The sequence below is a fragment of the Mesoplodon densirostris genome, chromosome 2, assembly GCF_025265405.1.
Source record: "Mesoplodon densirostris isolate mMesDen1 chromosome 2, mMesDen1 primary haplotype, whole genome shotgun sequence".
Taxonomy (NCBI): Eukaryota; Metazoa; Chordata; class Mammalia; order Artiodactyla; family Ziphiidae; genus Mesoplodon; species Mesoplodon densirostris.
In genome coordinates this window covers 34,018,039-34,141,109 of record NC_082662.1, presented here as the reverse complement: position 1 = coordinate 34,141,109, position 123,071 = coordinate 34,018,039, and the positions used below count along the sequence as shown (strand labels likewise).

Genomic DNA, 123,071 nt, shown 5'->3' with positions numbered 1-123,071 from the left:
CTACTCAGGGAAGAGGGAGGCTACCATTTACAGGGGGAATTGATGTCAGGTTGGCTCATCAGTTACCAGGGAAACCAGCGGCTGGAGCAAGGGACAAGCAGGTAGGCAGTTACTGATTAAGCCCTACTATTAAGTGGATTGGATAGTCACGTGAGTGAACAGGGACTGGTCAAGCAGGGGATGTATAGACAGCAAGAGAACAGCCATCTTGAGGGAACTCCCTGGCGGTCCAGTGGTTAGGACTCTGTGCTTTCACTGCCAGGGGAGCAGGTTCTATCCCTGGTAGGGGAACTAAAATCCCCCAAGTGATGCAGTGCAGTCAAAAAAAAAAAAAAAAAAAGAGAGGGAGAACAGCCATCTTGAGTGGCCTGACCATACACTCTCCTACACCAAGATGCAAAGATAAGCCCTAGATGGTTTATCTTAGACCCAAGATTGAAAGGTAAATGTAAAGTTTTTTTTTAAGGGATAAGGCATAGTAGTTTTTGGTTTGTTTTTTAATATTTATTTATTTATTTATTTGGTTGCACAGGGTCTTAGTTGCAGCAGGCAGGCTCCTTAGTTGCGGCTCATGGGGTCCTTGGTGGTGGCTTGTGGCTCCTTAGTTGTGGCACGTGGGCTCCCCATTTGTGGCATGTGAACTCTTAGTTGCGGCATGCATGTGGAATCTAGTTCCCTGACCAGGGATTGAACCTGGGCCCCCTGCCTTGGAGCACAGAGTCCTATGCACTGCACCACCAGTGAAGTCCCTAAAATGTAAAGTTAATAAGAGAAAAATGTAGGGACTTCCCTGGCGGTCCAGTGGTTAAGACTCCAAGCTCCCAATGCAGGGGGCATGGGTTCAATCCCTGGTCAGGGAACTAAGATCCTGCATGCTGAGCGGTGCAGCCATAAATAAATAAATTAATTAAATAAAAATGTAAAAGAAATAGTTTTGTGAACTAAGGAAAAGGAAGAACTTTTAATATTTCAAAAGCACAAATCATACATTACAAACTGTGTAATGTGATTACATTAAAAGTAAGTATTTCTTTTTAATGAATGGCATTATGGACAGAAGTGAATAACCAGATTACAGAATAGTGATTTACAATGTCAAAAGTGGCAAGGAGGGCTTCCCTGGTGGTGCAGTGGTTGAGCGTCTGCCTGCTGATGCAGGGGACACGGGTTCGTGCCCTGGTCCGGGAAGATCCCACATGCCGCGGAGCGGCTGGGCCCGTGAGCCATGGCCGCTGAGCCTGCGTGTCCGGAGCCTGTGCTCCACAACGGGAGAGGCCACAACAGTGACAGGCCCGCGTACAGAAGAAAAAAAAAAAAAAAAAAGGCAAGGAATTAATAGCTAGAATGTAAAAGGAAGTTCTACAAATCGATGATAAAAAGAAAACAATGGAAAATGGGCAAAGGAAATGAACAGGCAAACTCCAAAAGTTAATAAGTATATGAAAATAGCCCCAGAATCATTATAATCAGAGAAATACAAATTAAAGCCATAATGAAATATTACTTTATACTTATGATTAATGGGCAAAAATTATAAAACTGGATAATGCCAAGTGATGACAAGGACATGGAGGTACAGTAGGTGTAGCCATTTTGGAAAGCAAGCTGACATTACCTGGTCTAATTATGTGCAGACCCTATGACCTATACATGTGTATGTCGATCCATTAAAAGGACATGTACAAGGGATATTCATTGTAGCATTATTTGCGGTTAAGTGTAGCAGGCAGAATAATGAAGCCCCTGAAGTTGCCCAAACCCTAATGCCCAGAACATGTGAATATGTTAATTTACATGGCAAAAGGGACTTTGCAGATATGACTAAATTAAGGGCTTTGAGATAGGGAGATTATCCTGCATTATGTGAGTGGGCCCAATCTAATGATCTGGGTCTTTAAAAGTGGAAAACTTCCCAGCCGTGGTCAAAGGGAGATACTTGCAGAAGGATGGGCAGAGAGATGCAGTGTGACAGAAATTAAGGACCTGAACATATGGAGAGTTAATCATACCCTGTTCATGGATTGGAGGGCACAATATTGTTAAGATGTCAGTTCTTTCCAGACTTACCTTTAGACTCAATGCACTTTCAGTAAAAATCCCAGCAGGCTTCTTGAAGAAATTGGCATGCTGATACTAAAATTTATTTGGAAATGCAAAGAACATTGAATAGCTAAAGCAATATTGAAAAGGAAGAACCAAGTTGAAAGACTTATATTACCTGATTGCAAGACTGACTATAAAGTAACAATGGTATTGGCGTAAGGATAGATCAGTGGAACAGAACACTGCAGAAATAATTAATTTTTGACAAAGGTGCCAAAGTCATTCAATAATCTTTTCAACAAGTGGTGCTGCAACAACTGGGTATTTCAGTGGAAAAATATGAACCGCGACCCTTACTTCACATTATACACAAAAATTAACTCAAAATGGATCATAGGCCTAAATATAAAAGTTAAAATTTTTAAACTTCTACAAGAAAATATAGGAAAAAAATCTTCGCAACATTATGGTAGGCAGTGATTTCTTAGAACATAAAAAGCACTAGCCCAAAAATAAAAAGATAAATTGGATTTCATCAAAGTTAAAATTTCTTCTCTCTGAAAGATACCATTATGACCCATAATAAGATGACAACTTAATAAGACAGTAAAACTGGGCAAAAGACTTAAACAGATGTGTCACAAAAGAAGATATACAATTGCCAATTTGATGGAAATATAAAATAGTATAATCACTTTGGAAAACTGTTCGGCAATTTCTTAAAAATTTCTCATACACTTACCCCAAGACCCAGCAATTCCACTTCTAGCTGTTTATCAGGAAAAATGAAAGCCTATGTCCACCCAAAGACAAAAATGCTCATGGCAGCTTTATTCATAATAGCCCCAAATTGGAAACAATACAAATGTCTAATGCATCTGTCAGGGGTTGATCAAAATATAGAAACCACACAGTAATTTGAACAAGGAAAATTTTTTTACAATGGTGTGTTAGTTTCTGCTTTATAACAAAGTGAATCAGCTATACATATACATATATCCCCATATCTCCTCCCTCTTGCATCTCCCTCCCACCCTCCCTATCTACCCCTCTAGGTGGTCACAAAGCACCGAACTGATCTCCCTGTGCTATGTGGCTGCTTCCCATTAGCTATCTATTTTACATTTGGTAGTGTATATATGTCCATGCCACTCTCTCACTTCGTCCTAGCTTACCCTTCCCACTCCCTGTGCCCTCAGGTCCATTCTCTACGTCTGCGTCTTTATTCCTGTCCTGCCCCTATGTTCTTCAGAACCATCTTTTTTTTAGATTTCCATATATATGTGTTAGCATATGGTATTTGTTTTTCTATTTCTGACTTACTTCACTCTGTATGACAGTCTCTAGGCCCATCCACCTCACTACAAATAACTCAATTTCATTTCTTCTTATGGCTGAGTAATATTCCATTTTATATATGTACCACATCTTCTTTATCCATTCATCTGTCGATGGACACTTAGGTTGCTTCCATGTCCTGGCTAAATAGAGCTGCAATGAACATTGTGGTACATGACTCCTTTTGAATTATGGTTTTCTCAGGGTATATGCCCAGTAGTGGGATTGCTGGGTCATATGGTAGTTCTATTTTTAGTTTTTTAAGGAACCTCCATACTGTTCTCCATAGTGGCTGTATCAGTTTACATTCCCACCAACAGTGCAAGAGGGTTCCCTTTTCTCCACACCCTCTCCAGCATTTATTATTTGTAGATTTTTTGATAATGGCCATTCTGACTGGTGTGAGGTGACACCTCACTGGAGTTTTGATTTGCATTTCTCTAATGATTAGTGATGTTGAGCATCCTTTCACGTGTTTGTTGGCAATCTGTATATCTTCTTTGGAGAAATGTCTGTTTAGGTCTTCTGCCCATTTTTGGATTGGGTTTTTTGTTTTTTTGATACAGAGCTGCATGAGCTGCTTGTAAATTATGGAGATTAATCCTTTGTCAGTTGCTTCATTGGCAAACATTTTCTCCCATTCTGAGGGTTGTCTTTTCATCTTGTTTATGTTTTCCTTTGCTGTGCAAAAGCTTTTAAGTTTCATTAGGTCCCATTTGTTAATTTTTGTTTTTATTTCCATTTGTCTAGGAGGTGGGTCAAAAAGGATCTTGCTGTGATTTATGTCATAGAGTGTTCTGCCTATGTTTTCCTCTAAGAGTTTGATAGTGTCTGGCCTTATATTTAGGTCTTTAATCCATTTTGAGTTTATTTTTGTGTATGGTGTTAGGGAGTGTTCTAATTTCATTCTTTTACATGTAGCTGTCCAGTGAACAAGGAAATTTTAATGTTAAAAATGATCAACTCTATCACTGTAGAAGGTTTAAAGTGAAATCTGCAGAATATTCTAAAGCTGAGGGAGTGTCCAAGGAAAGAACAGATTGGAAGGGGCCCTCTCCTTCAATCAGTAATTCAAAGCTTGTTGAAAAATTTGTAATGCGATGTGAGGTGTGCCAGGAGCCCAAGCCAGGCCTGGTCCATAGCCTCCAGGCAATTAGGAAACATCCCTCTGGGGTACTGGCTGGCAGGAAGCACCTTGAGAGAGTCTGAGTCAGGAACCTACTTGCAGGCTGCGTGATGAAGTCCTAGGATGTGTGTGCCCGTGTCTGGAGGGTCACTGGAAACAGCCTTCCAGGGAGCTGGTGTGGAGGCTGGCAGGTTGGTGCATAGGGAAATCAGAGGCCTGCTCATCAGCAGGATGATGCCCGAGGTGCACAGACTCTGCCATGGGAAGCTCCAGCGAGGTGGACACGAGGCTAGGCCTGGGGCTGTGAGCTCACAGGCATGTTCTGGACACACAGCTGGGACATAACATTAATGGATGCTCCCATGGACATGCCTCTGGCAGCAGTGCAGGTGGAGGTAGAGAAGCAAACAGAAGCACACTGGATCCAGGAAAAGTTTCTTCTTCCTGCAGTGTTCCTCCACAGCGCCATCTACTGACACAGCTTAATATTGTACTCACTGCAAAGGAGAAACGCGAAAAGGGGGATATCCAACTATCCCAGAGCAGGTATTGACCGGTAGGTTTGGAGCTGACAGGCAACAAATTGATAACTGTTGCAACAGGTGCAATGGAAAAGTAATTTGTGGAAGATTAGTGTGATGGGATACCACTCAGCACTAAATAGAAAGAACTACTGATATAGGCAACAGCACAGATGTATGGCAAAAATGGCACGTTGAACGAAAGAAACCAGACACAAGAGTAAATACTGTCATATGAAATTCTAGACCACATGAGACTCATTTATAGGGAAAAATGTCAATCAGTGTTGCCTGAGGATTTGGGGTGGATGGTATTGACTGCAAAGGATCACAGAGGAATTTGGGGGACATGATAGAAACATTCTAAATATATCTGGATTGTGGTAGTAGTTACATAGGTGTATGTAGGTTACATAGGTGCTGGTGAGCGAGTGGAGAGCCCACAGTCTTGATTTGTATGTGTGTACTTGCCTCAAAACTCCACAAATCTGTAAAATATAGGCTGGTTATAAAAGTCTTCACCTCAGCAAAACCAAAAGAAATCTTGTGAGTTTGAGAATTTCAATTCCTAGGTCTCAGGCATATCAATGGCCCAGAGGGGGTTTACTGAACTTGCCTTATGAATATATGTATACAATGAACTATTTCTCCTCCTAACAAGAACACTTAATGTGAATAACGGAAGATTGACTAGAGCACCTTTTAACTCAGTGCTCCTGGTGCTGGGCTCCCATCCCAGCAAGCTCCCACATGGTATCAAAATTGGGCATGACCCCGATGTTCATAGCAGCACTATTCACAAATAGCCAAGACATGGAAACAACCTAAATGTCCATCGACAGATGAATGGATAAAGATGATGTGGTACATATACACAATGGAATATTACTCAGCCATAAAAAAGAATGAAATAATGCCACTTGTAGCAACATGGATGGACCTAAAAATGATCATACTAAGTGAAGTAAGAAAGACAAATATCATATGACATCACTTATATGTGGAATTTAAAATATGACACAAATGAACTTATCTATGAAACAGAAACAGACTCACAGACATAGAGAACAGACATGTGGTTGCCAAGGGGGAGGGGAGGTGGGGGAGGGATGGAGTGGGAGTTGGGGGTTAGCAGATGCAAACTAGTATATATAGAATGGATAAATAACAAGGTCCTACTGTGTAACACAGGGAACTATATTCAATATCCTGAGATAAACCATAATAGAAAAGAACATAAAAAAGAATGTATATATATGTATAACTGAATCACCTTGCTGTACAGCAGAAATTAACACTACATTGTAAATCAACTATACTTCAATAAAAAAAGAAAGAAAAAAGTGAGCTTGTGTAAGGATGGTCGTTTTGGAATTCTCCGCCATGGTGGAGAGTTAGAGGTAATCTAGGTATTCATCTATCTGGGGAAGTGGATGAGTATAACATGGAGGAGACACTCAGCGGGATACAGTGCAGAAGTTAGAAGCACAGATGACATACACACACATAGATAGATCTTAAAAACAGAGTGCTGGGTGAAAAGGCAGTAAACAGACTAAAGTCTAGCATATAATACCATGTATGAAAATTAAAAGTACAGCTCACAGGGACTACCCTGGCAGTCCAGTGGTTAAGACTTTGCCTTCCAATGCAGGGGTATGGTTTCGATCCCTGGTTGGGGAACCAAGATCCCACATGCCTCCAGCCAAATACCGAAGACAAAACAGAAGCAATATTGTAACAAATTCAATAAAGACTTTAAAAAATGGTCTGCATCAAAAAAATCTTAAAAAAACAGCACAGCTCACAAGATAATACCATATATTTTGCAAGAATACACACACATACACGTCAAAATATTTTGAGAGTTTTTTGTTTAATAAGGGGAGTAGAAGTGAGAAATGGGCATAGAAGGGAGTATCTAAATGAACAAGAAAGGGACCTTGCCCAGGCCGATGATAAAAGCATGTTATGAACTGTGGCCAAATGGACCTCAACTGATCGACATGTTATAGAAGCAAACCGAGAGCTCCAAAACAAGAGTTTTGGACTGTATAAAAGGGCCAGGAGAACAGAATGTCTCAGGAGAATTCCACTCACACCATCCTCAGGCCAAACCTGCCTCATGCTACCGAGCTGATCTCTGTGCAGGGTTATGGCGACTGGGAACTGTTAGCGCAGGACAGCGTGTGTCTGCGTGTGTATCAGTGTCCATGACATCGGTGTTGAGATGCACATGGGTTAGAATTCAGAGTCCACTTGCAGTTTTCCCTAAGCTTTACTCCCTGTGGAGTCTCTTATATAAAAATAATACGATCTCCATTTATATTTGATGTAAGGAATGGGAATGGAGACATGCGCTAAACTCAGGCAGCAAGATAACCAAGACATGGGAGTAGCTGAGAACCCCATCTTGAGAAAAAGACCCTTAACTGAGGGAGGTGCCCCTCCAGGTTGTATGCCTGCTGGTCATCATCCAGTACCCCCCGTGTCCACCAGGTCACCAGGATTCTGCATACCACATTCCCAGGAGTTCTGGGATGGGCCAGGTGCCCCACTGGTAGGGACACAAGGCCCCATGATGGAGAGTGGGAATCATCAGGCCTGGTGAGGGCTGGTTGGGGCAGATGTCCTAGCAGGAGCAGGGGCGGCTTATCTGGGCCCAAGGCCCATTGCAGGTTGGGGAAGAAGCAGGGTGAGGAGGAGGGGCAGGGGTCAAGGGAGGCATGTGGGAGAAGAGCGGAGCAAGTTGGCAGGGGTGGCGAATGAAGGGGAGAGGGAGAGGAGGAAGGCAGGTGGGAGGAGGAGCAGGGGGACAGGCCAGGGTAGAGGTGACACAGGCAGGGAGGTGGGAAGGGGCAAAACTGGTAAGAGGAGGGAGACAGTCTGGGCATGTGGTAGGAAGAGGACCAGTTTGGTCTGAGTAGCTGGTGACTGAGGCAGGCACAGGGTGAACAGACAGGGAAGTCATAGGGATAAGAGGCAGGACAGGAGGAAGGAAGTGAGCTGAAAGCTGAGCTGGGGCAAGGGGAGAAGTATGATGAAGAGGAGGTTGAACAGGAATGAGACAGGGCAGCTTCTTCTTCATGGCTCTCCGTTGAGAAGTGATGGGCTCAGTGTTCTGCATTCTCTTTGCTTGATGCCATTATGACTCAGATTCCAACAACAGAGAGTCCAAAATTCTCTGACATTTTGACTTGGAAGATACCTTTGAGATCTGTGAGTACAGCTTTCTCCATCTTATAAATTAAGAACCAAAGGCCCAGAGGGTTGTCCAAAGTCACCCAAAGGTTAGTTAGGGGCATAGTTTGGGTAGAATCCAATGCAGAGCTCATCAAAACAATCCCAGGCTGACCAGGGAGTGGGTCAAAGTGCAAGGCTCTCCAGCGTGTGGAGGCGGCCCCTCTGCACATTAGGGCCCACCCTGGATAGAGGCAATGTAGGTGCCCACTCTCCATCCTTGAAAGGCACCTTCTATCCCTGTCTAGCTGTCGTCAGAACCTGCAAGGAGCCTCTTATCTTCCCACCATTGAAAAGCCTGCTGCATACGCACAGAAAAGGGACTGAACATGAAGGAAACACTAATGCTGACCGGTTCATCAAGCAATAACTGAGCTCAAACGGCCCTGGGGTATGGGCACTGGGGGAAGAAGGACCTGGAGCAGGGGGATGGGGATGGGTCAAGGAGAATTTAGAGCCTCCCTCTAGTCATTGCATTAGACGTTCCCACACGTTTCTCATTGTTTGTCTCATTAGACATTCACCAGACAGGGATGTTACCTCCATTTTAAGGAAGAAGAAACTATGCCCAGAGAGGCAAATACACTTGCCCAGGGCACCCAGCCTTGAGTAACAATACCAAGACCAGAATCCTGGCACCTGGTTCTGCGCTCTTTCCATTAAATGAGTACACTGGGAAGTGGGATGGGAACACAAGGGGACAAGCCCCTGAACCAGAATGAGAATTTGGTTGAGTTTAGAATTTTAGGTTCCATGTTATTTTCTCTCAGAAATTTGAAGCTATTGCTTCACTGTATTTTTAGAATGAGGATTGTAAATTTTCATCTGAACTCTGAAGTCAACATGATATATACTCCATTGATAGGGAATCTGTTTTCTTTGTGCTTTTAAGATTTTTTTCTTAATCCTTGGTTTCTGAAATTTCATTACAATATTCCTTTTTCACTTTATTCTGCCAAGTCCTTGGTGAGGTCTTTCCATTTGAGGGTTTCATCAGTTCTGGGAAATCCCTTTGAGAATTGCTTGAGAGGTCTCTCTTCTCCAGTATCTTCCCTTCTTCTGGAACTCTTATTTGATGGACGTTGAAACTTCTGGACCTGTCTCTTAACTTTCCTTTAAAACATTTTATATCTTTGTGTTTGGGGGATATCTTTTGAAAGAATTCCTCAGCTTAATCTTCCAGCTCACTGATCTCATCTTCACCTGCATCCATGCTGCTATAGGGCCTCTTCTAGTGAATATTTTATTTCAGATTAAGTTTTTGATCTCCAAGCTCTTTAGCTGATTAACGTCTATGATGCTCTAACCTCTTTCATCTCTGAGAATACTAATTTTTCTAAAGTCCTATTCTGCTTGCTCTGTTTCCTTGGGCTCTTCTGTCTCTGTTCTGTCTCTCTCTTCTATGATTTTAGAATTCATCAAATGTTTAGGATTCTTGTGCACTCATTTTCGTCACTGACAGTCCTGTTAACTAACCTAGTTATGGTATTCAGGGATTCCTAACAGTTTCTGGTCCACTGGAAGAAACGCTTGTTGGTTACTAGCATTGTAATAAATTTATTAAAATATTTTTTCTTTCTTTTCTATGATTCAGGGCAGAAGAGGGAGGCTATAGTATTATTAAGCCTCCCACCTGGGACCAGAACTTCTGCTTTATCAGTGTATTCTGTGCTATTACCTTATGTATGTATGTATATGTGTGTGCATGCTCCTTTCCCTGAACTCTTAATAGGCTGTATTAATTAGCATTCTCCAGAGAAACAGAACCAATAGGAGATATAGAGAGATATGGATATAGATAGATAAAGATTATATAAATTTATGTTAATTATATTATATTAGTGATAATATATTATTATAGTATATGTATAGTCAATATATTATATATTTAGATAACATTTATAACATGTTTAATTAAAATAATATATTAATGTGATACTTACTATATCAGAATTTATTATAAGGAGTTGGTTCATACAATTATGGAGGCTGGCAAATCCAAAAACTTCAGTGTGGGCCCACAGGCTGGAGAACCAGGCGAGCTGATGTTCTAGTTTGAGTCTGGAGGCCATTTGCTGGAGAATTCTCTTTTGCCTGGAGGATGCCAGTCTTCTGTTCCATTCAAACCTTCAGCTGATAAGTCGAAGCCCATTCACACTATGGAGGGCAATCAGCTTTAACAAAAGTCCACCTATTTAAGTGCTAACCTCACCCCAAAACACCCTCACAGAATAATGTTCTTGTTGATTGTTAGGACCTTTATATATAATCCAGTTATTAATCCTTTGTTGGTTTTAGATGTTGCACCTATTTCTTTGCAGTTTGTCATTTTATTTGCCTTTTAGTTTATGGAAACTTCTGTAAAGACATTTTCATTTTTGTGTAGTTAGGCTTGCCTAAGTCTTACTTCATGATTTGTGTTTACCTCAGGAAAACCTGACAACCACTAGGTTACAACAAAAACGTTCTCCTCTGGTTCCCCTAAAATGTTTACATTTAGCTCTTTAAGGCAGTAGAAGTAGAGGTTAGGAACCTGGATGCCGAAAGAGACTGCTTGGGTTGGAATCATGGCTCCCATTATGAGTATGCTGAAATAAAATTAGTTTCATATGAATTTTGCCTATTTAGTCAACAAATATCTTTTAAGCACGTATTTGATGCCAGACACTGTTTATATAATACAGCAGTAAACAAAACAAAAACCCTTACCATTATGGAACTGACACTCTAGTGGATAACAAGCTAACATTTACTGAGCCCTCACTACTGTCACTCACTTTACTAAATCATTTAATCCTCATAACAACCTTATAAGGTAGGTACTATACTATTATTATTCCCATTTTTCCGATAAGGAAGAGGAGGCATGGAGAGGTTAAGTGACACCTCCCCACCCCCACCCCAAGGCCACACAACCAGTAAGTGGCACGGTCAGGGTTTGAACTTGGGCGTCCCATCTCCAGAGCATGCGCTTCAAGCCCTCACCTCACGATGCTATCTTCTTCCGTTGTCCAGAGGTGACATCTGTGAGGGTTAGGCTCTAGTTTCATAGGGCCAAATAGTTTTCCAAAAAGGCAGTGCCAGTTTAGGATTCCATCAATCCTTCACTCATGCTACCAATTTTTATTTAGCGACTCCTATGCTGGCATTCAGTGAGGGACAAGACAGACACGCTCTGTCGTCACAAAGTGATTACCACATAATGGGGACACAAATAAACAGAAGGTCCTTAGGAAACATGTGCCCAGTGCTGACAGAGGAGACACTGTCAAGCACTAGGAGCGTACCTGTGTCAGACTTGGTGGTTCAGGAAAGAGAGAGCAAACTTCTCAGGTAACCTTGTGAGAAGAATGGCGTCGCGCAGGTCACGTGGCTGGGGAGGAGCGCGTGCGGGAGTAGGGGTTGGGAAGAGGAATTAGCTGAGCCGGTGGGGTGGGGTTACTATGGCAGCAATGTCGGTGAAAGGAAATAATAACGAAGACCTGGCGGCGAGAGAGAGCAATGGAGGTTTAATTGAGTTTACAAGCTCCTTACAAGCGGAGTTTTAGGGAGTTTCTGCAAGAGATTAAACTGAACAGCAGTCCCTTCTAGAAAGGCTTGGTAAGCCACCTGAAAGAGAATGGACTTCATTCTATGAAAGGTGGGGAGGCTCCGAAGGCTATTAAGAAAGAGAAAGACATTTCTTTTCTTTTCTTTTTTTTTTTTGCGGTACACGGGCCTCTCACTGCTGTGGCCTCTCCCGTTGCGGAGCACAGGCTCCGGACGCGCAGGCTCAGCGGCCATGGCTCACGGGCCCAGCCGCTCCGCGGCATGTGGGATCTTCCCAGACCAGGGCACGAACCCGTGTCTCCTGCATTGGCAGGTGGACTCCCAACCACTGCGCCACCAGGGAAGCCCGACATTTCTTTTTTTTTAATTTATCTATTTATTTATTTTTGGTTGTGTTGGGTCTTTGTTGCTGTGCGTGGGCTTTCTCTAGTTGCGGCGAGCGGGGGCTGCTCTTCGTTGCGGAGCGCGGGCTTCTCATTCCAGTGGCTTTTCTTGTTGCGGAGCATGGGCTCTAGGCGTGCGGGCTTGAGTAGTTGTGGCGCACGGGCTTAATTGCTCCGTGGCTGTGGGCTTCTCCTGGTCTAGGGCTCGAACCGGTGTCCCCTGCCTTGGCAGGCGGATTCTTAAGCACTGCGCCACCAGGGAAGCCAAAGGAGGACATATTTATAATCACGTTTTAGGGACTTGCCTGTCGGTCCAGTGGTTAAGAATCTGCCTTCCAATGCAGGCGACGTGGGTTCGATCCCTGGTCAGGGAATTAAGATCCCACATGCCACAGGGCAACTAAGCCCGCACGCTGCAACTACTGAGCCTGCACGCTCTAGCGCCCACACGCCACAGCTAGAGAGAAGCCTGCGTGCTGCAACGAAAGATCCCTCATGCCGCAACGAAGATGCCGTGTGCCTCAACTAAGACCCGATGCAGCCAAAATAAAATTAAAAAAAAAAAAACAGAATCATGTTTTAGAAACACTACTCTGACTCCAGTGTGTGCAATATAGTGACCAAGGAAGCAAATTCAGTGAAGAAGCTATTGCACTGAATCAGGAGAGAAAAGGAGAGTGGCCTCAACTGGGCCAGGGATAGTGGGAGCAATTTGAGATGAATTAAGGAGGCAGAATGGGCAGAACTTGCTGGCTCATTGGAGGGAGATATGGGAAGAATTAAGCTTAACATTCAAGTTTCTGGTTTAGGAAACAGGGTGGATGGGGGATACTGGGAGAGCAGGTTTGTTTGTGGGGAGAAGGCATGAGAAGGTGATGGGTCCTGGTTTTGACCTATTAGGAATTGTGTGCATAGCAGGACATCAGTTGGCATTTGGGTGGTCTGCCAGAAGCTCAGGAGAGAGATCTGAACTATGGTTGCCCTTTTGAGAGGATTCTGCAGAAATATAATCTTCAAAAGGCGTGTAGAGTGAGAAGGGACAGCACCTGGGACCAAGGAACAGCAGTTATGGCCCCAGACACACTGAGGTGCCCACAAAGGAGACTGGAAATGGCAGTTCGCGAGGCAGGAGGAAACCCAGGAGCAGGGGGCATCATGGAACCCACGGGAAGAGAATGTTTTAAGATGAAGGGAGCAATCAGGAGGGGGAAAGAGGACTTTCTGCATTTAGCCAGAAGATGGTGAGAGCAATTTTAATTCAGAGTCAAAGTGGCTGGTCAGGGACTATGAATGGTTATTCAGGTACCCCTCAGGGTACCTGCATCTCCAGCCTTTCTAAAGATGCTGAAGCAAGCTGCCTTCCCTCGAACACCCCCTACACTGGAGAATTAAGGAAAATGGGTTCAGTGGGGGAAATAATCCATTAAGCTATCCACCCTCATGAGTATGCTTTAGGAGATTAGGGGAAAAACCCATAACTGAATCAATGTGATTGGCTTTCCAGGGTGGTTGTAACCCAATCCCATCAAGGAATTCCCTAAAGGTGGCAATAAATAGAGCTAAGGAGAGGGAGTGTGTTCTTCCTTCCAGGGAGAGGCAGCCTGGGGCCTGAGTGAGCCCTTGCTCATCAGGGAGCACCCTTCCTTGTAAGCCTTGCTCAGCACAGCTTTCTGCCTGCTCTGGTGAGTCTCAACCTGGTAGAAGGGGCTTCCTTCCCGGCTTCCTTTCGTAAAATTATGCTCACTCTTTGCTCTCTATGCCTTAGGCATGAGGGCAGCCAGCGAGGTTATCTCAAGAAATACAGCCTCTCAGCTCCTTCTGGTTTAAATGGATTGGGATTTGAATTGGAAGGTTTCCCCACTTAGGTCAGAGAGAATACGGCAGAGCAGAGGTTGTTGAAGCTACAGTGGTGGTGGTTGATCCACGGTGGGCTTTAGGAGCTGTGAGGCAGGATTGCTCTGCCTGCAAGTCAGTTGCAGACGCCTGCTCTCTGGACCTCAAAATATAGGCCTGGGGGAAAAAAAGAAGAAGAAGAAGAAACAAGATATAGGCCTGGAACCTGCTAACCTCTCGGGCTTTCCCAGAGGACTTGAAAGACATTTCCCGAACCAGCGACACCAATTCTGCTGCAGTAAAGTTCCCTTCTCTTTTTCAACTTCACGTTGGGAAAATGACTTTCTCTTCCACATCTCAATTTCCCCTAAACTTTGGCAAGTGAAGACATCAATCTGGTTATCCAATCGGACAGAGGGCGGGGCCCCGCACTCCCACTACAAACTTCGATTCCACACGGTTGCTTTGAGCATGACTTATTTGCTACGAAGAGCCAAGTTGCAGAGCGGCTCCATACACCAGCCCACGCACAGGTCCTGAGCAGACCAGAGAGCTCGGCGCCTCCCTCTGTCCAGCGGGGGATGAAGTCCTGCAAGCCCAGCAACCCGGCGGCGGGAGCGCGTGCCGCGCCCCCGTGTGCGGGCGGCGCCGAGTGCGCGGGCACGTGCGCCGGGGAGGGGCGGCTGGAGAGCGCGGCGCTCAGGCGCCTAGCGGCCAACGCGCGCGAGCGCCGCCGCACGCAGGGGCTCAGCATGGCTTTCGACCGTCTGCGCAGGGTGGTACCCCAATGGGGCCAGGATAAAAAAAAACTGTCCAAGTACGAGACCCTGCAGATGGCGCTGAGCTACATCATGGCTCTGATCCGCATCCTGGCCGAGGCAGAGCGATTCGGCTCCGAGCGGGACTGGGTCAATCTCCAGCTGTTGTCTCTGCCAACAGCTGGTGTCAGGGTCTCTCCCTGTGCTCAGGTCAGGTTGGCAGGGAGGACGTGCCCCCAGGCCAAGGCCCTCCGTGCCTCTTATTTTGTGTGAAAGCAGGAGGGCAAAGCAGGATATCTGAATTCTGGGCGGTGGGACCTGGGCGGGGCGCGGGGCGTGGTGTCCACCTCCACTCCATTTTTTCACAACAAACAAACCAATCAAATAAGACCTTTCGTTCCTTCAAAAAAATAAAATAAAATAATTAAACGCCTACAGCACTGAAAGCCACAAACTCTACCCTCATGGGGCTTACAGTCTATTGGGGAAGAGATACGATAATATAATAAATATATAAAATATAAATTATCTAGGTTATTTCACGGTGACTGGTGCTCTGGAGAAAAATAAAGCAGGGGAGAGGGACAGGGAGAAACAGGGTGGTAGGGAAGGTGCTTAGGAGATGGCTGTGTCTTAGAAAACTCTTCACATCAGTAGATAGGAGCTCCTGTAATTTTAATTGCTGAAGTACTTCGTTTCAGGATGTGCCACACTTGTTTATCAAACTCCCCACGTTTATGATGGTTTCCCATCTTCCCTTATTCTGAATCACTTGACAGTTGTTGTATAGCACTCTTTAGATTCTAACAAGGATAACATTTCTGAAGTCAGCATGTGTTTTATATTTCCTTGCTAGGTTCCTGGATTCCAGCAGCTGGTTTTGGTGTCCTGCTTCCCTCTTCATCCCTAGCTGGCTCACCCTTTGCACCCTCAGCTCAGATGCACATGGCCTCCAGAGGCAGCAGACGCAAGCCCCAGAGCATTGCACTCAGCTTGGAGGGAATCCAACAGAACCAGCGGATGTGGCTGGTGAAGCTTCCTAAATACCTGTCACAGCAGTGGTCTGAAGCTTCTGGAAGCGGTGAAGTAGGGAAGTTGCAGATTGCCAAAAATCAAGGAAAGTCTGAAATCTCATTTATTTTGAATAAGGAACTTACAGGCATTCGGGGTACAGATGGACAACCTGCCCCGGTCACTGTTCCCAGGGAGCATCAGCTTGTCTTGCAGGGGGTCAGAGAGCAGGTCCTCACAGTGCTGACTGAGCATGCACCAGATCAGCTCTCCCTGGAAGGAACGGTGGTACATCGGGGAGAATGCAGACCTACTCTGAGTGAAAACTACATGAGGCTGAAGAGAAAGCAAATAGAGGAGGCTTCCAAACCTGCCAGAACCGTACAGAAACTGGAGAGGGTAGTCACGACCAATTATAAACCTGTTGCCAATCATCAGTACAATATTGAATATGAGAAGAAAAAGAAAGAAAGTGGAAAGAGAGTGAAGTCTGATAAAGACCAAGTTTTAAGCTTGCTATTTGCTGCCTTTGAGAAACACCAGTATTATAAAATAAAGGACTTGGTTGACATCACTATGCAACCTGTGGTGTACCTGAAGGAAATCTTGAATGAAATCGGTGTTCGTAATTTAAAAGGGCCCCACAAAAACACATGGGAGCTAAAAGCAGAGTACCGGTATTATCCGGCAGCAGCCAAGAATGAGTGAGACAGCGCTTTGTCAAGAAGCGTCAATATGAGCGTGACAATCTTCTGACGCTAAAAGTGATGTGAGGCTGTGCTATTATTGCTAAGAGATAGGGCGGTTAAATATCTTTTTAAGTATTCACATTTAGGTTGTAAAACAGGCAAATAAAAAAAGATGTAAACGGAGAAAATGTTGTCTGAGGACTGCCCGTCTTTGCTGCATCCCCAAAGAGCTCAGCTCCTCTCAGTCTAAAGAGAAGTGTCATCAGAAACTGGACAGGGGTGGGACCGGGGGTGGGCCTGGGGTGGAGGGCAGGGTTGGCTGGGGTAGGCGTGGAGGCAAGCACATTCTACATTCTAAAATTACCGAAGAACACAGTCGTTTTTGAAATGTTTAAAACGTATGGTCCTTTCATATGCAGAAACATCAATGAAAAAATATTTAGAGTAAGAGAGTGAGATAATTAAAACTGGCAGGTGGCAGGTGGAGGAGGATGGACTCCGACTGATGGAGTGGAAACAGGCTGCATTAGAGATCCTTGCCTTACTTCAAGGGAATTGTGAGTTGTATCTTAAATTTGGATCCCTGGTCGTTGCCTGAGACATCTTTTCAAGAGATTCCACTCGGGCAGCAAGCACTGAAATGAAAATTGACAAGGATAATGGCAACAGTGACAATAATAATGGCTAACATTTATGCACTTGGTGTAAGCTAGGTGCTGTGCTTAGGACTTGATGTCATTTATTAGATATTTTTTTTCTTTCAGCAGCTCCATGAGGGAGGTGTGGAGTCTCTCTTCTGCTCTCCCACCTCATCCTTCAAAGGCTGCTGAGGGATGTGGGGTTGAGGAAGGGTTTTGTTTTTTTTTTTAATTTTTATTTGTTTTGGCTGCGCCGGGTCTTAGTTAGACGTGGAGGTCTGGAGGCCAGAGGAGGTCTGTTTCACTGCCTTGTTCAGGGTGTTCTGCTGCACGGGGACCAGTCTCATTCCTGGAATGTGCCGCGACAAGGGGTACAAATGTTTCCTCTGGGCCAGGAGCTAGAGAGGGAGTTGGCGTGCTGTCATCCAGGGTCCAACAGGGCTGTCTGGAGGAGTGGAGAGACCTTGGTCGATGTAGGCTGAGAAGTGGCATCTGATGCCAGGGCTGCGGAAGGAATCATAAGCAGACACCTAGAGCAGAGGTGCCTTCTCTGCGTCAGGCTTACTGAAGGAGAGACGCGTCAGTGATGGGAAACCTCCGAGTAACCAGCTCGGCACCTGTGAGAGCACTGGCCTTCTTCATCTACCAGAGCCAACCAGAGCTGGCTTACACCAGAGGGCTTGAAATCAGATCTCAAGAGTACCAGTTCACATACTACTTTCCTTTCTCCTCCATCCTTACACGTTGGCGGGTCCCAAACAGTGGTTAATGAATAGGGGAGGAGACAGCAGGAAGCGAGGAGGCGGCAGAGTGATGAAGCTGTTCCCACGTGGGGAAGGTGAGAGGGCCCAACACTGAGCCCTGTCTGGGCGTTCTGATCACTGTATCAAGACTGTTTGGGACCTAAAGTGACTGTAGGGCTATTTATTTCCTAGAGAAGAAAAGGGCGGGTTTGTCAGTCTCTTCCAGGGAAGGAGGTTACTCCATAAATGAATATTAAAGAGATGGTAAGAGGCAAAAAGAAAATTAGTTTGATTAAGTCTTGAATGTTGCTTATTCAACTGGTAGGGTGAGTAACTCTAGTCAGGGGAGTAACGTGAAGGCAGCCAATGTTGTGTGACTTTAGTCCAACAACAATCAGCTGCTGAGTACAGGCCCAGAGTCAGAGTTGGGGTTATCAAGGGTTGGAGGTTTTCTAGGTTAGTATGATGGGTGGAGAGAGGGGAGAGAGTTGAAGCTGTTTACAAAGATTTATAATGATGGAAAGGTGGAAAGTGGAGATAGGAGGGGAGAGACAGATAGTGGAAAGTAAACGGCATCAAGTCCTGGGAGACCCCAGTGGGGTCGAAGAATTACTGGAGTGTAGGTACCAGAGAACCTGAACTGGAAAGACAGGAGGTGGTGGTCAGTGATGTTAAGTAACTTCTGTGAAGTCATAAAGCCACCAAGAGGGGAAAGGGTGGCCTTCCATCAGTTAGACTGGTAGTCCCCAACTCATGCTCATTGTTTCTGTTCTATTACGAATGCTTGGAATAAATTTGACCTTTCCATCTTCATAACATTCCCTTCTGGAAACCATGGTGTCAACTTGAATGAATACTATATTTTCTACTACCAATTTTCTCGTTTTCTATAGGTTTTCTAGGAAATAGTTCTTAGGTCCTCCCATACTCTCCCTTCCCATTTATGCTGAGCTAGGTCTCCATCTGTCACATACTTTCTAAATAATGTCTCTGCCTGAAACAACAAGTTTTGTTTATTCCACACCTGGTATAAAACCTTAAGTGATTCCTTATTCACTGCTTCAAGTCATAGATGTCTACCTAATTTTCTAGGCCATCCACACTTTCTCCTGCTATTACTGAGAGCCTTCCATGAAATCTGAGTTCCAGTTACTCATAAAAGATGAATAAAGGGAATCATGCTCTATGTGATCTCATCGATGTCCTCAAAAGTAACAATTCTTATTGAAGTTCCAGGATGCTCTGAGTGACGCATGTAGTGCTGGCCAACCTGGGCTAGCTCCCAGAGAGGACACGCGTTTCCAGTCCAACATGGAGGGGGAATGAGTAGACCAGCCTATCCCATCAGATCGCGTGGCAAAGGACTTGCACTCAATGCATTCTTCTTAAATGAGTGAATGGCTTTCAATGCACGAACATTTACTAAACCTATCCATCCAATTAGACTGCTAAGGACAATTTATGGTTGAATTTAAGTCAATTTGAATAGGTAAGTGAAGCTCTGGAAATTTTAAAAGCAAGTGAGGAAAGTGGCTTCAAGGACTTTATGGCTATAGAAGGTTAAGAGTATTTGGAATGAAATGAATATCAAGATCATACAAATACATTTTGAGGATTGCAATTCATTTAGCTAGAACAATATGACTAAATTAAGCAAAGCATGGCTCTGTATCCCAAATGTAGAGAGGCGCTAACAATTATATTCAGAACTGGTAGAAAAGCAATTATACTCCAGTAAAGATGTTAAAAAAAAAAAAAAAGGAAGAAAGAACTGGTAGAGAGGGAGATTGAGAGACAGGGAGAGAGTGCCAGCTACCTGGTACTACCAAAGCTACCTGCTTTGTACTAAATTCCTCTACTTATACCATTAAAAAAAGAACTTATTTTATATATAAAATAGATAAACAACAAGGACCTACTGTGTAGCGCAGGGTAATAACCTAAAAGGGAAAAGAATCTGAAAATGAATATATATATTATATAATCATACAAGTGTTATATATATAATCAGTTTGCTGTACATCTGAAACTAACAAAACATTGTAAATTAACTATACTTCAATTTAAGAAAAGAACTTATTCAATGCTTATTTATTTTTGTCTCCACTGAGAGTCTTTTAAATAAGTCATAGTCGTACTTTTTTTTATTGAGGTATAATTGACATATATCATTATATTAATTTTAGGTATACAACATAATGATTCAATATTTGTATATACTGTAATATGATTATCACGATAAGTCTAGTTAAAACCTGTCACCATACATAGTTACAAAAATAGTTTTTTCTTGTGATGAGAACTTTTAAGATTTACTGTCTTAATAACTTTCAAATGTGCAATATAGTATTATTAATTATAGTTACCATGCTGTACATTATATCTCCATGACTTATTTATGACTGGAAGTTGTGCCTTTTGATTCCCTTCACCCATTTCGCCCCCTACCCCTCTGGCAATTACCAATCTGTTCTCTATGGTATGAACCTGTTGTTGTTGTTTGATTTTTTTAAAATATTCCACACATAAGTGAGACCATAACGTATCTTTCTCTGTCTGACTTATTTCAATTAGCAAAATGCCCTCAAGGTCCATCCATATTGTCACAGACAACAAGATTTCCTTCTCTTATGGCTGAATAATATTCCCTTGTGTGTGTGTGTGCTTGCATGTGCATGCATGCATCACATTTTCTTTATCCATTTATCTATGGATGGACATTTAGGTTGTTTCCATATCTTGGCTATTGTAAATAATGCTGCAATAAACATGGGGGTGCAGATATCTTTTTTTTTTTTTTTTGCGGTACGCGGGCCTCTCACTGTTGTGGCCTCTCCCATCACGGAGCACAGGCTCCGGGTGCACAGGCTCAGTGGCCATGCGTCACGGGCCCAGCCGCTCCACGGCATGTGGGATCTTCCCGGACCGGGGCACGAACCCACGTCCCCTGCATCGGCAGGCGGACTCTCAACCACTGCGCCACCAGGGAAGCCCCCAGATATCTTTTTGAGTTAGTGTTTTCCTTTTCCTCAGATAAATACCTAAAAGTGGAATTGCTGGATCATATGATCGTTCTATTTTTAATTTTTTTTTTTAAATTTTTGAGGAAACTCCATACTGTTTTCCACTGTGGCTGTACCAGTTAAGCCATGGTCATCCTTTATGTCTGAGTGAAAGAACTTGCAATCAGAATTCTGGATGGTGAAGGGACTACACACAAGAAGCCCATCAAGGATTACCAAGAACTACACTCTTTAGAGATTATTTAGCAGCAGGATAGCCCTGGCCTAAGAGATGTTACTCCTTTCCAATTCTGAACCTCAGCATGAAGGCAAAGGGCAGATGAGAAATAGATCAAAAGTAAAGATGACAATCGTAGTCACTTGAGGGTAACATTTCCAAGATTTGGGGAATAGGGACAATGGGAGAGGAGAAAAGTAACTCCCTAAGTGAAACCTGATAGCCATTCCAGGGCTTAGGCATTAATTTAACAAAGCTTAACACAAACCAAAACTTTAACGAAAATAACTATTTCCTATTTAAGAGGAATTTTTAAGTTGGGAGAAAGGCTTGATAAAGAAGTTGATTTAGCTGCTTATGGGTGAATTTGCCAAGGATGCTTTGGTGTTCCAGATAGCCCAGGTTAGCTGGAGGAATCAGAGGAGGTAAGGGGAATGGTTTGTCTTTATCCTCCATAACGTACCCATGTGGACTGATCATATTAGTTGCTTAATAGTAGATTATTAAAATAAAGGCTTAAGCTGCAAGGCTATATTGTACAGCACATGGAATATAGCCAACAGTTTATAATAACTTTAAATAGAGTATAATCTATAAAAATATCGAATCACTATTTTGTACACCTGAAACTAACATAATATTGTAAATCAACTACACTTCAATTAAAAATAATAATAAAGCTAAGTAAGTCTCCTAAAGGGACTTCCCTGGTGGTCCAGTGGTAAAGAATCCACCTTCCAATGCAGGGAACACGGGTTCCATCCCTGGTTGGGGAACTAAGATCCCACATGCCATGGGGCAACTAAGCTCACACACCACAACTACTGAGCTCACGCGCCTCAACTAGAGAGCCCGTGTTCCGCAAACTACAGAGCCCACGCTCTCTGGAGCCTGCATGCCACAACTAGAAAGAAGCTCGCACACCACAACAAAGAGCCCCCTCGCTGCAACGAAAGATCCCACATGCCACAAGGAAGATCCCGTGTGTCACAACGAAGACCCGACATAGCCAAAAAACAAAACAAAACATAACAAAAAACCCCCCAAAACTCTCCTAAAAATAAATTTAAAAAAATAAAATAAAGGCTTATTTGTTAGGGTGCAGTGAACCCTCCAAAACAGTGATCCCCCTCTATCTCTGCCCCCAAATTTCTCACCTTTAGTCCCAGATGAGTGTGCTGGCAAAGCACTTGGTGAGGAGGCTTCTCCTGACCATGGCTTGTCTCCTGAAGAGACCTCATCCTTAGCTGTTTGTTGATTTCAGGGAAGCCAAGGTGTTAAATGTCTTAAAATTTCATCAAAATAGGATGGACAGGGACTTCCCTGGTGGTTCAGTGGTTAAGAATCCGCCTGCCAATGCAGGGGACACGGGTTTGAGCCCTGGTCTGGGAAGATCCCATATGCCACACAGCAACTAAGCCCATGCGTCACAACTACTGAGCCTGTGCTCTAGAGCCCAAGAGCCACAACTACTGAGTCTTCATGCCACAATTACTGAAGCCCGCGCACCTAGAGCCCATGCTCCACAACAAGAGAAGCCACCACAATGAGAAACCCGTGCACCGCAAAGAAGAGTAGCCCCGGCTCGCCACAACTAGAAAAAGCCTGTGCATAGCAATGAAGACCCAACGCAGCCAAAAATAAATAAATTAAATATATAAATTAAAAATAAAAACAGAATGGATAGCACAGTAGCCCTGCCCTGACAACTGCTCAATCTTTTTTTTTTTATCTCTTTGCCCCTCTTCAGCCTGTTTTCAGAAGTAGATACCTGCTCCTTATTTAATGCTACGGAATGTCTCTGAAAAAGTATCAGAGCCCCATCTTAAGGTTTCTGTAGAGAACCTGGGAGTGGGTGCTTGGAGCTTATTGGTTCACTCACTCGTATGTACCATGTCAAAAAAGGGGGCTTATTTATTATAGGACTAACAGCTTCTTACTTATAGAGCAAAGTGTTCCAGTACCAGAAACATTTTTCAGTGAGGAATTGTTGATAAGTGCAAAATTAGTTTTATACTCTTTAAACAGTACTTGAGGAACATATTCATTGGCCTTAAGGGTGATCAGAGATTGCTTTGACAAGTCGAATTGAGAAGCCCTCTTCCTGTGTGGTTCCTTTACTTCCCTTGATCATGACCCCAGTAAACTCTGTCAGCATCAGTACTTTAACAGGATGTTCCAGACCCCATCTTAGTTGCCACGACCAAGATTCGGAATCAGCCATCCTCTAGGAAGCCCAGATTCCATTTAGAAAAGGAGTATAAAGCAGCAGTTCCAAAACCTGGAACTTAGATGCTCAGTCAAGCCTTCTCACAGAAATGCTGAATCTCAGCCTCCTGGGGTGGAACCCAAGATAACCATATTTTTAATAAGCTGCAGTTGATTCTGATGCCCAGGCACATTTGGGAACCACTGATATAGATTCAGATTAGGCTATAAATTGCATATTTATGCCACTCCATATGACTAATTACAGTAAATAGGCTGATGCCAGAGACAGCACAAATTATTCAGTGACAGACTGACTTTATGCTGATGTGTCTAATTTAATCATCATTGTGCTAAGGATAATTTAACCGTTATCCTACTTGACTATAGGAATTTCTCAATCTGTTTATTTTATTATTTTTTTTTAAATTTTTTTTTTGTGTGTGTGTTACGTGGGCCTCTCACTGTTGTGGCCTCTCCCGTTGCAGAGCACAGGCTCCGGACACGCAGGCTCAGCGGCCATGGCTCACGGGCCCAGCCGCTCCGTGGCATGTGGGATCATCCCAGACCGGGGCACGAACCCGTGTCCCCTGCATCGGCAGGTGGACTCTCAACCACTGCGCCACCAGGGAAGCCCATCTGTTTTTTTTATATATAATAGATTCATACCAGATTCCCCTTATCAAGTTGTATGTTCCCACAGCAAACCATGTTTAACGCTGTTTGAAGCTTTAGAAATAACATCATTTAAAAGCCGAGTTGTGGCTGCTTGTCCCCATAAGTTTTCATTTATGGTCATCACCCATCTCATCATGGGTGATGTCAGAGAACCCTTTGTTAATATTTCCTTGGGCAGCCAATGTGCATTTTCAAGTCTCCTGAATTTTACCTCCTACATCGATCAATTTATTGGTAGAAATTTCTGTATTCAGTAGGTTCAGCACACTAGTAAAATGCCACCTAAGATTTTGTTTCTTTTTCTTTTTTTTTTTTTTTTGCGGTATGCGGGCCTCTCACTGCTGTGGCCTCTCCCGTTGCGGAGCACAGGCTCCGGACGCACATGCTCAGCGGCCATGGCTCACGGGCCTAGCCGCTCTGCGGCATGTGGGATCTTCCCGGACCGGGGCACGAACCCGTGTCCCCTGCATTGGCAGGTGGACTCTAAACCATTGCGCCACCAGGGAAGCCCAGATTTTGTTTCTTTTTTTAACTTTATGCAAACATCCCATAGAGCAGTAATTCTCCAACTTTGGTATACGTAATAATCACCTATAAGGGAAGGAGGAGCCTTTACAAATGCAAATCCTTGGTCCCCACACCTGTAGACTGATTAAGAAGACGTGGTTGAGGCCCAGGAATCTGCATTTTAACAAGTGCCCCCCCCCCCGCAAGATAATTATGTACACTGAAGTTTTTGTGCACTAATTACTAAGGTATTATTTACACTGCAGTACTCACCTTGAGTAATTCTGATATAGGTGATCTGCAAACCACACTGTGAGAAACAAGGATACTCACATAAGAAATGGGAAAGTGGAAAGTTTCACCTATCTCAAGACAAGATTTTAGACAATGCATAGGACATCATCACTCAGGAAAAGCAGCATTGTGGACCTACTTCCATGATCACTTACATTCTTGGCAGAATCTTGTACCACTGGAAAAGTCATGGTATGAACCCAACTCTTCATGAGGTTTTTTCAGTCTCATTATGGGTCCAGGATGTTCCATAGATATAATTCTTTTCAACTTTTTTTTATTGCTTCTTCATAAACAGAACCTTAAGCTGATTGCTTCTATATCTTGTAACATTAAAACACTTGACAGATAATATTTTCACTTAAGTTTCACTTAGGCTATTGGTATGGTTTATTTCTTATGTGTAACGTCATTATGAGTTTTAAAGTTCTAGGTGAACTTTCTTCCCCCCACGATTGTCGTATTTGTAATAGGTGTCTCTGCTGCACGTCTGAAACTTAGAGTTTTGACCGTCCTTATTATCACATCGATTATAGAGGATTTCTCTTCCACGTAGATTCTACTAAAGGTGAATATTTCCTTTCTGACTGAAGTCCATGTCACACTTGTTCATATCAATTTTTCTCTTGTGTGGATTCTCAGATGAATGTGAAGTGTTGAAGCCTGAGAGGAGCCTTAACCACACTCATCACATTTATAGGGTCTCTCTCCCCGTGGGCTCTCTTATGAATGCCAAGTTTCACACTCAGAAAAATTCTTACAACACGTACCACACTGATATATTCCTCTCCCGAATGGGAATGGGGTGTATAATGGAGAAGAGTGGAGCACCTGGTGAAGCCCTTACTGTGCTCTTCATGTGGATCTGGTTTCTCTCCCATGTGGACTCTGATGACCTCTAAGATCAGCAGCTCTGTAATAACTCTCACCACCTTTACCTCCTTTATAGGGTTTCTCTCCTGCATAGATGCTTTCAGGATTGCAAATGTTTTTGTACTGGCTGATACCCTCAACCCACTCAGCACATTTGCAAGGCCCTTCTACTGTGTGAACTCCAAGATTCTTAGAAGTTTTTATTTTAGCTCATCTAAAAAGGGTGTGTGCTGGACTTCCCTGGTGGCACAGTGGTTGAGAACCCGCCTGCCAATGCAGGGGACACGGGTTTGAGCCCGGGTCCGGGAAGATCCCACATGCTGCGGAGCAACTAAGCCCGTGCGCTACAACTATTGAGCCCACGCACCACAACTACTGAGGCCCGTGCGCCTAGAGCCTGTGCTCCATGAGAGGCCACCACAATGAGAAGCCCGTGCACTACAACGTAGAGTAGCCCCCACTTACTGCAACTAGAGAGAAGCCCATGTGCAGCAATGAAGACCCAATGCAGCCATAAATAAATAAATAAATATGAATCTCATGCAAATTAATTAATTAATTAATTAATTTTTTAAAAAGGGTGTGTGGTAGGAAACTTCTGATATGGCTCCCATGATATTCATGCCTCCAGGTAATCACAGCCTTGGATAATTCCTTCCTCTTGAATTCAGGCTGGACTTAACAACTTGCTTCTAACAAACAGAATAAGAAAAACGAACAATATTAATTTCCCTTTCATTTTCTTAAACTGAAACGATATGGTAATGGTGATGGGGATGCTACTTCTGTGATCAGGTTACAAATGACTGTGACTCTGTCTTGCTGGTCATCTCTTTCTGGCTCTTCTTGCATGTTTGCCTTGATGGAGAGAGCTGCTACCTGGCAAGGGAATAAGTGCAGTCTGCAGCCAACAGCCAGTAAGGAACTGAGGCACAAAATCCAACACCCTCAAGTAACTGAGTCCTGCTAATAACCATGCTTGGAAATGGATCCTTCCCCTGTTGAACCTTCATTTGGGACTGCTGTCCCAGCCAACACCTTGAGTGAAGCCTTGTGAGAGACTGAAACAGATGACCCAGTGAAGTTCTGCCTGGACCCCTGACCCCCAGACACTGAGATAATAAATGTATGCTGTCTTAAGCCACTAAGTTTTGGGGTAATTTGTTACAGAGCAATAGATAAATAATACAGCGTGTAGTGATATCTCATTGTGGGTTTTATTTATTTATTATTTATTTATTTACTTTTGGCTGTGTCAGGTCTTAGTTGCAGCACACGGGATCTTTCGTTGCAGTGCGTGGGCTTCTCTCTAGTTGTGCCACTTGGGCTCCAGAGCTTGCAGGCTCAGTAGTTGCGGCACATGGGCTTAGTTGCCCCCCGGCATGTGGGATCTTAGTTCCCCAACCAGGGATTGAACCCACGTCCCCTGCACTGGAAGGCGGATTATTAACCACTGGACCACCAGGGAAGTCCCTCTCAGTGTGGTTTTAATTTGCATTTCCTTAATGACTAATAATGTCGAGCATCTCTTCAGATGCTTATTTATCATCTGTGTATCTTCTCTGGTTGACTATCCATTCATATATTTTTTCAATTGGGTTGTTTGCTTTCTTATTGTTGAATTTTGAGAGATTTTTAAAAGATATATTCTGGCATACTCCTTTGTCATATAAGTGTTTTCTCCTAGTCTGTGGTTTGTCTTTTTATTCCCTTAACAGTGTCCTTCACAGAGCAAAAGTTTTAAATTCCGATGAAATCAATTTTTTTCTTTCATGGATTGTGCTTTTGCTGTCTTATCTAAGAACTCTGCTTAACTAGAAGTCATGAACATTTTCTCTTATGTTTTCTTCTAAGAGTTTTATAATCTTATGTTTTACATTTAGATCTCTGATCCATTTGTTTTGAAAAACAGCTTTATTAAGGTATAATTCACATACCATAAAATTCACCCATTTAATGTGTAAATTAAATGTTTTTTAGTATATTCAGAGTTGTGCAACTATCACCACACCTAATTTTAGGACATTTTTATCCACACCCACCCCCCAAAAAAAACCCCACACCCATTAGCAATAAATCCCCTTTTCCACTTTCTACCTTTAGCCCCGAGCAACCATTAATCTACATTCTGTCTCTTCAATCTTGCTTATTTTAAGCATTTTATATAACTTGAATGATACAATATGTAATATTTTGTGACTTCTTTCACTTAGCCTATTTTCAAGGTCCATCCATGTTGTAACATGCATCAGTACTTCATTTCTTATTATAGCTGAATAATAGTCCACTGTATGAATATACTACATTTTATTTACCCATTCACCAGTTGATGGACATTTAACTGTTTCAGCTTTTTAGTTATTATGAACACTGCTGCTATGAACATTTGTGCACACATTTTTGTGTGGACAAATGTTTTCATTTCTCTTGGGTGTACCCAGGAGTAGAACTGCTGGGTCTTTTGGTAACTCTATGTTTAACTTTTTGGGGAACTGCCGAATTGTTTTCCAAAGTGGTTGCACCATTTTACAATTCCACCAGTAATATATGACAGTTCCAACCATCACTGCTTGTTACTGTCTTTTTGATTAGTGACATGCTAGTGAATGTGAAGTGGTATCTCACTGTGGTCTAGCTATGATCCATTTTGAGTTAATTTTTAACAGTGTAAATTGTAAATCAAGGTTCATATTTCTGCATATAGACATCCAGTTCTAGCACCATTCATTGAAGACTTTCCTTTCTCTACTGAGTTGCTATTGCACCTTGGTCGAAAATCAGTTCATCATATTTGTGAGTCTATTTCTGGGATTTCTATTCTGTCTCATTATTCTTTTTTTTTTTTTAAGTATGCAAATAACAAGGCTTTATTTTTTTTTCTTATAAAGACAGCCCTGTTATTGGCTAAGTGGAAAGGTGTATACACTTCTCATGAGTAAACAAGATTCACCTGCTTCAGGCTGTATACCATAATGCCAAAGAAGTGACATGAAGGAGGCAGAGGTGTAATGCTCTCATCTTCATAGCAATAAAATGCAAAATAAAACAAAACTTAAATGGACTTAATTAATGCTGGGCATTCCCACAGGGAAAAGGCAAGAGGACTTTAAGTCGATCGGTAGTTGTACTGTGTACGACAAAAAAATTCCGTCAGGCTGAGCCACATGGCTCTCCCCATCTGAGGTATACAGTCTGGAACCGACAAGGCTGAGAGTCAGGAGCTTCTGCTTTACAGTCCACTGAGATATGAAGGGGGAAGAGTCTTGGAAGACCAGATGACCCGCTCTGGTGAGGCACCTACGTGCAGCAGTGTCGCATATGGAAGTTGACAACATACTCAGCGTTAGTCCTCTGCACAGAGATAGCAAAAGGCTCAAAAGGGTGGAAGGTGAAGGCAACAAGGCGTCGCACCGTGTGGTTGATGGGGCGGCCCAGTAAGCCTGCCTGAATCTCAAACTTGAGCAGACCAGAGTCCCGGGCATAGAACCTGATAGGGTGATCTCCACAAGTCTTGGGCCGCTCCATGACTGACACCCACTTGTCATCGTAGCTGAAGAGAGACAAATCAAGGTAGGGGCTACCACTGTAAGACTGGGCGCTGATGGGGAGCTGACCCAGCAGCCGGCGTACTGCCTCCGTGTGCCCTCCATACTTGGCATTTACAATAGTGTCTTTAAACCGGCGCTGGATCTGCCTTGCAAAATTGTTGCTGGAAGCTGAGCAGGGAAATTGGACTTCACTATGCAGGGTAGCGTTACGGAAGAGATCACAGAAGTTCTCAAACAGCTCCAAAAGCTCATCTGATGTATTCTCAAACACAGCGATCACCTCTGTTGTCACCATATTGTACACCACAAAGAAAGATGCCTGTGATGGATCTGTGACCCGCAGGGTTACGACATCCTCACTAGTATACTTGATAAACAGATGGTTTTCATCCAGAAGCTGCATTTTCCACATGCGCAGCTGCCGTAGTTGGTCAAAATACTGGAAGAAGCGCCTCTTGGCCATTGCACTACCATCCTGCTCTGCCCGGCGCCAAAGGTACACGAGCAGCCGGTGTTTCAGGGAGTTGATGAAGGGATCCCTGAAAGGATTGGCCATGCCTGTCTGACTGTCCCGCTGCACCTCAGGAAAAACAGCTGACACAGTGAGCAGGTCATCCTCATAGCAGAAGCGGCCAATGGTCCTCACATCAATGAACGTGCCTTCAGGAGTCACCTGGAAGACATGGATGGTCTGCTGCTGCACTGACAAGATGGCCAGGATGTTCTTATACAAGTACAACCCTTGGTTGTGTGACAGGACCACTTTGTCACACTTGAAGGTACGTGTATCACATAAGCGGCCAGTATGAAGGTCAATGATATGGAGGGAGTAGTCCTCCAGGGGGGACCGGGGGTTGGGGGTCACGGACTCACTGTTCCAATATACTTCATAAAAAGGAGGGTGAGGCTCGTCTGGGAGATAGGCAGCTGAGCCCACGATGACACAGCGGCAGTCATCAGTGAAGAGGCTGCACTCCCGGTTCAGGTGCTCGCCATTGGCCGCCACATTGGTAATGTGCAGCAGGACGAAAAAGCGTTCGAAGAGCCGGCCACGGATGTTGACTGACCGCTGGTCATTGCCATTGGACAGGATCTCCCCCTCATAGCCCTGCAGTAGGTCCTCAGCTGCCTGGCAGCCCTGGTACTCATAGATTTCGAGAGATGTCTGGTCTGAAGAGAAAGCAATGAAGTAGCGTCCATCAGGTGAGAATTTACGCAAGAAACAAGGCGGCTTTTCAACATTGACGACCGTGAAGTTGGGGAAGACATTCTGGTGGAACACTCGGACCTGGTGCCAGTGGGTGTCTGCCTTGCCTGAACTGATCCGCCGGTGTTCCAGGCGGTGAATGACATTTTGGTTTTGGATTCTTCGAGGTTTGATGGTGGAAACATGATGATCCATTATCACATCTCTGTCCGGTCCGGGCTCAAAGGGCCGAGGCGAGGGACTCCCCGGCCTTCTCGGAGCGCGCCTCCCCCAGCCCCGCCCCCGCCATGCTGTGGGACCAGGTGCCCGCAGCCGCCGGCTCCCGCTTCCGCTAGCCACTCTGTCTCATTATTCTATGTTATCCTTTTGCCCAGATTACACTGCCTTGACTGCTGTAGATTTATAGTATGTCTTAAAATCAGGTATGAGTCCTTCAGACTTTGTTCTTCTTTTTCAATATTGTCTTGGCTAGTCTAGTCCCTTTACCTTTCTATATAAATTTTTGTTTGGGATTGCATTAAATCTATAGGTCAATTTGGGCAGAACTGCTATCTTAACTATATTGAGTCTTCTAACCCATATGCATGATATGTCTCTTCACTTTAGTTCTTTTTTCACCTCTTTCCTTAGCACATAAAACCTCACATAATTTGTTATATTTATACTTAAGCATTTCTTTCTCCTTTGGAACTAATACAAATGGTACTGTTTTTTAAATTTGTGTTTCCAGTTGTTCATTGCTAATATATAGAAATACATTGGATTTTTCTATATTGATCTTGTATCCTGCAACCTTGCTAAACTTTTTAGTTCTAAGAGCTTTTTAATAGATTCTTTGGGATATTTTACATAGACAATCATATCATCTGTGAATAGTTTTATTTCTTCCTTTTCAACTAGAATGCCTTTAGTTTTCTCCAGACTTATTGCATTTGCTAAGACTTCCACAGCAATATTCAATAGGAGTAATGACAGTAGACATTCTTGCATTAATATCCAGTCTTAGGAGGAAAGCATTCCATCTTTCACCATTAAGTATGATGTTAGCTGTAGTTTTATTGCAGATGACCTTTACCAGACTGAAGAAGTTCCCTTCTATTCCTAGTCTGCTGAATTTTAATTATGAATGGATGTTAATTTTTTTTTTTTTTTTTTTCCTTTTTGCGGTATGCGGGCCTCTCACTGTTGTGGCCTCTCCCGTTGCGGAGCACAGGCTCCGGACACGCAGGCCCAGCGGCCATGGCTCACGGGCCCAGCCGCTCCGCGGCATATGGGATCCTCCCAGATCGGGGCACGAACCCGTATCCCCTGCATCGGCAGGCGGACTCTCAACCACCGCGCCACCAGGGAGGCCCAGATGTTAATTTTTTTAAACTGCTTTTTCTGGACCTATTTATATGATCATGTCGTTTTTCTTAAATCTGTTAATGTGGAGAATTACATTGATTTTCAAGTGTTGAATCAGTCTTGTATTCCTGGAATGAACACCATTTGGTTATCTTTTTTATATATTGCTGAATTTCACTTGCTAATATTTTGTTGAGGAATTTTTGCTTCTGTATACGGAGGGCAAGGATATTGTTTTGTAGTTTTCTTAGATCTTTGTCTCGTTTTGATATGAGGTTACTGCTGGCTTTATTAAAATGAGCTAGGAAGTATTACCTCTTTATCTTCTGGAAGAGACTGTGAAAAATTGTTGTTTCTTCCTTAAACGTTTAGTAGAATTCACCAGTGAAGTCATCTGGACCTAGAGTTTTCTTTTTTGGAAGCCATGAATTAGATTTCTTTAATAGGTATAGGACTATCCACTTTATTTCTCCATGAATGAGTTTTGGTAATTTGTGTCTTTCAAGAAATTGGTCCATTTCATTTAAGTTGTTGCATATATGTGCACAGAGTTGTTCATGGTATTTCCTTATTATACTTTTAATATTTGTAGGGAGACTAGTGATGTCCCCTCCTTCATTCTTTATGTCAGGACTTTGTGTCTTCCCTCTTTTTATCTTGGTCAGTCTGGCTAGATATTTATCAGCTTTACTGATTTTTTTTTTTTTAAGAATCAGATTTTGGTTTCATTGATTTTCTCCATTTTTCTGTTTTTTATTTTATTAATTTCTGCTCTTATCTTTATTATCCCCTTCTGCTTGCTTTGAGTTTATTTTGCTCTTCTTTTTCTAGGTTATTTAGTGAATTACCCGCTTTGGAGACTCCAGAACCACAGTAACAAATCCTGAATGGCCATCATCAAAAAATCTAGAAACAATAAATGCTGGAGAGGGTGTGGAAAAAAGGGAACACTCTTGCACTGCTGGTGGGAATGTGAATTGGTACAGCCACTATGGAGAACAGTATGGAGGTTCCTTAAAAAACTAAAAATAGAACTACCATATGACCCAGCAATCCCACTACTAGGCATATACCCTGAGAAAACCATAATTCAAAAAGAGACATGTACCAAAATGTCCATTGCAGCTCTATTCACAATAGCCCGGAGCTGGAAACAACCTAAGTGTCCATCATCGGATGAATGGATAAAGAAGATGTGGCACATATATACAATGGAATATTACTCAGCCATAAAAAGAAACGAAACTGAGCTATTTGTAATGAGGTGGATAGACCTAGAGTCTGTCATACAGAGTGAAGTTAGTCAGAAAGAGAAAGACAAATACCGTATGCTAACACATATATACGGAATTAAAAAAAAAATGTCATGAAGAACCTAGGGGCAAAACGGGAATAAAGACACAGACCTACTTGAGAATGGACTTGAGGATATGGGGAGGGGGAAGGGTAAGCTGTGACAAAGCGAAAGAGAGGCATGGACATATATACACTACCAAACGTAAGGTAGATAGATAGTGGGAAGCAGCCGCAGAGCACAGGGAGATCAGCTCGGTGCTTTGTGACCGCCTGGAGGGGTGGGATGGGGAGGGTGGGAGGGAGGGAGATGCATGAGGGAAGGGATGTGGGAACAGATGTATATGTATGACTGATTCACTTTGTTATAAAGCAGAAACTAATAAAAAAAAATACGCCAAAAAAAAAGGAAATCAGACAAATCTATAGATACAAAAATTACATATAAAACATTTTATTAAGATAATTAATCATAAAATAATTAATAGAGAAACCAATATTATGATATCAATAAATGCCAAAACAACATTGGACCTCATTCAGCATGATTTTAAAAATAGGTAGAATGTTCAAATCAAAACTACATTAAGGGGCTTCCCTGGCTGCGCAGTGGTTAAGAATCCACCTGTCAATGCAAGGAACACGGGTTCAAGCCCTGGTCTGGGAAGATCCCACATGCCGCGGAACAACTAAGCACATGTGCCACAACTACTGAGCCCGCGTGCCACAACTACTGAAGCCTGCGCACCTAGAGCCCGGCTCTGCAACAAGAGAAGCCACCACAATAAGAAGCCCGTGCACTGCAATGAAGAGTAGCCTCCACTCGTCACGACTAGAGAAAGCCCACATGTAACAATGAAGACCCAATGCAGCCAAAAATAAATAAATTAATTAATTAAAAAAAAAACTACATTAAGAATACAAAAAGAAAAAAAGTACAGAAAATCCTCACCCTCACTCCTGTCCCCCCAATTATTTTATTAGTCCCTTGTTTATCCTTCCAGTGTGACATTATGCAAATATAAGCAAATATGGATATATATTCTCATTCTCCTCTTTACATAAAATTCATTATATATATTTCTATAAAATATATATTTATATATACAGACACATTGTTCTTCACCTTGCATTTTTCATTTAATAATATATCTTGGAGGTATTTCCATTTCAACAAGGAAATTTTCCTTACTTTTTATTACAGCTGCATACCATTCCACTGTGTGGATATAGTTTATTAAACCAGTTCTCTGTTGGTGGACATTTGTGTTGTTTTCTATTTTTTACTATTGGAAACAATGCCAGATATTTGCAAAGCACATGTACAAGCATATCTGTGGGATAGAGTCTCAGAAATAGAATATCTGGATCAAAAGGCAAATGTATCTACAGTGTCGGTAGATATTGTCAAATTCTTCTCCATAGGAGTTGTTCTATTTTGCAAGCCCCACAGCAATGTATGAAAATGCCTACTTCTGTATGCCTCATTAACAAGCTTTTTTTTTAATTTTCAATTTTTTGCTAATCCCATAGGTGAGAAATGGTATCTCAGCATGGTTTTGATGTGCATTTCTCATATTACGAGAAAAGTCTGTTATCCTTCCATACATTTAAGGGCCACTTGTATTATGTCTGAACAGTCTCTTCACATTTTTTGGTGTGCTTTTTCTTCTTAATTAATTTATTTTTGGCTGCGTTGGGTCTTTGTTGCTGCGTGCGGGCTTTCTCTAGTTGTGGCGAGTGGGGACTACTCTTCGTTGCGGTGCGTGGGCTTCTCATTGCGGTGGCTTCTCTTGTGGAGGAGCACGGGCTCTAGGTACATGGGCTTCAGTAGTTGTGGCCTGCAGGCTCTAGAGAGAGGGACCAGTAGTTGTGGCGCATGGGCTTAGTTGCTCTGCAGCATGTGGGATCTTCCTGGACCAGGGCTCAAACCCGTGTCCCCTGCATTGGCAGGTGGATTCTTAACCACTGCACCACCAGGGAAGTCCCTGTGCTTTTTCTTCTTGATTTCTAAGAGCCCTTGATAAATAGGCAGATGAATCTTTTTGTCTGTGATATGGATTGGAAATATTTCCACCAGTTGTAATCTTTTATCCAGTTTGTATTCTTCCTCAGGGAACTGGTGAGGAAAAGCCTTCCTTTCCTAAAGCCCTCCCTCAGTGTCTCTTTCCCACTCAGTACTCACTCATTCATTCATTCATTCATGGGGATTCAACAGAATGGATGAAGGCAGAGCCTGGGGGCGAAGAAAGAACCATTTCATGATCTTATATACCCCACTGAGTCGACACTCCATGATTAAACCAGTTACACTTACTTTCATTTCATAATGTTTTCATATTTTACAATAGGCATGTATCATTTTGCAATTAGAAGAGTTAATACTGTTGTCAACAGGGATTGGGAAGCATTAGAGACTGCTTGCAAAATCCTGAAAAACATAAAATAGAAAATAAAATCATCCATTGACACTATTAATATATTAGTATATGTCTTTTCAGTTTTTTCCCCTATGTATGTGTCTTTATATCTGCTATATTATGCAAATTTTCCTAAGTCATTAAAAATGATTCAAAAACATCACTTTTCTTGTTGGAGAATACTGCATCATAGAGATATACTATGATACATTATGACATCCTCTGGATTGTGAAGTAATCCTTTCCTTCTTTTAAAAAATGTAGAAATAACACATGGTAACGTATACTTTTTACACATAATTTATTTAGTTATCCCCTTAACATAGATTCTTAGATGTAAAATTTCTCAATTGGCATAAACATTTTAAAGGCTTTTGATACATACTGCCAAATTGCATCCTGCAAGGGATGCTGCCAAAGTATTCAAGGGAAATTTAATTTCTAATAAATGCACTGAAATGCATTTATTAGAAAACAAGAAAGGCTAAAAATAAATAAACTCTAACCATGTAACTCAAGACGCTAGAAAAAAAAAGATACACCCAATAGAAGTAGAAGGATATAATAAAGAATGAAAAACTAACAAAAGAGAAAATAGCATGTAAAAGCTATTTTACAAGCTACTGTCTTGATTAGGGAAAATACGAGTAAACCCACTCCTATATACATTTAGTAAAATGGAAGAACATACTTATGCTTTTCAGGATTTTGCAAATCCTAATTTTAAAACTAACCAGAGAGAAAAGTGAGGCTGTCTCAAAAGAAACAATAATTAGACTAATAGCAGACTTTTTGTGTGTGTGTGTGTTACGCGGGCCTCTCAGTGTTGTGGCCTCTCCCGTTGTGGAGCACAGGCTCCGGACGCACAGGCTCAGCGGCCATGGCTCACAGACCCAGCCGCTCCACGGCATGCGGGATCCTCCCGGACCGGGGCACGAACCCGTGTCCCCTGCATCGGCAGGCGGACCCCCAACCACTGTGCCACCAGGGAAGCCCTAATAACAGACTTTTAATAGCAGCAGTAGAGGTTAAGGAATGACTGAGAAAATTTAAATTCCAATTTAGAATTCTATATCCAGCTATGCTATAATTCACAAGTAAGGGAGAAATAAAGAATTTACTACTCTCAGACATACTTGCTGAAAAACTACTGAAGGATTCATTTATTTTATTTACATAAGAAATACTTTTATAAGGCTTAGTATGTGCCTGGCACTATTTTAATCATTCTACAAATAATTCATTTGATCCTAATAACAACCCCATGAAATAAATAATACTATCATCTCTCTTTTACAGATGGAGAAATTGAAGCACAAAGAAATTAAGTACTCTGCCCAGGGTCACATAGCTAGAGATCTACAGAGCCAGATATCAAACCAGGCAGGCTGACTGCAGAGCTGGTGCTTTTAACCACGACACAAGCTGCAACTGCTCTAGGAGGCTGAGGAAATGGAACTCAGAAGGAAGGAGGAAATGCAAGAACCAGTGGTAAGAAACTGGTAAATATTCTGGTTAATCCAAACTTGTGTTGGCTATTTACAACATATAATAATAGTGATAAATCTGGGGTGTGTTAAAAACATGATGAAATTAAAACCATGTATTGATACAACAATAACATGTAACATGAGAGGAGGAGTAGAGTTAGTGTTCTGTTCTATCTTGTTAAGGAGGGGCTTAATTTAACAGTTATGCAAGTTAACATAAAACAAAAGGAGATAAAATGTAAATACTAATCTTGTAGAGGAAAATACAGGGAGAATAAAGAAAACATAATCCAATGGAAAGAACAAAATGAGAGAAAAAGAAACAAAACTCCCCAAATCCCAATCCAACAGATTTTTTCAAAAATTTTAGCAAGCTGATCCTACAATTTATATGAAAAAATAAAGGGTTGTAAATAGTTAAGAAAATTACTATAAAGCTATATTACTCAAAAATGTGTTACTGGCACAGGGATATACAAATAATCTATTGAAAAGAATACCTGTCTGATAGCTCAGAACATGATAGAAGTTAAAATCCATGACTTTGTTCTAAAACAGCAGCATAAAAAATATCAAAACTGTAATGTTTGGTGAATCAAGCAAATTGCAAAAAGATAATATACAAGATGATGTTATCTATGTAAAAATTTAAGATACCATGGACATACAGGTAATAAAAAAACCAAAAACATACAAGGAACAACACATAGTAACTAAAGCATAATGGTTACCTCTGAGCAGAGTTTAGAGAATAGACATGAGGCTTTAGTTGTATCTGTTGCTTTTTTTCCATACCAAAAAAAAAAAAAAAAAAAACCTGAAGTTCTTATGGCAAAAAATTTAACATCTACTTAATCTCAGTAGAGAAAATAGCTGTTAAATTTTCTGAACTTTTCTGTATGTCTGAAATATTTTGTACTTAATTTTTTAAATCTAAAAACAGAAAGAAAATAAAAGGGAATAGACAGAGAGGAAAAAGAAAGAGGAAGAAGGAAAAGAAACTTAATACAAAACCTCAGTGTTGTGAGAATTTTATTAATACCTTCATTCAGTGGTATTTGGGTGCCATCATAGTCCTCAGGGATACCAATCCCCTTCCCCAACTTAGGCCAGTGGTCCCTGGACAGCTCAACTGGCAGTCCTCCTAAAGAGTCCCAAAGCCTTTCTAACCCCCAAATGGCTGTTTAGCGGGGATGCAGAAAAACACATTGCTCTTAGGTGAAGGACTCAGTGGAAATGTTAACCAACTTTCTCTGTTCCCTACCCAGATTTAGAGATGACACTGGGTCACTGACCTTTTCATAACCTCCACTGGTCCAGGTCTTCCCTTTTCATTGCCAGACCCCCAGGCTGTTCTCTAGTTAATTTATGCCTCCTGAAGGGGGTCAAGCTTATTACTGCCTGCATATATGATCCTTCCTTCTATTGGAGGGATAATGGTCCCACCTGACTTGGGCCACGTCGGGAAATGATGGGGCATAGAGTTGCCTTCCAAGCCCTCTCACAGCAGCTCTTCCATCTCTGGTCCCAACTGGCACTGATGCCACTGGGGTCCATCCCTACCCACTACAGACCACACACTGGTCAACATAGATCTCCAAGGAGAGCCCTGCAATGGAGGTCGAGACACTTGCTGGAGACTTAGGAGAAGCCTTGGGGCTTCCCACCCCCATCACCCCCACCAACTACCTCCCAGGCACTGTTCTTTTCCTTTTCCTTCTAACCATTCCCTACCCTTTCAGACTTGCTTTTCTCTCCTCTAACTCCCCTCTGTAAACCCTGACCCAGCCCCCCCTTTTTTTTAGCTATCTCTTCTATAGACACTTACCCTGAAGATGCCTCACCTGGGGATTTCTATAATCCATGGTGCAAGGCTCCCAGCAGCCTGATGACATGATGGGCAGGGAGACAATCAGGGCCAGGAGGCTTCCAGCCTAGAAGGGCACTTTGCCAGGTAAGGGGCGTCTCTCCCAAAAGGAAGACCTTGTTAATCCTTGGCCCTGGATAACTCATTGGTTATGTCTAACATAAACCTCTTTGAGATGAAATATAAAACAAAAGAAGAGCTACTGCTACCAGATTCTGGTGGAGTCCACCTTATGCGGAGGTGGTCAGTCCACAGCCTGACACAAAACTTCATTAGGGTATACACAGGATTTTTTTTTCCTGAATAGATACACATTTTAATGTATGAGTTTTGACTGAAGTATTTTCACAGCTGATACAGTTTTGGGGGTGTGGATTCTTATGCTGAAGACATGTATTTTTAAATAAACTATACCGATTTAATAATTTGATCATTTATCTCTAAGTCCATTAGTATAATCATCAGGTTCACAGGATTTCTCTCCTTCAGGGATTAACTCATGACAAAACCCATGATCTGACTGTGAACACACTTTCTAAAAAGGCTTCAACATGTTGACCTTGAAGTCCTTACCCCACTATCGCACAAACAGGGGTTCTCTCCCACATGGATTCTCATTCAACAAATATTTACTAGGTGGCTACTCCTGCCAGGCACTGTGCCAGGAGCTGGGGACACAACGGCGAGCAAAGCACATGCAGCTGCCCTCTCTTGGAGCTGCCAGAATTGTGGTAGAAACAGGCTCTCTGGGGAAGGGGGAGATATGCACACACCTACACCTGCATGGTTTTCTCCCACGTGGAGTCAGATGGATGTGAAGGCCTGACTCGCTTCTCACGCGCACAGGGTCTCTACTGCACATGGACTCTGATGTGCATGAAGGTTTGTGCTGTAACGGAAGCCCCAAGCACAGACACTGAAATCAATGGTTTCTCCCCTGCGTAGATGCTCTGCAGAGAAGCTCTGTGTTCTAAAGAAACCCTTTACCACACTTGCACATTTGTAACATTGCTCTCTTGTGGGGACTTATGGAACTCAAGGTTAGTGCTCTTTCCAAAGCCCTTACTACACTTAGCACATATAAATGGGTTTTCTCCCATTTATAAACTCGAAGCTCTAAGCTCTAACTGAAGAAACCCTTATCACACACCCATCACATTTGCAGTTTCATTCTCGGAGAACGTGAAGATTCACTGAGATTGAAATCCTTCCCACACTCCTCACACCTACAGGTTTCTCTCCTGTGTGGACTTTCTGATGAGCACGGAAGCTGGTACTTTAAGGGTTTCACACTGAAATGGTTTCTCTTGTGTGGACCTTCTGATGCTCTTGGAGGTCTTCGTTCTGTCTGAAGCTCTCACAACACTTCTCACATTTATACGGTTTTGCTCCAGTGTGGACTCTTCAGTGGATGTGAAGGTTGGGGCTCTGATGGAAGCCCTTGCCACACTCCTCGCACTTAGTAGGTTTCTCTCCTGTGTGGACCCTCTGATGCACACGAAAATTTGTGTTATAACTGAAGCCTTTGCCACATGTATTGCACACGAAAGGTTTCTTTCTCATGTGGACTCTCTGGTGGATGTGAAGGTCTGTGCTCTGACTGAAGCTCTTGCCACACTCAGCACAGTCATAAAGTTTCTTTCCTGTATGGGAAAGGGGATGCTTTAAGAATGAGAAAATGTTTACAACGACGAAAAAATATGACCGTCAAGTTAAAAGACCTCAGTGGAGGTTGTAAGCAATAGAATATCAGACTGGAGAATGTAAAAAACCATGCTAGTGGATTAAAAGATCAACTTGAAGATGGGACTTCCTGGTGGCGCAGTGGTTAAGAATCTGCCTGCCAATGCAGGGGACACGAGTTCAAGCCCTGGTCTGGGAAGATCCCACATGCTGCAGAGCATGTGGTACGCCACATGCCGGTATGCCACAACTACTGATCCTGCGCTCTAGAGCCCACAAGCCACAACTACTGAGCCCACGCTGCACAACTACTGAAGCCTGCGTGCCCCAGAGCCTGCGCACTGCAACTACTGAGCCCGCGTGCTGCAACTACTGAAGCCCGCGAATCTAGAGTCCGTGCTCTGCAACAAGAGAAGCCACTGCAATGAGAAGCCTACACCGCAAGAAAGAGTAGCTCCTGCTTGCCACAACTAGAGAATGCCTGTGTGCAGCAACGAAGATCCAATGCAGCCAAAAATAAAATTTTAATAAATAAATAAATAGAAGTTCTTTAAAAAGAAAAAAGATCAACTTGAAGAGTTCTACTAGGACTCAGAGGAAAGGATTTTAAAAATGGAATTATGATCTCAAAGCTCCTATATATTATATGTATAAGAGATTCAGAAGGAGAGAAGAAAGAATATGAAATAATAATAATAATAAATAATGAGAATGTACTTAGTCTGAAAGAGAACTTGATTCTCTTAGATTGAAACTATTTTCCCAGGACCACTTAGGAGTGCTAAAAAAAAAAAGACAAACTAACATATACACCTACCGGGATGAAATTTATGAATTTCAAGGATCAAGAAAACATAAGCATACGAAACGTTAAAAAAGCAAAACAAGTTACTCTCTTGAAAAGAGACTAAGACTGACCAAAGACAACAGTACAATATTTTCAGAGTCTTGAGGGAAAAAAGACTATCAGCAAGCAAGCCAAACCTAAACCGATGATTCCCCTACAAGGACAAAAGGAAGGAAAAAAAGGGGGGACAAAGATGTCCAAAATTTGTCAAAATAAAAACTTGTGAAAAGGGAAGACATGGAATATAAAAAGTAGAAATGAATAAATTAAAGCTTTTCCTCTTTTTCCCTCAACAAAATCTCATGAAATATCAAGGGAAAACTCCCCATGAGCTGAAGGCTTCAGAGATGAATGGGCTCAATGACAGGCAAATATAATTACGGGGTGGGGGGCGGCGGGGAGGACTGCCTAGCTAGGCACATCCTGGTAAAACTCCTAAATTCCAAAGAAGGGAGGGACTAGAAAAACAGGTTAAACAAACAAAAATACGATAAAATAAGACAGAAAATTACTAAACGAATGAATCAGATCAGAATCAGCAGTATCCGAGGCTTAAAAACAAAGATGCAATGGCTAGAACATTCTCAGGGAAAATGATTTTGAATCTAAAGGTCCCTACTCAGTCAAACTACTATGCAAGGGACTCCCCTGGTGGCGTAGTGGTTAAGAATTCGCCTGCCAACACAGGGGACACAGGTTCAAGCCCTGGTCCGGGAAGATCCCACATGCCGCAGAGCAACTAAGCCTGTGCGCCACAACTACTGAGCCTGTGCTCTAGAGCCCACGAGCCACAAATACTGAGCCTGCATGCCACAACTACTGAAGCCTGCGTGCCTAGAGCCTGTGCTCTGCAACAAGAGAAGCCACTGCAATAAGAAGCCCGTGCACTGCAACAAAGAGTAGCCCCCGCTCACTAGAGAAAGCCTGCGTGCAGCAACAAAGACCCAACTCAGCCAAAAATAAATAAATTTAAATAAATAAATTAAAAAAATTAATTTCAGTATATCAATACATCATACAATGGAATATGATATAGTCAGTTAAAAGACTGAGATAGGTCTAAATATTTTGACATGTAAAGATATCTAACATATGTTACTAACTAAAAGGAAAGTTGCAGAACTAATTTTTATAACATAAACAGATAAATACACAAATAGAAACAAAACAAATATGTATCTGTGAGCTTATATATTTTCTGTCTCCTTATATGTAATATAAATAGAAAATAGTCTGAAAGATACTTTTTACTTTATATGCAGTATACTTTGTTTTAATACCTTTCTAATTAAATAAGTAATTACAGGGAGGGGGGCATGGGGAGTGACTCCTTAATGGGTATGGGGTTTTCTTTTAGGGTGATGAAAATGTTCTGGAACTTGATAGAGGAGTTAGTTACACAACATTGTGATGTACTAAATGCCACTGAATTGTACACTTTCAAATGGTTAATTTTATGTTATGTGAACTTCACCTCAAAAAAAAAAAGAAATATAAATGGCGGAGGGGGAACTCAGGTTTTTACTTAGTAGCAACATTTTTCTTTCTTCAATAGTGATTTAGTGAACACTCTGATATTTGAATCTCAAGCCCTCACCTAGTTAAACACTTTAAGAGCTCACAGCTTTAAACAACCAAGGGAACAAAAATTCTCCAAAGAGCAGTTGTTCTCACCCACTAAGACCAGGTTGCCATAGATCTCCAGCATCACCTCTTTGTACAGGGCCCTTTGTGCGGGGTCCAGCTGCCCCCACTCCTCCTCGGTGAAGTCCACGGCCGCATCCTTGAACGTAACAGGTTCCTAAGACACCAATGAACAGTAATTCCTCTTCAGTGAGCAAACATCTACACCAGCTTCCGTGGTACAAAGGGTACAAACTTGGCAACACTGAGAAAGGTAGACAGTATAAAGGGGACTTCAGAATTTTGTCCTAAGCTGTAAGAATAATTTAAAGAACAATAAAAAAATTTTAAAGATATGTATATCTTTTGCAGAGGCTCACCAACCCTAATAATATGAGGAGCTCTTAAAAATCAATTAAAAAAATAAAATGCTCCCGTTAAAAACGGACAAATGGTAAATAATCTGAGTGAGTAATTTCAAGAAGAAAAAAATTACCAATAAACACATGAAAAGACATGCTGCCTCACAAATTATCAAAGAAATGGATATTCAGATAATGAGGCATTATTTTCCCCTATCCTTGGAGCAAAGATTAAGACTTATTATACCCACTACCAGTGACAGTATAAGAACACACATACCCCCATATACTGTTGGAAGGAGTATAAATTGGTATAAACTTTTTGGAGAACAATTTGGCAGTATTTATCAAACATATCTTTTGATCCAGCATTTCCAATTCTAGAAATTCATCCTCATAAGATAACTAATGACTTCCTTGCTGATAAACCCAATGGAAAGTTTTCAATCCTTTTTATGCCTGACTCCTTGGCATTATTTGGCCCTGTTGACCAAATGGTCTTCCTCAAAACTCCTCCGAGAGTCTGGATATCATAGTATCCTAACTCTCCTAACACTCTGGTCAATCTTTCTCAATCTCCTTCTCTCCTGGTCAATGTGCGGGTTTCCTGGGTTGGATCCTAGGCCTTCTTCTCACTCTCCCTATGTGATCTTATCTATTCTGATAGCTTCAAACGCCAACTGAATGCTGACAACTCTCAAATATACTTTGGCAGCCAAGACCTTAAGCTATACCTAGAGTTCCAGACCCAAATATCTCCTTGGTGAACATCCAGTGTGAAGCATAGTGCCTGATCTACAGTAGGTAATCAATAAATTTCTACCAAGTGAAAGAAATATCTATTTGGATGTCTCAAAGACATCTAAATCAACATGCTCAGTTCTGACTTTATCTTCCTTTCCAAAACTGCTTCTCTCCCAATGTTAACTCAGGAAACCCCACCTCCAACCACCCAGATGTTTAGGTCAGAAAAAAAGGAGTCATTCTTGACTTCCTCTCTCCCATCCCTCACGTGATCTGTCACTAAATCTTTTAAAATATCTCTTTTACCTCCACTGCCTCCACTTTATTCTGAGCCACCATGATCTCACCTCTGCCTCCTAATTGGTCTATACCATCCTGCCTTCCTGCAACATAATCTCTACTCTGGCTCCTCTTTTTGTGCCCATTCCTTAAATATTAATATTTGTGTTCCTCAAGATTCTTCTCTGGTTATCTTCGTTTTCTTCTCTTCTCACATATCAGCTGGATGATCTCAACCAAGCCCATGACTTTAATGACCATATACATGGTGACAACTCATAAATTTGTATCTTTCACTTGGATCTGTCTCAGACCTTGATATCTATCTACCTTCTAGACTTCTTTAATTGGATGTCCGACAGGTGCTTCAAACTGTCTTCTAACTCCCCTCTGCACACACAAACACACACAGAAACACAGAGGCTCCATCTCCTCTGTTCCTTATCTCAGTGAAGACTATCACTGAGTTGCCCAAAACTTGCATTTCAGCCTTAACTACTCCCGTTCCCTCACTCTCCACCACCATATACAGAACCACAGTGTTATATATGTTTTAGATACGTACTTGGAAATGTCCATATTCTTTATATACTTATTTATCTACAAAGCCAAGTTCTATTCCATTTCATTTCAAAGTTATATTTCAACATAAAGTTCATTTAATGCTGGCTAATTAGCCAGGCTAACTGGTACCTTTATTATTAAACAAATCCAAGGATTCTTTGATCTATCATTCTTTTTGGAAGCCCAGCACCTTTTTTTTTTTGTTGTTGCGGTACGCGGGCCTCTAGCTGTTGTGGCTTCTCCTGTTGTGGAGCACAGGCTCTGGATGCGCAGGCTCAGCGGCCATGGCTCACGGGCCCAGCCGCTCCGCGGCATGTGGGATCTTCCTGGACCAGGGCACGAACCCGTGTCCCCTGCATCGGCAGGCAGACTCTCAACCACTACGCCACCAGGGAAGCCCGCCGAGCACCTTTAAACATTTAATTAGGAAGATATCATTTCTATTTTCAAGCAAGCTTGTAGATCCTTAGACTATCTTAAAGACTAACCACCAAGTGTAAATAAGCTGCATCCATACCTGAACAGAGTGGCTAGGTATTAAAATGCCCTTGATAAGAACTGGCAGTTTTGGGAATAGACAGGAAGGTGTCCTATGAACTGAAAATGATTTTATGAGATTACTTAAAAGCTAGTGCTTTCCTTTCCAATCACTGCACTGTAAAGAAGTCTAATATGGGTACTGTGGAAAACAGCCACTGTGGAAAACAGTGGTTCCTCAAAAAACTAAAAATAAAACCACCATATGATCCAGCAATCCCACTCCTGGGTATATATCCAAAGAAAAGGAAAACACTAATTTGAAAAGATACATGCTCCCCAATGTTTATAGCAGCACTATTTACAACAGCCACGATATGGAAGCAACCCAAGTGTCCATCAACAGATGAATGGCTAAAGAAGATGTTACACACACACACACACACACACACACACACACACACACACACACACAATGGAATACTACTCGGCCATTAAAAAAGAATGAAATTTTGCCATTTGCAACAACATGGATGGACCTAGAGGGTATTATCTTTAGTGAAATAGTCAAACAGAGAAAGACAAGTACTGTATGTTACCACTTATATGTGGAATCTGAAAAAAAAACACACAAACAAAAGCAAGTGAATGAATATAACAAAACAGAAACAGACTCACAGATATAGAGAATCAACTAGTAGTTACCAGCGGGGAGAGGGAAGGGGGTAGGAGCAAAATAGGGGTAGGGGAGTAAGAGGCACAAACTACTATGAATAAAATAAATAAGCTACAAGGATATATTGTACAGCACAGGAATATACCCAATATTTTATAACTTTAAATGGAATATAATCTATAAAAATTTTGAATCACTATGTTGTACATCTAAAACTAATACAATATTGTAATTCAACTATACCTCAACTTAAAAAAAAGTCTAATATGAATGAGGATGTGATAGATCTTTTAGTGTGGTTATTTGTATTTATTATGGTTCTAAGAAGAAAGATTAAGTTGTATTGTGGGAAAACTCTAAGAATGAAATTCAATGTCTTTTATAAAGCTTTGAAATAGTTTACTAGTGATCTGTCAGTCTTGAAATTCAAACATCAACATCATTAGTGCTTAGTCTACAATAACTATAACTTATTTTCTAAGACTATGTATTATGTGACTCAAAGGCACACTTAAGACTTACGTTCTGGATATCTATCCACTGTCTTAATTCTGTTTCTCAATCATCACAAACTTATTTCCTATAGAGAGCATTCACTGCAATGCAGTGAAGTAACAGAAAATTTCTAAGTCTGGAAATACAACAACTTCAGAAACAAAGTTGATGAAAATAAATTCCCAGTAATTAGGCATGTTCACACTGTAGTACTAATTTTCAATTCTTAATTATGAGAAGCTTTTAGGAACTGGCTGTAAAGGTGAAAATATTCAAGTTGGTCTTGAATAAAGAGACACTGCTAATGTTTTGTTTATTTGACCCTAAGAATTTAGACTGATAACAGCTGGCATTCGAAAATCTACTAACATACATAATCATAACAAGTAAAAAAGGAAAATCCATATGACCATTTCACAGGATGGCAAAACAGCATTTAATAAAATAAATCAAGTTCTAATATAAAAACACTTTTTTTTTTTTTTTTTTTTGCTGCACCATATGGCATGCGGGATCTCAGTTCCCCAGCCAGGGATTGAACCCGCGCCCCCTGCACTGGAAGCATGGGTTCTTAATCACTGGACCACCAGGGAAGTCCCTAAAAACACTTTTAAAGGACACTGGTCTAGGTAGTGAAATAAACAGACAAAACATAAACCCAAATGAGAATAACAGGTTATCAATATGCAATGATAATATTTTGACTTGGTCTTAAATATCGGGAGATTGAAAATATTTGTAAAGGAGTCTCTTTTACAAATTTAACCAGATATGAATAATGAATGATCACATCAATTAAATTTTGTCATTTTCTAAAATTTATTCTTAAATATAGTAGAAATGTGTCATTATAAATGCCTAAAACCACAGTTTTTAACGCCCAACCCTAGGTTTTATTTCAGCTATTAAAGAAGCAACATCAAGTGTATTTAAGGCTGTATCACTACAGATTGTGCTGAAAAATCACTTGCAGTGTTGCAACGTCTCACATCTATAATGATCCTACATGTGGTGAGTAAGTAGTACAGGCACACATAAATTAGCTGCTGATATAAATGAAACCTCTAAGCCTATGATCTATTTGATCTCATGTAAAGAAATACATTTTTTGGTTCTTCTTCATATTCCTTGTTTGTAAAATGTCTGTGCAATATGGCTGTACTATTTATTCACTTGGCTGAGGATTTTTTCTAAACAGTGCATATTCTTTTTATATAACATAAAAAATGCAGTGGCAACTTTGAGTCTCTAATCTAGCCCACTAGTTTGACGAAGTGCTGGCTTGTATGTCTAGGCTACACACTTAAATTATAACTTTTTCCTAGGGTATGTACTGACATAATTAACATTCATCTATGGAAAGAAAACTTGATGATAAAACAACACACATTTCAAATAACCCCCTCCCTCCCACTCTCACAATGAGAATCACATTTCATTTGCTATTTTTTTCTGATATCAAAAGTGCTATTATGGAAGATAAGAGAAAACTACAAAAAAATACAAAATATATAATCATATTGCCCCCAAATAAATACTATTTACATTTTGGCATATATATGTAAGTTTTAAAACTTGGGGATATTCTTTACAACTTTTTAAAACACGTTTCAATTAAAATATCATGAACATTTTCCCCTATTAGTAAATATTCTTCTACACCTTGTTAATGGCTGTATAGTGGCTCTTCTCATGGTTATATCATAATTTATTTAACAATCTCCGAGGACTTCCCTGGTGGTCCAGTGGTAAAGAATCTGCCTTCCAATGCAGGGGATACGGGTTTGATCCCTAGTCAGGGAAGCAACTAAGCCCACGTGTCACAACTACTGAGCTCGTGGGCCTCAACTAGAGAGCCACAACTAAAGGGAAAACCCGCATGCCACAACTAGAGAGGAGCCCGCGCATCACAGCAAGGAGCCTACGCATTGCAATGAAAGATCCCGCGTGCTGCAACTAAGATCCAACACAGACAAATAAATAAATAATATTAAAACAACAACAACAACAACAACAAAATTTCCCTATATTGGACACTAAAGTTACTTACGATTTTTCATTACCATAATGATACTGCAAGTTATATCATTGTATTTAAATTATATGCATTTATCAACTCTTTTTCTAAGGGTAAATTCCTAAAAGTAGAATTGTTAGCCCAAAGACTTTTGTTAGGTTTGTTAGGTAAAGACTTCTGACACATATTTCCAAAGCCCTCCAAAAAGTTTGTAGCAAAATGACATTTAGTTTAAAAGTATTTGAGTGTCCTGGTTTTACCAGTAGGTATTTTTAAAAAACACATCTCTGCCAATTTGATAGGTGGCAAAAATGCCATTTCATTATATTATAACATTTCTCGGATTACTAGTTAAGTTGAAAAATAGTAAACCAGATGCTACAAATATTTATAAGATTTATAGGTCAATAATATCATGTCACAAAAATAAGGAATTTCACCTAACTGGAAACAAAGAAAAAGGACTACTCCTTTCCCCACAACTGAAAAGGAAAAATAAGACAAAACAACCCAGTGAGCTGAGACCAGAGTGGCAGGCAGTTGGAAAGGACGGCTTGCCCTGCAGAGATGCCAATAGCAGTGCTGCTGTGGTATACGGAAACTTATGCCAGCTTCAGGGTGGGAAGCTTAGCCTGACCTGGGACCTCTGAGGAACTGGGACCATCCCATGTTAGTACCATCCTCTAAGCTACTGGCAGAAACAGAAGCATATTTCCCCTGGAGAAAAATTTCCCATAGGACTCATATAAAGATCAATCAATGAGCTTACAATTAAACTCATCAAAGGGGAGAGTGAGCAGAAAACAGATTTACACTACCAACAACTACAGATATTTAAACTATCAGATACAGAACCAGAACAGCAATACATGAATTACTTGAAAAAATAAAAGATTCAATTATAAGATGATAAAGCAAAGAAATTATCTGAAAATAACATGCAGTTGTGAAAAAAATAACAAATGGAATGTCTAAAGATGCATTAAAAAGGAACTTCTAGGAAGAATGTATTTCAGGAAAAAGAAAAGTGATCCCAGAAGGAAAGTGTGAGACAGAAGAAAGAATGGCAAGCAAATAAATGATAAACATATATGTAAATCCAAACAAACATTGTCTGTATAAAATAATAATTCTAATAATATCTAATTTATTAAGAGGACAGAATTAAAATGCAAAAAAACAGGGACTTCCCTGGAGGTCCAGTGGTTAGGGCTCTGCACTTCCAATGCAGGGGGCACAGGTTCGATCCCTGGTAGGGGAACTAAGATCCTGCAAGCTGCTCGGCAAGTCCAAAAAAATAAAAAATAAATAAAATGCAGAAAACAATAGCTTTTAAGTCAATGGGGGATGTGATCAGTAGTTCCTAAGTCTTTGCATTATTCTGAAAGAGGTTAACATATTGTTTAAACCTAGGCTTGCAAGTATGCACGATAAAATTTCAAGGGTAACCACCAAACGAATGGATATAAGTTATAAATTTCAAACATGTAAAGAGGAAAAAGAAAAAAGGGAAAAAACCCTCTCCACTTAAAAAACAAACAAAAAAAAAGGTAAGAAAGGAGGGGAAAATACAGGAAAAATGGACAAATAAAATTAAAGTGCAAGACAGTACATACACATCAAATATATCAATAACTACACTAAATGCAAACAGACTAAACTTGCTAGTTAAAAAAGGTGCTGATTATCAGATTGAGGGGGGAGGAGACAGAATTCAGCTATAAGCAGTTAATGAGAGATATACCTAAAGCATAAGGCCCTGAAAAGGTTGAAATAATGGAAAAAGATAAACCAGGTAAATAATAAACAAAAGCAGGAATAGCTATACTAATATCGAAAGAAATATATTTCTAGACACAAAGCATCACTAGTGATATAAAACGTCACTACATAGGGATAAAAACTTTAATTCTCCATGAAGATATAACAGCTCAACTTGTATGTACCTCATAAAACATCCTCAAAGTAATATATTTTTTAAAATGGAAGTACTACAGAGAGAAATTGACATATCTACTACTCAAAGAGATTCCACACACTTTTTTTTCTCAATTCTTGATGGGTCAAGCAAACAAAAATAAATCAATAAAGATACAGGACTTCCGGGGAAGATGGCGGAAGAGTAAGACGCGGAGATCACCTTCCTCCCCACAGATATACCAGAAATACAGCTACACGTGGAACAACTCCTACAGAACACCTACTGAACGCTGGCAGAAGACCTCAGACCCCGCAAAAGGCAAGAAACTCCCCACGTACCTGGGTAGGACAAAAGAAAAAAGAATAAACAGAGACAAAAGGATAGGGACGGGACCTGCACCAGTGGGAGAGAGCCGTGAAGGAGGAAAGGTTTCCACACACTAGGAAGCCCCTTCGTGGGCGGAGCCTGCGGCTGGCGGAGGGGGAAAGCTTCCGAGTCACGGAGGAGAGCACAGCAACAGGGGTGCAGAGGGCAAAGCAGAGAGATTTCTGCACAGAGGATCGGTGCCGACGGGCACTCATCAGCCCAAGAGGCTTCTCTGCTCGCCCCGTGGGCGGGTCTGGGAGCTGAGGCTCGGGCTTCGGTCAGAGCGCAGGGAGAGGACTGGGGCTGGCGGGGTGAACACAGCCTGAAGGGGCTAATGCTCCACAGCTAGCCGGGAGGGAGTCCGGGAAGAAGTCTGGACCTGCCGAAGAGGCAAGAGACTTTTTCTTTCCTCTTTGTTTCCTGGTGTGCGAGGAGAGGGGATTAAGAGCGCTGCTTAAAGGAGCTCCAGAGACGGGCTCGAGCTGCGGCTGAAAGCGCGGACCCCAGAGATGGGCGTGGGACGCTGGGGCTGCTGCTGCCACCGCCAAGAGGCCTGTGTGCAAGCGCAGGTCACTGTCCATGACCCCCTTCCGGGGAGCCTGTGCGGCCTGTCACTGCCGGGGTCCCGGGATCCAGGGACGGCTTCCCCAGGAGAGCGCACGGTGCGCCTAGGGCTGGTGCAACGTCACGCCGGCCTCTACCGCAGCAGGCTCGCCCCGCACTCCGTGCCTCTCCCTCCCCCGCGGCCTGAGTGAGCCAGAGTCCCCGAAGCGGCTGCTCCTTTAACCCTGTCCTGTCTGAGCAAAGAACAGACGCCCTCCGGCGACCTACACGCAGAGGCAGGGCCAAATCCAAAGCTGAGACCCGGGAGCTGTGAGAACAAATAAGAGAAAGGGAAATCTCTCCCAGCAGCCTCAGAAGCAGCGGATTAAAGCTCCACAATCAACTTGATGTACCCTGCATCTGTGGAATACATGAATAGACAACAAATCATCCCAAATTGAGGAGCCAGGAGTCAGTGCTGTGCCTCTGAGGTGGGAGAGCCAACTTCAGGACACTGGTCCACAAGAGACCTCCCAGCTCCACATAATATCAAACGGCAAAAATCTTCCAGAGATCTCCATCTCAACACCAGCACCCAGCTTCACTCAACGACCAGCAAGCTACAGTGCTGGACACCCTATGCCAAACAACTAGCAAGACAGGAACACAACGCCACCCATTAGCAGTGAGGCTGTCTAAAATCATAAAAAGTCCACAGACACCCCAAAACACACCACCAGACGTGGACCTGCCCACCAGAAAGACAAGATCCAGCCTCATCCACCAGAACACAGGCACTAGTCCCCTCCACCAGGAAGCCTACACAACCCACTGAACCAACCTTAGCCACTGGGGACAGACACCAAAAACAACGGGAACTACGAACCTGCAGCCTGCAAAAAGGAGACCCCAAACACAGTAAGATAAGCAAAATGAGAAGACAGAAGAACACACAGCAGGAGAAGGAGCAAGATAAAAACCTACCAGACCTAACAAATGAAGAGGAAATAGGCAGTCTACCTGAAAAAGAATTCAGAATAATGATAGTAAAGATGATCCAAAATCTTGGAAATAGACAAAATGCAAGAAACAGTTAACAAGGACCTAGAAGAACTAAAGATGAATCAAGCAATGATTAGAAACACAATAAATGAAATGAAAAATACTCTAGATGGGATCAATAGCAGAATAACTGAGGCAGAAGAACGGATAAGTGACGTGGAAGATAAAATAGAGGAAATAACTACTGCAGAGCAGAAGAAAGAAAAAAGAATGAAAAGAACTGAGGACAGTCTCAGAGACCTCTGGGACAACATTAAACGCACCAACATTCGAATTATAGGGGTTCCAGAAGAAGAAGAGAAAAAGAAAGGGACTGAGAAAATATTTGAAGAGATTATAGTTGAAAACTTCCCTAATATGGGAAAGGAAATAGTTAATCAAGTCCAGGAGGCACAGAGAGTCCCATACAGGATAAATCCAAGGAGAAATACGCCAAGACACATATTAATCAAACTGTCCAAAATTAAATACAAAGAAAACATATTAAAAGCAGCAAGAGAAAAACAACAAATAACATACAAGGGAATCCCCATAAGGTTAACAGCTAATCTTTCAGCAGAAACTCTACAAGCCAGAAGGGAGTGGCAGGACATATTTAAAGTGATGAAGGAGAAAAACCTGCAACCAAGATTACTCTACCCAGAAAGGATCTCATTCAGATTTGATGGAGAAATTAAAACGTTTACAGACAAGCAAAAGCTGAGAGAGTTCAGCACCACCAAACCAGCTTTACAACAAATGCTAAAGGAACTTCTCTAGGCAAGAAACACAACAGAAGGAAAAGACCTACAATAACGAACCCAAAACAATTAAGAAAACGGGAATAGGAACATACATATCGATAATTACCTTAAATGTAAATGGACTAAATGCTCCCACCAAAAGACACAGATTGGCTGAATGGATATAAAAACAAGACCCATATATATGCTGTCTACAAGAGACCCACTTCAGACCTAGAGACACATACAGACTTAAAGTAAGGGGATGGAAAAAGATATTCCATGAAAATGGAAACCAAAAGAAAGCTGGAGGGCTTCGCTGGTGGCGCAGTGGTTGAGAGTCTGCCTGCCAATGCAGGGGACACGGGTTCGTGCTCCGGTCCGGGAAGATCCCACATGCCACGGAGCGGCTGGGCCCGTGAGCCATGGCCGCTGAGCCTGCGTGTCTGGAGCCTGTGCTCCGCAACGGGAGAGGCCACAACGTTGAGAGGCCCGCGTACCGTAAAAAAAAAAGAAAGCTGGAGTAGCAATTCTCATATCAGACAAAATAGACTTTAAAATAAAGACTATTAGAAGAGACAAAGAAGGACACTACATAATGATCAAGGGACCAATCCAAGAAGAAGATATAACAATTGTAAATATTTATGCACCCAACATAGGAGCACCTCAATACATAAGGCAAATACTAACAGCCATAAAAGGGGAAATCGACAGTAACACATTCATAGTAGGGGACTTTAACACCTGACTTGAACCAATGGACAGATCATTCAAAATGAAAATAAATAAGGAAACACAAGCTTTAAATGATACATTAAACAAGATAGACTTAATTGATATTTATAGGACATTCCATCCAAAAACAACAGAATACACATTTTTCTCAAGTGCTCATGGAACATTCTCCAGGATAGATCATATCTTGGGTCACAAATCAAGCCTTGGTAAATTTAAGAAAACTGAAATTGTATCAAGTATCTTTTCTGACCACAACGCTATGAGACTAGATATCAATTATAGGAAAAGATCTGTAAAAAATACAAACACCTGGAGGCTAAACAATACACTACTTAATAACAAAGGGATCACTGAAGAAATCAAAGAGGAAATAAAAAAATACCTAGAAACAAATGACAATGGAGACATGACGACCCAAAACCTATGGGATGCAGCAATAGCAGTTCTAAGGGGGAAGTTTATAGCAGTACAATCCCACGTTAAGAAACAGGAAACATCTTGAGCAAACAACCTGACCCTGCACCTAAAGCAATTAGAGAAAGAAGAACAAAAAAACCCCAAAGTTAGCAGAAGGAAAGAAATCATAAAGATCAGATCAGAAATAAATGAAAAAGAAATGAAGGAAACGATAGCAAAGATCAACCAAACTAAAAGCTGGTTCTTTGAGAAGATAAACAAAATTGACAAACCATTAGCCAGACTCATCAAGAAAAAAAGGGAGAAGACTCACATCAATAGAATTAGAAATGAAAAAGGAGAACTAACAACTGACACTGCAGAAATACAAAAGATCATGAGAGATTACTACAAGCAACTCTATGCCAATAAAATGGACAACCTGGAAGAAACGGACAAATTCTTAGACATGCACAACCTGCCAAGACTGAATCAGGAAGAAAGAGAAAATATGAATAGACCAATCACAAGCACTGAAATTGAAACTGTGATTTAAAATCTTCCAACAAACAAAAGCCCAGGACCAGATGGCTTCACAGGTGAATTCTATCAAACATTTAGAGAAGAGCTAACACCCATCCTTCTCAAACTCTTCCAAACAATATCAGAGGAAGGAACAATCCCAAACTCATTCTATGAGGCCATCATCACCTTGATACCAAAACCAGACAAGGATGTCACAAAGAAAGAAAACTACAGGCCAATATCACTGATGAACATAGATGCAAAAATCCTCAACAAAATACTAGCAAACAGAATCCAACAGCACATTAAAAGGATCATACACCATGATCAAGTGGGGTTTATGCCAGGAATGCAAGGATTCTTCAATATATGCAAATCAATCAACGTTATACACCATATTAACAAATTGAAGGAGAAAAACCATATGATCATCTCAATAGATGCAGAGAAAGCTTTTGACAAAATTCAACACCAATTTATGATAAAAACCCTGCAGAAAGTAGGCATAGAGGGAACTTTCCTCAACATAATAAAGGCCATATATGACAAACCCACAGCCAACATCGTCCTCAATGGTGAAAAACTGAAACAATTTCCACTAAGATCAGGAACAAGACAAGGCTGCCCACTCTCACCACTCTTATTCAACATAGTTTTGGAAGTTTCAGCCACAGCAATCAGAGAAGAAAAGGAAATAAAAGGAATCCAAATTGGAAAAGAAGAAGTAAAGCTGTCACTGTTTGCTGATGACATGATACTATACATAGAGAATCCTAAAGATGCTACCAGAAAACTACTAGAGCTAATCAATGAATTTGGTAAAGTAGCAGGATACAAAATTAATGCAGAAATCTCTGGCATTCCTATATACTAATGATGAAAAATCTGAAAGTGAAATCAAGAAAACCCTCCCATTTACCATTGCAACAAAAAGAATAAAATATCTAGGAATAAACCTAACTAAGGAGACAAAAGACTTGTATGCAGAAAATTATAAGACACTGATGAAAGAAATTAAAGATGATACAAATAGATGGAGAGATATACCATGTTCTTGGATTGGAAGAATCAACACTGTGAAAATGACTCTACTACCCAAAGCAATCTACAGATTCAATGCAATCCCTATCAAACTACCACTGGCATTTTTCACAGAACTAGAACAAAAAATTTCACAATTGTATGGAAACACAAAAGACCCCGAATAGCCAAAGCAATCTTGAGAACGAAAAATGGAGCTGGAGGAATCAGGCTCCCTGACTCCAGACTATACTACAAAGCTACAGTAATCAAGACAGTATGGTACTGGCCCCAAAACAGAAAGATAGATCAATGGAACAGAATAGAAAGCCCAGAGATAAACCCACACACATATGGTCAACTTATCTTTGATAAAGGAGGCAGGAATGTACAGTGGAGAAAGGACAGTCTCTTCAATAAGTGGTGCTGGGAAAACTGGACAGGGACATGTAAAAGTATGAAATTAGATCACTCCCTAACACCATACACTAAAATAAGCTCAAAATGGATTAAAGACCTAAATGTAAGGCCAGACACTATCAAACTCTTAGAGGAAAACATAGGCAGAACACTCTATGACATAAATCACAGCAAGATCCTTTTTGACCCACCTCCTAGAGAAATGGAAATAAAGACAAAAATAAACACATGGGACCTAATGAAACTTAAAAGCTTTTGCACAGCATAGGAAACCATAAACAAGACCAAAAGACAACCTTTAGAATGGGAGAAAATATTTGCAAATGAAGCAACGGACAAAGGATTAATCTCCAAAATTTATAAGCAGCTCATGCAGCTCAATAACAAAAACACAAACAACCCAATCCAAAAATGGGCAGAAGACCTAAATAGACATTTCTCCACAGAAGATATATAGACTGCCAACAAACACATGAAAGGATGCTCAACATCTTTAATCATTAGAGAAATGCAAATCAAAACTACAATGAGATATCATCTCACACCAGTCAGAATGGCCATCATCAAAAAATCTAGAAACAATAAATGCTGGAGAGGGTGTGGAAAAAAGGGAACACTCTTGCACTGCTGGTGGGAATGTGAATTGGTACAGCCACTATGGAGAACAGTATAGAGGTTCCTTAAAAAACTATAAATAGAATTACCATATGACCCAGCAATCCCACTACTGGGCATATACCCTGAGAAAACCATAATTCAAAAAGAGTCATGTACCACAATGTTCATTGCAGCTGTATTTACAATAGCCAGGACATGGAAGCAACCTAAGTGTCCATCAACAGATGAATGGATAAAGAAGATGTGGCACATATATACAATGGAATATTACTCAGCCATAAAAAGAAACAAAATTGAGCTATTTGTAATGAGGTGGATGGACCTAGAGTCTGTCATGCAGAGTGAAGTAAGTCAGAAAGAGAAAGACGAATACTGTGTGCTGACACACATATATGGAATTTAAGGAAAAAAAATGTCCTGAAGAACATAGGGGTAAGACAGGAATAAAGACACAGACCTACTAGAGAATGGACTTGAGGATGTGGGGAGGGGGAAGGGTACGCTGTGACAAAGTGAAAGAGAGGCATGGGGCTTCCCTGGTGGCGCAGTGGTTGAGAGTCCGCCTGCCGATGCAGGGGACACGGGTTCGTGCCCCGATCCCGGAAGATCCCACATGCCGCGGAGCGGCTGGGCCCGCGAGCCATGGCCGCGGAGCCTGTGTGTCCGGAGCCTGTGCTCCGCAACGGGAGAGGCCACAGCAGTGAGAGGCCCGCGTACAGCAAAAAAAAAAAAAAAAAAAAAAAGAGAGGCATGGACATATATACACTACCAAACGTAAGGTAGATAGCTAGTGGGATGCAGCCGCATAGCACAGGGAGATCAGCTCTGTGCTTTGTGACCACCTGGAGGGGTGGGATAGGGAGGGTGGGAGGGAGATGCAAGAGGGAGGGGATATGGGAACTTATGTATATGTATAACTGATTCATTTTGTTATAAAGCAGAAACTAACACACCATTGTTAAGCAATTATACTCCAATAAAGATGTTAAAAAAAAAAGGGAACAAATAGTTTAATTCAGAGCTCAGATCATAATACCAAATACTCATTCTAGCAGCTATGAGACAGTCCCCACCCTCCAAGGGTGTCTGCCTTCTTGCTGTCTTAAACTATATTTGCTCAGATACTAATATTACTGCTAAAGTCAGGAGCTGAGAAAGAGCTAGGAGGGGAAGAGAAAATGTTAAATAAGTCAAAGTGACAGCTTTAAAGGGAAGTGAGAGAAAAGGCAGTCTAAATTGAAAAAAGATCCCTGAGTTTATAATTAATTTACATATATACTTCTGTGGTTTGCCAAGTGATTTGGTGTGACTACCTAAGTTTAATTAGCATACAGTCTGAGAATGAAAACTCTGTAAGACAAGGCTTCACTTAGATTTGATGGATATTCAGAAAATCACTCTCATTCACGTCTTTGTCACCATCACCCTGCAAAAATGTTAATGAGGGAAAACAATTCCAAGTTCACACACATAATCCCAAAACTTATGCTTACAAGAGAAAACCTGATTTTGTGAATATAGGTTCAAGCTCAATGCAGTACCTAACCTTCAACCAAGTCTGAAGAAAGGGCTTAAAGACTCATATTAGCAAGCAACACTTAAAGTGAAATACAGACTTTTCACTTAAATCATTGTGAGTTCATGTGTCTTTAAAGGGAATACACAGAATTTATGTAATGTCAAATTATAAAAGAGTTGCTAAGAAGTTCAAGGAAGCAGAAACACTTTTCAATATAGCTTGATATGATACCTATGGTAGTCACCTGGAAATTTCCAAACAAGCCTGAGATACCTCTGAATCGATTTCCTAAACAAAAAGGTAATAATTGATTTCAATAATAATATAGACAATTTAATTTTATTTTAATCAATAATATTGATTTTAATAATTTCCTTCCAGAAGTCTCACAAAGTATTATGACATCTAATTTTTCTAAACTAAGTACCCCAGTTTTATACTGCTTTAGGTTCACTCCTACTTATGTAGCTGCTGCAGTAAAATAGGATGGCTTTTATTTATGACTATTTATCTGGAGAAATGCCTCTTTCCCTGTACTAAGTGCTTAGAGTAATACAGAACACAGCTGTCTTCTTCAGTGTCCGGTTAATCAGGATTAAATACACACACGCACATACACACACACACACACACACACACACACACACACACGCACGTTTTGCAGAGAGAAGAAAACATATTACACAATGTCCTCAGCTGAGCAGAGCAGAAGACTTCGTAACTGTCCCTGACTATTATTTAAGAGGAGGCTCAAGAAGGCTCAGTAACAACTGCCGTAATTATTCATAGTGCCACAAAATGGTTAGAGATCAAGTTCACAGCACTGACTTTCATCCTACATAATAAACCATATTATTTCATTTATATTTGGCAATTCTGGATATGGTGATTTTAGGCTTTGAAGAGACAATGATGGTATTTACCAGAGATCTTAATAGATATAATTTTAGAAGGGGTTTAAGTTTTATTTATACATTTTTTATTGTAGTAAAATGTACAGAACATAAAATGTAGTATCTAAACCATTTTTAAGTGTACAATTCACTGGCATTAAGTACGTTCACAATGTTATGCAACCATCGTTATAACAGATAAAATTTTGTATAATGTGCATAGCATGTATTTCAAACCCACGGTTATACAAATTTCTTAAGCAATGCAGACATTTGTATAAATTGTGTAAAAATCATAAATCAGGGGCAGTGTACACATGCAATTATAGTGAGTCTGATGCCTTAATTATTCAATTTTTCACAACTTCCTCAGTTTTACTGTAAAGTTGTCTGTAGCTCAAAATATTCTGTAATCTTTTCAATAAAATTAGTAATATCACTTATAGAACATGAATTTCAGAACATGCTTTTCCACATTTATTCAACTGATAGGGTTTTTCTCATGATGAATTCTTTGCTGCTTCAATAAAAGGCTAATTTTAAGTTTTCCCACATTTACAAAGCTCCCTTGTTTTTATGACTTCTTTGATGGAGAATAAGATGTATCTTCCAGTTAAAAGATTTCCCACATGTGTTGCATTTATTTTGTTGCTCTGCTGTGAGTTGAGTAATGTTTAAGGAGATGTGATCTCTTGATGAAGGCTTTGCCACATTCAGTGCACCCGTGGGGTTTCTCGCCTGTATGAATTCTCTGATGCATGACCAACACTGATGAGTCTGCAAAGGCTTTGCCACATTCTCTGCATTGGTATGGTTTCTCGCCTGTATGGATTCTGGAGTGTTTATAAAGGGATGAACCGTACTTGAAGCTTTTCCCACACTCCTTACATTCAAATGAGTTCTCAGGTGTGTGTGATTTCACATGCTGAGTAAAGGAGGAGTTCCACGTGAATGATTTCCCACATTGACCACATTCATAAGGCTTCTCTCCAGTGTGGAGTCTCTGATGGACCACGAGTTGTGCTTTATGCGTAAAAGCTTTCCCACAATCACTGCACACAAAGGGTCTCTCTCCACTATGAATTTTTTGATGAGCTGCAAGGTGTCCCTTACTGTTAAAGGCTTTCCCACAGTCACTGCATTCAAAGGTTTTTTTTTTCCTTGTATGCTCTTTTTCATGTCTAATGAGATGAGACTTCTTTTGGAAGGTTTTCCCACATTCACTGCACCCAAAGGTTTTTTTCCTTCTGTGCTTTCTTTCATGTCTAATAAGACACAACTTGTTTTTGAAGGCTTTTCCACATTCCTTGTATTCGTAAGAGTTTTCTCTGATATAACTTTTATTATAACTAAGAAAGTATAAGTTAGGTTGCAAACACTTTCCATTTGATTCACATTTATGCTGTTTTTGTCTTGAAGAAATAAAATTTATATTCAGATTACAATTTTGGACTGTCTCGTTGGTCAGTGTTTTCTTGAAGGTGAACATACCTTGGTTCAAAAAACTGTCTTTGCTTCCTTCTCCTTCCTGTCCCTCTAGCTCATCATCAAGTAAGCAGATAACTTCTAAAAAGGAGTAAAATGAAACATTCTCAGTTACTCCTTCCAATATCATGTAATAGAAAGAAATTTTTAAAGTCTATGTTTTCGGGCAAGGATGCCAATTCTGACCACTTCTAGTCAACATAGTACTAAAATCCTAGCTAGACCAATTAGGTAAGAAAAAGAAACAAAAACATCCAAATGGGGAAGGAAGAAGTAAAAGAATCTCTGTTCATTGATGACATGATCTTGTATTCAGAAAACCCTAAAGATTCCATGAAAAAACTCTTAGAACTAACAAATTCACCAAAGTTGTAGGATACAAAATCAACATAAAAAAATCAGTTGTCTTTCTATACCCTAAAAGCAAACAATCTGAAAAGGAAATTAAGAAAACAATCCATTTACAATAGCATCAAAAAGAATAAAATAAAGGAGATGAAAGACCTGTACACTGACAACTACAGAACACTTCTGAAAGAGATTAAAGAAAACACAAATAAATGGAAAGACATTTTCCATTTTCTGTGTTCATGGACTACTGTTAAAATGTCCCAAATGTACCCAAATGTATCTACAGATTAAGTGCAATCCCAGTGGAATTTTTTGCAGAATTTGAAAAAGCAATTCTAGGGGCCTTCCCTGGTGGTGCAATGGTTAAGAATCCTCCTGCCGGGACTTCCCTGGTGGCACAATGGTTAAGAATCCGCCTGCCAATGCAGGGGACACGGGTTCAAGCCCTGGTCTGGGAAGATCCCACATGCTGCAGAGCAACTAAGCCTGTGTGCCACAATTACTGAGCCTGCACTCTGGAGCCCACGAGCCACAACTACTGAGCCCGTGTGCCACAACTACTGAAGCCCACGCGCCTAGAGCCCATGCTCTGCAACAAGAGGAGACACCCCAATAAGAAGCCCGCGCACCACCACGAAGAGTAGCCCCCGCTTGCTGCAACTAGAGAAAGCCCGTGCACAGCAATGAAGACCCAATGCAGCCAAAAATCAATCAATAAAATAAATAAATTTATATATATAAAAAAGAAGAATTCACTTGCCAATGCAGGGGACAAGGGTTTGAGCCCTTGTCTGGGCTCGCACAGCAACAAAGAACCAATGCAGCCAAAAATAAATTTAAAAATAAATTAATTAACTAAAAAAAAAGAAAAAGCAATTCTAAAATTCGTATGGAACCACGAAGGACTCCCAAGAGCTGAAGCAATCTTGAGTAAGAACAAAGCAACAGGCCTCACATTTCCTGTCTTGAAATCACATCACAAAATTACAGTAATCAAAACTGTACTTTACGGTACTGGCATAAAGACAGACATATAGACCAACGGAAAAGAACAGAGATCCCAGAAATAAGCCCACGCACATATGGTCTTCAAGAAGTGTGCCAAGACAACACAATGGGGAAAGAATAGTTTCTTCAACAAATAGTGCTGGGAAAACCAGATACCCACATGTAAAAGAGTGAAATTGGACCCCAATCTTACACCACACACAAAAATCAACTCAAAATGTATTAAAGACTTAAACATAAGATCTGAAACTATAAAACTCCTAGAAGAAAAGATAGGGGAAAACTTCAGAATATTGGTGCTCACAATGATTTCTTGGATAGGGAACCAAAAGCACTGACAAAAAGAGCAAAAATAGACAAGTGGTACTACAGCAAACTAAAAAGTTTCCGTCAAGAAAAGGAAACAATTAATAGAGTGAAAAGGCAACCTACAGAATGGGAAAAAATATTTTTAAAACATATATTGGATAAGTTGTTAATATCCAAAATATATAAGGAACCCTTACAACTCAATAGCAAAAAATGGGCAAAGAACTTTAATAGACATTTCTCCAAAGGAGACATACAAATGGTCAACAGGTATATGAAAAGATGCTCAACATCACTAATTATCAGGGAATTGCAATTCAAAACCACAATAAGATATCACCTCACACCTGTTAGGATGTCCATTAAAAAACAAACAAAAAATATAACAAGTGTTGGCAAGAATGTGGAGAAATTAGAACACTGGTGTACTGTTGGTGTGCATGTAAAATGGTACAGCCACTATGGAAAATGGTATGGAGTTTCCTCAAAATATCAAAAATTGAACCACCATATCATCCAGCAATCCCACTTCTGGGTATTTATCAAAAGAATTGAAAACAGGATTTCCTAGAGATATTAGCACTCCTGTGCTCACTGCAGCATTATTCACAATAGCCAAGAGTTGAAAACAATCTAAATGTCCACTGACAGATGAATGGATAAAGGAAATATGGTATATACATACTTTAAAAAAGAAGGAGGGCTTCCCTGGTGGCGCAGTGGTTGAGAGTCCACCTGCCGATGCAGGGGACACGGGTTCGTGCCCCGGTCTGGGAAGATCCCACATGCCGCGGAGCGGCTGGGCCCGTGAGCCATGGCCGCTGAGCCTGCGCATCCGGAGCCTGTGCTCCGCAACAGGAGAGGCCACAACAGTGAGAAGCCCACGTACCACAAAAAAAAAAAAAAAAAAAAAAGAAGGAAATCCTTCATGTGCTACAACATGGATGAACATCAAGGACATTAGGCTAAGTGAAATCAGCCAGTCACAGAAGGACAAAAACTGCATGATAGCATTTACATAAGGTATTTTAAATAGTCAAACCTATATAAGCAGAAAGTAGAGTAGTGGTTGCCAGGGGCAGGGAGGAGTGGGAAATGGCGAGTTGTTCAATGGGTTTAGAGTTTCAGTCCTGCAAGATGAGGAAGTTCTGGAGATCCCCTGTACACCAACGTGCATACAGTTAACAATATTGTACTATACACTTAAAAGTTTGCCAATGAGGGTAAGTTTCATATTATGCTTTTTTTTTTACCACACACATGCAAAAAGTCTCTGGTTTCAGGTCTAGTCTCCCATTCTGGACTACAAAACAAAAAAGAAATCTGTATTTGTCCTGCCCTGGGCATTAAGAAGAAACTGCTGAAATGGAGGCTTCTGGAAAACAATAATGAGAACAAGTAGCTTTTTCTATTTATAAATATGACTTTCCATTCTGTGAAAGATGATAAAACAGGCACAAAGTAATGTTATAACAGTGACAAAGAAAGTTAAAAAGGGCTCTTAACAAGGATGCAGAGTAGCTCTGAGAGTGGGGAGAGCCATTTCAGAGGAATCAATGAGGAGAGTAACCAGGGGAACAAGGAGATAAAGGCATTCTGAGAAATGAGAAGAGCTAGACTGGGTTGGGGAAATTTGACCAGAGTCAAAATCTACAACATCTAATAATTAAGTTATCCTGTTAGGATGCTCCCGAGTCTCCTTCACACACTTCTTCTCCTTCCTCATCCTGCACACAACCACCAAAGAACTGTCAAGCCATTAACTCCCTTTTACCTATAGGCACTTTCCTATATCCTCTCTAGCCACCCAAGCCACAGTTGAGGCCTATTTGTAGAAAGTTCTCCAACTCCACTTCTGCTAGGATTCATTCTCCAATGCCTACACATACCCAGGAACACAGAGGCTCAGCAGAACATTGAAAAGAGACCAGATGTCAATTCTTTTGCTTCTATCATCAGTTATTTCTACTACTTGATAAGAATTTTTCCTGAAAAATAATCCTATTTTTTTATAACCTCTTTCAACCTTCCAGACGTACTAGCCTCCAAAACTCTGCTTTGCCCCTGACACCACACTCTTTAACTCAAATTTCACATTTTGGTTTCCACACATACAGATTCCATTATTTCTGGGGATCTGAACCATAAGACTCCTAGGCTTTACCAACTTTTGCCTTTATATGCTGTGTGGTTAAGAAAGTTAACTCTGACTGCTGTTACTATGGTGCCACACCATGTCCAAAACAACATCATCACTGCTCAAAACCCTACAAATGCTAAGTCCACTGATATAATAATGTTAGGGAAAATGGAGGAGAAGGCAATTCTTCACTGTTTCTGAGCTTGCCTTCCATCAAGGGAGAACCTTATTAGTGTAACAATTTGGACTCTTACCTCATTCCTTATTTCTCAAATAAACACAATCTGATTACATTATTAGAAATAGATGTATGGAAAGATCTGCCATCATGCTGAGGAGGGAAGAAGAATCAGGATTCTAGGAACTGAGAGAACCAACAAGCACTTCGATGGAACAGGCAGCGTGAGGAGCCAGAGCAGAGAGGAAGGACATCCTCCCACACAAGAACTGAGAAACAGAAAGAGCAGCCACGTGGCAGAGTGGAAGTGGAGGTGTCATCTGGGGATCTGAGGATGTTGTGTCAGGTGTACCCAGTCACTTTCAAAGGTGTGTGGTTTTAAGAGGTGCTTCCTACAAAGTATTTCAGAGGCGCCTGTCCCTCACTCACCAACTGGGATCTCAGTTCCAGAGACTCCCATCTACCTGCTTTCTCTGACTCACCTGGAGAGTGCCAATGTGGGTTCTCTCCCTCCACCATCCATGGCTCTTGTCCTTGCTCCACCTTGAAGATCACTTTTGTTTTGGTGACTGGACACCCTGTTCATGGGAAACAACACAGAACTGGGGACAAAGTGCTAGGAACAAACGACTACCTCACAATTCGGGTTTGTCTCCTGGAGTCTTAGGGCCTGTGAAGATAACAAACTTTAGAAGAGAAAAGACCCTTCTTCATTTGGGAGGCAGAAGCATTAAACATACTACCTGATCCCCAAAGGGGATTATGAATCTTTGACTGGACTAAGCTGGTGGCGCAGTGGTTAAGAATCCACCTGCCAACGCAGGGGACAAGGGCTCGAGCCCTGGTCCGGGAAGATCCCACATGCCGAGGAGCAACGAGGCCCGTGCACCACAACTACCAAGCCTGCTCTCTAGAGCTCGCAGTCCTAACTACTAAGCCCATGTGCCACAACTACTGAAGCCCACGCACCTAGAGCCCGTGCTCCGTAACAAGAGAAGCCACCGAAATGAGAAGCCCACGCACCACAACGAAGAGAAGCCCCTGCTCGCCACACTAGAGAAACAGAAAGCCCACATGCAAGCGAAGAACACCCAACACGGCCATAAATAAACAAACAAACAAACAGAAATAGCAAAAACAAAGAAAAAGATTCTTTGACCACTAAAATTCGGGGTCAAACTTACTAATGCTTCAGAATGTTCACAGGTTTCTCAAGTCTTAAAGGAAGGGTACGATTAGTATATCCTGAGTTACACAGGGAAATTGTCCTTACCCACTGAGATGAGGTTTCTAAAGTTCTCCAGCATCACATCCCAATACAGCTTCCTCTGAGCATATCCCAGCAGCTGCCACTCCTCCAGGGTGAAGTCCACGGCCACATCCTGGAATGTCACTGATCCCTGTAATAGTATATTCATTTTCGACCTGAAGTGAGGACCACTGGGGCACGTGGAGAGGATTCAGAGCAATTCCTCTAATTATGTTCATATGTTCAGAGTTTGCAGTAAGTTACCTAGAATAACTAAAAACTACGTACTTGATTTAGAATTAAAATTTGTGATAGAAGAAAATCATATTAAAACTGTCCCACTATATACATATACACACATACGTATATATACATACGTATACATACATATATATGGAGAGAGGGAGAGGAAGAGAAGGAATAAGATAATACTAAGTTCACCGAGCATTGTTTTGGCCTCATGTATTCTGCTTATACAAAGGGACACTGAAAAACAGTCATATGAAAACGGCTACTCATTTATGACAAATCATCAAATTTTTTTCTTTCACGATAAGTGCCAGGAAAATCTTTATCTATGGAATTGTTATACCTTACTCTCTAGGACATGGCCAATAACTTCACCGATTGGGTATCCTGTTTTTATGACTGCCAAGATTAAGCATAAATTTGCATCTCAACATTACAAAGCATGTTCAGACCCTACGGCCTCCATATCAATTTTCTAATTTTTCTTCAATTTAAATTTCAATCTATATTTTTCCCATTTATATTCTTACCTATTAATACTTTTCCACTTTAATATATGGAGTCTTACAAGTCACTTCAAATTCACCAGAAAGCAAAGTGGAATTTGAATGAATAAATGGATGGATAGACGTATGGATGGATGGATATCTTGCCTGGAAGTTGGTCGCTTTCTGCAGCTCATGAGAAAGGACACTGATCTACAAAAACAAGACAGGGGGAGTCCCCTGCCTTTCCAGCCTAGAAATAAGTACCCATATGCCAGCTACAAAAAAACGTTACTGGGGGAAGAATGACCTTTCAAACAAGCAGGGAAGTCCATGTTATAGAAAGACCAACTTGTCCACTTTTAATCCTGATATGATCACAGAACTTGGATAAGGATGGTCTCTCTTGGGTAGGTGTATACATTTCTGCCCATTGATCTATTACAATTTATTGTTAATTTCTGATCTAGTGATTTCTTTTCTCCCAGAAACTTATCCCAAAGAAATAAAAATTGATGGATATGAAAATTAAAAGCCTGAGTTCTGGAGCCGGGCAACCGAGTTCAAATTCAGCTACTCCAACTTACTAGCAGCAATGACCCTGAGAAAGTCACTTAACTACTCTATACTTCAGTTTTCTTATCTGCAAAATGCTGACGATAATAGTACACACATCATAGGATTTTTACGAGGATTAAATAAGTGAATGCATGGAAACCACTCAGAACAATATGTGGTAAGCACTCAATAAGACTGTGACTATTTTTAAAAATAAAAAAGGGGAGAAAGGGAAAGATGAAAAATAATGTTTTTATATCATTGCTTATAATATGAAAACAGACAATAGCTTAAATGTCCATTAATAGAGTGTTGATTTTAAAAAAAAAGATGATAGCTTAAATGTCCATTAAAAGTGTTGATTAAAAAAAAGATGCTGTATAAAGATATTGCTTTGGAAAGAGGTTCCATTTATATTTGTAGGTGAAAAAAGTACGTTAAAATATATAACATGATCCTCCCCTCCCCTTTTAAAAGAATATGCACGCAGATACAGAGACACACAAGCTTGGTGTTCTCTGCAAATAAATAATAGCTATTTACAAAAATGTAAATAATTGCTATTTAGGGTTGTAAAGACAGCAGAATCATATGTAACTTCTATTTTATTTTTTTACATATTTGTACTTTCTAAATGTTTATAATGTATTATTTTTTCAAATATATACATATATATACATGTAAATATATAGTTTAAAAATACACATGTAAAATTTAAACAAAGGTCTGTAATGCCCTACAACATCTTGGTTCCACCTCTTCTAACCTCATCTACCTCAATCCTTCAAGCACCCTCCTACAGTCACTCTGATCAGACGTTCAGCTTTCTTGCTCTTCCTCCAAAATACCAAGGATGATTACTCAGGATCTCTGCACATCTCTTCTGCCTGGGCTGTTCTCCCACAGGGAAAAATCGAGATACTGCACAGCTCACTCTCTAAATTCCTTCAGGTCTCTGCTTACAGGTCACTTAGCAGTGAGGCTTTTCTTGACAACCTCAGATAAAAGAGCTTCCTCCCTCACGGTCACCACCACTCTGTACACCCATACTCTGTCTTTTTCTCCATTGCACCTACTATCAAATGACAGATTGTGTATCTGTTTATTTGGTTTTTGTTTCTCTACCTCCATGAAAAACATAGATTCTGTTTTGCTCACTGTGGTACACCAAGTACCAGAATGGTGTTTGGTCCACAACATACACTCAGCAAATATTTGCTGAATGACTCAAACTCCTTGTTACATGTTTTCAAAAGAAACTTATTAAGCAACTTTGGCCCACCTGAACTGTGATGCAGAGAATTTCCCTGGCAGGCGAGTGGTTAAGACTCCACACTTCCACTGCAGGGGGCACCTGTTCAATCCCTGGGCAGGGAACTAAGATACTGCATGCCGCTGCGGTGCGGCAAAACTTTTTTTTATTTTTATTTTTTTAATTTTTGGCTGCGCTAGGTCTTCATTGTTGCCCATGGGCTTTCTCTAGTTGTAGCAAGTGGGGGCTACTCTTCATTGCAGTGCGCGGGCTTCTCGTTGAGGTGGCTTCTCTTGTTGCAGAGCACGGGCTCTAGGCGCACAGGCTTCAGTAGTTGTGGCGCATGGGTTTAGTTGCTCCGCGGCATGTGGGATCTTCCCAGACCAGGGCTCAAACCCGTGTACCCTGTATTGGCAGGCGGATTCTTAACCACTGCACCACCAGGTAAGACCCGTGGCAAAACTTCTGAACTGTGATGCAGGAAAAAGAACAGTCTGGGAATTGAAGACTGGATTTCAGGCCTGACTCAGCCACTAACAAGCTGTGGGACTCTAGCACTCAACTGCCATCTCCTTAAAATGAAGAAGCAGAACCAGAAGACTCCTAAAAGTCCTCCTAGCACCATGAGGCTGTGATTACTCTGTAAACTAGTTCTGCATTTAGGTAAGGGAAGAAAGGGAATCAGCATAACCCCAAAGGGCAAATATGACAACTAAAATAGTAAGGAGCCAGCTTAATTGTGAAGGAAGCAATGAGGAAGGGAACGCACTGGTGTGAATGTGTGTTTGTGAGAGCCTGAGAGAGAGAGAAAGAGAGAAGGGGAATGAATAAATGTGTTTAGGAAAGAAGCAGAATTTCTTCTGTAGTAGCTCTTGATTCTTCTTTCCCTTGACCATACCCTCATTCTCCTCCAGTGAGTTTCATTTTCCTGTGGAGCCTGACCACATAAACCCATACTTCATTTTCTGTAATTCTCACCTCTCTCCTCAAACATTTGGGACAACACCTCCATAAACACAGTCCTTGATGGTACCTACATGTAATGCCATGAGTCAAGCCCTACTCTCACTAGATAGTAGAGACAGAAGTTGATTCTTGTCTCAACTGAAATGGGGTTAAAAAGTCACAGGTCAGGAGAGCCTCTTCCCGGGGTTAATCTGATGGAGAAGCAACACTCCTTCAACAGGAACCTTCACGTTGGGCCGCGATTCTTTAAACTCACCATCCTGTGGCCCTGGGTTGGCTTTTTGTAGATTTTAACCAGGGCCGCTGGAAACTGAAACAGGCAGGAATACGCAAGAGGGACCCTCAGGTTCAATTACACAGTCTTCCTGCAGAGACACCAAGAGTTCTCTCAATAACAATGATCACAAGTTGAAGTTCATTTAGCATTCACTCCTCAAGAATACAAACTAACTCTTTGTTTTAGGCAAAGTACTATGTTGCAAAAATAATTAAATTTGGGTAAAATGGCACTGAGTTTGAATACTCGCTCCTCCACTAACTAGTTGTGTGATTTGAAGCAGCTTCATACCTCCCTGTAAAACGATGAGTACACTTACAAAGTCATCGTGATAAACAAATGCCAATACTTTAAAATAATGTGCTTAACAGTGTCTGGCACTGGCTGTATTGGTTCTCTTCCCCGCCGCTTTGAAGTGGTTTACTGCCTTCGGCGAGTCAAAAATCTTGTGGAATGAGATGAGTTACAGTTCAACGCACAGGCGAGGGCTCCCTACGCGGTCCACACTACCTACAACACAGCAACGCAGACTGGCCCGCCACGCCCCAGCCAGACCTGGGCAGAAAGGAGCCCACAGCCCTTACTCGGCTTCCTCTGAGCCAAATGCCCCCGCGCATAGGAGTTACCTACAATTTTGCTTTCTTCACATGAACTGAGAAGCCGGTCTCTGCTCTCCACCTGCTCCTCAAGCCCTGCTGGCTCACCCGCGTTCAGTACTGAAACACGTGGAGGAACGCAAACACTTCCTGAGGTCCCCACTGCGCGTGTGCGGAAGTAGCGACCCACCCAGACCCTCCCCCCAGGGTTCTCTGAGGAAATCCACCAGAGACTACATTTCCCATAAGGCTCCCGGAGTTTTATATCCGTAAGGCCTCAGGGATTTCCTCTTCATCTAGCGGAGATTTCTAGTTTGATGTTGTTTGGGCTTCATGGAGAATCATATTGAAAGGAAACGTGTACGTAATTTTCACTGATTAATATAAACGTGGCATATAGAAAACATATGCCATATAGACGTGGTAAATAGAAAACAGTAATTTATTTAAAGGAAGAGTTTCTTCTTTTATTTTTAAAAAGAATTAAACTTAGTAACACTGTAATAACATATCATCTGTAAATAGTTTTAAAATCTAAACTATGTAAATTAATGTATTAGATCCCTGTTAAAAAGGTTTTTAGTTTCAGACAGCTTAGTTATGAGTATGTTTCAAAGCTTTATTACAATCTAGGTGTAAGGGAACAGCAAGAGGGCAATTTCAAGTTTCACTCAGGGAAAAGAGTTTATATAGGAAAAGAGAAGGGTTACATAATCGTTGGAGAGCTATAAAAATGAGAGTGTATCTAACAGGCATCAGGTTGGGTGGATAACTAGTTTCTATAACAAGTCTTAATTCCATTAAAGTCATTTAGAAATTGCTTATCAGGAATGATCATTTTTCCCAGAAGGAAGTCATGAATTATAGTATGCAAAAAAAAATGCTTTTCCCAGACGAGGTTTGGGACAATTTCTCTTTTATAGGTTTCTTCAGACCTTTCTCCTCCACCCCGCAGCCCCAGCTCTCTCTCTCTTTTTTTTTTTTTTTTTTTTTTTTTTTTTTTTTTGCGGTATGCGGGCCTCTCACTGTTGTGGCCTCTCCCGTTGCGGAGCACAGGCTCCGGACACGCAGGCCCAGTGGCCATGGCTCACGGGCCCAGCCGCTCCGCGGCATATGGGATCCTCCCAGACCGGGGCACGAACCCGTATCCCCTGCATCGGCAGGCGGACTCTCAACCACTGCGCCACCAGGGAGGCCCCTCTCTCTCTTTTTTTAAAAAATTATTTATTATTTATTAATTTATTTATGGCTGCATAGGGTCTTAGTTGCGGCACATGCGATCTTTCGTTGCGGCATTCGGGCTTCTCTCTAGTTGTGGCCCACAAGCTCAGTAGTTGTGGTGCATGGGCTTAGTTGCCCCGTGGCATGTGGGATCTTAGTTCCCTGACCAGGGATTGAACCCACATCCCCTGCATTGGAAGGCAGATTCTTAAGCACTGGACCACCAGAGAAGTCCCTTTTTTTTCTTTTTTTTTTAATGTGTGTATACTGTCAGGCCTTATCGTAAGCATATATCTAATATTCATTCAACAAAAACATGTTGCCTGAGTTCCTGTTATATACCAGACATTGATTTGGGTATGGAGTAGTGAGCAAAACAGACAAAAATGCCTGCCTTGTGGAGCTAATGTTCTATTTTATTAGATATTGATAAATGTTATGGAGAAAAATAGTGCAATGAAAGGGGACAAGCAGTAGTGGAGGGCTGCAGTTTTAAACAGAGTAGTCCAGGAAGGCCTCTCTTAGGAGATATTTGAGCAAAGACCTGAAGGAAATGAAGTTGCAAACTCATGCCAGATGAAAAAGGGTTTTAGGTAGAAGAAACAGCAAGAGCAAAGACCTGAAGCAGAAAGTGCCAAACACATTTAAAGAACAGCAAGGAGGACCATGTACCTGGAGAAGGGAGAATAATAAAGAGGTAAGGAGGGGTGAGGGCCCAGACTGTGGAGGGACTTGTAATCAATGTAAGGACTTTAGCTTTTCCTCTGAGTGAAAATAGAGGCTTCTGGAGAATTTTGGGCAGAGGAGTGGCATGGTCTGACTCAACTTTTAATATGATCACTCTGGCTGCTGTGTGGAGAATAAACTGGAAGAAAGCCAGGGTACAACCAGTTAGGAGGTCATTAGAATAATCAAGAAGTGAGATGATGGTGGCTCAGACCAAGTAGTAGCAGAAGAGCTAGTGAGAAGTAGTTGCATTCAAGGTCTAGTTTGAAGGCAGACTCGATACTGATTTACTGTAGATCATATGTAAGGTATGAGAGAAAAAGGAGACTCAAGGATGATTCCCAAGTTCCAGGTGTGAGCAAGTGAAAGGATGGAATTGCCATCAGATGAGATGGAGAAGGCTGCAAGAGGAGCACATCTAGGGAGAAAGAGAGAGAGCAGGACCTGTTTTGAACGTGTTGAGTTTGAGATGCCGATTAGAGACAACCAGGTGGTGAAGTTGGACAAATATGCTTGAATTCAGGAGTGATGTCTACAAGAAATACATTTGGGAGATATCATTATATAGATAGACTTTGAAACCATCAGACAAATGGGCTTACCAATGAAGAGCGTATAAAGAGAGAAGAGAAGAGGTCTGAGGATAGAGCCCTGGGATATTCCCAAGATGAGAGTTTGCAGAGATGAGAAGGACTCAGCAGGGAGACTTGAGAAGGAAAAATCAGTGAAGCAGGAGGAGAACCAGGAGAATGTGGCTGCTGTAAGCAACGTGGAAATAAATGCTTCACAGAGAACCGAGGGCTACATCGCGTCCTAAGCTGTTAATAATTAAGACCGACGACTTGGTCATTGGATACAGCAAGTAGAATTTTATCGGTGACCTTTACCAGAACAGTTTCAGCAGAGTGGTGTAGGGGAAAGCCTATTTGGAATGATTTTAAGAGAACATGACCTGAAAAGTCTAGATTGGGGGAATTTCAGTGAGACAAAGAGATGGTTTCTGTGGGGAAAAAAAAAATTCAAGAAGGAGAAAAAAAAAAAAGACGGAAGGGGAACGGGTAGATTAACAGAGTGCTAAAACTAGCACTTTGGTGAAAGTTTGATGAGGAACAGGATATTATTTCCCCTGAAAATTACTTAATTACCATTTTTCCCTTTGTAATTAATTAAGAGAGAAATGGTAATTTTACAATGTAGAAATGTGGTGGATGCCACCCTAACCAAGTAATTAAAGTTAAAGTGACCAGTAATGGGACTTCCCTGGTGGCGCAGTGGTTAAGAATCCACCTGCCAATGCAGGGGACACGGCTTTGAGCCCTGGTCCGGGAAGATCCCACATGCCACGAAACAACTAAGCCCGTGCGCCACAACTACTGAGCCCGCATGCCACAACTACTGAAGCCTGCACACCTAGATCCTGTGCTCCGCAACAAGAGAAGCCACCATGATGAGAAGCCTGCGCACCGCAATGAAGAGTAGCCCCTGCTCGCCACAACTAGAGAAAGCCCGCGTGCAGCAATGAAGACCCACCTCAGCCAAATAAGTAAATAACTAACTAAATAAATAAAAATTTAAAATAAAATTTAGAAAAAGTAAGATCACCAGTAATAAGACAAGTTTGACATTGTGCTTTCTGACATGAAATACTAAGAATATCACTTATGTGATATACTTGCCCAAATGCATAACTTGAATCTAATCATGAGGAATCATCAGACCAACCAAAACTGAGGGGCACTCTACAAAATAACTGGCCTGTACTCTCCAAAAATATCAGTGTCATGAAAGATGTTGAAGGGCTGAGGAATTGTTCCAGATTAAAGGAGTCTGAAGAAGTATGACAACTAAATACAATGGGTAATCCTGGTTTGGATCCTGAACCAGAAAAAAAAATTGTTAAGAAAAATGTTATTGGTTTAAATGCAATGTGGTATCTTGGATTGGATCCTAGATCAGAAAAAGGACATTTATTGAAAAACTAGTGAAAAATGAATAAAATCTGGAATTTAGTTAATTGTGATAAACCGGTGTTGGCTTCTTAGTTGTGCTCTGGTAATAAAAGATGTTAACTTTAGGGGCAATAATAGGTGAAGGATATATGGGAACTCTCGGTACTAGCTTTGAAACTTTTCTGTAAACCTAAAATTATTCCAAAATTAAAAATTTCTTTAAAAAAGAACAGTATTGAGACAATTGGGGAATTTTATGGATGATAGATTAGAGAATAGTATTATACCAGTGGTATATTTTTTTAAATTTTCATCATTGAACTGTGGTCATATAACAGAATGTCCATGTTCAAAGGGGTGAAATGTTATTGGACATCTTCTCAGCCTCACTTCTTCCTTTTTTTTTTTTCTGCCCACAGCATGCAGCTTGCAGGATCTCAGTTCCCCAACCAGGGATTGAACCCAGGCCACTGCAGTGAAAGCCCAGAATCCTACCCACTAGGCCACCAGGGAACTTCCTCTTCTTCCTTCTTTTGGTAACAGATCCTATTTTTCTTTGGGGGGACTACTCTGCTCCTATTACATGAGATCTTTGTGGTAATGTAAATCAAAGTTTTCTGTGGTATCAATCTGTCTTTTCAGCAGTATGCACTAGCTCACTGGAAATAATATGCTTTTAGTTTTGCAAAGGAAATTACTAAAACACTAAAGTGCTTCTAAAAAAATAAGAGACCATTGTTTTTTCCTCATCATAGGTGAGTTTAACACATTTGCAATTAATATTATTATTGATATGTTTTTATTTATTTCTACTTTTTTTGGCTTTCAATTTATTATATCATTTTCTGCAACTTACACCTTTCCTGCTCTGTTGGATTTATGAAGTTTTCATTATTGCCCTCTTCAGATTTTTAAGTTACACATTATATTTCTATGCTTTTCTAGTTACCCTTACCTTTTTTACACCTTTATAAATCCTAAACTCTCTTTTTCCAGAACTCAAGGACCCCTAAACTTAGATCTGCCTTTTCCACTTTTTCTGTTTTCTTCTTTTCATTATACTTTTTGTATTTCATTCTTAAAAATTAGCATATATGATATAATCAGAAAAAAATGAAGTCTCATTGGGGAGAAAACGCCCTATCTGCCATCTGTGTATAAATAAAAGAGAAAGAAGGTATTTTTCAGTGATCTTTTTATAAAGTAAAAAAAGAAAGAAAATCTCAAGGTATGACAAACTCTTAGAGGTGAGAAAAATCGAGGGAGTTCTCATTTAGATTGTTTATGGCTGTTTCAGCCACAGAATACAAATAGACTAGGGAGTTCTGGGAATCTGAGATGTTTGGATGGAACTAAGCATAGTTTTGGTTTTCTTCTTGCCAAAATCTCGTATGGCTTAAGCCAATGAGCTCAGTGACAAAAACTCTCAAGGTGGCAGTTTATATTTGTCCAGTAAGGAAGTGTATATATATATATATATATATATACATATATATATATATTTTTTTAATTTTTGGCTGCACTGGGTCTTTGTTCCTGAGCGTGGGCTTTCTCTAGTTGCAGCAAGCAGAGGTTATTCTTCATTGCGAATGGGCTTCTCATTGAGGTGGCTTCTCTTGTTGCAGAGCACAGGCTCTAGACACATGGGCTTCAGTAGTTGTGGCACATGAGCTCAGTAGTTGTGGCTTGTGGGCTCTAGAGCACAGGTTCAGCAGTTATGACACATGGGCTAAGTTTCTACGCGGCATGTGGGATCTTCCTGGACCAGGGCTTGAACCCGTGTCCCCTGCATTGGCAGGTGGATTCTTAACCACTGCGCCACCAGGGAAGCCCAAGGAAGTATATTTTAACTTGCTCTACTGTATTCCTTCTTCCACTTGAGGGAGTGAATTAATTTATGGAACCTAGATAACATGCTTCCTGAATATTACAATTAAAATTCCCTTGTTTTATGCACAGACCATCGCACACCTCTTGCCACCTCTACCTACACAGCTGCTCTTCCAAGGGGACCTCACATCATGCCGACAACAGTAGAGCTCCCTACTGCCTCCTAATATGTGTCCTCTTCCTGTAGCCTTACATAGTTTGGAGTTTCTCAGATGAGAAGCATGGGCATGGGAAGGGGAGATAGGATGGGAATGGAAAGCACTGAATAGGGTAAAACAAGGATTTCATGTAGGAAATGAGAGAAAACTGTTGGTTTGAAAAAAAAAAAGGCAAGTCCCGTGACTATACATACCTAAAGAATTCCCTGTGTGGCTGACAAATGGATTCTGAAGACAATTCCAAAAGAAAGAAGGTAACAGAAAATTTTGAATCTGCAAGAGTGTAACCAGTATGCCACCTCCTAAAACAACTGGGAAAGTGTTAAGGAAAAAAGGTATTCAGTGACATTTGTTAAAGATGGCAAATGACAAGACAGACTTTACTCAGGACCAGTGTGATAGGTATAGGGACAACTGCCATGGGATTTTTTTTTTTTTTTTTTTTTTTGCGGTATGCGGGCCTCTCACTGCTGTGGCCTCCCCCGTTGCGGAGCACAGGCTCCGGACGCGCAGGCTCCGGACGCGCAGGCTCAGCGGCCATGGCTCACGGGCCCAGCCGCTCCGCGGCATATGGGATCCTCCCAGACCGGGGCACGAACCCGTATCCCCCGCATCGGCAGGCGGACTCTCAACCACTTGCGCCACCAGGGAGGCCCGCCATGGGATTTTGGTTGGGGAGAGATTGCGCTCAACTCTGAATACACCATACACAAGTAGGAATTTATAGCTAAGAAGTAGGGTAGGGGTCAGTGGGTGGAAAATTACTAAGAGAAAACGGGTAAGGAGGGTTCTGGGTGAATCCACCTAACAGGATTCCTGCTGAAGACAGGCCAGGGTGATCAGACATCACCTGAAGGATGATGGAGGATGAGGAACCTGATCAGATATTGAGGGTGCAGGGTTCTGGTTAAAATAACTTAGCAGAGTTCTTGCTAAAACTAGATTTTACAAGTAAGTGTGCAAGTGGGCCTCGGAAAGGTTCAGGAGCCTAACATTTGTTCAAGCAAAAAAGTCAGTAAATAATTTAGATCCTTAAGTGCTAGTATGCTTCTTCAAAAAAAAGCACTATCATTCATTTGTAATCATTACTCAGCATTACTCTTCAAAAAATGGCCAATGAGAGAAAAACAATGTAATATAGTTGTAACTGAGCTTAAACTTGAAAAGGCTTGATTTCTGAATTTAGGTTCAAGCTGTTTTGTCACAACTCAAGAAAAGGCATAAAAGTTTTTTGACATTATCAAAGAATATTGTGAACAGCAGTAAAAACTGTAGCTTAAATAATGGTTGGTTCATCCTTTTTTTTTTTTTTTTAACGGTACACGGGCCTCTCACTGTTGTGGCCTCTCCCGTTGCGGAGCACAGGCTTTGGACGCGCAGGCCCAGCGGCCATGGCTCACGGGCCCAGCCACTCCGCAGCATGTGGGATCCCCCCGGACCGGGGCACAGACCCGTGTCCCCTGCATCGGCAGGCGGACTCTCAACCACTGTGCCACCAGGGAAGCCCTGGTTCATCCTTTTAAGAGAATATGTGGAACTTACAAACTGTCACGTTCCAAAGTGAAGTTGCTAAGCAAAAAAAAATGTGCTCTTTTCCACTCGATTAATGCTGCCTGTGCTGTCACATGGTAAATTCCAGGCACCCCTAGGAGCTAAACCTGTATCAATTTCTTACAAGAAAACAAAAAATAGACCCCAAGGCTCACTTCCTGAAAGTTGCAAAGCATCATGACACTCTAGTTTATTAAAATGAAATGTAGATGATACCCTAGTTGACTACTACTTGAGCTATGCTTACACCTTAGGTAAATACATCAATGAAAAAGAACAGGAATATTTGAAGGGCAAATGTTTTATTTACACACTTATTTAAATACTTCTTTTCCTCAACTGAGTACTTACTGTAATACAGAATACAACTGCTTTCCCCCTCTCAATTGGTATCTTGTTAAATTATACATATGTGTAGTTCTATACATCTTTATAACAAGTTTGAGAATGAGATTCAGTAACACTGCCATACCCCTTAAAAGTGCCAGCAAATGGGTGAAAATATTACTGAAATTCATACTACGTATTAAACCACATTTTCACTTGCATGTTACTGTTAGGGTTGGAAGAAAAAAATGGTGAAATTTACTGCAGAAACTCTTAATAGATATAATTTAATATAATATATAATATAAACATATTTTATACTCACTTGCATAATTGTATAATTTGTTATAAAAATTAAAAATCAGAGACGGTAAATGTAGTTTTCACTGATTCCTTGATTGCTTAATTTATGCTTACTTTCTAAGCTCTATGTGCATTTATAAATTAACTTTTTCTGTGACCTTTTCTCTAAAAACTTTATTATCACTTGCAGAACATGATTGGCATTGGTTTTTTTAATGGGAATTTATTCTTCCAGTTCATTCAGATTGGTGGATTTCTCCTCACCATAAATTCTCTACTCAATAAGGTTTATTAAATATTTAAAGTTTTCTCAGATTCATAAGTGAATATTACGTATGAATTTTCTGATGTACAATAAGATTTGACTTCTGGGAAAATGCTTTCCCACATTTGCTACATTCATAGGGCTTTTCTCCTGTATGAATTATCTGATGTCTGAGGAGATGAGACTTCTTGATGAAGGCTTTGCCACATTCAATACACCCATAAGGTTTCTCTCCTGTGTGAATTCTTTGATGCGTAACAAGCACAGAAGTGTTGCCAAAGGCTTTGCCGCATACAATGCATCGATAGGGTTTCTCTCCTGTATGAAATCTAGAGTGTTTATAAAGGGATGAACTATACCTGAAGGTTTTCCCGCATTCCTTACATTCAAATGAGTTCTCAAGTGTATGTGATTTCACGTGTTGAGTAAAGGAAGAGTTCCAGGTGAATGATTTTCCGCATTGACCGCATTCATAAGGCTTCTCTCCAGTGTGGAGTCTCTGATGGACCACGAGTTGTGCTTTATGCGTAAATGCTTTCCCACAATCACTGCACACAAAGGGTCTCTCTCCATTATGTATTTTCTGATGAGTTGCAAGGTGAGCCTTCCTGCTATAGGCTTTCCCACAGTCGTTGCATTCAAAGGGTTTTTTTCTTGTATGATTTTTTTCATGTCTAATAAAATGAAACTTCTTTTTGAAGGCTTTCCCACATTCACTGCATTCATAACAGTTTTCTCCAGTATAACATCTATTACAATTAAGTAAGTCTGAAGTAGGTTGCAAACTCTTCCTATATGACTTACATTTATATGATTTTTTTCTTGTAGGATTAAGACTTGTGCTCATATTATAACCATGAATTCTCTTCACAGTCAGAATTTTATTGAACATGAACAAAACTGAATTAAAAAAATTGTCTTTGCTTTCCTGGTGCTTGTCTGATTCATCAATAAGTGGGCAGTCAGCTTCTAAAAAGGAGTACAGTGAAACATTCCTAGTTAATCTTTGCCATCAACAGTTATAGAAACATATATGATTTCAAATCTAGTCTCTCATTCTGAAACAAATCTGTATTTGCCTTGCTCCTGAGCTTTAAGACTAAAACTGCTAAAGAGGAAATGGGAGCACAGAATGACAATGAGAACAGATGGCTTAACTTGTGACCTGAGGAAAGATAGTAAAATAGCACAAGGTACAGTAAGGAGGGTACAAAGGAAATCAAAAAGTTGCTCAATTGCTCAACAAGGGCATATGGTTAGCTCACAGAATGAAGAGAGCCCACTGTGGAGATGTGATCAATGGACCGGGTAGCCAGGGGAACAAGAGACAAGGGAGTTAAGGGAAAATATCAGAGGGAAAACTAGATTTGGAGAAGGGAGATCAGAATCAGGGTCCTTACTACCTAATTCCTAGATTACCCAGGTAGAATAGCTCCTTATTTCCCTCATTCATATCTCTTTTTCCTCTTGATCATCTGGCACAATGTCACTTCCCCTCAGGAACATTTTTCTATCTCCAACCCTCTAACCTCATCCAAACCACAGCTGAGTCATATCTGTAGACAGGGCTCCAACACTACTACAGCTGGGATTCATTCTTACCGGTACTTGTAAGCCCAGGAACACAAAGGTCTAGCAGGTCATTCGAGGGTGTGCTAGTCTTAGCCCAAGCACAGATTCTATCTGCTTGTTACCATTTTTATTCAGGCTGAGTTTTGATATATGACAAGTACTACTTTTACATCCTCTTTCAATCTGCCTAACAAATTAGTCCCCAGAAAGCCTCTTTGCTCCTGAAGTCACATTTTTAGACTCCTAGTCTCAAAACTCTATAAATCCCAAATCCACTGCTCCATTAAAACAAAACAAAACAAAAAATTAGGGAAGGGGTTATAATTCCCCACTCCTGAATTTCCTTCCATGTGGAGTTACTACAATACCCCTAGCCTTTTGCTTCATGCCTTATCCTCTGTGGAGCTGGCTGAGTAGTGGGCTATAGCCATTAATACACATTTCTTTATTGAGTGGTTCTAAATGTGGTGACTGGGTTCCTGTCTTCTTTCCTCTCTACTTCAACCAATGGGAAGCAGCATCCTGTGTTACCTTGGCCAACAATAACCAACTGAAAAATCCAGGGTAATCAGCCTGGTGAACAAAAATATGCAATACAATGAATTCACTCATGGTATCTAAGCATGCACTGCTCTAGCCCTCAACAAATACCTACTTCTGTTCCAAGGATTCTAGATTCTAAATAGCTACAATCATTTGCTCATGTTCCTTCCCCACCTTAACTTGCCCTCCTTCATCCTCTCTCATCCTGTCTAGTATTTAGATATCCTTTAGGGAGGAGCCATTGTTCCATGATCTTAAAAAAAAGGCTCCTCCAGTCTTTGCCTACTTTAGGCTCCATTTTCTCTGAACTTCTAAGACAGTCATCACTGCTGCCTAAACCATTTATTTTGACAACTAACTAGATTAAAACTGCAGTGTTACTGTGCATTGAACAAATGTTCCACATTCATCAAATTTTAAAATATATGGCTATGTTTTGCCTTTTCAACTACAATTTACACACCTGGAAAAACAATATTTTTTAATTTATTTGAATCCTTCTCAGGAAACATTAAAAAGCCTTGTTGAATGAAAGGATAAGAAACATCCCCACAATCCCTGACTTTATAAAAATGAATTAATTAAATATTCATTGAATGTCCATGATGTGCTCAGCAATGGTGTAAAGAAAAAAAATGATACTGGACTTTCTCTTCAGGGAGTAATCATGAGAAAACATGCCTTAAAGCCACAGGTTTTGTTTTTTTTTTAAAAAAAAGTCTTAAAAGCCACAGGATTTAAAAAAAAAATCTAAGATAGTATATGTCAAGTTTTCGTGACAGAGCCATAGTAGAGTTGGGATGGGAATTCAAAGAAGGCAGAGATCAATGTAGGCTAAAGTTACCATGAAAGAGGAGAAAACTGAATTCAGACTTCATAGCATGCTGGTTTTGAAACCGAGTGGGGCCTTGAGGGGCTCCCAGGCACTGAAACTGTGAGGCCTGGGCACTGAGGCCTCCTTTTGTCCATCATTTCTTCCAGGCAAGACTCCAGCCTCCATGACCTTCCCTGAGTTCCAAAGGGTGGATTTGAACAGTTGCTAATCAAGGGAGGAGCAGCTAAGAAACCACCTGTGGCAGGATTAAAGGGACCAGAGAAGCTCATCAAGATTAAGAGAAGACCACCTGAGACTGAGGGAGTGCAAGCTCTGCTCACACCCTAATCTTGTCAGGACCCCACCTTTGAACCCCTGTTATAAAACCCTTAATCAAATCCTCTGGGGGAGAGACATAGTTTTTCAAGGCAGAAGCCCAGTGTGTCTCCCTTTGCCTGGCAAAGCAATAAAGCTATCCTCTTCTACTTCACCCAAAACTCTGATTTGATTCAGCATTGCTGTACAGAGAGGCCGGTAATGGTTTTAGTTAGATGGAGCACATCAGAATCAAAAGGACTGATGCGGAAAAGAAAACTGGGTACAGAGGATGCTAAAGAGTCTAATTGCATGGAATAGGGAAAAGACGGACAATTCTGGATAAACATGGGATCACATACAGAGGGATAAGCCATTTAAATACCATAATACAGGTTATACAGGAATAACATGTTTGTCAGAAGAGTGACAAGCAAAATGAAATAATTCAGATAAATCTTTCAAGAACATCTAAGATAAACCAGAAAGTAGGCTGGAATTGGCAATATAAGTATTTACATAAACGGCCGAGATACCATATCAGGAGTTAAAATTCATTTGGTTTATGCCAGTAGTAATTGGGGTTCCAGGGAATCTAAAACACATTTAATTGGTATCTTAATCATTTGAAACATACTTCTTTTATGGACTCTGTGCAAAGGGAAGATTTTATTTTGAGTCAGTCTTGGATAAACTAATAGTTGAAATTATAGGTAATAAGTCACAATAGTATTTAAGGAGAAATTCTTAAGAGAAAAAGCCAAATTGCTTACCACAGTGATTTTGTGACTACAGAGCAGGAGGCCAGTCATTACCTTTTATTGTAAGGAAAAAGGTAAAGGGTTGAAGAATATTAAAAATTGGTTACTATGAAAAAACAGACAATAAGGCCAGGTAGGGTAAAATTATGGGAATGGAAAGCTGGTGAGGCAAAGATGCTGGAGATGGCACAAAATAAATAACTGTAGTCTTTAGAGTGATGAAGTTTCTGAGGGAGTTACTGTGGACAGAATTTCAGAAGATGGAAGAGAAGTCAAACAGCAAACGGTGAAAAAGCTGTGAGAAAGGGTGAGGGCAGATTAGTGAGGAACTAATTCAAATAAAGTTGGAGGACAATTTCCAAAAGATTTCAATATTATCAAGTGAAGCAGAAAGATGCACTAGAAGGTAGACACCCCAAGTTAGCCGTAAGACTAAAGATGAGCAAGGTAGGGTACACAGGGGGAGTATATGCTGCAAGAAAAGGAACGAGGTTTTTTTTAAAAAAAGGAAAAAAATTAGGAAGAACATATGTTATAAAAGTTTTGAAATAAAAACAACTAACATATGCTGAACACTTACTGTCTGCCACTATATGAAGGGTTTTGCTTGTATTAACTCATATAATCGTTACAAAAACCTGAAGTAAAAAGTAGGGCCTCCCTGGTGGCGCAAGTGGTTGGGAGTCCGCCTGCCGATGCAGGGGATACGGGTTTGTGCCCCGGTCTGGGAGGATCCCATGTGCCGCGGAGCGGCTGGGCCCGTGAGCCATGGCCGCTGGGCCTGCGCGTCCGGAGCCTGCGCGTCCGGAGCCTGTGCTCCGCAGCGGGGGAGGCCACAACAGTGAGGGGCCCGCATACCGAAAAAAAAAAAAAAAAGTAATATTATCCCTATTTTATAAATAAAGTTGTGCTACAAAATAATTAGGTTAGACAGAGGTTGGTGGAATAAGACTTTAAACCCACATAATTTGACTACATTATTAGAAATAGATGTATGGAAAGATTGGCCATCATGTTGAGGAGGGAAGAAGAATGAGGATTCTAGGAACTGAGAGAACCAACAAGCACTTCGATGGAACAGGCAGCGTGAGGAGCCAGAGCAGAGAGGAAGGACATCCTCCCACACAAGAACTGAGAAACAGAAAGAGCAGCCACGTGGCAGAGTGGAAGTGGAGGTGTCATCTGGGGATCTGAGGATGTTGTGTCAGGTGTACTCAGTCACTTTCAAAGGTGTGTGGTTTTAAGAGGTGCTTCCTGCAAAGTATTTCAGAGGTGACTGTCCCTCACCAACTGAGATCTCAGTTCCAGAGACTCCCATCTACCTGCTTTCTCTGACTCACCTGGAGAGCGCCAACATGGGTTCTCTCCCTCCACCATCCATGGCTCTTGTCCTTGCTCCACCTTGAAGATCACTTTTGTTTTGGTGACTGGACACCCTATTCATGGGAAACAACACAGAACTGGGGACAAAGTGCTAGGAACAAACGACTACCTCACAATTCGGGTTTGCCTCCTGGAGTCTTAGGGCCTGTGAAGATAACAAACTTTAGAACAGAAAAGACCCTTCTTCATTTGGGAGGCAGAAGCATTAAACAAATTATCTGATCCCCAAAGGGGATTAAGAATCTTTGACCACTAAAATTCAGGGACAAACATACTAATGCTTCAGAATGTTCACAGCTTTCACAGGTCTTAAAGGAAGGGCACTATTAAAACATAATGAGTTACACTGAAAAGTTACCACCCACTGTCCTTACCCATTGAGATGAGGTTTCTAAAGTTCTCCAACATCACATCCCAATACAAGGTTCTCTGATCACAGTCAAGCAGCTGCCACTCCTCTGGGGTGAATTCCACAGCCACATCCTGGAGTGTCACTGATCCCTGTAATAGTACATGGATCTTCAAACTAAAGTGTGCATCACTTGGGGACTTGTAAGAGAATCATGGCAGCCTCTTAGGATCATATCATGTTCATTGTTGAGTTTTCAGAAAGTAATGTATGATAACTATTGTACACCTGATTCAGAAATATACTTTGTGATAGAAACAAAAATTATATTAAAAATATTCAACTAGTGCCAGGATAATTCAATGGGGGAAAGAATGGTCTTTTAAACAAATGGTGTTGGAACAACTGGATCTCCACATGCAAAAAAATGAAGTTGGACTCCCCTCAACACACACACCTCACATCATATAAAAAATGAATTAAAAATGGATCAGAGACCTATGTGTAAGAGTTAAAACTAGAGGTGACCCTTGAACAACTTGGGGGTTAGGGGTGCCAACCTCCTCACAGTTAAAAATCCACATAATAACTTTACAGCCCTCCCTATCCGTGGTTCCACAACCACGAATTCAACGAACCACAGGTCATGTAGTACTGTAGTATGTATGTATTGAAAAAAATCTGCATATAAGTGGACCCACACAGTTCAAACCCATGTTGCTCAAGGGTCAACTGTATATAATTCTTAGATGAAAACAAGGGAGTAAATCTTTATGACCTGGGATTAGGCAATGGTTTCTTACACATGACAGAAAAAGTGTAAGTGACAAAAGAAAAAAAATAGATAAATTGGAATTCATCAAAATTAAACATTTTTAAGCTTCAAAGGACACCATGAAGAAAGTGAAAAAGACAATTCACAAAATAGGAGGAAATATTTGTAAATCATATATCTAAAAAGAAATTTGTATCTAAATTATAAAAAGAATTCTTACAACACAAAAATAAAAAGAAAACCCAATTTAAAAATGGGCAAAGGATTTGAACAGACATTTCTCCAAAAACAGATATGGTCCATAAGCACATGAAAAGATGTTCAACATCATTAGTAAATACAAATTAAAACCACAATGAGGTATCACTTTATACCCACTAGGATGGCTAAAATCAAAGGCAGACAATGACAAATGTTAATAAGGATAGGGAGAAGCTGAAACTCTCATACATTGATGGTAGAACTGTAAAATGGTGCAGCAACTATGGAAAACAGTTCAGGAGTTCCTCAAAATGTCAAACATAGAGTCACCATATGACCCAGCAATTTTTCCTAGGTATATACGCAAAATAATTGAAATCATACATCCCCCCCAAAGAAAAACCCATACACAAATGCCCATAGCAGAATTATTCATAATAGGCAAAAGTGGCAACAATATGGGTATCCATCAACTAATAAATAGATAAACAAAATGAGGTACATCCATATGATCCAATATTATTCAGCAATAAAAAGGACTCTACAACATAGATGATCCTTGAAAATTTTGTGCTGGGTGAGAGAAGCCAGTCACAAGAGATCACATATTGTATGGTTCCATTTGTATGAAATGTTCAGAATAGGCAAATACATATAAACATAAAGTAATTCAGGGCTGGGGGAAGGAAGGAATGGGGAGTGACTGCTAATGGATATGGGGTTTCTTCTGAGAGTAATGAAAATGTTCTGAGATTAGTGGTGATGGTTTCACAATTATGATAATATACTTAAAAACCCCACTAAATTGTATACATTTTAAAGGGGTCAATTTGTAATATGTGAATTATGTCTCAATAAAATTATTTAAAAATATTACTTATATGTTCTTCATTCATTCACTCATACAATATTCAGTGAGGACATACCAAGTACAGTACTAGAGATATAAAAAAGAATAAAATTATTACTGCCCTCAGAGATCTTATAATCTATTAGACACTGCAAAAAAACATGTAAAGGTAATAAGATGTTAGAGGGGCAATAAGGTTAATAGGCCAGACTCACATAAGCATAATAAAACAGAAAAATACAGATTTTTTAATATGATAAAATATATCCTCTCAACCATAAAGTCAAAATCATGTTTAACTTAAACTGAAATTAAAAAGGCATATGGCGGGGCTTCCCTGGTGGCGCAGTGGTTGGGGGTCCGCCTGCCGATGCAGGGGATGCGGGTTCGTGCCCCGGTCCAGAAGGATCCCGCGTGCCGCAGAGCGGCTGGGCCCGTGGGCCGTGGCTGCTGGGCCTGCGCGTCCAGAGCCTGTGCTCCGCGGCAGGAGAGGCCACGGCGGTGAGAGGCCCGCGTACCGCAAAAAAAAAAAAAAAAAAAAAAGGCATGTGGCAGCATGCCTACTGCAAAGAGATAGTTAAGACCATATAAAGCAGGTGTCAGCAAACTACAACCCACAGGCTGACTGCCTGTGTTTGTAAATAAAATGTAACTGGAACATAGTTATGCCCATTTGTTTACTTCAACTACAAGAGCAGAGTTGAGTAGTTGCCACAGAGGTTATATGGCCTTCAAGCCTAAAATATTTACTGTTTGTCCCTTTAAAAAGTTAAGAGAGGGACTTCCCTGGTGGTCCAGTGGTTAAGACTCCTCACTCCGAAAGCAGGGTGTCCTGGGTTCAGTCCCTGGTCAGGGAACTAGATTCACATGCTGCAACTAAAAAAGCCTGCATGCCACAACTAAAGATCCCGCACATGGCAACGAAGATCCCACATGCCACAACTAAGACCCGGTGTGGTCAAATAAATAAATAAATATTTTTTTTTAAAAAGTTAAGAGACTAGGCAGGGTTTACCCCAGGAATGCATAGATAGTTCAATATTAGGAAATGTATTAGAAATTCTTTAAACTGTTATATTAAAGAAAAAATATGTTATTTTATTGACAGGTATAAAAAAATGATATGAGGAAAAAAGTTCCCAATTTATGAAAACAATCTTAACAAGCTAAAAATTCTTAACTTGATTTAAAAAACAAAACAAAAAAAACAACTATCTACCAGATTACAAGAGGAAACAGTAAGACACTGGAAGCATTCCCACTAAAACTGGAACAAAAAAGATTTTGGCTAGAAATTACATTCAAAATTATAGTTACTAGAAGTCCTGTCCATTGACATAAGACAAGAAAAAAATATGGAGCCTACATATTAGGCAATAAGGGACAAAACTCCATTTGAAGAGTATATGATGGTCTAACTAGAAAATCTAAGAATCAACTAAAAAACTCTTGGACTTAGTAAGAGTTCTGTAAGTTGACATAAAGTCAAATAGATAAATCCATACTTTTCTCTACACCAGAATAGCCAATTAGAAAATATAATGAAAAAAGATCCATTCCATTCTCAATAGCAACTTAAACCATATGTAAGAATAAACATCATAAGAAATGTAAAAGAATTACCATAATAAACCTATAAAACTGCAATGAAGGACCAAAAAACACTGAATAAAATGAAGAGCTCACAAATAACAAATGCTGGAGAGGGTGTGGAGAAAAGGGAACCCTCCTACACTGTTGGTGGGAATGTAATTTGGTAAAACCACCATGGAGAACAGTATGTAGGTCCCTCAGAAAACTAAAAATAGAATTGCCATATGATCCAGCAATCCCACTCCTGGGAATGTACCCGGACAAAACTATAATTCAAAAAGATACATGCACCCCTATGTTCACAGCAGCACTATTCACAATAGCCAAAACATGGGAACAATCTAAATGTCCATCGACAGATGAATGGATAAAGAAGATGTGGTACATATATACAATGGAATATTACTCAGCCATAAAAAAGAATGAAATAATGCCATTGGCAGCAACATGGATGCAACTAGAGATTATCATACTAAATGAAGTAAGTCAGAAAGAGAAAGACTAATATCATATATCACTTATATGTGGAATCTAAAATATGGCACAAATGAACCTACCTACAAATCAGAAACTGACTCACAGACATAGAGAACAGACATGTGGTTGCCAGAGGGGAGGAGGGGAGAGAGAGGGACAGACTAGTAGTTTGTGGTTGATAGATGCAAACTATTACATTTAGAATGGATAAACAACAAGGTCCTAACGTATAGCACAGGAAACTATATTCAATATCCTGTGATAAACCAAAATGGAAAAGAATATGAAAAAAGCATGTCTCTATGTGTATAACTGAGTCACTTTGCTGTACAGCGGACATTGGCACATCATTGTAAATCAACTCTACTTCAATTTTAAAAAATGGAGAACTCATTATTGAAAAGTTATGAATTCTCTCCAAATTAATCTAAAAGTGTAATACAATCACAATAAAAATATCTAACACTCCCCATTATGGACCTTGACAAGTTGATTTTTAAATTCACATGGAGAGAATATGCTCAAGAATTGCTGAAGACTCTGGAAAAGGAGCAAGGTTTACTTATGGATCCAGGTGAATATTAAAAAGGATGTGTACCTGGACTTACAAATTGAGTTCATATAGCACTTCTTGGCACTATGTTCTCTGCTTATTCTAGGGAACACTCTAAGAAAGTCACAGGAGGGACTTCCCTGGTGGCACACTGGTTAGGACTCCACGCTCCCAGTACAGGGGGCCTGGATTCAATCCCCAGTCAGGGAACTAGATTCCAAATGCATGCCACAACTAAGGGGCAGACAAGCCACAACTAAGGAGCCCGCCTGCTGCAACTAAGACCTGGTGCAACCAAATAAATAAATAAATAAATAAATAAAAATTTAAAAAAGAAAGTCATAGGAAAACTGATGTTATATTTATCACAGGATTGTTACTGTCAATATTGTTTCTCACACTATCTCTATGAAAACCCATTGTGGGAATCCCCTGGTGGGCCGGTGGTTAGGACTCGGCACTCTCACTGCTGGGTCGCGGGTTCAGTCCCTGGTTAGGGAAGTAAGATTCCACAAGCCTCGGGGTGCGGCAAAAAAAAAAAAAAAGAAAACCCGTTGTAAGATACTTTCTTTGGAGAATTGTGCCAAGAAAAAATTTACTTATCCGGGGAATTGTTCTGCTTCATTCTCAAGGACAAAGCCAGTACTTTAAAAGGTTGGCTATCCATTTTCTATGATCACCAGAAAGATTGGGTATACATATGCAGCTCCAACTAAGTGCAGACCCTATAATCTGGATATCAACTTAGCACTTTTGGACCTGATCTATTCAATTTACGTTTTCCCTGACTATACATTTCCTTTTTATTATGTGGATTTTTATCTTTTGGCTGCGCCACACGGCATGCAGGATCTTAGTTCCTCGATGGAACCCGCGCCCCCTGCAGTGGAAGCACGGAGTCTTAACCACTGGACAGTCAGGGAAGTCCCTATATGGAATTTTTAAGAGATTTAAATAGCAATAAATGGATGCCTTACCTCTAAGTTGACCATTTCTGCAGCTCTTACACAGAGATCTATGAAAGTAGAAATGGGGAAGAGAGTAAAGACATGAGAAACACCAGGATTGCAGTGTAGAACCCTGCTCTATGAAAACAGAAGCACACACACTGCAGTCTCAGAAAATGCCACCCAGTGGGAGAACGACATTTCTAGCAAGTCAGAAAAGTCTACTTTTTATAAGCAATGATCTCTGTATGTGTTATTAATATATGGAGCTTAGATAAGTATCTTGTACATTTCTGTCCTACAGACCTAACAGCAAGTTGTTAACCTTTAAGCCATTGACCTTTTTTTTTCCTCCCAGAAATGTATCCTAAGTAAATACAAATACTTGTATCCTAAGTAAATAATGAATGAGTTAAAAGGATAACTAAAAGCCTGACCTCCGAAGCTCAGTATCTTTAGAAGTCATTCCTTCCTGTGATTCTCTGGTCTCTGTTCTGTAGCTGGAGTAAGAGATCTCAAATAGGTTTCTTGAGAAAGCTGGATCCAGGGACCCGGCGGGGAGGGAGGGGTGCGGATTTTTTTTAAGCTGGAGTCTTCAGTTTAGACTCTAAATCTGCTTCTCCCTCTCCCTCCTCCTCCCCGTCGGAATTCACCATCTCCTATGAGCCCAGTCTAGGCTTTTTGAAATTCCAACTAGCACTGCTAGGGCCCTAGAAAGGCTAAAATGTGCAAGATGGACTCCCAGCTTTATTTCGTCTTCACTGGAAAATCTGAAGATTCACCAAGAGCTCCTTAAAAAAAAAAAAAAAAAGACACACCGAATTTTACTCAGCATACATTACTCAAATATTTCAAAAGGAAAATATGTCCAACGCTTTGTCTTGCAGGTTTTTTTCATCTTGCGAAAAAAATGAAATTTGAAGAAAACTCATCTGGATTTGAATCTCAGATCTTCTACTATACTAAACTGTTTGAGTCTAGGCAAGTTAACTTCACCTCTCTCAGCTTCAGTTAATTCATATGCAAAATGGAGAATATTTACTTCGGATGATTGTTGTGAGAATACCCTAAGAGTGCATCAAAGTTTCTCTAGAAACACTTTATTCCTAGATCCCTTAACATGGTTTAATTTTAAACCATTGTAAATGGTTTTAAATGGTTCTGGTAGGACCAACTGTGCTCTTGTAATCAGGGAAGGTGTAGTTTGATGCACAGACTTCTACAGTGTCTTTTACTTGCAAGGGCAGGAATGCAAACTGAGCTTGCTCTGCCCCACCCGCGATCTAGGAACCCTCTGAGTGGCGGTCGGACCCTTCTCTTGCTTTCTCTGAACTACTCCAGAATTGGACAGGACCCACACACCCAAACACAAAGTCACCGCACGTGAGAGTTTTAAGGTTTTATTTTCAGTTCAGTAAGCCAATAAACCGTTCCCTTTCTTCCCGCCCTTCCCTTATGTCCCCCAAGTTCTGCAGAGTCATACCTGCCAGTCTTTCACTGCCACACTCCCAGCTCCGACTCTAAGCTGGAGATCAGGTTACGGAGATCTCCCAAATCTGGGAGAAACCCCCACTCTCACTTCATACAGTGCTGGTTGGAAAATTACAGGCTACAGGCTACTGCTCCACTGCGCGTGTGCGGAAGTAACTGCCCACCCAGAGATTCCCAGGCTCCCCCGCGGTGCAGGCTATTCATCGGGCACTACATTTCCCATAAGGCCCGTGGAGCTCGTTTCCGGAATGCGTCACATGCTTCTGCCTCTTTGGTGGGAGATTTCTGTGTTAGTATCTCTGGGGCCGCTTGGAGACACAGGGTCATTTATAAAAGGGAGATGTATATATCCTTTTTGTTTAAAATGATAGACATCAGCATTTTGGGGGGAAATTTTATTTTTTTATACAGTAGGTTCTTATTACTTATCTACTTTATACATATTAGTGTATATATGTCAATCCCAATCTCCCAGTTCATCCCACCACCACTCCCTACCTCCCACTTTCCCCCCTCGGTGTCCATACGTTTGTTCTCTACATCTCTGTCTCTATTTCTGCCATGCAAACTGGTTCATCTGTACCATTTTTCTAGGTTCCACATATATGTTAATACACGATATTTGTTCGTCTCTTTCTGACTTACATCACTCTGTATGACAGTCTCTAGATCCATCCACGTCTCTACAAATGACCCAATTTCATTCCTTTTTTATGGCTGAGTAATATTCCATTGTATATATGTACCACATCTTCTTTATCCATTTGTCTGTCGATGGGCATTTAGGTTGCTTCCATGACCTGGCTATTGTAAACAGAGCTGCAATGAACATTGGGGTGCATGTGTCTTTTTGAATGATGGTTTTCTCAGGGTATATGCCCAGTAGTGGGATTGCTGGGTCATATGGTAATTCTATTTTTAGTTTTTTAAGGAACCTCCATACTGTTCTCCATAGTGGCTGTATCAATTTACATTCCCACCAACAGTGCAAGAGCCTTCCCTTTTCTCCACACCCTCTCCAGCATTTGTTGTTTTTAGATTTTCTGATGATGCCCATTCTAACCGGTGTGAGGTGATACCTCATTGTAGTTTTGATTTGCATTCCTCTAATAATTAGTGATGTTGAGCAGCTTTTCATGTACCTCTTGGCCACCTGTATAGATATCAGAATTTTTAAATACTGGAAAATCTAAATCAGTAGTATGCTAAAGAGAATAATTTACCCTTAGTTCAGTTTCTTCTAGCCATAAACTAGCTTAGGTCAGGGAGATGAAAAGGACCCAACAAAGAAGACTGAGATGGAATAATCTGTGAGGCAGGTGGAAAAGAAGGAGGGTTTGAATCTGCAAAATCAAGGGAAGAAAATTTTCCAAGAAGGAAGGAGTGATCCACTGCATTAAATGCTGCTGATAGGTCAGGTAGGATGAGAACTAATAATTGACTAGTGGATTGAGCAGTGTGGGAGTTGTTGAAACATGCTCTTTTGGTGTAGTGATGGAAGTTTGATAAAGTCTGATAAGAGTTAGGTAAGGGTGGGATGAAACAATGGGAGAAAGCAAGTACATATAGACAACTCCTTCAGTTTTGCTTTTTTAAGATGAGTAGAAAAATAAAGCTGTCCTCTGCATATGGAATTGGGGTCCAGAATTTTTTTTAAGATGGAAGAAATTAGTGTTTGTATCCTAATTAAAATGATACAGTGGACAGGGGGAAATGGACAATACAGGAAAGACGACAGTTGCAGGAGGAAAGTCCTTGAGGAAAGAAGGGATGTAATCCAGTACATAATCGGGGGGATCAGTTCTAAGCAAGAGTATGGACAATTTATTCATTGAAATAAAAGGGGAGGCATACAGGGAGGGGGAAGGGTAACCTGGGACAAAGTGAGAGAGTGGCATGGACATATATACACTACCAAATGTAAAATAGATAGCTAGTGGGAAGCAGCTGCATAGCACAGGGAGATCAGCTCGGTGCTTTATGACCACATAGAGTGGTGGGACAGGGAGGGTGGGAGGGAGATGCAAGAGGGAGGAGATATGGGGATACATGTATACATATAGCTGAATCACTTTGTTATATAGCAGAAACTAACACAGCATTGTAAAGCAATTATACTCCAATAAAGATGTTTAAAGGGGGGGGGGAGAGGCAGAGTCGATAGGTACAGATGCAGACAGGTGGACAGATTTGGTGGTGGGAGAATGAGGATGTCCTCACCTGAGTGCTTCTATTTTCTCAGTGAAATAGGAAGCTCAAAGTGAAGATAGGGAGAAGGTGTTAAAGGTTTGAGGAAAGAAAATACTGTATTACATTGATTCTAATACTTTTTCATATTTCAACATCTGTGAAATTGCTGTCTTACAAATGATGGCATGCCATAGTTTAATTGGCAGCATTTTTTTCTTTCTTAGTAATATGTAAAATAATGATGTATCTTATAATCAATGGCATCTGAGATCCTAATGTTATTTAGGAATGGGGAGAGTGAATGGATTACAGACATGTAGTGCTATTGCCTGGCATCATTAAGAGCCCGCTTGATATTAGTAGCCCTTAACTTTACTGGCATTTTCAATGTCATAAACACATATTTTTATATCTAATTTTTAAAAAGTCCTTTCTTGACATGTAGCTCACTTGAGCAATTACTCTATTTCCTAGCTTTCTTTCATAGAATAATTTTCTCTAAAGAGTTGCTTCTTGTTGCTGTCTAAATTTTCTCACTTCCAACTGTCTCCTCAGTCCATTCTAATTGGCTTCTTGACCATAACTACACTCCTAAAACTGCTCTTGTCAAGTTAGCAATGGAATTTCAGTTGAAAAATTAAGTGGACTTACTTAGTCCTCATCATATTTGACCTCAACGGCATTCAAGAAAATTGAAATACTTCCTTATTTTGGCTTCTAGAACATCTCACAAAAGATCATTTCTCCCACCTCACTAACACTACTTCTTTATTTTCTTTACTGAATACTCTCCCTCTGTCCTGCCTCCAAATATTGGAATATTCAAGGGTTTGGCCTTGGGCCTTTTCTTTCTGAATTTTTTCTCAAACGGTCTCATTCAGTCTCATGGCTTTAAATACCATTTATTTGACGTTGACTGAGAAATCTATATCTCCAGCCCTCATCTCTCCCCTGAATTTCTGACCCCTAATTCCTTATGCCTACCTGAAATCTCCCCTTTGAGAGGCTTAAAAGCCACCTCCAACTTCACATGTTCAAATCAAATATTTAGGAGCCATCCTTGATTTCTCTTCTTCCTTTTTCGTGTCTTTCTCTCATAGTATATATGTTCTATGAGGGCATATATTTTATTCGTTTTTGTGATATTGTGATTTATAATAAGAAATATGTATTTGGCCTTCATCCCGAATTCTGGCTCAGAGCTCCTAAAACTCTTGGAATTCCCTAAGTGATAAGAATGAGCATGGTGTCTTTTGTTATGTTAATGAGGTGACTTTTGGACTGCACCTAAGGATGGGGGCTGATTGCCAGGAAAACCAAACCATGTGATTAGAGGGTTGGAACTTTCAGTCCCATGCCTCCTAACCTCTGGGGAGGTGAGAGAGGCTGGAGGTTGAATCAATAGCCAATGGCCAATGATTTAATCAATCATGGCTATGTGATGAATGATTTAATCAATCATGGCTATGTAATAAAAACCCAAAAAGTTGGGGTTCAGAGAGCTTCTGGCTTGCTGAACATGTGGAGGTGTGGGGAGAGTGATGTGCCCAGAGAGGGCATAGAAGATCTGTGCCCTTTTTCCATACCTTGCCTTATGCATCTGTTCCATATAGCTGTTCTGGAGTTATATCCTTTAATAATAAACTGGTAGTCTAGTAAGTAAAATGTTTCTCTGAGTTCTGTGAGCCACTCTAGTAAACTAATCAAACCCAAGGAGGGGGTTGTTGGAACCTCCAATCTATAGCTGGTAGGTCAGAAGCACAGGTAGACAACCAGGACTTGCAATTGGCATCTGAAGTGGGGCCAGACAGGCAGTCTTAGAGGACTGAACCTTAACCTGTGAGACCTGACATTATTGCCAGGTAGATAGTGGCAGAATTGAGTTGAACTATAAGACACTCAGCTGATGTCTGAGAATTGTTTGGTGATGGGGAAAGAAAAACCACACGTTGGAATTGGTGTGAATAGAATTTTAGTTTTGTCTATGACTATATCTCCAGAGCCTGACACATAATAGGTGCTAAATAAAGATTTATGAATACTGAATAAATGTGAAACTGTCTATAGTTTCATGTCCATAAGTGCAACCTGTCTGGCTAGGGTCTTGAATCTATAGATCAATTTGGGGAAAATTGACATCTTAACAATATTGAGTTTTCCAATCCATGAGCATGGTATATCTCATCATTTATTTAAGTCTAATTTCTCTCAGCAGTGTTTTCTAGTTTGCAGTGTACAACTCTTGCATATCTTTTGTCAGATTTATCCCTAAATATTTCATAATTTTGATATTATGAATTGTATTTTTGAATTTCCATTACCAATTGTTTGTTGTGACTATGTAGAAATACAATTTACTTGTGAATGTTGATCCGTTAGTTTTTTCAAAGTTTCCATGGGATTTCTTACATAGATAATCATGTTATGTGCAAATAAAAAGTTTTATTTCTTCCTCCTCAATCTGGATGCCTTTTATCAATTTTCCTTAACTTACTGCATTGGAAATAAGTTATCCACCACTACAATGATGACTAGAAATGGTGACAGATGACATAACTGCCTTTTTTTCTGAACTAAGAGGAAAAACATTGTCTTTCACCATTAAGTATAATGTTAACTGTAGGTTTCTTGTAGATGCCCTTCATGAGATTGAGGAAGTTCCCTTTTAGTTTTATTTTTCCAAGAGTTTTTCTGAAGAACAGATGCTGTATTTTCTCAAAAAAATTTTTGTATCTATTGAGATTATCATGTTTTTTTCATTTTTAGTATATTAATATGGTGAATTACATTGATACTTTTAATGTTAAACCAATCTTGCATTCCTGGCATAAACCTCATTTGGTCATGTCCTTTTTCTGTATTGTTGGATCCTGTTTGCTAAAATTTTGTTTAAAATCTTTGCATTTATGTTCATAGGGTATACTGGTCTACCAGTAATATGTGGTCTGGGTATCAAAGTAATGCTGGCATCATTGAATGAGTAGGGAAGTTTCCTTCCTCTTCCATTTTCTGGAAGTTTGTGTAGACTTTAGTGTTATTTCTTCTTTAAATATTGGGTAGAATTCAGCAGTAAAGTCATCTGGACCTGGAGTTTTCTTTGTGGGAAGGTTTTAAACTACAAAGTCAATCTCTTTATTAGATATAGGGCTATTCGGGTTACAGATTTTCTTCTTGATAGAGCTTTGGTAGTTTGTATCTTTCAAGGAATTTTTCTGTATCATCTAAGCTGTCAAATGTATTGGCATAAAGTTGTTCATTATATTCTTATTATTCTTTTATTATTTTTAAAAATATTTATATATTTTTTGGCTGCGTCGGGTCTTAGTTGCATCACGCGGGATCTTTCATTCTGGTGCACGGGCTCTTCGTTGTGGTGCGCGGGCTTCTCTCTAGTTGTGGCGCACAGGCTCATTAGTTGCAGTGCACAGGCTCTCTAGTTGTGGCACATGGGCTCATTAGTTGCAGTGCGCGGGCTCTCTAGTTGTGGTGCATGGGCTCCAGAGTGCATGAGCTCTGTAGTTGCGGCACGCAGGCTCATCTCGTTGTGGTGCACGGGCTCAGTAGTTGCGGCGCGCAGGCTTAGTTGCCCCGTGGCATCTTAGCTCCCCAACCAGGGATTGAACCAGTGTCCCTTGCATTGCAAGACAGATTCTTAACTACTGGACCACCAGGGAAGTCTCATCTTATTATTCTTTTAATATCTATACTATTTGTAGTACTATCATCTCATTCCTGATATTGGTCATGTGTCTTCCCTCTTTTTTTTTTTTTTTCCTGATTGCTCTGGTTAGAACTTATCAATTTTATTGATCTCAGAACCAGCTTTTGATTTTTCTCTATTATCTGTTTTCTATTTCATTGATTTCAGCTCCAATGTTTATTTCATTTTTATGCTTTCTTTGAATTTCATTTTCTCTCCTTTTGTTGGTTTAAGGTGGACACTGAGGTCAGTAATTTGAGATCTTTCTTCTTTTCCAGTTAGTGGCATTAGTGGTATCAATTTCCCTGTAATATACTGCATCCCACACATTTTTGTATATTGTTTTCATTTTCAGTCAAATCTAAATAATTTCTGGGACTTCCCTGGCAGTCCAGTGGTTAAGATGCCACACTTCCACTGCAGGGGGCAAGGGTTTGAACCTGGATTGGGGAACTAAGAGCCCATATGCCGCATGTGGCATGGCCCCCCAAAAAATCTACTAATTTCTCTTTTTGTGATTTTTTTTTTTTTTTTTTGGCCACATTGTGCAGCTCAAGATCTTAGTTCCCCAGTCAGGGATTGAACCCAGGCCCTTGGCAGTGAAAGCATGGAGTCCTAACCACTGGACCACCAAGGAATTCCCTGTGATTTCTTTATTGACTCATAGGTTACTTAAGTGTGTTATTTAGTTTGCACATATTTTTTTATTGTTCAGATATTCAGATACCTGTCATTGAGCTCTAACTTAATTCCATTGTCATCAGACAGCATACTTTGTATGACTTTCATCCACATAAATTTATTCAGACTTGTTTTATGGTCCAGAAGTTTATCTTGATAAATATTCTATGTCCACTTGAAAAAAATGTGTATTCTGCTTTTGTTGGGAGGAGTGTTTTGTTGTTGTTGTTGTTTGTTTTTTTTGCCGTACGCGGGCCTCTCACTGTTGTGGCCTCTTCCGTTGTGGAGCACAGGCTCCGGACACGCAGGCTCAGTGGCCATGGCTCACGGGCCCAGCCGCTCTGCGGCATGTGGGACCCTCCCAGACTGGGGCACGAACCCGTGTTCCCCGCATCGGCCGGCAGACTCTCAACCACTGCACCACAAGGGAAACCCAGGAGGAGTGTTGTATAAGTGGTAATTAGGTCAAATGGTTGATAGTGTTAACTCTTCTATATTTCTACTAGTTTTGTCCTCATCATTTATAGAGAGGAGTATTGGAATCTCACACTTTAATTGTGGGCTTGTCTAGTCTATTTCTCCTTGTATTTCTATCAGTTTTTGCCTCATGTATTTTGATATTCTGTTTTAGATACCTAAACACTTAGGACTGCTATGATCTCCTAATGAATTGACCCTTTTATTGTTAAGTGCCCCTCTTTATCCCTGGTGTATTATTAGGGTTCAGCCCACAAACAGAAACCACAAAGTATTTTGAACAAGGAACATTTAATATAAAGAATTATTAATAGGGAATTGGTGTAACTGGGAAGTGGGGAATAAAAAGCACTCTAAAGAATACCCTGGAGCTGGGGAGGGTACCCCCAAAAGAAATAAACTTGGAGGGGGAGACTCTTCCCCAAGGCTGGGATTCAGGTGAGGATATGTTTGAAACCCATCAAATGACCAAGTTTCCTGGGTTGTTACAGGCCACAGCTGACAACCCAAGATTGTTGAGTAAAGAATCACTGGCTAGAATGCTGACGAAATTTGCTAGGAAACTGCCTGCAGGGTTATGGTTGACATTCTGGAAAGCCAGCTGAAACATGGACTGGACTAACAAGAAAGCCTCCCAGAAGCTGCCTGAGAAGAGGGTGGTGGTTGATGACTCACTGGAAAGCTGTCACTAGTAAAAGGCTGGGAAGTGAGTTGGGGCACATGTGGAACTCATTTAGCTGCCCTTGGGAATGCTGCTGAACCTGTGGGATGAAGCCATTCACAGGGAGGTGCTGCTTGCCTCTTAAAAATGCTTGAGATGGGGTGTGTGCAAGAAGTTGTCCATGAGGAGGTAAGACCAGATGCTTTTGGAAACTTCTGGAAGGGGTTGGAGGTGGGGAAACTAGGGAGGTACCACTTGCTGCTGCCTGCCAGGGAACTACCAAAAACAAACAAACAAAACTCTGCAAGAGCCCAACTAGATAAACACATTGGAACTAGGAAAGAAAACCTCTTCTGTATTAGGATTCTCCAGAGAAACAGAACCAATGGGGGATACACACCACACACACACACACACACACACACACACACACAGCTGGCCCTTGAACAATTAGGGGGTTAGGGGCGACAACCTTTCGAGAAGTAAAAAATTTGCATGTAACTTTACACCAGCCCTATTTATCCAGGGTTCTGCATCCTTGAATTCAACCAACCAAGATTGTGTAGTACGTATTGAAAAAAATCCAGGTATAAGTGGACCCATGTTGTTTAAACCAATGTATATATATGAGAGAGAGAGAGAGAAAGATGAACTATAGGAATTGGTTCAAGTGGTTATGGAGGCTAAGAAGTTCCCCAGTCTGCTGTCTGCAAGCTGGAGAACCAGTAAAGTCAGTGTGAATAATTCAGTCTCAGTCTGAATGCCCATGAATCAAGGGAGCCAATCAATGGTGTAACACCTAGTCTGAGGCCAAAGGCCTGAGAACTAGAGTAGAGTGGGCACACTAGTGTAAGTCCTGGAGTACCAGGTGCTCCAGTGTCTGAGGGCAGAGGATGGATGCCCCGGTACAAGAAGAGAGAGCAAGAAATTGCCCTTTCTTTACCTTTTTTTGTTCTGTTCTGACCCTCAACAGATAATAGCTGCCATTGGTGAGGGAAGATCTTCCTTACTAGTCAGCACCGTGAATCATATGTTAATCTCTTCTGGAAACACTCTCACAGACATATCCATAAATAATGTTTATTTTTCCAGCTATCTGGGCATCCCTTAGCCTACTCAAGTGGACACAGAAAATTAACCATCACATCTTCCTCCTCCAGTGCACTTCCAGCACCTTCTACTGACAAAGTTTCTTTTGAGTAGTGTTAACATGGTATCATTTTCCATTCTTTGAGTTTTAACCTTTTGCTCTCTTTATATTTAAAGTAAGTTTCTTTTAAGAAGCTTGTATTTGGGTCTTTCTTTTTTATACAATCTGACAATCACTGCCTTTTAATTGAGGTCCTCAGAACATTTACATTTAATATGATTGATATGACTGGTTTAAACCTTCCATCTTACTGTGTTTTTTTTTAAACTAAGTGTTTTTTAATTTCTCCATCTGTTCTTTATTCTTTTTCCCCCACCTTCCATTGGATTAAAATTTTTAGTGATTTCATTTTAATCTACTGTGTTGGCTTATTAGCTATATATCTTTATTTTGTCTCTTTAGTGGTTGCTTCAAGGTTTATAGTATACATTTTTAACTTATCACAGACTACTTTTCAAGGTATATTATACCACTACACTTACCAGAATATAAGAACTCTATAACATATAACGTTATATGTCAATTATATCTCAATTTTTAAAATGGCTTTAAAAAAAAAGAACTTTGCAACAGTAAACTTTCATTTCTCTCTTCCTGGTTTTTGTGCTATTGTCATACTTCTAAGTAGATTATAAATCCCAGAAAACACTCTATTATCATTACTTTAAAAAGGCAAGTTACCTTTTAAAGAGATTTAAATAATTTTTAAAGTGTTTTATATTTTCTCATGTAGTTACCATTTCCTGTGGGCTTCTTTCCTTGGTGTATATCCAGATCCTTTACATCCAGATTTCCACCTGGTATCATTTTCCTTTTGCCTGAAGAACTTCCTATAACATTACTTCTACATAGGCCTGCTTGTGATGAATTCTTTCAACTTCTGTATGTCAGTAAGTCTTTATTTCACTTTCATTTTTGAAAAATATTTTCACAGCACAAAGAATTCTAGGTTTCAGTTTTTATTTTCAGGACTTTAAAGATATTACTCCACTCCTTTTTGTGGCTTCATCATTTCCAACAAGCAATCTGCTATCATCTTTATTTTTTTCCCCCTCTGGCTGCTTTTAAGATTTTCTCATTATCACTGGCTTTAAGCAATTTGATTATTATGTGTCTTGGTTTAATTTTCTCCATGTTTCTTGGGCATAGAGGTCATTGAGCTTCTTGGATCTGTGGGTTTAGAGTTTTCATTAAATCTGGAAAAGGTTTCATCATTATTTCTTCAAATACTTTTTCTGTCCTTCCTCCCTTCCCTTCTTTTGTGGACTACAATGACATATATATTAGACTACCACTTAAAGTTTTCCCATAGCTAATTGATGTTCTGTTTTTTCCTTTTCAGTACTTTTTTTCTCTCTGTTTCATTTGGGATGCTTTCTGTTGCTATGTCTGCAAGTCCACTAATCTTTTCTTTTACAATGTCAAATCTGTCATTAATACCATCCAGTGTATTTTTCATCTCAGACATTGCATTTTTCATCTCAAGAAGTTCAATATGGGTATTTTTTAAAAATCTTAAGTCAGTTATCATCAAGGTCTATTAAAACAGAGGATTCATGTCATTAATGACTACTCTAGACTTCTGAGAATTATGACTTCCAGTTTCAAAGGCTAATATGTCTAAAGTTAAACAAAAGAGAGATTAAGCTGTGGTTCAGAAGACATTGATCTTGATCACTCAGTGTAACATTTTCAAGATTTAGAAAACTGAGACAGTGACAGATGAAATAATTACATCTCTAAGTAGGAGTCCAGAGAGTACGTTAGGAGAGAATTTACATTATTATGTTCATAATGCAGCAAATGAACCATGAGATTAAAAGATAAAAAGCACTTCTATTAGTTTTTTTTGAACATAAGTCTAAAAAAGAAATATACCCATAGCTACTGAGTGACTTGCATGTTAAACATCCTTGACCCGTTTTTCCATGAATACCAGTTTTACATATTTCACTCTACTCAAGGTACTAATGAGATTACTTTCCTAGATATTGTGTCTTTTATGGAGTTAGAAACATTCATTGAAATGTTCTCCCCAAATTTCACATTTAAGGGTTTCTCTGTATTTCAGTGTATAAAAACAGAGTAGAATGGTGGTTACCTGGGGCTGGGGCTGGGGCTGGGGATAGGGGTGGGGATTGGGCAGGTATAGTTAAACAGTACAAATATACAACTAGTAGATAAATAAGTTCTGGAGATCTGATGCACAACATAATGATTATAGTCAACAGTACTGTATTATAAACTTAAAAGTTGCTAAGAGACTAGATCTTAACTGTTCTCAACACAAAAAAGAAATGATAATTATGGGATGCAATAAAGATGTTAGTTAAAGCTACTTTGGAATCATACAGCAATATATAAATGCACCCCAAAAAAGGTGTTTCTCTGGCTCTATTGATTCTCTTTTTAATTTATACCATTGAAAAAGCCCTTACCACACTGGTTAACAAAGCAAGTAATTTTCCTTTGAATGAAACTCTTACCTTCATTTTTATAGACTCTCCTTGTAATGAATATGAATTGTGTTACAACTGAAGTCTTTACTGTATGTATGACATTTAAACAGTTTCTCCCTTGTGTGAATTCTCTCATTATAGTAAAGACCTATGCTCTGTTTGAATCCTCACCACATTCATCACATTTAAATGGTTTGTGTGGGACATCCCTGGTGGTGCAGTGGTTAAGAATCCGCCTGCCAGTGCAGGGGACACAGGTTTGAGCCCTAGTCCAGGAAGATCCCACATGCCGTGGAGCAACTAAGCCCGTTGCACCACAACTACTGAGCCTGCGCTCTAGAGCCCACAAGCCACAACTACTGAGCCCACGTGCCACAACTACTGAAGCCCGCACGCCTAGAGCCTGTGCTCCACAACAAGAGAAGCCACTGCAATGATAAGCCCACGCACCACAACAGTAGCCCCTGCTTGCTGCAACTAGAGAAAGCCCGCGGGCAGCAACAAAGACCCAACGCAGCCAAAAATAAAATAAGTAAATTTTAAATAAATAAATGGTTTGTGTGGACTTTCTTATGGGCTCAATACTCAGGTGAAGCATCTACCACATTTGCTATGCTTAAAACATTTATTCCCTGGTGGAAGAGGTGAAAATCAGAGAACAGTGAAATTTGGGGACATGAAAAATAAAATCACTGAACCAAAAACTTCAATGCTGGAAAAATTCAGGAATCTTAATTAGTTAACTACATAACCAGTTCAAAGAATTCTTAGAATGTAAAGATAAAAAATAAAAAGAGTAAAATAAGAGAGAAAGATAACAGATATAGAAGGCAGGTCAAGGAAATTTAGTGTACATATCAAAGTAGTTCAGAAGGAGACAAGAGAATAGAGAGATAATACTCAAAGAAATATTTTCTAAGTTGAAGAAGTTGAAGACCAGAACAAACAATTTTCTCAGTATTAAGAGAAAATGACAAAGAGAATAAAACAATAAGAAAAAATTAGGAGACATAGAAAGTATATATAATAGAAATACACATAAAAGTATTCCATAAAGAGAAAATAAGACAGAGAAGCAATAACCAAAGAAATAACAGTTGAAAAACTTTAAAGAGAGTACTTTCTTCCTTACATTTTAATGTATTTTTTTGGATTTTTAAATAATGAACATGTATTATTTAATCAGAAAAATCCACCATAAAGGAAATTTAAAGACATGCAATAAACTGTATTTTAAGAATCATTTAAAAAGACTAAAATCTCCTTTAAAAATGGGCAGTGAAAAAAAAAAAAGGGCAGTAGACTTCCCTTGCGGTCCAGTGGTTAGGACTCTGCACTTCCACTGCAGCAGGCACGGGTTCCATACCTGGTCGGGGAACTAAGATCCCGCATGCCATGCAGGGTGGCCAAAAAAAAAAAAAAGAAAGAAAATGGGCAGTGAATATGAGCAATTCATAAAAGAAGTACAAATTATCAACAAATAAAGGACAGATACTCATCTTCCTAGATTATCTGAGTAGTGCAAATTAAAATATTAAGGCTGGACTTCCCTGGTGGCACAGTGGTTAAGAATCCACCTTCAGAAAAATATTTACAATATCAATGCAGGGGACACGGGTTCGAGCCCTGATCCGATCCCACATGCCACGGAGCAACTAAGCCTGTGCACCGCAAGTACTGAAGCCTGCAAGCTTAGAGCCCATGCTCCTCAACAAGAGAAGCCACCGCAGTGAGAAGCCCATGTACCGCAACCAAGAGTAGCCCCTGCTCGCCACAACTAGAGAAAGCCCGTGCGCAGCAACGAAGACCCAATGCAGCCAAAAATAAATAAGTAAGTAAATAAATAAATAAATAAAATATTAAGGCTAAGATATCAATTATCTCAGATTGGCATCATTTAAAAAGAATTATAATACTAGTGTTTGGGTGTGGAAGAATATACACTTTTATGTACTTCTTTCTCACAAATAATTTGAGTTATTATATTATGTCATATGATGATAATATAATGATACATACAAAAGAGCCTTGCTCTGGGGAATCCTGAAGTCTAAACGGTATAATATTGCAGGGCAATGTGGATCTTATTTATTTATTTATTTATTTTAAATTGAAGTATAGTTGATTTACAATGTTGTCCAGATATATTTTAATTGTGCAGCCTTATATCCCAAAATTTCTAGGCCTTGGAATAAGGAGGAAAATCAGAAAAATATTTACAATATCAATGTTTATATATAGGCTGTGCATTTATTTGTCTATATCTATCCCTGTATGTGCCCACTGGGAAGGGATAATTAAGTGATGATTTATATTACACCTATCCAGTGAAATACTGTATTATCCAGATACGACACTATCCATGAATTATCCAGATATGACACTATCCATGATAAAACTTGACTGAAACAAGCATGTTATAGAGGATTTTTTGTGTCTAATCACATACACCCCAATATACACATATTTGTTTTATATTTAAATATATGTTGATACATCCATAAAAATATCTTGAAGAACCTTATCAACTTCCAATCGATAGTTATTTTGGGATTCAGGATTAATAGGTGTATATGTGAGAGCAACATTTCCTTTCTACTTTATATATTATTATAGTGTTTGTAGTAGGAAAAGATAGGAAATAGCCTAAGTGGATGTAAATAGAGGACTGATTAGATAAACAGTAGTATTATATCTTTACAATGGAATTCTTTGCGGCCACTGAAAGGAAGGAGATAAACTATAAATACTAATATGAAACAACTCCAAAATAAATTGATAAGTAAAAGAAACAAGGTGTGTTGAAGTAGGAAAATATATCTTAAATGAGATACAAAAAAGCACTAATGAAACACTGAAACTGGTCTTCAGTAAAATTTTACTCATCAAAAGATACCATGACAGAATAAAAAGGTAAGCCACAGACTGGAAGAAGATGCTCTCAATAAAGATATCCAATGAATGTTGTGTTTATTGGAGACATTACTGAAGGACAGCAGAAGTGAAGTTCAGTGGAACTGGAGAAACCGAGGCTAGGATAACGATTCTTAGCTTACTTGAGGTCCACAGGCACAGATTCTGCTTATGGGCCTAATCAATATTCCTAGGATACTGACCTGGAATTCAATACAGCTCATTTTTCACTTCATCCAGACCTCCAGGGCTTGGAGCCCCTTCTTTCTGCCATGCCAGCAGGACCACTCTGCATTTTTTGCTTCCACATTTGAGGATCTGATACAACCTGGTGGATCGTGACACCACTACAATAGATCCAATTTCAGATCCACCTGAGATAAATCATTCTGCAACACATGAACTTTTACCAAGTCAGCTCCTCCTCTGGAATACTTTGCTCCCACTCACTTTTAAAAGATATTGACACAATAGAATATTATTCAGTCTTAAAAAGGAAGGAGATTCTGACACAGGCTATAACATGGATGTAACTTGAAGATGTTAAGCTAAGTGAAATAAGCCAGTCACAAAAGGACAAATACTGTATGATTCCACTTATCTGAGGCACCTAGAGTGGTCAGACTCATAGAGACAGGAAGTAGTATAGTGACTGCCAGGAGATGAAGGGAGGGAGGAATGGGGAGCTCATGTTTAATGGATAGGGAGTAATTTCAGCTGGGGAAGATGAAAATTTCTGAAGATGGATGGTGGAGGTGTCATGTTCACATCTTCCTCTTTTCCTCCAAGAGTGTTGGGTCCTTAGCAAGGCAAAAAGTGCAAGCTCTGTTACTGAAAAATGTCAGTGTGGCTGAGATGGCAAGCTGTCACTCAATATCCATTCTCTGGTTTTTGCAGTTCATAGACTCTCCAATTTTTGTCTGCACATATGCTTTCCCAGAATAAAAATTACATATCCCAACCTCCCTTGTAGTGACCAAATTTTGGCCAGTGGGATGTCAGTGCTGCAAATTTATGAAGTGTCCTTAAAATAATACCCTTTTCCTATTTCAGCTTTATGCTGAATGTGTATAGGTGACTAGAGTTTGGGCAGCCATTTTGGACTATGAAGTAGGAAGACACTTATTGGTTTTAGAGAAACAAGAGAGAAGGAACTTGGGCTCCGGACACCATGACCTAGACTAACTATATCTAGGGTTCTTTTTCATGAAAGAAATCCATTTCTATTTTGTTTAACCACTATTGTTTTGGCAATTTCTATTATGAACAGTTGGACCTAATCCTAATTTAGGTACTTAACCCATCCTCTGGCCCAAGAAGCAAGTTTTTTTGCTTTTTTTAAAATCAAGAAATAGCTTCATTGTGACATCTCTTTTCATTTACCCACCCACTGAACAAACATCCAAGAGGTTCATAATTTGGAGTCAGACACCTCAGCAGAGTTCATATAAATATATGTTGATACATCCATAAAAATATCTTGAAGAATCGTATCAACTTTATATCACATCATACTGTATGATACATACATGGGAGAGATGACATTATGAGATATGCGGCAGCTGCAAACCAGGGAAGCATCTCTTGTAGAGAACAGCATCAGTGATCCTGGGGTGACCCCAACTACAGATGCCTCAACTACTCTGTGAGAAACCATAAAGTGATGACCGAAAGGTGTTAATTTAAAATAAGGATTTGTGGACTTCTCTGGTGGTGCAATGGTTAAGAATCTGCCTGCCAACGCAGGAGACACAGGTTCGATCCCTGTTCCGGGAAGATCCCACATACCAAGGAGCAACTAAGCCCGTGTGCCACAACTACTGAGCCTGCACTCTAAAGCCAGCGCGCCACAACTACTGAAGCCCATGCACCCTAGAGCCCGCACGCCACAACTACTAAGCCCGCGTGCTGCAACTGCTGAAGCCCGCACGCCTAGAGCCCTTGCTCCGCAGTGAGAGAAGCCACGGCAATGAGAAGCCCACACTCCGCAACGAAGAGCAGCCCCCACTCGCCACAACTAGGAAAAAGCCAGTGCGCAGCAACAAAGACCCAACACAGCCAAAAATAAATAAAATTTTTTAAAATAATAAATAAATAAATAAATAAATGGGCTGTGTCATGGCCAAATTAAAAAATAAAATAAGTATTTGAAAGCTCAAGGAATTACAGAATTCTGACTAAATTCTATTAAATTAGTCACTGTCTAAAACCAACTGATTTTCTCTTTTTCCTCTTCTTAAAGATTCTAATATAACTAAGATGATGCTACAGAGGCCTGAGCAAGTTCTTTTTTTGAAGACTATTAGCTTAATACTATTTATCTCATAAGGTTCAGTTTACCATGCCCCAAATTTGAGTCCAAACTTCTTAGGGCCTATAATGACGTACAGTGTAGGCAGCTTAACACAGCAAGAAAAATTTATAGTGTAATAGTTAAGAGCATAAGCACCGCAGTCAGACAATCTAGGCTGGAGTCAACCACTTTCAAACTGTGTGACCTTGGGCAAGTTTTATAACCCTTCTAAGCTTCGGTTCCCTCATCAGGGATAGTAATGGATACATAGATTTAATCATAAAAAGTGCTTAGCACAGTGCCTGGGACAGAATACTCCCTCAGTAAATGGGAAGAGTTATTACAAGATTCCCACTCTCCAATAAGAAAAGAGTATGTGTAGCTCAGAAGGCCTCCAGAGGTAGCCTACTGTAACTCCTATAAATGTCCAGGTTTTACCAGTTCAGGTATAACATGCAGCTATGCTAACAATATTCACCGTGTTCTGCTGGCTCTTGGCCTTCTAGTTAGTATAGAAACCCCACCCCTGCCAACTCCTCTCCTTCTATCTACTTCTGCAAATTCTCCAGGAGTGTGTCCGTAAATAAGCCTACTCCTTCCAGGTGATGTCCATATCATTCTTTCCTCTGGTCTTGTTGGAGATGCCTGCAGTTAAGGGCTCCACTGAGATTCCTCTAAGATGCACTGAGATTCCTCTTCATTATCTTTAAATATCTTAAAATGTTTTTACTTTGTTGTTTTTCACTTTATAAACAGAATATCATGCCATATGTAACCTTTGGGGACTTACTTTTTCACTTAATACTGTGTGCTAATTTTCATCCACATGGTTGCATGTCATTGTAGCTCATGTGTTTTGGCTGCCGTACCACATCATCCTACTCTTCCAATGATATGCACCTAGGCAGCTTCTAGGTTTAGGTTTTGCTAGTGTGAAAGTGTTACAAAGCTCTTGTTAATATTCCCTGTTGTACATGTATAAGAGTTTCTCTTAGCGTATACTCAGGAATGGTATTGCTGGATTGTACAGTGTGTGAGTGTCACATGTTACTTAATGTATTATGGGGGTTTTTGTTTGTTTGTTTGTTTATTGTGGTACGCGGGCCTCTCACTGCTGTGGTCTCTCCCGTTGCGGAGCCCAGGCTCCGGACGCGCAGGCTCAGCGGCCATGGCTCATGGGCCTAGCTGCTCCGCAGCATGTGGGATCTTCCCAGACCGGGGCACGAACCCGTGTCCCCTGCATCGGCAGGCGGACTCTCAACCACTGCGCCACCAGGGAAGCCCTAGAGTCTCAGTTTTGACCTACAGTAAATATCATTGATAAAACCAACATAAACAATATGTCTTTGGTATCGTCAATAATTTTTAAGCATGCAAAGGATCTGAGACCAAAATATTTGAGAATGTTGCTCAATGGAAAAACAGAGATGAATGAAGCAAAGGACTAGAAACAACTTACACTATCATCAACATTATCTTCATTATTATCAGCAGCAGCAGCAGCAGCAGTAGCAGCAGCGCCATCCATATACTGAATCATCGAATGATTCTGCTGTGTTGAGTACTGTCCTAAGCTCTCTGCATGCATCATCTCATTTAATCCTCATAATAACTCTATGAGGTGAGTATAATTACCATCACTCCATTTTCCATATTGGAAAACTGAGGCTCAGAAAAGGCTTAGAAACTTTCCCAAGGTCCCAAGCTAGTAAAGAATACAGTCCAGGTCTGTCTAATTCCAGGGCATCACTTATGCTCTGGTCTTAGAGTAGGAGATGATGGGTACCTCTGGGGTTGAAGGTAATACAAGCTTCCACTCATGTATTCATTATTTTGTAAATATTAATATCATATTTACTATTTTCATTTTTTATGACTTCCTGTTCCTGCTTCATTTTTCCTTATTTCTTTGGGCATATGTATTAGGCTTCTTTTAAATTCCTGCTCTGCTCATTCCACTACTTCAGAAATATGTTTATGTATGTACTTAAAGGCTTGGAATAACATGCACACAAACTATTCTGGGGGTCCTCTTTGAAGGGCTGAGATTATGAAAAGAACCAGTTCAACCAACCTGGACAGTGTTTCATTTTATTTCATTATATAAAATGTAGAAACCCTGATTGAGAAAAAATAGGGAAGAGACTTAAAAGAAACTGAAGAATCTTCTTAGGAAAGCAATGATTGCTGAAGGATACCTTGCTCCAGCTATGATAAGCATCTGTCTTCTTGGCAACCTATGGCGAAGCTCCTGGGACAGTATAATCCCAGATCTCTCCCTGAGCCTTGGTCCTGGATTTGTGTGGTAAGAGGCTGAGGAAATATGAAAAGAACCAAAATAAGAACACTCTTCATGGAAGTCAAGCTCAGAGACTAGTCCTCTTTCACTCTGCTGAGTACATTAGGAGCAGGAAAGATCAAAGTTCCTGAAAGTCTATCTTCCGTTCATTTGGCTTTTTTGGCTTGCGGCTCTAGCATGGAGTTGGGCAACCCACCATTCTTCCTCCACTCACAGATATCTGCATAGTTGCATGTCCGACATTTCCAAGCCTCCTCCACATCAACCCCTTGAGGCTCTCGGTGGCCCATCCAGTAGGCCATATAGTGCTGCACTTTGTTTCTCACCTCTGTCTCTTCAAAGGCCACTATCTCTGTACCCAGCACAGTGGCAGTCTCTTGGTGGATATACTCAATCTTCAGGATATCAATAACTGGGAGGTCAGACAGTGTTAGAGACAAGAAGACCAGCTCCATGAGGTCACCCAAGGACTTCACAGAGAAGCCTCCCTGCCGGGCATGCCTCAGCACTGAAGGTCCCAGTGGCTTTTCTGGATGCAATTTTGTGTGGTGGCTTAGGCTAGCAGTGGTCACTTTCCCTTGTACCATGGCATCAAAGATGTATTTGTACAGGCTGACCTGAAAACAGTCTTTTTTTCTCTGAGCATCCGGAGGGAGCACAGGGTGCCTGCGTGTCTTGAGTTCAGCCAGTTCCAGTTCCCCCCTGGCTGTATAGTGCAGCTCATCAATCACTCCAACAAGAAGCACACCCTCCACTTCTCCAAACACTGGAAACTCTCTGATGCGCCCTTCTGACTGCAGGGTAGGAATCATTGATAATATGTTCAGAAACTTAATTGCCCAAGCATCTTCTTTAGAGGTGATGGGGAGAGTCACAAGATCATGAACTTCTAGTTCTCTAGCTAGGTGGATGCTGGCACCAGTGTCCAAAACAGCTGACTTCTCAGGTGTCAAGAAACCAGGAAGCTCCTTCCCATATACCATTTGCTGTTCACACCAGTTCTGAGTAGACAGGTCAGTGACATACAAATATTTAAGATGGAATCGTTCCATAGGTGACAAGACATCCAATCCTCTTTTCCACTTTGGTAAGCTTATGAGCTCGCCATCCTTCCCAGGGAGCTCAGAAGAAGGGCCAGGCTTGTTAGGTGAAGTACTTGACTCTTGTGTATCCTCCAGGTCCAGAAACTCTGAGTCACTCATGTCTGAGAACCCTGAGGCCTCTGCTGACACCGTCTCCTCTTCCCTAGTCTCTGCCATGGCACAGCTCTGGATTGGGCAAAGGCCGTGCATATCATGTTAAAGAAATGCATTACCCAAATGAAAAATTTCTCAAAAGCACTTTCAAATTCCAATGAGGTAAAAAAGAATCACGACTAATTATTTATATACAGTCTTTAAAGATGCTTATTTACTTATGACCAATTAGTAATGCTATAGAGTTGTACTACGGGTACAATTTACAACAGTAAGACTCATTGTATCATCCATATATGAATACTTGGCAAAAATTTTTAAGGGCAAAATAAAACTTAAGTTTTATTACTGAATCTGGTACTAACATACCATATGTGACTTTAAGCAAATCACCTACTTTGTCCTCAGTTTCTTCATTTAAAAGGAAATTTGAGGTTTGCCTTTTTTCCTTCAAAATTCTACTGACTTGGGACATTATTTCATTTTTTAAGTGAATGTAGATCAGTGTAAATGTTGGAGCAATGTTTGCCAGTTTACCATGGACCACTTCTACAATTCTTTTGATACAAAGTCCTTGACTAGGAAAATAAATCTCAATAACAAACTGTTCCTTGAGAAAAATCAGCTCTACAATGACTGTTTTTAAATGTAGTTCTCGGGCTTCCCTGGTGGCGCAGTGGTTGGGAGTCCGCCTGCCAATGCAGGGGACACGGGTTCGTGCTCCAGTCCGCGAAGATCCCACGTGCCGCGGGGCGGCTGGGCCCGTGAGCCATGGCCGCTGAGCCTGCGCGTCCGGAGCCTGTGCTCCGCAACGGGAGAGGCCACAACAGTGAGAGGCCCGCGTACCGCAAAAAAATAAAATAAATAAATAAATAAATAAATAAATGTAGTTCTCAGAAACGTAGTGCGGCAAAATTCAAAGACTAACTACAGATAAATACAAACAGATCTACTCATGAAGTAATAGCATGAAGTAACGAGAGAGGATATTCACAGCAACATGTGGAAATCAGTTGTTTTTTGTGTTTGAGATATATTAAGAAAATGACAAGAAGAAAAAGCTCTTGGTGGGTTTTACTTTACCTTTACTGACTGTATAAATTCCTCCTAACACTATAGAAATTGGTGTTTCCCACTAAGTTTATTTTCTCCCTCCACAAGAAATTAGCTTATGATGGAAAATATGTCAGTGAAAACTCTTAAAATATTACTGTATTTTGCTATAAATAATAGTGAATATTTATTGCACAGTTATTGCATGCTAGACACTGAGCCAAGTGCTTCACACCCAATATCTCACTACTCTACTGAGGGACAAATACTCTCCCTTTTTACAGCAAACCATTTCACAAGCACAGGAGACAGAATAGAACAATGAACACAATCTAGATAAATAACTGTTGACACGTTGCTGTGTTTGCTTCTTTCAGGTGTTTTTTTTTAGCCTAACTATTTTAAAATAAATTACAGAAATCATCATGCTTCAAATACAAATGCTTCACATACATTTCCAAAGAAGCCTCCTATATTAACTACAATATTATCATATCTACCAAAATTAATAATTCCCTAATACTCCAGTCCATATTCAAATTTCCTCAGCTGCCCTAAAAAACATTTGGATAGCTTTTCGTTAAACCAGGAAACAAAGACCATACATTATGTTTGATTGTTTTGTCTCTCAAGTATTTTTAATCTTAAGAAAATAGGGGAGTTCCCTGGTGGCCTAGCAGTTAGGACTCCGGGCTTTCACTACCGTGGGCCAGGTTCAATCCCTGGTCAGGAAAAAAAAAACTAATAGGAGGGAGGGATAAATCAGGAGCTTGGGGTGAGCACATGTACACTACTATATATAAGATATTTAGATAACCAACAAGGACCTACTGTATAGCACAGGGAGCTCTACCCAATATTCTGTGATAACCTATATGAAAAAAGAATCTACAAAAGAATGAATATATGTATATGTATATGAATTACTTTACCGTACACCTGAAACTAACACAACATTGTAAATCAGCTATACTCCAATAAAGGGACTTCCCTGATGGTGCAGTGGTTAAGACTCCGTGCTCCCAATGCAGGGGGCCTGGGTTCAATCCCTGGTCAGGAAACTAGATCCCATATGCATGCTGCAACTAAGAGTTTGTATGCCACAACTAAGGAGCTGGTAAGCCACAGCTAAGGAGCCCACCTGCTGCAACTAAGACCCAGCGCAACCAAATAAATAAATAAATGTAAAAAAAAAAAACTACACTCCAATAAAATTAAAATACTAAAAAAAAAACGAGGGCTTCCCTGGTGGCGCAGTGGTTGAGAGTCCGCCTGCCCATGCAGGGGACACAGGTTCGTGCCCCAGTCCGGGAAGATCCCACATGCCACAGAGCGGCTGGGTCCGTGAGCCATGGCCACTGAGCCTGCGCGTCTGGAGCCTGTGCTCTGCAATGGGAGAGGCCCGTGTACCGCAAAAAAAAAAAAAGAAACTAGGCAAATTATTTTGTGAAGATACTCTTTTTAAGCCTTCCTTCTTACTTCACATATCTAACCCTGCATACAAAACAAAACAAAACAAAACAAAACAAAACAAAACAAAACAAAACAAGGTATGAGCAGCCCACTAGTATTTTGACTTTGGGTGACAGGAAAATAACTTGACACAGAATTTAAGCTGATTGAGGTAAAAACTATGAGCGAAGCTTCCTCCTTGCTACTCTAAGGAGCAATGAAAGAGCAGTATGTACCAAGTCCCATGTTAAAAACTTAAAAACAACTGATACCTTGAAAATGGTATTAATATTAGTTATCATTGTACTTAACTAATTTTTAAATAGTCTAAATGTCCCTAATGAAGGAAAACACAGATAGCTGGAAAACAAGTTATTTGCAATGAACCAAAGTAATATGATGCTAAGACTTCTGGGTATATCCTATAAAGTTATTGCTTTATAGGATATTTCAACAGTAATAAAACACAGAAGCTGCACGTTGCACAAGTGTCTTAAACTATAAATGTGCCTTAGCTGATGATACTTTCAAAATAAGTAATGTTGGACTTCCCTGATGGCGCAGTGGTTAAGAATCCGCCTGCCAATTCAGGGGACACGGGTTCGAGCCCTGGTCCGGGAAGATCCCACATGCCGCGGAGCAACTAAGCCCATGGGCCACAACTACTGAGCTTGCTCTCTAGAGCCCGCGAACCACAACTACTGAGCCCACGTGCCACAATTACTGAAGGCCATGCGCCTAGAGCCCGTGCTCTGCAACAAGAGAAGCCACTGCAATGAGAAGCCTGTGCACCACAACTAGAGAAAGCCCGTGCGCAGCAACGAAGACCCAAGGCAGCCAAAAATAAATAAATAAATAAATTTATACAAAATGAGTAATGCTATTTGGACTATGAAGTCCCTGAAACTGGGAGAGAATCTTTACCCTCCACCAAGAAACAAAAGTTAAATGGCAATTAACACATATACTTCGGGTTGCCCCCTACCCCCATCCCTCTGCAGGGGAGGGCACTAAATCCAAATCGACTGACCTTGAAAATAGTTTACTTCAAATACCCAGTCCTGGGCTGTCCAATATGTAGCCACCAGTCACATGCAGCTATTTAAATTTAATTAAAATTAAATAAAATTAGGCACATTTCAAGTGCTCAGTAGCTACATGTGGTTGGTGGGTACCACATTATAAGGCACAGATATAGAACACTTTCCTGTCATACAAAGTTCTATTGGACAGTACTGGTTTCAATTATTTCATATGTATCTATTAACTCCCCAAAGAGAGCATAAGCCCCTGAAATGTATGGACTTCCTACTTGTTTTACATACAACACTCAAAACAGGGTAGCTCTTAACAGGTAAGTGAAATGTTTGTAAAGAAGACACAGGGGACTTCCCTGGTGGCGCAGTGGTGAAGAATCCCCCTGCCAATGCAAGGGACATGGGTTCGAGCCCTGGTCCAGGAAGATCCCACATGCCGTGGAGCAACTAAGCCCATGCGCCACAACTACTAAGCCTGCGCTCTAGAGCCCACGAGCCACAACTACTGAGCTCACAGGCTGCATCTACTGAAGCCCGCGCACCTAGAGCCTGTGCTCTGCAACAAGAGAAGCCACCGCAATGAGAAGCCCATGCACTGCAACAAAGAGTAGCCCTGCTCATCGCAACTAGAGAAAGCCTGTGTGCAGCAACAAGACCCAACACAGCCAAAAATAAATAAATAAATAAATTTATATTAAAAAAAAAAAAGAAGACACAAAAGGAGAGCATTCTTTGTGGAATTATTTACCTAAAAGGAAAAAACAATACACTGGAGATGGACAATTTAGACTCAGTGTGCTGCTTGGACTTTCCTATGCAGAAAAAATCCAGGCAAGGGCATGATGCAGTGCACTTTGTCCCAAAATTCAGTTTGTATCTTTTTGACAGGATTTTACATGGTACATGGATCAACATCTTAGAATAAATATAAAGCTTAGAGTGTTCTTCAAACGCATAATTTCATATGTAGTGTTTCTAAGCACAAGTTTGATTTTTTAAATAAATGTAAGTAAAAAATTAAAACTATGAGACTAACAATACATGTGGTACATAGGTATGGTAGAAATAGGTGGTAAGTGAATGAGATGTTTGGGAAACACCAGCATGCTGTCAAGAGTCTGGGGGTCCTACAGATCTGGATTCTGAACCTGAGTAGGTCAATAGTATTTAGTATGCTACTTGCCTTATGAGTATTCTTGGCCAAGTTTGCAGTTTTCCTGAGGCTACTGACACATCTTTAAAATTAGAGTACTCCTTCCAACCATACTCAGCTACCCAAACAACTGAGTGATGGCAAAGTACACACACTGGCACTCAACAAATGGGGATCTCCTTCTCCTTCTCAAGGGAGAGATGAGATAGTACCCCTATTCCCTCTGACAAATTACATTTTAGGAGAGAAGAAACTTCTACTCACCTGGGATTTGGCTGATCTTCCTCCTCACAGGAAAGGCAAAATGCTGAAATGATAAGGCTGGGGGAGGAGGAAAGAGCTCTGAAAGACCAGGTCTGCAATTGGAGAATCCAGATTAGCAACTCTGGGCCTTGCTAGAACAGAGAATTTTGGTCCTTTCTCACCTGACCAGTCCCTCACATTGCGGCGTTTCCTCCTCTCTGATCCACTCTGCACAGACTGTTGCCCACCCCAGATCCTACGTGAAGCTTGCCTCGCTCCGAGGGCAAATTCTCCGTGACTTCTTCGTTTTGTCCATACCCTGGATGCCGTTACTTGATCCAATCCCTGCTCCCTGCAAGTAAAAGGGTGAGCAATAACGAAGGTCCCCCAGGAGCTCCGAGAGCAGTTTCCTCTTCCAGCCCCAACTTCGGCCCAGAAGCTCGGGCAGAGACCTCAGATCAGATGTTTTTCCCCTCTGATGGGTTCCTGCTGCCTGCGGAACTGCCTCTGCCTTCACGCTCAACGCTCAACATCCTGACTTGCTCTGTGCAGCCCGGACGTGTGGGCTCCAAGAAAGTCTGCCTTCAGCGGGGACCTTCCCACCGGCCCCAAAACCACTGTCTCCCCGGGAGTTCCACGCATGCCCGAAAGTTTACTGAGCATCTCTCTACAGTGTACTGGAGGAGCGAGCAAAGGACTGCTGGACTTGGGAAGGGGTCCCAGCCGACAGCAGAGTCTTCCAAGATCGAAAGGTCCTGAACCCACAGGAACAGACGAGATAAGCCGCTGCCCCGGAGCCGTTCCCACCCAGAAAGGGGGTTGGGGGGACGCGGCACCCACGGGGACAGATCCCTGAGTTCCAAAACGCAGCCCCTCAGCCCGCCACCCGCATTCGCCGGCCTTCCCCTAACCTGGGATATGCCTCGGAACCCCGGACTCCACCGGCTCCGCCGCGGCCTCGGAACCGCTCCCGGACCCTTTCCCCGGACTCGCAAGAGCAAGTCAGGGAGAGGACCTCTGGTTTCGCGCTTCGCACAAAAGCCTCCGGGACACCAGGCCCAGAATGCCCAGCGGCTGCTCAAGGTCCACCCCCTCCCGGAGGCCTCAGCTGCGCCGCTTAGTCTTAGCGCGTCTGCGGCTCAGACGCGAATCCCGCTAGCTGCGGGGCGGAGGAGGGTCCTGATGCGGATCCGCCTCTGCGGAGGTCGTCCTTGTGGGCCGCTGGCTGTGCGTGTGGGTTCATTCGGGACGGAACTGCGCCGTCACCTGACCAAGAAGCGCCCACCCTGGCGGCTCCCGGCTACTGCCAAGCCAGTGTAGGAGAAAGGTCTGGGCATGTCCCTTTCCGCGGTGCACTTGGCCTCTGCCCGTTAGCGCTGCGTCTGCGCTTTGCCACCTTGGGTTCTGTACGCCTTTCTTTGCACCTCGCACCAACTTTCCCAGTGAGAGAACAACCACGAACTCACTTTTCGAAGATGCTGACGCTCGTCTCATCAATGTATTTCTTTTTTCTATTTGCTTACTTTTTAATTAACCCCTTTATTGGGAAATATAACACAATTATATTCTGAAATAGAGGGATAAGTATAATAATTATTGAACAGACATGTCATCATGTAGAGCAAAAATAGTGTCGTGCCATTCCCAAATACACTCCCATGCCTCCTTCCTGAGAAAACCACTAGTCTGACTTTTATGACAATCATTGCTTTTTTTTTTTTTAACAGTCATCACATATTTGGAAACGATTTGTGACAAAGGTGGTATCGCATAGCAATGGAGAAAAAAAATGGTCTTTTCAATGAAGGTTCTGAGACAATTGGGTATCCTTATGAAAAAAATATAAAATGAGACCCCTTGTCTCACTTCATCACAAATATCAATTCCAGGAGGATTAAAAGCCTAAATACATTTTGGACTTCAGAATAGGGAAAGATTTTATTTATTTATTTATTTATCTATCTATCTATCTATCTATTTACTTACTTAGTTTTGGGCCTCGCAGCTTGCGGATCTTAGTTCTCCCACCAGGGACTGAACCCCAGCACCAGCAGTGAAAGCGAGTCCTAACTACTGGACTGCCAGGGAATTCCCCGATTTCTTTTAAAAAAATACAAAAATGTTGGGAGTTCCCTGGTGGTCCAGTGCTTTCACTGCCCTCGCCTGGGTTCAATCGCTGGTCAGGGAACTAAGATTCCGCAAGCAGCGCAGCACGGCCAAAAAAAAAAAAAAAAAAAAAGTTAAATAAGAAGAAAACTACAAAGGAAATTTTGGGTCAGTTGGGGGAATTTAAATGCGACATATATTAGATAATAGTATCAATCAATTATCAATATCCTGAGTGTGAAAATGATTTTGTGGTTGTGTAGGAAAACGTCCTTGTTCCTGGAAATATGAAAGTTGAGGGAAATCTTACACATCAAGTGAAATATGGGTGGGCATTGCTGTATTGAGGTTGGAGGTTTCTGCCTCCTCCCAAGTATAACTTTCCTTCAGCAGGACGCAATTCCCAATGCACGAAAGCGCCTCCTCAACCCTCTCACACATGGACCTGTTATCTTCAAACGGAGTTTGAGGGGGCAATGCTGATTGGTGGAGTGAAGCAGAAGCGATTCAGAAATGATCATGCTGTGGGGAAAAGAAATTTCCAAGATAGCAGGACGATGTTCCCCAAAGCTTTCATTCTCAAATTTCAGAAAACGTTACCCTTTCCCCAAAAGGCTATCATAAGAAGTCGGGGCATTTAAGGTCCATCTGTATACAAAAGCCTTTGATTTAGTTCCTCCACCTCCAGGGATATCTGTAATATGGGAAATACCGTTAGACACAAATTGTCTGTTTTCCTCTTTCCATCTTACTTTCCTTACTCTTTCAGAGGGTAGAATTTGTACCTCTAAATCACACTGATTACAGTCTTCCATTCAAGTGTTTATATGATAAAAGTAAGTCTATATGAATGCTCTCGAGAGCTTCACTGTCCAACACAGTAGCCACTAGGTACGTGTGGCTCTTAAGCATTTGAAATGTGGCTAGTCCAAAATGACATCTGCTGTAACTATAAAATATTGTATTTTGAAGATTTAGTAAAAAAAAAAGTTAACTCACTAATAACTTTTATGTTGATTACATGTTGAAATAGTAGTATTTGGATATATTGTATCAAATGGAATATATTTTTTAAATTAATTTTACTTACTGCTTTTTATTGTATTAATGTGGCTGGTAGAAAATTTTAAATTATTTATGTGGTTCGCATTTGTGTTGTGGCTCACATTATATTTCTCTTGGACAGTGCTGCTCTTGAGCATCAGACCTAAGGGCAGGGAATTTATCTTGCTCAAGTTTGTGTTCCTTACAGGTGCTAGAACAATTATTGACATAATTTTTATATGCTTAAGAGAAACCCACTGATAATATTCTGTATTTGAGAATCTTCTCTTCCCAGTATTAAGGTCAGCCTCTCTTTAGCCAAACACCAGTTTCTGGTAGTTGAAAAGGACGTTGCTTAGTTGGAGAAAGCCAGAAAAGGTAGCCCTAAGCTAGGAAGTTGGGGGAGCTGGGAATGAGTTAAGGATGTAAGACTGGGCCATGCTTCTGCTAAAACAGGCAGCCTGAGATGTAGGACATTTGAACTCTTGAATCAATTAGGGTTTATTCATTTATCAGTTTGAAAACCCAGGAGCTCTAGCTTCAGGTGAGGCTTGATCCAGATGTCAAACAGTGAGACCAGAACTGAGTTTCCTCTCTCCATTTCTTGGATCTGTTTCCTCTGTGTTTTTGCATTTATAGGTAGTCTTCCTCCTCTTCCACTGCCAGTAGCTTCCAGGGCACAGTCTTCCAGATTTGTGTCCAGTGGAAAAAAAGGAAGTCCATTCCCTAATACCTCAAAGATAAGTCCAGAAATTGTCCAATTGGCCCTGATTACTCAAACTGGGGCTGTGTGCTTGTCTTAACCAGAGTCTTCAAGAAAACAGAGCCTGAGGCAAGGATTTGATGATTTTTTTTTTTTTAGGTGCAAACCCATGGTAGCAAGGGTAAGAAAAGAAGGAAGTGTAGCAAGCAACAGTGTGAAGCAAATTGAAGTTGAATAGCCCTGGCTATTGCTTCATGTTGAGCCATGGTCCTCCATAGTGATTCCAGAGTAATTTTATAAAATTAAAATCCCTTGCTATCACTCTCTAGTCAAAAATCCTGTAGGATAAGGCCTAAATATTTATTTAATAAATTCAGCCAAGCCTTCAGTTGTTCATCCAAAACTTCATAGATTTTGTGTAGTATTCCCTGAAGATGTGACACAAACTAAATCTGGGAGGATGAGTAGGAGCTAACAAAGAAGTTAGGCAGAAGGAGGAAAAAAATAGCATAGTTGATCACCAGAAGCCATGAAATAGCATGGAATATTTGGAGGACCATAAGATGTTTATGGCTGGAGAGAAGTACGCTTGGGGGGAAATTTGGGAGCCACTACTAGAAAAATAGGCAGTGCTCTATACCAAGTATGCTATTAAGGAATCTGACATTTAGCTTCAAGTTATAAGAAACAATTGAGGGATTTCAAGCAATAATTTGATTAGTTATATGTTTTAGTGTGACCACTCTAGCAGCAGTGGGGACGATAGAGAGATGAGTCCAGATTAGATATAGAAAAAATATTTGGGAATCTATTTAAGCAGTTAGGAAATGCTAAGAGCCTGATTAAAGTACTGACAATGGGGCTTCCCTGGTGGTGCAGTGGTTGAGAGTCCGCCTGCCGATGCAGGGGACACGGGTTCGTGCCCCGGTCTGGGAAGATCCCACATGCCGCGGAGCGGCTGGGCCCGTGAGCCATGGCTGCTGAGCCTGCGCGTCCGGAGCCTGTGCTTCGCAACGGGAGAGGCCACGACAATGAGAGGCCCACATACCGCAAAAAAAAAAAAAAAAGTACTGACAATGGGAATACAGCAGAGGATATAAACTGAAGAGATCCTAAACAATGGATAGGACCTGGTGACTGATTGGGAAATGTGATGGATGAGAGGGAGAAGTTTAAACTGGAGAATTGGATGAGTGGTGATACCACTTCCTGGATTAAGGAATACAGATTTTATTGAAAAAACTGAGTTGAGTTTTGGACACACTGACTTTGAGGTGACTATGAGTTACCCAAGTGGAGATATCCAGTGGGATATTGAACATAATGTTTTCTCCTGGAACTCAGGAGAGATTTGTAAGACATAGATGTAGATGTAAGAGGCGTTGGGATGTTAACAAGATCAGACAAAATGTCTAGCTTGAGAAGAGAATTATGCCTAAGGACACAGTTCAGGGGAAGAACATTCACATAACCAACAGAAGGAGAAGTGCCTGTGGGATAAATCGAATGCATGAATAAGCACTGATAAAAGGCAAAGCCAGTGGGTAGGCTCTGAAGCATAATTTATGAAAGACCTCCTTGGGGCAATAGATCTGAGAAGTAAAACTCTTACCATGGCGAAAAGCAGCTATGTTCAGCCATTAAGGGCAAGTGTTTGGAAAGCCAGGCTAACAAACTTAGAGGAAAAAATGCTCAAAAATATGACTTAGGTGAAAAGATGTGAGTAATTAAAGAAGGGGAGTCTCCATTTCTTCATCTATAAAGAGAGAGGTTTCAATTAGGTGAGTTCCTAGATCCTTTCCAGTCCTAAAGTTCTGATCTGATGAGCCAGCATTGAAGAGTGAGTAGGATCTGGAATGCTATGAACAGTAACCCTTTCTTTTGCTCTCCTGTCCCTTCAGCCCACCCCCACTCCCGCCCCATTCACCACCACACCATCCACATGGTTCCCACAGAAGCTGAGATCTCTGCCTACAGTTGACTTGTTTAGCGGTGGGCACCTGACCTAGCTGGGCCAGTAAGAGAGCTTCCCCATGATTTTGAGATAAATGAGAAAGAGAAGACAGTTTTTCTCTGAGTGATGGAAACTGAATATATGTAAAATCTAAAGCTGATGGTAACTGTGATTTGCAACTAGATGTTGAAAACAAAAAAGAAAAGCCAGAATGAAGAAAACACAAGAAGCAGAGGTCAGAGATGGAGAGAAAACTGCCTGGGTTTTCCAAAGCGTTTCAGATCCTGGTCTCAGACCACTGTTATAATGTATCGCTGCCCTGAATTCCATGAGATACCCCAACATCCCTCTATTAACACCTCTCTTTGAGACTTAACTAACTTCAGTTGATTTCTGTTACTTGTAACTTAAAGATTCTCAACTAATATATTTGAGTGTAGTCAGAGCCCATATGGGAAGGAGATAAGTAAATGGAAGAGGAAGCTGTAAGGTAGGACTAGATGTAATGAAGGATCTTAAGTGCCAGGCTTTGGTTTATAACTGAGTAGTGGCTGTGGGGATGAAGATGAGGGGAAATCCATCAACATTTCACAGAATCACTAAAACTTTAATAAAACTTTACCAGAATGAAAAATGAACATGTACAAAATTACTGTGGTCCTGACCTTGGCACTCAGCTTTCACACATAATAAGCAATGTCAACTAATTAATTAATGCTCTCTTCATTAATGTTTATTAATTAGAAAGTCGTGTCCTACCTTGTTTCTGTCTCCTTCCACATGTGAACTGTAACTCTCTAACATAGCCATCCTGTAAAATGCTACGTATGGTC

General features: G+C 40.9%; 6 protein-coding genes across 17 annotated transcripts; 2 read left to right on the top strand and 4 right to left on the bottom strand.

The window, feature by feature from the left end:
• Positions 1-14,614: 14,614 nt before the first annotated feature.
• LOC132502789 (transcription factor ATOH7-like) lies at positions 14,615-15,064 on the top strand. Its single transcript, XM_060118951.1, has one exon. It carries the CDS (start codon positions 14,615-14,617, stop codon positions 15,062-15,064), a length of 450 nt encoding a protein of 149 aa, XP_059974934.1.
• Positions 15,065-15,736: 672 nt separating this feature from the next.
• LOC132479075 (general transcription factor IIF subunit 2-like) lies at positions 15,737-16,510 on the top strand. The gene has a single exon (XM_060082636.1). It carries the CDS (start codon positions 15,737-15,739, stop codon positions 16,508-16,510), a length of 774 nt encoding a protein of 257 aa, XP_059938619.1.
• A 12,098-nt stretch (positions 16,511-28,608) lies between these two features.
• LOC132479066 (DET1 homolog) lies at positions 28,609-30,723 on the bottom strand. The gene has a single exon (XM_060082622.1). The coding sequence runs from the start codon at positions 30,620-30,622 to the stop codon at positions 28,970-28,972; it is 1,653 nt and encodes a 550-aa protein (XP_059938605.1). The 5' UTR covers positions 30,623-30,723; the 3' UTR covers positions 28,609-28,969.
• A 9,525-nt stretch (positions 30,724-40,248) lies between these two features.
• LOC132502781 (zinc finger protein 300-like) lies at positions 40,249-44,442 on the bottom strand. Its single transcript, XM_060118942.1, has 3 exons — positions 44,410-44,442; positions 43,049-43,175; positions 40,249-40,487 (listed from the first exon to the last, which is right to left on the bottom strand). The coding sequence occupies exons 1-3, from the start codon at positions 44,440-44,442 to the stop codon at positions 40,249-40,251; spliced, it is 399 nt and encodes a 132-aa protein (XP_059974925.1).
• Positions 44,443-59,506: 15,064 nt separating this feature from the next.
• On the bottom strand, positions 59,507-116,506 carry ZNF684 (zinc finger protein 684). 10 transcript variants are annotated; one of them, XM_060089593.1, is made up of 7 exons: positions 91,467-91,607; positions 90,014-90,051; positions 84,196-84,291; positions 69,844-69,952; positions 66,102-66,228; positions 65,311-65,406; positions 59,507-60,923 (listed from the first exon to the last, which is right to left on the bottom strand). In XM_060089593.1, the coding sequence occupies exons 4-7, from the start codon at positions 69,844-69,846 to the stop codon at positions 59,998-60,000; spliced, it is 1,152 nt and encodes a 383-aa protein (XP_059945576.1). In that variant the 5' UTR covers positions 69,847-69,952; positions 84,196-84,291; positions 90,014-90,051; positions 91,467-91,607; the 3' UTR covers positions 59,507-59,997. The 10 variants fall into 10 exon arrangements, with proteins under 10 accessions (XP_059945576.1, XP_059945575.1, XP_059945577.1 ...); XM_060089592.1 differs by lacking the exon at positions 84,196-84,291; XM_060089594.1 differs by lacking the exons at positions 90,014-90,051; positions 91,467-91,607 and adding an exon at positions 84,613-84,695 and having other exon boundaries at positions 84,196-84,315.
• Positions 110,076-116,704, bottom strand: EXO5 (exonuclease 5). 3 transcript variants are annotated; one of them, XM_060089602.1, is made up of 3 exons: positions 116,614-116,703; positions 116,453-116,509; positions 110,076-111,565 (listed from the first exon to the last, which is right to left on the bottom strand). In XM_060089602.1, exon 3 carries the CDS (start codon positions 111,554-111,556, stop codon positions 110,444-110,446), a length of 1,113 nt encoding a protein of 370 aa, XP_059945585.1. In that variant the 5' UTR covers positions 111,557-111,565; positions 116,453-116,509; positions 116,614-116,703; the 3' UTR covers positions 110,076-110,443. The 3 variants fall into 3 exon arrangements, with proteins under 3 accessions (XP_059945585.1, XP_059945586.1, XP_059945584.1); XM_060089603.1 differs by lacking the exon at positions 116,453-116,509 and having other exon boundaries at positions 116,614-116,704; XM_060089601.1 differs by lacking the exon at positions 116,614-116,703 and having other exon boundaries at positions 116,453-116,542.
• Between the last annotated feature and the right edge of the window lie 6,367 nt (positions 116,705-123,071).

What these genes read in the sequence shown, in the direction of transcription:
- LOC132502789 (XM_060118951.1), top strand. Translation starts at nt 14,615, where the DNA reads ATGAAGTCCTGCAAGCCCAGCAACCCGGCGGCGGGAGCGCGTGCCGCG.
- LOC132479075 (XM_060082636.1), top strand. Translation starts at nt 15,737, where the DNA reads ATGGCCTCCAGAGGCAGCAGACGCAAGCCCCAGAGCATTGCACTCAGC.
- LOC132479066 (XM_060082622.1), bottom strand. Translation starts at nt 30,622, where the DNA reads ATGGATCATCATGTTTCCACCATCAAACCTCGAAGAATCCAAAACCAA.
- LOC132502781 (XM_060118942.1), bottom strand. Translation starts at nt 44,442, where the DNA reads ATGGTGGCTCAGAATAAAGTGGAGGCAGTGGAG. An exon ending in ATAAAGTGGAGGCAGTGGAG is followed by an intron (nt 43,176 to 44,409) that starts GTAAAAGAGATA and finishes TTGGTGTCTTAG; the next exon opens with GAACCTGTTACGTTCAAGGA. An exon ending in TGGCAACCTGGTCTTAGTGG is followed by an intron (nt 40,488 to 43,048) that starts GTGAGAACAACT and finishes TTTCCCATACAG; the next exon opens with GAAAGAAACTTTATGACTGT.
- ZNF684 (XM_060089593.1), bottom strand. An exon ending in TAGAAACCTCATCTCAGTGG is followed by an intron (nt 65,407 to 66,101) that starts GTAAGGACAATT and finishes TCCCATGAACAG; the next exon opens with GGTGTCCAGTCACCAAAACA. An exon ending in CCCACATTGGCACTCTCCAG is followed by an intron (nt 60,924 to 65,310) that starts GTGAGTCAGAGA and finishes ACTCCTTTTTAG; the next exon opens with AAGTTATCTGCTTACTTGAT.
- EXO5 (XM_060089603.1), bottom strand. Translation starts at nt 111,556, where the DNA reads ATGGCAGAGACTAGGGAAGAGGAGACGGTGTCAGCAGAGGCCTCAGGG.